The following is a 144,179-nucleotide window of genomic DNA, read 5'->3' as shown; positions in this document are numbered from 1 at the left end:
CTGCTTCAGAGGATGAGGGAGATTGGAGTCGCGGGAGGGGCACTAAGTTGGCTCTCCTCCTTTTTGGAGGGGGGAGATCATTTCAGGTGCTTGACCGATCTTACCTCTCCAGTTGTATTAAAAGTAGCTGTGGGGGGTGCCACAGGGCTCGTTGCTTAGTCCTACCTTATTTAATATCTATATGGCCCCCTTGGCTAAGATAGTGGAGCCATTCGGATTTTCACCAGTGTCTTATGCAGATGACACCCAACTGGTGGTTTCGTTTTCTACTAACTCTGGTACCAATGGACTTTCATTGTCTCTCTGTCTACAGGCGATGTCAAGATGGATGACTGAAATTATGCTCCAACTAAATGGAGACAAAACCGAGGTAATGATACTGGGACAATGCGCCCGTCTGGGGATGAATCCCTCGTTGCTTGGTTCCTTGGGAATTTAGGAGTCTGGCTAAATCCCTGATTTACTATGGAACATCAAGTTAAGAAAATTTCTTCAACTTGCTTCGGTCTAATGAGGCTTTTAAGGAAGGTTTTTAAAATTCTTCCGTTCTTGGCAAAAAAGACTTAGGGCCTCACTACATCCTCGGCGGTCTTTCAAAAAGACCGCCGAGGCTGCGGGAGCCAGAATACCGCCATTATGACTTTTCCGCTGGGCCAGTGGACGGTAACAGTGTTACCGTCCACTGGCCCAGCGGAAAAGTCACATCAACATTGCAGCCGGCTCGTAATAGAGCCGGCGGCAATGCTGATGTGCAGCGGGTGCAGTAGCACCCGTCACACATTTCACTGCCTGAAATTCGGGCAGTGAAATGCGCGACGGGCTATGCCTGGGGGCCCCTGCACTGCCCATACCAAGTGCATGGGCAGTGCAGGGGCCCCCAGGGGCACCCCAAGTCCCCTTACCGCCAGCCTTTCCATGGCGTTGTTTACCGCCACGGACAGGCTGGCGGTCGGGGACTCATAATCCCCAGGGCAGCGGTGCTTGCACCGCTGCCCTGGGGATTATGACCGCCAGGCTGAAGCCTGGCGGTATGTTGGAGGGGCCGGCGGTATGGCCGTGGCTATTGTGCCACGGTCATAATAGCTGGCGGAACACCGCCAGCCTGTCGGCGGTGTTACAGCCAGCTTACCGCCAGCCGCCAGGGTCGTAATGACCCCCTTATTATCCTGGCTCCTATTATCTTTCGATAGGACTAGGGCAATGGATTATTTCTAGGTTCCCTTAAGTATGTGAAAAGGAAGTTACAGGTGGTTCAGAACGCCGCAGCTTGTCTTCTTTTGGAGATACCTTGGAATGCTTCTGTTAAACCTGCCCTCTCCTCTCTTCCTTGGCTCACAGTTGAACAGCACATAGAGTTCAAAACATTGTGCTGTATCCATAGATCCTTAGAAAATAGAGGTCCTCCTCTTTTAAGGACCCCTGCATCTTTTTATAAACCTTGCTGAGATCTCAGGTCTTCATCAGCGGCATTGGCCATTATACCTAGAGTAAAAAAATCAAGCTGGGGAGGTACCACAATGGCATATCCCGGAGCGCAGTTGTGGAATTCTCTTCCCCTTAGCCTTCGGTTAACCAGCCATGAGTTTAACTTCTGGAAAGCACTTAAAACCTGGCTGTTTTAGGGCCTGTTTCTCAGACATTGTCGCAGAGGTTTGTGTTTAGCGCTGGGAGGCCTTCGGGTAGCCATGCGCTATATAAGTAACTTAACATAACATAACATCTTCTAGAACCCTATATTTTCATATTAATGATTACACATGAAATTATCAACTATGATGATTAAATACCACAAATATATTCATGTAAGCTTGATTATCATAGTTACATGAAGAGAAATATTGAGGAAAAAAATGATAAGAAAGATGTACAATGAATATATGTGTATATATGTATATGATTAAATGCACAATGATAAAACGGAAGAACTAGGTGAATAATAGAATTCTCCTATTATTGAGGCTGATTACAAAATATGTCATAAAAAAGGCAAAAGCAAAAGGTAGAAACTGTCCCCTTTTAAAAAAAAACGTCTTCTCCATGTAATTTCCAAAAAAGAAGGAACAGTTCTTTGTATGCTGTGATGCAAACCTTGTCACTGTTACTGTGCAACAGATCAGTGAAGTGATTTGGAAATTGCGTCTGCTGGAACCTTTGAATTTCAGTTGCTGAACAGACTGTTTGCACGGCAAAAGATTCTGCCGCTGAGATATCTCTTTTTGCATTATTATGAAGCATTTTCAAAGAACCTTCCTGAAGGAAGATACAAAGTTATAACACATTTGACCTGTTATGCACAGTTAACATATAAGTATAACCAGCTGACATTCCACAGTAGCTATCATTTGTCCTTAGGAGATAGGACCTGTTTCTATGAAGTGCAAGAATGAATCTGGCAGGTGATGAAAGCAATTTACAATTCAATCCTTGTGTCAAAGTGTTACTAGCTTTGTGCAGAGTAATGGAATCACACAAGAGTGAGTGAATTAGTACACCCAGGCGTGCAGATCGCTGGACTGGTCAAACAGGAATTCCCAGGCATGATGTGAAAAGGCATTGTGCATTTGTTCATACCAGCCCAAGGATCTGTATTTTTGACGGTCATAAAAATGAAAGCCGTAATCAGTAAGGTTACTCCGTGTGTCACAGAGAACGGAATGCTTTCTATCTCCTCAATACTCAAAAAAGTATGTATTCTGTTTTAGCCATTGTTTTCTGGGTTGAGGCTAGATTATAGGGAACTCTCAGATTATACAGCACACGCATTTATGAGCTGTCCGGGGATTTTGCCGCTTTCAGGGATGGGATATTCTCTCATAAATGTGGCAGATGTGACATGTAGTATAGCAAATGTCTGGTGAGCCATTGTTCAAATGCATTCGAGCCAATGGCACTTGCAATATGGCGGATAGAATATCCACCAAACTCTAAATTAGGCCCTCAGTATTTCAAACCTAATCCATTAGGGAGAATGTACAGATTTGCTTTTGGCACTGCTCAGTGGTTCTGATGACATTATACTCTGGCAGAATGCCTCAAAGGCTGGTATAGTACGGTAAAAACAATTACATGACTTTCAGAGACAGAGGCCTGTCTAGGTGATTTCAGTGTTATCCTTTAGACAGGGATGTAGCTGTCACAAGCTCAGCATCTGCAGTGGCACCATGGGCAGAATTGTGAGGGGCTAATGACTCTCCAATTACAGCTATTTTTTGTCATCCGGCTGTATATACCTAGAAATGTAAAGGGTATGACTGAAACATGAAACAGATTTTGTCATGTTCATTTAAACCCAGCGTACCCCTGGTTTTAGGTATAGTGTTACACATGGAGGAATGGTCACTGTCAGATGTTTGGCATATAATACTAGTCATGTACCACTCAAGTATACGATATGGCCGCTGTTGAAATTTCATCTTGAAGTAGCCTGTCTATGGGGTCCACTACAAGGGCAACGATCTGTGGTAAAATTGGGCACCACCACAGAGTTCCTCTTTTAAACAGAAAAGAAATAGCAAACTATTAACACAAACACTGCCCAATGTCAAAGTGCAAATCAACATTAGCCAATGAATAACTGTTTTTACTATACCAAATATGTGCAAGGCCGCTTCCAGATGTTTCCATTCAACTGTTTTAAATGCCTTATGACAAAACTAGCAACTGTATAGTGAACCTTTTCGTATCTTTCAGGTGGTCCAATAGGAGGAATACTCTTCCATTGTTGTGTGCTGTATCTCTGTGTGCTATGAAGCCTGTCTGATCCTTCTCCACTGATATCCCAAATAAATGGCCCACCAAAAATTTACGAATAATTTTATTGTAAACACTGGACAAGGACTAAATGGATCTAATTCATGTAGATATTTTCCTTGCTTTGGGACTACCACAATTGTGGCTTCCATCATGCACGGTAGTTGGCTGGTTTCATAGGCCTTGTACACACCAGAGTGTGTGCTTATTGTGATTTGGTGCAAACCTATACAGTGTTTTTTGTAAAATTAAGGCTCACAATGTGTACATGTCTAGTGATGTAGTACTCCTGCGGGTCTGCGAGAGCAAAAGAGCAATTTGATTGGCAAGTCCTGTGGGACCAGCCGATGTAATTGTCTGGCCACAAAGAAGAAAAATGTTGTGGCCACTATTACAGGACTCGTCCCCAAGTCCTGAAAATTTGAATTAAAAGGAATGGACAATCCTGTGGTACAAAAAAACACACCAAACACTACCACCAGTGGTGGCTCCTCCGTTTGGGTAGAGGAGTGTCGCCCCCGCCAGCAGTGGCAGCTGCAAAACCTTTTAAAGAAAACAATACTAAACTATGTTTATTATTGTTTTCTTTAAAAGGGGCGGGGCCACGGGGTGATGTGCACTGAGGGGGAGTGGTCAGCACTCCCCCTTCACAGCGCATGTGTGTCTGGCCGGCCGTCTCGAGCCGACAAGCACACATGCGCTGTAGGCTCAACTGTAGTCTCGCTGTAGGCAGCAACTATCTTGCTGGGCTGGAGAGAGCCTGCCCAGGCTCCCAGTCTGCCTGGGAGCGCCCTGGCTGGGCGCTCCCAGCCAATCTTAATGCTGCTCTAAGCAGCATCAAGATTGGCGCAGGGCAGGATGGGAGCCTGTGCCTGCAGAGGCAGAAGAGCGTCGAAGGACAGAGGAGCAGCGGAGGAGGTACTTTGTTTTTCCTTGTTAAATTTAATGTTTATTACCTCCCGCCTCCCCGCCCTACCCCTTCTGCGGCCCTTGAGCCGCTACTGACTACCACACTCAGTCTTCGCCCCGCAGTCTTTGCGGAGAGGCCTGTCCCTATTCAAACCCTACTAGGCATTCTTCGGCAGGCCAAAGGCCACGTGCTGCGCTGTGCCAGTCACCCTTGAGAGGCTTAGGTGCAAGGCCTGCATGGTCAAAGGCTGTGCACGGTGGGGGGATCAGGTGCTCGCTCGCTGTGGTGGGAATGATTTTAACTTATTAATTTATGGTAAAAAAAAAAAAAACTGAAAATTCACTGAAGGTTAGGGTGAGGCTTGTTAGGTATGGTAAAATTATCTTCCTTTACATTAAGAAAACCCTCAGGAATTCACTGAAAAAAGTTAATGTGACGTTATAGTTAAAATGTAAGTTAAAACATGTTTTAAGCTAAAAAATCACTGAAATCCACCAGTTAAAGTTAAATCAAGTAATTATAATTTGTGCACTCGCAGTGCACTGCTTATGACCTCACATATGACATCATAAATTACATCACTCATGACATGTTCTGTGATATCATTGACAAAATCACTGATGACGTCTGAAATGGCATCATTAATAACATCACAGTGCAGCTACAACAGGACGCGTGGCACAATTCTTGTATCTTAAACTTTATTCAAAATGGCCCAATAAGGTGGCAGAGCAGGCACAACCTGATACCTTCCAAGGATCATAGTTTACATATCTGAAGAAAGGGGGAGTGGCCAAGACGGCAGATTGGTAGGACGCGCTGTCCTGCTCCTCAGTCAGACTGCACCGTATAGAGCATCTACTGATGTCTCTTTGCCCCGGAGAGGGGGCAGTGAAGGATGCGCCTCGCAGGGGAGACCGACGAGGCATCAAGGTGGTGCTCTGTGGACCAAATGACCAGGCACAGCGTGGAGGCCGGGCCCTCCGGCCGACCTCAACAATGGCTGCTGCATTCAGAAAGACCGTAAAGGGTCCTAATTGAGAGACGAGTGGGCGCAGGAGCACTTGAGTACGAGATCACATCCACCCGCCTTAAGTGGGGAGGACCTGGTGACAGTGTGGTGCCAGCAGAGCACCCTGGGGTCCACCACTGAGGGCCGGGCTGAGAACCTAAAGGAGCCCTGGCTAATTTTGTCAGACCAGCCCCCATAGGGCATATAGCGAGCAAGCCTGATCACTACAATTGGGCTTGGGGGACTCTCCTACCCAGGACAATTTGGAAAAAAATGGCAAAAACGGTGCATTCTACAACATGTTTCATTATATACTCAATTGTATTTGTTTTTAAAGCATAGTAAATGATGACCATACAGTGCACAAGGATACAGCAGTCTTTATAGGGGCTCTTTAATGATTCCCTCACCACCACCCTCCAACTGTACCTCTAATCTCTCCATAGCTCCTTTCTGACATGTATTTAATTTGTTTTATAGTGCCTCTCTTATCAGCGTAGGGTGTTTGAGCACGTTACATCACACACACGTACAGAGACAATGAATCATAGGTTTGTAATCAATATATAGGAAATGTTATATAAGATAAAGGGCATTACAAGATGTAGGATTCAGATGTCATCCATACTAGAAGGCATGTTTTTTAAAAGTGTCTGGTTTGGGGAAGCAGAAACTTAGGATTCAGAAAGTAACATAGCGGTTAGGGTTGACTTTACTAATAACAATTCACTTCTATCCAAAAAAAACCTTTTTTTTGCAAACTTAGGATAATCAAAGAAATGAAAGAAACATAACTTTCTAACCTGTACCATGCAGTTTGCATGCAGCTCTTCAATGGCAGTTCATAGCTCACTGTGCTAGATTATGATTGTAACTTAAGAACTGCACAGTAGCAAAATGATCTCTGTGACAGAAGCAGTATCCCACTGAGTACTGCACATAAAAGACTGTGATCTTCATGGTACATATTCTTTGCAGCAGGCACTACTTTAGATGTTGAAACTGGGGTGACGTGACGAGCAAAATAACGATGGATTAAACCCAGATCTGTGACTGGGGGTCAGTGTTTGAAAAGTTTCAACACTTCGTGCATCATTTTATTTTGTTTTGTGATGTTGCTTTGTGCGCCCTAAGTGGCACGGGTATGCCCAGACGTGGGTCCCTTGCTTGCTGAGCCACTGGATTCAAGCTAGCCTGGCTGATGAAGGGTGATACCCAGAAACCGGTCCCAGGATGCTTGTTTCCTGTCCAGGGAGGACCTTGGCTAGCAGTTCGGGCTGGACTGTTCCCATGGGGAACAGGGTCAAGACTGATTTGCATATGGCTGTGTTCAAACTGGGGTGACGTGGCAAGCAAAATAACAATGGATTAAACCCAGATCTGTGACTGGGGGTGAGTGTTTGAAAAGTTTCAACACTCCGTTCATCATTTTATCTTGTTTTGTGATGTTACTACTTTAGATGTAACAAAACTGCAACTAGACAAAGCTCCAATTTCTCTCCAGCAGCTACATTAATCACCAGAATTGCTTGCCACTTTTATTGTTGCTTGAAAACTATTTTATTTACAAGGAACTCTGCAGTGCTTTTAAAACTGTTATAAAACTGTCTCCTCCTCCCCCCAGTAACAAAATGAGTCCCCCTACTCTTCCAGCCTCCAGGGAAAATGTCAAATGTCCAGCACGGCCAGTCCAGCTTTGCCACTGCCGAGGCTCCACTTTACAAGACTGCAGAGCAAAAACTGTGGGCACTTGCTAAGTGCAACCCAGTGTAGGAAAGTACCCTCTTTTTAGAATGTTACCCCCACATTTCTGCCTGATGTCAGTGTGTTAGACTGTGTCACTGGGATCCTGCTAGTCAGGACCCCAGTGCTTATGCTCGCTCTCTTCTTAAATTTGTCACTGCATACTAGTAACCCAGTATTTCATCCCAAATTGGCATACTGGTCACCCCTTATAAGTCCCTAGTATATGGTACTTAGGTACCCAGGGCATTGAAGTTCCAGGGGATCCCTATGGGCAGCAGCATTACTTTTGCCACCCATAGGAAGCCCATGCAAAGGCTTCTACGGGACTGCCATTGCAGCCTGTGTGAAATGGTGCATGCACCATTTTACAGCCATTTTCACTGCACCAGGTCACTTTTAATTCACCAATATGTCAAGGCTTCAAACCCTGAAGGCTAGATTCAAAGTACCTGTGTGTGAGGACACCCCTGCACTAGCATAGGTGCCCCCACGTCGTCCAGGACCATTTTCCTGGACTTTGTGAGTGTGGGGACGCCATTATTACACGTGCACTGGACATAGGTCAATACCTATGTCCAGTTCCAAATATGGCCATGTAAGGTGTTTACAACAGTTCAGGGACCCCCAGTCCCTGTTCTGGCGTGAAACTGGACAAAGGAAAGGGGAGCGACCACTCCCCTGTCCATCACCACCCCAGGGGTGGTGCCCAGAGCTCCTCCAGAGTGTCCCTGGGTTTTGCCAATTTGAATTCCAAGGTGGTGGGGCACTCTGGGAGCATCTGAATGGCCAGTGCCAGCAGATGAAGTCAGAGCCCTCCCCTGATAGGTGTTTACCTGTGTAGCTGACCAATCCCCCTTTCAGGGCCATTACCATTACAATTTTTACTGTTGTCAGTCTATCCGGCCATAACAATTTCACACTTACAAGTATCAACACTACATAACATGTTACAAAATCACGTAGTAAAATACAAACATATCAATAAAAACTACACTTAACGTCACTTCTTTCACGTGCACCACTGCACAACGCCCAGAATACCCAAAATTTTCATATAAATGCTTTATGACTATCGCTGACTTGGGGGTGTGTCCAAGATGGCGACCGGAGTGGCAGCATAATCTGCAGCTCGGCTCCCGGCCACCCAATTATCCTTCATCCAGGCATCCCCCGTCCTACTGGTGGATTGCCGTGTGCCCTACCGCTCCAAGAGAGCCCCAAAGAGAGATACGGCTGTCACTGAGAACGGCGAAGCCGACCTATTAGGGTGGCGCTTTTGCTGCGAAGACAGTGGTGTCCCGGTCCGCGCAAGGCCCTGCGCCCTGCTCGGTGCGAGGGGTGAGCGTGTCGCCGATACCCTGGTGCCCCCTCCGCTGGACAACGACGAGGCACGTGTGCCGTGACCCCCGAGACGGGAGGCGCCGGGGGTGCGGCAAGATCTTTCGGCTGGGAGCACGAGGGCTCCGATACAGTAACGCCGCGACTCTGTGGCACTTTTCGGGCCGAAGCTCGGGCTGCGCGTGGCCTGCACGGCTCCTTCTGAACCCATGGCTGCACACGATCTCTAGCCCGTGCGAGTGAGGACGCTATTCATTCTCCTGGTGTGCTGACATCCTGTAATGGCAGATTTGCGACAGGCCTGGTGACATTTGACCTAATCCTGTCACCTTGGGATTCCGATTCGCCAGCCACACTGCGTTATTTAACACAGGCCGTCTTCTTGGAGCTGCTGGGAGTTACTGGGTTCGGGGGGACTCTGGGACTGCACCCCCCGAGCCGTGACAGTCTGTCTACGAGCTACTTGGAAATATTTGATCAACACTGACTCAGAGGGCCAATCTCTCCTTCCAGCATTGCCTCGATTTTGCCTTCATACCGCACTGAAGTGGGTTGAACCTGAACTGCCCCCAGTCTCACATTGCGCTACTCCATAGGGACATTAAATTATCCATACCAGCGTACTGGCGCCATGCATGGGGGTTCACTCACTGGATGCCTTTTGGCTGCCCCATATAGCGTCACCCTCCTTCCCCCTGGATACTCACCTCCCGGGCTGACCTGGTGGGTGCGATCCTGATTAGGTGCTCCTATCTGGGGCCTTCCTGTGGCTTGGGCGGCCAGATGGGTAAACCGAGATCCGCCAGGACTCCTGCGACGACCATGGAGACAGCAGGGACGGTGACTGGGAACCCGTACTCGACCTCCCAGGCGTTGTGCCAGATGGAAGTCATTCTAAATAATCACACATCACACTTTGAGAGGGTGCTACAGGCCATACTAGACACCAAAACCACTCTTGAGATGAAGATTGATGCTGTTACACTGGATGTCAACCTACCGCGGACTGACCACCAGGCATTGGTGGAGAGAGTGACGGAAACGGAGAGTGATATGGCGACGCTGTCCCCGAGTGTGAAGGCCCTTCAGGAGAAGATGACACATTTAACCACGGAGGTGGATGAGCTCAGACGCAGGGCCGCAGATGCGGAGGGGAGATCGAGACGAAACAACATACGTCTGGTGGGATTCCCGGAGAGGGCTGAGGGCCCTAGTGCAGAATTGTTTTTGGATGGTTAGCTGACAGACACTATTCTATGGACCAAAGTGCTGAAATTCTTCTCGGTAGAATGTGCTCATAGAGTACTGGGCAGGCCTCCACCACTGGGTGCTCACCCCGACCATTGATAGCCCGCTTTCTCAACTACCGCAACAGAGACTTGTTGCTGCAGTTGTTCTGTAAGGAGGGCCCGCAAAAGTTCGAGAATGCATCAATATCTGCCTATCCGGACTTCACTGCCGAAGTCCAAAAAAGGCATAGTTCCTTCTACACAGCGAAACAATGCCACCGTGAGCATAATATTATTTATGCCCTTCTCTTCCCTGCAAAACTACGAGTACAGGATGGTTCTGCAGTGCACGTATTCTCATCGTCGGACGACTCTTGGACCTGGCTGCACGCTAATGGGTTCGCCCAACCTGCAAAACAGAGGGACGCAGAGGACCCATGGTCGCCCCACAAGGGGAGACGTGGTCGCCGGGCTCGCTCTGAGATCAAACCCACCAAGGCGCAGTCGGCAGAGGAGAGCGAGGCCACGCAGTTTGTATCGAACCCTTACACTGCTTTGAGTGAATTAGCTAATGCCGAAGCCGACCATGCAGACTCCTCTGATCTGCAGATGACATATGACCTACATACAACCACTCACTCATTGGGAGAGGTCCCCGCACTCTTTTTGTTCTCGCCTGCTCAGTGAGTGACTTGATAAATCAGTGTGTTAGAGTGTTCGGGCCCGGGTCACACCACCGGAGTATTCCGGCTGGGCTTTAGCTTTGGAGCGGTGTGGCCTGCGCTGCTGTTCGGGTGGCCGGGAGCGAGACTCTTGTAGTATGATATCCAACACCGCGCCCCACTCCATATGGACCAGTTCTCTCTTCTGCCTGCTCGCAGGCCTTGTTCTATTTTCTTGTGTTGTTTATTCATGACATATGTTGTTGTTTCAATGCTTATTTCTTCGGGGGCTTTTTTCTTATATCCCCATTGGTTTGTTTTGTTATTGCCACGGTTAGTAGTCGGGGGGAGGGGCGAGGTTGTGCTGGTGTTCCTGTGCCGAGACACCTGTTCGGGGGTGAGAGCCTGTCGAGATTGTTTGAAGTATGGGGGGTTGGAACTCGGGAGCTTCCCCACCACCTTACATCATCGTATAATAATGGTTGTACTATCTCAGGCACACATCCCTCGTTATATCGTGGTCACGTGGAACGTAAGGGGCATGTCCACTCCGCGCAGGGGACAACGCATATATGCATTCTTGAGGCAACACCTGGTCCATATTGCAATGATGCAGGAAATGCACTTATCCTAGCCACGATAGAGAAAATGTGCGCCAGCTGCAGGGGTCAATTGGTGGGCACTACCTCCTCATCCTTTGCTCGGGGCATAGCAATTTGGATTGCGCCAGAGGTGCTGTATATGATCTCCCACACACTGATAGACCCTGATGGACGCTATGTGGTGATTGAGGGCTCCCTGGACAGGGCTTGTGGCACTTTATACACCCAATACCAACCAAAAAAGCTTTTTACATGCAATGTCAGCTGGGTTAATCAGAGATTCTTCCATGGAGAGTATTTGAGGAAGTGTCTTCAACTGTGTTTTGGATGTCCATTTTGATCGTTCCTCCCCCCCTCTGCCTTCTGCCCTGAGCAGGCAGATTTCGCATGAGTTTAAAGCATGGAGAGTGAAGAATGGCCTGTGCGATGTTTGGCGCTTGCGGCACCCGGCGGACCGTGAATACTCATTCTACTCTCCGGTGCATGACTTACACACCAGGGTAGACCTAATTTTTGCCCCGCCCTCGTTGGTAAACAGGGTTCGCGCCTCTGATTATTTGGCCCGTACAGAGTCAGATCACTGTCCCCTGCGGGTGGTCCTGGACTGGGGCCGTCCGAGAACTCAGATACCTTTGCAGCCGGAGGCTTTTGCGGATCCCCCTTTCCAAGCGGAACTTGCTCAATGTCTAGCCACTTACTTTTCACAAAATCACAACACAACACTACATAGGACAACAAAGTGGGATGCTCACAAAGTAGTGATACGAGGCCACTGCATGGATTCTTCCACTGGGGTCCGTCGTGTCCTGGTCAGGGAGCTATCAGAGCTTGAATGTAAGCTGCACATGGTAAAAGTTGTGGTGGCTAGAGGTGAGGAGTCAGCGGGCGTGCTTGCTCCCTTGCGAGCAAGCCACAGAGAAGCCAACGACAGACTGAGCAAAACACGACTATCGGCATTATATTACACGACAATACGCAGAGGGGGACAGGGCAGGACGTTTGCTGGTTTGGTTAGTACGCGATAACCCCCAATCCTCCCCATTGGGGTGATCCGATTGGACACCGGAGAGATAGTAAACACCCAAGAGGCGAGTAACAATGCTTTTTATGCCTACTATCGTGAATTATATGCGCCCCCCCTCCCTCGACGGGATGAGTGTCTGGCTTCTTGAGCTCTATACAGCTAAGTCGCCTGCTCCCTGAGCAGGTGGTCACATTGGATGGCCCTACTGGCCAGGAAGAGATACGCCTTAAGCTATCCCAAATGTCCGGAAACAAGGCTCCTGGCTCAGATGGTCTCCCAGTCGAGTACTTTGTATCTCTGGCGCCTCATCTCCTACAACCCATGCTCCCTCCAGGTGTTTAATGAAGCGCAGACCCGTAAGCAGCTGCCGGCCATGATGCGTGAGGCCCTCATAGCGGCACTCCCGAAACCTGGCCGCGACCGCCTAGATGTTCGCTCATACCGCCCTCTTTCATTGTTAAACACAGATTGTAAAATGCTCGGGAAATTATTAGCCAATAGGCTCTTCCCTTATATTCCTCATTTGATACACGAGGATCAATCAGGCTTCATACCTGGTAGGAATACTTTCCTGAACATTAGGAGATTGATCCGTATACTACATAATAACTAATCTGTGCCCAACCACAATGGAGCTGCCTTGTCGTTGGATATAGAAAAGGCGTTTGACACGTTGAGCTGGGACTTTTTCAATCGCTTGCTGCAATGGGCTTTGGTGACGGATTTATAACATGGATTAGAACATTATACTCTAGCCCGTCGGCCCGCGTCAAGACAGGGCAAATTGTCTCTGATCCATTCCCCATCTCCAGGGGCACCAGACAGGGATGCCCGCTGTCTCCGTTGCTGTTTGCCTTAGCTATGGAGCCCTTAGCCGCCCACCTCAGAACACACGCACAGCAATGGGGTATTCCAGAGTTACACACACATCACATAATATCCCTAAACACAGATGACGCGCTGATCTATCTAGGTGATCACACGACGTCTGTGCGTCGAGTTTTGGAGTCCTTAGACTGACATTTCCGGCCTGCGTGTAAATAGGTCTAAATCTTGCATTTTCCCCATCTCCTGTCCCTCTGGAACTCCAATCGGCAGTGCCGGAATATCACCTGCTATGGTGCCATACCACCTCTAAATACCTGGGCATACAGATATACCACTCTTTGGAGGACCTCAGAGAGGGCAATTTGGGAAGAGTTATTCGCTCCATAAGGGGTTTTCTGCCCTTCTGGCGGGCACTCCCCTTGTCTCCCAGGGTAGAGTTTCCATCGCTAAGATGCTCATCCTGCCTCACCTACTTTACTACTTTGCAGAGCTCCCGATTGTCCTACCATGCTCATTCTTTAAGACACTACAGGGCATGGTGTTGGATTTTATATGGGGTAAGGATAGACACCGCACAGCCTCGTCCACAACACGATATCCACAGACTGAGAGAGGATTGGGTGTCCCCAATTTCGAAATGTATTATGCAGCCGCCTAACTACAATGGCCAGCTGATTGGCTGGGTGAGCGTAACACAGCAGAAAAAGCAGTGTTAATTGGCGCACTGGCACCGCTGCCACTGTTGACTTGGTTGACAGATAAATCTCTCCCCTCACCACATGGCAATGTCACATTAGCTGCCGCGAACGCATCTGCCTGGAGCGCGGACTTTGCTGACACACCATAACATGTCTCCGTGGAGGGAAGCGGGCCTTGTTACTGTTGGGAACTTTTATTCGGATAATATATTATTGACATTCGGCGAACTGTTGGCGAGTGCGAAGATACCGTCCAGTAACTTTATAGCATATTGCACTATACGACACCTACTTCATGTCACATGGGGCACGGGCGATGTTGAGCCTTTGACGTCACAGATCCTTACACTGGTCCTTTCGATGGGTGGTGCAGGGAGAGCGGTGTCACGATTGTATTCCATGCTTTTATGGGAGCGCTCCAGGGCTTGGACCACGCAAAATCTCGTTGGGATGAAGCATTACCCACCCCACTTCGTTGGCGGCGTGTTCTCTGCGCACTCTTCTGTTAAGAATGTCTCTCGGAATGCTAGACTCCGCTACACCCAATTTAATTATCTACACCACTCTTACCTGTCCCCCTCCCGCATAAAGCGCATGTATCCTGCGTCAGACCTGGTTTGCCCCCGCTGCGCGGACCCTCTGGCAGATTTCTACCATATGGTGTGGAGTTGTCCTCCGTTATCCATAGCTTGGCAACGTGTTACCGCTGCGGTTTCTGACATCACTGCCCACGCCATACAGCTGACGCCTGAGTCTTGGCTGCTAGGTCTGCGACACCGCACCAGTAAGGACAAGCAGCTCCATAGGTTCATTGACTTAGCGTTCATTGTTTTCAAACGACAAATAGACACCCACTGGAAAGCACCACACACCCCCAATCATGACAGTTGGTTGCGAGTTTTGCTCCAGCAATCCCATGCAGAGGCCCAAACACTGCGCAATTTACAGCATAGAGGACTAGCACAGGGTGGATCCGATATCTGGGATGTCTTCATCGTTAACATGAAGGCCAAGGACGACACACGTACACCTTAGACTTATTGCAGACAATGATACAGGCTATTGACTTGTGTTCCTCTGGGATTGTATTCTCTCTGTGGTTGGTTGGTGAGGTTGTCACGGCTTTCATACTCGGGGCAGCGCTCACAGGGGGGTGGCGCATGTGAGTCCTTGACACCCTAATTATCTTCTCCATTGAGACTTAGCCCATCCTACTCCACAGCTCATACTAATATTGCTGGACACACCCCCCCCCCACAAACATACCATGCCTCTTTGGCACGCTTGGGCGCCCTGCGTCCCCCTTCTCCCTTGGGTTCATTGACTTGCACCTCCTCCAATCTGTAGAGGCGAGGCAAAATCCTCGACATGTGGCATAGTTTACTGTTGATGTTTTGATTGTATCTCTGTTTATATGATATAAGGAATGTCTTTATTGACTGAACTGTCGCTTCAGGAGTGTCTCACCTTGTGTGTTACTATCAAAATAATAGAGATTAAAAAAAAAAAAAAGTAATGACTATGGCTGACTAATCGTGCAATAGTTTATTTACATAACACACTAAGCAATTCAATGGTGGCATGATGAAGCTTAAAAATTAAATAACTTTATCCTGGCATTAATCATTCGGGCCATTTAATACGACCCTCCAGTTTAATAACGTCCCAGGAAACTATCCCTGTTATACCTCATCCTGCACCATTTTCCCCAAGCTGATGACACCTATAGAACACCACAAGCAGTTATTACTAAGCCAAAAACTGCAGGTGCATTGATGATCATAACTTCCATGCCTCCAAGATGTATGTTGAAACAATCATCACAATGTGTTTTTCAAGTGTACGCATACATAACACTTCCGCTTTTTTACACTTCCTGACTCCGTACATTTTAAAAAGTGGTTGTAAGTACAGTTTATGAAGTTCAAGCGTAAAGTGACATAATAAAAGGAAATGAGATAATGTTTCTTGGCCACCATAAAGGCAGGGGCAGCAATCTAACCTACCCGGAGAACAGGCTGCCATTTATTAGTCACCGAGATCACCGGTAGCGTGCCCATGCAAAATTTAAAATAGAGAGCTCTTTTTTCCTCCAGGTAGATACTGTCCACAAAAACAGCTGGTTTAAGTTCTTGATTAAATAAAATGTAACGCTTAAATAAAGAACTAAGGGCCAGATGTAGCAAAGGTTTTTCCCCATTCTGTGTCTATGGGAAAAAGTGTTTGTACATATGGCCCTAAATGTAGCACAAATGTTCCATATCTTGTGATCCCAATATGCCTTTTTTACAGCAGCTATACTAGGCTTTCTGATTTTTTATGGATGAAGCCAAAGTTCTTCCAAACCTATTGCAGCCAGGGTGGTTGAAATGTGTTTAAACCAAGGCAATTTCCGATGGTTTTGTAAATTCATGATGTCAATCATTACGTCTTCATATGATTTCAGTTCCTCTTTTGTTCAAATGTGAATCCAGTATCTTATTGGAGCCAATATAGTCCTCAATTTTCCTCATTTTTAAGTATATTCTTACCGCTTTCATCGGTATGCCGTTGCCTAGACAAAGTAATCTGTGTATGAATTTATTTTCCATTACTTGTATTGGTGGAGTCTTTTTGAATCCCCAGATCTCTGCACCATATAGTGCTGCAGCCCTTGCTTTCATTTTATACGTGAGCAGTGCAAAACTCACAGAGTGATTGCCTATGGCTTTGCAAATCTGAGTACGGCTCCAGCTTGTTGGGCCAGGGAGATGTTACTTTTATAAACTTCCGATTCCATGTCAATTAATCATCCACCCTCCAGCCCAGGTAGTCGTAGGTCCCCACTTGGTCCAAAGACTCTTTATTTACCTTAAAGGTCACTTACATCGTCTGTTTTTAATTGAGAATCATAATCTTTGTTTTACCCTCATTAATCGCCATGTTCCTCAAGGCACAAATCTCTTTAGTAGACAATGCATTGATATCTCCGTTCTTCCCAATAGTACAGCATCATCTGCGAAAAACAATATAGGTATGCTTTCATTAGCTAATTTCGGCACATCCAAATTTAAATTCTTCAGATTTTGGCCTACTTCATTTATATAGCAATTAAATAGAGTTGGGGCCAAGATACAGCCTTGTGTAACACCTCGCTGGATTGGAATCTCTGCAGTTTAGTCATTTCTCAAGCTGTATCTGACCCTGGCGGTATTTCCTGTATGTAGTAAGATTAACAGTCTTAAGAACTTTCCTGGGATTCCCATTTCCGACAGTAGCTGCCATAATATTTGGCGATCCACGCTGTCAAATGCTGTTTGAAGATCGACAAATACCAGGTATAGTGGGGAATACTTTAAGGAGACATATTTGGTGCAGATCATGTTGAGCTTAAAGAGTTGATCTGTTGTACTTTAACCCTTCCTAAAACCAGCTTGATGTAAAGATAATAGATCTCCTTGTTCTAACCACTGGTCCAGGCGCGACGGAATCAGTTTAGCGAAAAAAATTCCAACACTGTCAAGCAACGAGATTGGCCTGTAATTACACACCATATCCCGTGGCCCCTTTTTCTGCATTGGAACAATTATTGATTTTCTCCATGAAATCAGAATTACCTCAAAGAGCCAAACACTATTATATAGGCGGGCTAAAGCTGGTAACCATAAGGATAACTGGTTACGATAAACGTCTGAGGGAATACCATCTGGGCCGGCAGCCCTGTATGGCTTTTGGAGAAGGATGGCTTGTTTAATTTCTTCCTCACTGAATTCAAGCTCTAGCGTCATGGCGCGAGGTACATCATAGATTGTTTACATAGAGTTTGCACAGGGAGGGTTGTTGAGAACCAATTCATCCAGTGTTTTGTGTTCTGACACAATGGGCCACTTTGTTACTACCACGTAAGTCTCCGGGAGTAATAACGCCTTACTTGGTTTGCAGTTGTTGCCATCCGAACCTTGACTGATGCCTTTTGAGTTATCAATACTCCCAGGTGTGATCTTATCCTCTTCTTGATACAGGGCAGTGAAGTGTTTTACCCAGAGTTGTGGGCTGATGTTCAGCTCTAAGTTTCTTTGAGGGCCTTCGCATCCCCACCTTATTATCTCCCAAACGTTTTAGAGTTTGCAGCCGAGATTGCATACAAGAGATCTCTCCAGAGCTTGTGTGGAAAAGTCTTCTTCTTGTGTCAAAGTAGTTTCTTGTATTGTTGCCTGCAGTTGAGAAAATGTTGCTTATTAGAGTTTTTCAGATGTCGGTTCTTTAATGCTCGTGATAGCACCTTTTTTAATTTTAAGCACTTGCCATCGAACCAACCATCAGTCACTTTTGGGTTGATTTTAAAATGCCTAGTTCTTACCTTTGATGTTTGTGATAATAGATTATTGAAGTTTTGCAGAAGGAGTGAGGCCCCTTTATCTGGTAGATTGAGGAGTATGGAGAGTGATGACAACCAGGTCTCACTGGGTGCACCCGTAAAAGTTTCGACCACATCTGTCCTTACAATGCTTTTCCTATTTGGTCTCAGAGATATTGTTAGACTGTTTCTTTTATATGGAGGAACAGATTTCCCGGAGCTCGAATCGGGGTGGACCATCTCCATTAGCAGCATGTCGTGATCACTCTCAATCCTGTCCCCTATTTCCATGTCTGTAATGTGGTGCCAGGCTTCGATGTTTATTGCCATATAGTCAATAATACTTTGCCTTTTTCCAACTCGGAAGGTAGATTTGAAAGCTTTATCTGAGATTGTTCTTCTGTTTAGTATACGAATCCCTCCTTCTATTAGAGCTTCAAAAATTAATTCTCCTTTCTTGGAGTCTTAGCAACGTTCATTAGGGAGGATCAGAATATTTCATGTGTGATCTTCCTCTAATACTTGTTCATCCCCGAGGATAGAATGGGGCTTGGTGTTAAAATTGCCACATATTAGTAGGAAGCTTTTACAGAACTGGGGAGGGCGGCCATTCATATAACCAGTCACAGGATTCCACAGGCCTTCAGATCTTTTATTTAAGATGTGTTCCTTGAGCAGCCGCACTCCTGGCTTAACTTGAACCCAACCGATGAATATCCTTGCTTAATAAGACATAGGTTGCTACAGAATTTTCCAGTAGTGAGTTCTAACCCAGATGGTCAAGCATCCTGTTGGTTTTCCTTTATTGTGTTTAGTTGCGGGTAGGTGGAAAGTGGAAAACCCATCTAGGTTGATGGAATTGATAGACCAAGTTTCCTGGAAGCAGCTGATATCTTGTTGTTTGATAAATTCTATCCAGTCCTTATCCTCGGTTTTAGCTTTCAGGCCTGCAATATTCCAGCTTAAGATTTCTAGTGGTGATCTAGTTCTATCTTTTGTGCTCGGGCGGTCCATTTTTTGCTACAAGCTTCTGTATGCTGTTCTTCATAATTCTGTGGCAGTGAGGTGTTAACCATGATGTTTCTTGGGGAATTGTCTAGCACGCGGAACCTCATGTTGCTCAAGTTTGTTCGTTCAGGTAGTTGTTGTTTGGAACTAATTGCTCCCTGCAATATCGAGCAGAAGTTGTCTTTTGGCTCGTACCTGCTTGACGCATTTTGTTTTTGAGCTTTTTTGAGAAATATTGATGGATACAGTTTCTTTTGCGGAATGACAGTGGTTATTCCCCAGGTCTTCATGAGACTGGGCCATTTTAGGATCTGTTTTACTGTCCATGACGAAACCCAGACTGTTTCTGATGATTCCCCGCTTTCTGACCCTTTTCTTTGTATGAATCTTACTGAGAGCAAATCTTTAGTTGTTACATTATGCAGGCCTTGCAATGGAGTTGAGTTATGTTATGTTATGTTATTTGACTTATAAAGTGCATGGCTACCCGAAGGCCTCCCAGCGCTAAAGGATGATCCCCTGACTAAGAAGGAGAGACGGCTAGGTCTAGAATAGCCAGCTTTAAGTACCTTTTGAAAATTAAATTTGTGAATAGTTAGTCGGAGCCTAAGGGGAAGGGAGTTCCACAGTTTAGCTCCCAGATAGGCCATTGTGGCACCAACCCATCTGGCTTTTTTGACTCTAGGTAAAGTGGCCAATGCTGCCGACGCCGACCTAAGGTCTCTGGCAGGCTTATAGAAGGATGCCAGGGTCTTTAACAGAGGAGGGCCTGTGTTATAGAATGACCTATGAACACAGCATAGAGTCTTGAATTTGATGCGCTGCTTCACTGGGAGCCAATGAAGAGATGCAAGGGCCGGTTTTACAGAAGTATGCCTGAGAATTTCTAATATGAAGCGAGCTGCAGCATTTTGTACCACCTGCAATTTCCTTTTCACATATTTGGGAGAGCTGAGAAACAGTCCATTACCATAGTCAAGTCAGGACAAAATGATCGCCTGGATAATAGGCCTTTTCGCAAGTGATGGGAGTATTGCGAGGACCTTCCTTAACAATCTCATTAGTCCAAAGCAAATGGCAGAGATTTTCTTAGCATGCTGTTCCAGCGTGAGTTAGGGGTCTAGCCAAATTCCTAGGCTTTTGATATACTTCTTAGGGGGAGGCAATTCCCCCAAGGAGCTTGGCAGTAGAGGATTCTTACCCTAGCCCGGGTATTGGCCCAAAATCATTACTTTTGTCATTGTTTTGTCACCGTTTAGTTGGAGCATACTATCCGTCATCCATCCTGATACTGCCTGTAGGCAGGAGGACAGCGAAGGTCCCTCCAAGGCTGAGTTTGTGGAAAATGAGACCACTAATTGGGTATCATCTGCATGGGAAACAAGTGAAAGTCCAAATGATTCCACCAGCTCAGCCAAGGGGGCCAAATGTATATTAAATAGCGTGGGGCTGAGCGAGGAGCCCAGTGGCACACCGCAACTACAGTCAAACCTGTCAGAGAAATATGATTGGTCAAGGACCTGGAATGATCTACCCTCTAAAAACGAGGTTAGCCAGCTAAGTGCTAGACCCTCAATTCCAATCTCCTTCATCCTTTGACCAAGCACATGATGATCTACTGTGTCAAAAGCAGCACTTAAATCGAGAAGTATAACAGCCGTAATGTGACTCTGGTCCATTCGCTTCCTAGCCTCTTCCATTACGGCTATCAAGGCTGTTTCAGTGCTGTGAAGGGGTCTAAAACCTGAGTAGGGTGAAGGATATTGTTATCCTCCAAGAACATAGACAATTGAGTATTAATATATTTATCTAATATTTTGGAGGGGATGGGTAATAACGATATGGGTCTATAGTTCTTGAGCACTGTGGCATCCAGATTGGGTTTCTTTAACAGCAGCTTGACTATAGCATGTTTCCATTGACCGGGGACAATGCCCCTAGATAATAAGGCGTTCAATAGTTCAGTCTGAACTGGAACAATAGCAGAGGCCCCATGAGCTAGTATATAAGGAGGAGCTGGATCCAGTGGATATCCTGATTTGAGAGAAGTAAGGAGCGAGGCAACCTGATCCTGTGAGAGAGGGGTAAATTGAGAGATAGTGGCTACACAATTGTCGGAAAGGTTAACCTGACCTTCCGACATAGCCTTACTCTTAGGAAAGTTTGAATAAATGTAGATGATTTTTTGTTGAAAGAACAAGGCCAAGTTGTTACTGTGCTCTTCTGAAGCTTCCATTGAGTCCCCATCTAGGGGACACTGACGAATTTCTTTGAGCACCTGAAAAACCTTTTTGGAGGAACCAGAGACTTGTTCAATTCTATTAGCATAGTAGATGCTTTGTGCTGATTTTATCTCTGCATGGTAAAATCTAATTGCCTTCCTATAATCATCCCTTGCTACAGGGTCATAAGATTTTCTCCACCTTCTCTCTAAACCTTCAAACTTTCTTTTAAGAAGTTGCAGGTGAGGGGTGAACCACTGAGCGCCAGCTTTCCGGTGACTCCTATTTTTTTTCCTATAAGGAAGTAGGGTGTCTAGACAATCGGTGATCCAGTCATTGAATGGATCCATTTCAGTGTAATTTCTGTTGAAAAAAATCGATTAGCGGCTTTCCAGCAAACAAATCCATTCACAGGTACTAAGTTTATACCAACGCCTACAGGACTGAGTTATTTGCTGCGAGGATCCCCTTACAGTGGGAATAACTAGCTTTATTGAAATTAGAAAGTGATCTGACCAGGCCAACGGAAGAAGGGGCTTAGAAGTTAAGGCTGCTAAGTTACTGAAGACTAGGTCAGTGGTGTGTCCCTTATCATGAGTGGGGCCTCTAACTAGTTGCCCTAATCCTAGGGCATCCATGTCGCCCAGGAGGCGTCTAACCACCGACTGGTCTAAATTATCTGCCTGGATGTTAAAATCGTCAAGGATAGTGAGGTTAGGTCTCTTACATATTAATTCAGCAAGTTGATCTAAAAGAGAATCTAATAAATTTTCAGGGGAGCCAGGGGGACGGTAAAGTAGAACTCATGAAAATGTGAATTGAGGATTAAGCGATAAAGAGAAAAACATACTTTCCCCTTCTGTTAGCTGAAAGGGATGGTATGTAAGCTTTGTAGTTTCTTTATAAATAATAGTGACTCCTCCCCCTCTAGAGGTGGTTCTATCCACCCTTGCTATTAGGTGTCCGGGGGGTAATGCCAGATTGATGTTAGGCCCAGACCCCTCGTGCAGCCATGTCTCCATGAGGAACAAGGCTGTAGGCAAAGCCTCATTTAAAAGAAGATTGATGTCAAGTTTGTGGGCTGGCATCGATCAACAATTTACCAACATAAAGGTAGTGTGGGAATTGACCTCAAAGGGTGCACTCGCCCCTCTAAGTTGGGGGACCCACTGACAGGAGGGGCATCTCCACGTGTTCTCCCTTAGATCTGGACATACCTGACACTGTTCGGAAAAAGGCGGCCTAAATGTCTGAAGGGCCTCAGAGGAATAATAAAACCCCTTTATTATGGCCGGACCAGGGGGACTGGCCCCTGGGCCCGTCCTGGCACAGATGGGCACAGATGGGCTTGGCACGCCTTTGGTGCGCCCGCTGCGGGACCGCAGCATTGTGCTCTATACAGGGGTCTAAGCTGAAATCTATAATAGCTAGACCGCTAACCCACAAAAATGGCAGCCGTCAGGTGTGCTGTTGGCCCCAGAGAGTAAAATGGCAGCTGCAACCTGACCGGCAGTCAAAACAGCGTGTATAACACACAAACCGGTAAGGGGGGGATGGAAGGAAGACACCCAAGATAAGACATGCACTGCTGCAGCTGACTGGCCACAGAACACGGGTATTTGCAGCTGACTAACACAGTGCAATGTGTTAAATTATTAAGAACAGATAAAAACTTTTTTTAAAACAGCGAAGCGTTAGTGAAATCGTAATAAAGCATAAAAAGTACCAGTCATCTAGCACATATCACCGACTTAATCTGTTAACCAGATATAAAATATTACACCTGTTTAGAATATCTTGGCTCTCTCTTGAGGTATACTCAGGGGTAAACATGATCGTATCTTCATGCTCTTTATTTCTTTCAGTATAGCTCTCAATATGCTCGCAGCCTTCCTGCAACCATCTTCCTTGGAGTCGATTTTCTTCTTTCTCATTACTACTGGTAATAGCTACAGGTCGTGTGGATGCTGGCTGTTCCTGATCTTTTATACTTCCGTAATGCATCTCTGTGTTCCTGCATCTTTCATGTATTTGACTTTTTGAGGGCCAGAATTCCATTTTTACTTTGTTTTCCCAGTCAAGTGCTGGGTGTGATAGAGCAGGCAGGGCGTTAACATACCCCAGCTGGCTACTGTAATATTCTGGCCTGGTCTGAGAACAATGTTTTATTTTTGTCAAAGGTACAGGAGCCGCAGCTATTAAATTGTCATTAGTTTCCACACACGTGGTTAATTTTATACTTTGTTCGCTTTCTGCGGGCTCAGTACTCTTCAGCCTCCTGATTTCCCTTTTAATATTTGCTTGTGGTATGCCCTCAATGGTGGTGTTTGGCAATTGATGACAATTTCCATTATAATTCCCCACTATGTTTGGGTGATGTACTTGAGCTAGATGTTCTATTTTTGTAACTACGGGATGCTTGTCTTTGTTAGAGCTTAACTTTAGTTTTGAATTCTCTAGGGTCCATTTGTATATTCCATTAACTAAGGCATCGCTTGCCTCGTTTAACCCTGGATTTACTGCTGGGTCTATTTCCGATCTCTTTTTGTTCCGTATACCATGGCTAAGTACTTGACTTCCCCTAAGATCAGTGGGTATACGATTTATGTGAGAATGATAGGTGCAGCTTTCATCACACAGCAAACCTGAGTTTTTATTTGTAAAGTTGCTATCTTTATCCGTTGCTTTTCCAAGGCTCTCTGTCTTGATGTTTTGATCTATATACTGCTGTTGGGCGGGCTGAACAATTTTTTTAATTTGCCCCACTGAGCTTGACTGCCGCATCGGATTTTGTGCCTTTTTTCCTGTAACTTTTTTATTCCCTCTAGCTTTTTTCCACTTGCATTTCCGTTTCCCTATTTGTTGAAGCCTTTTATTCTGAACCCTCTTTCCTGCTATTCTTAAAGCTTCACTTCCTGATGCAAAGCTTCCATTCTTTCCCTCCCTCTCATCTATGCAAGTGTTCGCGTCTGGGCAGCCTGCTCGACCTAGGCTTGGCGAGCCTACTCTGTCTGTTGGCATTCTTGGGTTCTTGACTCTATTTCTGTGGGCTCACGGTTGCAAACATATGAGCTTTTGAGGCTATGTTTACAATCGTAATTTATATATTTAATTACCTACGTGACTTCCAGTAATTTTTCCAGCAGTGGTCCACACACTTGCCTATCTGCCTTATCAGCCACAGACTGTTGCCGCAGATTTTCCCTTACGGCACCCTCTACCAGGGCAATCCTATAGTCTATGGTCTTTATTGAAGCTGTAAATTGTTTGGTCAGCTCAAGTTGATTATCAAGTTTAAGAGACTGGGCCATGATCATAGTTGCAATTGAGTCCAATGTTGTGCATATAATTTTCATGATGCTAAGAATTGGTTGATCTAATGAAAAGTTGTCTCTATTTTCCCAATTTTGCCCATTTTGCTTATTAATTGTTTGGCCTTACAAGGTCTTGTCATCCTTGTCCCTGAGGCCTTTTATTAAATTGCCATCCAAGAAAATTTAAGTCCTCCGATGTTATGCTGTCTAATTGGGGTTCTATATTACCGATTGCAGAGTCATCAAGTGAAGAGAGCTCTAAACTAAATGAACTAATATCAAGTCTGCGTAGTGTTGAATGTTTTTTTCCTACTTGGCTTTCAAAATAGGACTGTGGCGCTGAGAGCCTATGGGATTGGTTTATTGATGGTTGTTCTGTTTTGGACCCCTTCTTATTTATATTCTGATGTACTATTGGCTCCACTTGGACGCTTTCTGTTGGGGTTGTTTGTAAGGAATCCCAGAGTTTTTGTAATCCTGATTGGACTCGGAAATAATTCCTATATAGTTCACGACTCTTTCTTTGCTCCCCTAGGGAATGATCCCACTCTGGTGGCTTGTTTATTTCCAATTCACCGCCCTTTGAGGAGTTATTCATTGGTTGGGATGATTGCAGTGGAGATGGAAGTAAATTCGGCTGCCAAGCATCTAACTGCTCCAGTTCAGCCCCCATCACATTAGCGTCACCTTTTTCCCCCAGTGTCTGTACTGTGGAATCACTAGTCATGGAACATTGCGTCTGCAGCCAGTCATCTCTTGAGTTAAGATAGTTGTAGTAGTTGGTTATAGTGTTTGCTTCTGATTTAGCTTTCCTTGTCTCCTTGTTCCCAACTAATTCCAAATGCATCAATGTGTTCTGTTGTTTCCTACGTGGGGGACTTGTAGGGCCCCCCTCAATTTCTCCTATGTTCGATATTGCAGACCCAGTATCGCAGGTCAAGCCCCGGCCAGGCCCCCCATTGGGTCCCTTATCCTCCATATCATCGGGGTCAGCAAGGACTGGCAGAGAAGGTTCCAAATCCGACGCCCCACCCTTCTTCTCTACTGATTAGCTTTCATCGCCAAGGCTTCTGGATTGAAACCCCCCAGCTGCGGCCTCTACTTGTCTTGCCAGTTTCCCAGGGGTTAGCTGTATGGTTCCGGGATCCTGATCTAGCCCATAATCTTGCCCATGATCAGGTTCCTGCTTTGAACACAGGAATTTCGTTGGGCGGTCTAATGTCTCCTGCAGCGGTGGGATAAGTACTTGAAATTGTCTTATCACTCTGTCACCAGTGCTTTCCACAGGAAAGTGTACTCTATACCTAGAGCTATACATACTTATACCCAGTACATTATCTAGTTTCCTATTTTCCTTTCTAAGACACTAGTGGTTAAGTGGAGTAGGTTTTTCTTTTTCACTCACTCTGCACTAACACTCACTACACTATGGGGGTCATTATGACCCCGGTGGTCGGTGTTAATGTGGCGGTAGCACCGCCAACAGGCTGGTGGTACATAGCGCCACATTATAACATTGGCGGGTTGGCTGAAGCCAACCTGCCAATATACCACAGTGCCCGCCATTGCGACCACCATGGCGGTAGCAGGCGTCGGGTCAGAGAAACAATCTCCAACCCGGCAGCTGCTACTGTACCGGCGGCGGAATTTTGACCCTGTCTACCACCATGGTTTTTCGTGGCGTTCGTAACACCACAAAAAACATGGCGGTAGGCCCTAACAGTGACAGGGAAGTCCTTCCCTGTCACTGGTAGGAGGCCCACCCACCCCACTAACACTCCCCAGACAACCCCCACCCACACTCCATCCACGCTCCTCCCCTTCTTATTCCCCCCATACACACACACTCGCAGGCACACACCACCCATTCACACACTCACTCACACAGGCATGCACGCATTCATACACACATGCATCCATTCATTCACGCACACATCCGTACACACATTCATACTGACATGCAGACATGCATTCACATTTCCATTCATACACGTGTTCTCACACATGCACACACGGATGCAAACAACACTACACACACAATCGCAGTCACACACACACTCACACATTCATGTACACATCCCCCCTCCACACACACAACACCCCTCCAACTCCCCCCTCCCCTGTCGGAAACCCAACTTACCCGCATCCAGGGGGTCTTCCGGCAGGGAACGGGGCGCTGCTACCGCCAGCAGAGCCCGCCAGCCCATATTATGTGACATAATACAGCTGGCGGCGGACTACTGGCGTGGCGCTACTGGTGGTAGCAGTGTCACCTTAACACCGTCCGCAAGTATGGCCACAGACGGATTTCCGCCCTTCTTGTGGCAGAAATCCAGCTGTGGTCATAATTTGGCAGACGGATATTAGCCGCGGCGACGTTCTTTTGGAGGCCGTCGCCGCGTCGATAGGCGGCATTTACCGCCATTATCATAATTAGGGCCTATGTCTACTGCTGGGCCTAGCTCTGAGGTCATGGGTACACCCTAAGAGGGCATGACCTTCAAAGAACTCAGGGGGCTTTGCCCAGAGTGGAGCTTAGATGTAGGGAAGAACCCTAATAAGAATGTCCTTTTAAGTCTCCTTCTTCAGGATGACCAGCAACAGTCTGGTAACCAGGAGGAGGAGGATGGAGATTCTAACCCTTTAGAATCAGGGGATCAGCCTGAAGATTCAGGGGAGGGTTCTTCCAAAGATCTTCCCCCTAGAAAACCATCTAGTGTAGCTGGCAGTGGGAGGGGTAGTCACTTTGGGAGGGCTCCCTTCAGTCACTAGGGTTACTAAGGTTAGGGAAAGATCTAACTCTGACCACTCTCATGTCACTTCAGTTTCTGAGGGGTCCCACACTTCCATTTCAGATGATGACTTGATAGATAGGGAGCTCAGAAAACTGAGGCTGGAGCAGGCCAGGCTAAGGCTTCAGCAGCAACAGCTAGCCCTAGATAGGGATGCCTTAGCTGTGGGGAGAGAGAGAGAGAGGCAAGGGATGGGGTTCATTCCCCATGGTGGCAGCAGTTTCAGGAATTATGGTGTTAGGGAAAATACTTTTGATTCCCGAAATTTACACAAAATTGTTCCCCCATATAAGGACATCTTCAAGTGGTTTGTTGCACTTGAGAGGGCCTGTAAAGTTCAGAGGGTCCCTCAGATGCAGTGGGCTGCTATTCTGTGGTTGTTCTTTTCTGGCAAGGGCAGGGATAGATTTCTCACTGTCAGGGAGGAAGATTAAGATAATTACAATGTTTTGAAGACAGCACTCTTGGATGGATTTGGCTTAACCACTGAACAATATAGAATTACGTTCAGAGAGACCAGAAAAGAGTCTTCACAAGATTGGATCCACTTTGTGGACTGTTCTGTGAAGGCTTTGGAAGGTTGGTTACATGGCAGCAAAGTGTCTGACTATGAGAGTCTTTATAATCTGATTCTGAGAGAGCATATTCTAAACAATTGTGTGTTCGACTTGTTGCACCAGTACTTGGTAGACTCAGATCTGACCTCTCCACAAGAATTGGGAAATAAGGCAGACAAATGGGTCATTCAGGGGCTGACAAGGGGGTTACAAGGACAAACGGAAGGATGGTAACTCACATGACAAAAGTGGGACAAAGATAAAATGTCAGAGTCTTTATCAGGCCGACAAAACTCCTCTGGGGGTGGGCATAAATCATCTTCCAACCAGCAGAATAAAAAGCCTTGGTGTTACTTATATAAGAACAAAGGCCATTGGGCAAGTGACCCCACTTGTCCCAAGAAAAACACCAAAGCCCCCACCACCACAACCCCCACTGCTTCCACTAGTGCCCCCAGTAATAGCAGTGTTGGTGGGAAAACACTACAAATAACCAGTCCAAGGGAGTAGCAGAGCTCACTTTGGGTAATGTAGTGGAGGTTGGTTTAGTTTGGGAAACCACCAAGGCTGTTTTAGTCTCAGATGGTGGCATTGACCTTGCCACCCTTGTTGCTTGTCCCCTTAACATGGATAAGTACAAGCAACAACCCCTGATAAATGGTGTTCAGGTTGAGGCTTACAGGGACACAGGTGCCAGTGTCACCATGTTGATAGAAAAACTGGTAGCCCCTGAGCAACACCTACATGGTCATCAATACCAAGTGACTGATGCCCACAATAACACCGCTAGCCACCCCATGGCTGTTGTGAATCTCAAATGGGGGGGTTACTGTTAGCCACTGATCTACTTGTGGAGTGTCCTCTGGGCAATGATTTGGAGACCTCAGCTTAGGCTGAAGTGGAATTGGAGGCTCATGCAGCAATGCTGGGCATTCCTGGGCATGTCTTTGCTCTCACAAGGACTCAGGCCAAGAAGCAAAGAGGACAGGGAAACTTGGATCCTGGGACATTGGACTAAGTGCTCCCAAAAACTGGGGGTAGAAAGGGTAAACCCTTATCTACTATCCCTCCCTCCACTGAAGATTCCCCTTTTGATGAGGAGTCTACTCCCTGTGCAGAACCTACACCAGGGGAGCTCCAAGTTGACACAGCTGAGGTTTTGGGTACGTGGGGGGGGGGAGGGGCCTGCCAGGGAGGAGTTGAGTGTGGCACAGCAGACCTGTCCCACACTAGAGGGTTTAAGACACCAAGCTGTCAAACAAGAAGCAGCGGATGTCAGTGACTCTCACAAAGTGTATTGGGAAAATAATCTCCTTTATACAGAGGCAAGGGACCCAAAACCTGGTGCGACCTGGAGACTGGCCATTCCCTTGCATTATAGGGAGTTTCCTATGACACTGGCACATGACATTCCCCTTGCTGGACATTTGGGGCAAAGCAAGACCTGGGCAGACCGGTCGTTCACTTTCACTGGCCTCATATGTCAGAAGACACAAGAGTTCTGTCGCTCTTCTGTCATATGCCAAACCAGAGGTAAGACTGGTTGCACCCCAAAGGCCCCCTTGATCCCACTGCCAGTGGTTGGGGTGCCCTTTGAAAGGGTAGGGGTTGACATAGTTGGCCCCCTTAACCCTCCTACTGCTTCTGGCAATAGGTTTATCTTGGTGGTAGTGGATCGTGCCACTAGATATCCAGAAGCAATTCCTCTGAGGACCACTAAAGCTCCTGCAGTGGCAAAGGCCCTCCTGGGAATATTTTCCAGGGTGGGCTTTCCAAAAGAGGTAGTATCAGACAGGGGTAGTAACTTCATGCCTGCATACGTAAAAGCAATGTGGAAAGAGTGTGGTGTAACTTTTAAATTCACCACACCTTACCATCCCCAGACAAATGGATTGGTTGAGAAGTTTACCAAAACTCTCAAAGGTATGATCATGGTACTATCTGAAAAGCTCAGGAGATGGGATGTCCTATTGCCATGCCTCCTTTTTGCCTACAGGGAGGTACCCCAGAGGGAAAGTATGTTGGAACAACACATGCTGGAACCATGCATGCCTGAACAACGCAGTCGGAACAACAACCGCGTTGTTACCACTAATGCATTTACCACGTATGCCTTAACAATGATTTTTCATTGTAAAGGCATTCCTGGTAAAGGCATTAGTGAACGGCATGCATGGTTCCAGCATGCAACCCCCTCCTGGCCCCCCCACCCCACCCCTAAAAATTACTGCGACCTTCCACCCCGTCCCAAAACCTAAAACCACCCCAACCCTGCCCCTAAAACTACCCCTTTCCCCTATCCCGCCCCTAAAATTACCACAACTCCACCCCGCCCCTAAAACCACCCCAACCCCACCCCATCCCTAAAACCTAAACTACCCCAACCCCCTACCCCGCCCCTAAAACCTAAAACCACACCAACCCCCACCCAGTCCCTGAAACCTAAACTACCCCAACCGCACAACCCCGCCCCTAAAGCCACCCCAGCCCACCCCTAAAATTACAGCAACCACCCTTCTGCGCCCCTAAAACCACTCCGAACCCCCACCCCACCGCTAAAACCTAAAACCACCCCAAACCCCACCCCTCCCTAAAACCTAAACTACTCCCACCCCCAAAAAGTAAAAATACCCCTGACCCCCACCCCTGCCCCTAAAACTAAAAATATCCCGACCCCGCCCCTAAAACTAAGAATACCCTGCCCCCCACCCCGAAAACTAAAAATGCCCCAACCCCCCACCCTGCCCCTAAAACCGAAAACCACCCCAACTCCAACAAGTAAAAATACCCCATCCCCACACCCCGCCCCTAAAACTAAAAATACCCCAACCCCCTCTCCTGCCACTAAAACTAAAAATACTCAAACCCTCCCACTGCCCCTAAAACTAAAAATGCCCGACCCCAGCCCCTAAACCTAAAACACCCCTACCCTGAAAAACTGAAAGTACCCCCACCCCGCCCCTAAAACTAGAAAATGCCCGACCCCGCCCCTAAAACTAAACCACCCAGACCCCCACCCCTAAAACTAAAAATACCCCGACCCTCCACCCCCGCCCCTAAAAATAAAATTACCCTGAACCTGCCTCTAAAACAGCCCCAGTCCCAGCCCCACTTACCTGATCACGTTGTCCTCCTCAGCCGACTCCCTACATCTATGCCTTAACCACGCTTGTGCGTAGTTCAGCACATGCATGGTTAAGGCACCGAACAAGGAAGTCGTGGTTAACGAAAGCATTGTTTTGCTTTCATTGTCCACAACTTTGTTGTTCGGGAGTCGTGGTTTAGGCTGCTTCCCCCCCAGAAGGGTGTGGGCTACAGCCCATTTGAACTCCTTTTTAGTCACCTTTTTGGGGTCCACTTGCATTTGTGAAGGAGTGGTGGGAGCAATCCTTAAAGCCCCTCAAGCAGGATATAGTGGATTATGTACTTGGCCTAAGATCTAGAATGGCCGAGTAAATGAAAAAGGGCACCGAATACCTTCAGGTAAGACACAAGTTACAAAAACAATCGCATGACCAGAAGTCTGTCCTCACTGAGTACCATCCAGGGCAGAAGGTGTCGGTACTGGAGCCTCCTGTGGCACCAAGAACACTCCAGGACAAATGAAGTGGCCCACATCTGATAGTGGAGAAAAAGGGTGAGGTTGCTTATTTAGTGGACCTAGGCACTCCCAGAAGTCCTCTAAGAGTACTTCATGTAAACCGCTAAAACCCTACTATTATAGGGCTGACTTAACTCTACTCATGGCCACTGATGAGGGGCAGGAAGAAGAGAGTGACCCTCTCCCTGACCTCTTCTCCAACACTGCAGCTGATGGTTCAGTGGAAGGAGTTGTTCTTACAGATTGCCTTTCAGAAGAACAAAAGAAGGATTGCAGGAACCTCCTAGGCCAGTTTTCTGAGCTTTTCTCTCTGCCAACTGTTCAGACCACATGGTGTGAACACACCTTAGATACTGGAGACAGTTTACGTGTCAGAAATAATGCAGGACCAAAATCACACAAGGAAGTACGGGGTTCAAAGAGAGCTCTAAGCTGTGGAAAGTTTCCTAGTAGCTCTTAGACCCTATTAGGTAAGTTGATACTGGTGGTTACTGTGGAGGTGTGGGAGGGGAAGGAGATTCCTTTATGGACTAGGTGGTCTCACACACTATATAGTGTCATGCTTCATCATATGACCACCTAGCCCCACCCAGGTAGGATAGTGCCACCTGGGCGGACTCAACCTCACTATTAAAAGAACAGGAGGGAGTGCGTAAATTATCACTGTTCTGGAAGAGTGTGGGATCCAGCTAACCTAGGGGTATAATTAAAAACACCTAAACAGTCACCACATATGAGAGTACACTTTAATGGTGAAGACTGTTGGTGTGATTAAAAACAAAAATGGGGACACCTCTGCGAGAGCAAGGACTCACAGGGTCGCCTAGCTAAGATTCTGGGCCTGCATTAAATCTCAAGTTCAGAAAATGTTGGACTTAGGAGTGAGTATGCACTCAGATAGCCCCTGGGCCAGCCCAGTGGTGCTAATACCCAAGCCTCATTCTCAGAATGGTAAAAAGGCGATGAGGTTTTGTGTTGATTATAGAGGGCTCAATACAGTTACAAAGACTGATGCTCACCGTATACCCAGGGCAAAAGAGCTTACAGATACACTGGCATCTGCCAAGTATCGCATCTCTTTTGACTTGACTGCAGGGTATTGGCAGATCAAGCTATCAGAAGATGCAAAAACCAAAAACTCCATTCTCTACCATTGGAGGGCATTATCAATTTACAGTTATGCCATTTGGCTTGAAGAATGTACATGCCACTTTCCAGAGGCTGGTGAACACAGTCCTCCAAGGTTTGGAAGCTTTCAATGCATCTTAACTAGATAATATTGCTGTATTCAGCTCCACCTGGGATGACCACATGGTCCACCTATGGAAAGTCTTAGAGGCCCTGGAAAAGGCAGGCCTCACTATCAAGGCTTCAAAGTGTCAGACAGAGCAGGGGAATGTGGTTTATCTGGGACACCTAGTTGGTGGGGAACAGATTGAACCATTGCAGGGAAGATCCAGACTATTTTAGACTGGTCTCCCCCTACTACACAGACCCAGGTCAGAGCCTTTCTTGGTCTCACTGGGTACTATAAGAGGATTATTAAGAACTATGGCTCCATTGTTGCCCCTCTTAATGACTTCACGTCTAAAAAGATGCCTAAGAAGGTAGTGTTGACAGCTAGGTGTCAGAAAGCTTTTGAGGAGCTTAACAAAACAATGTGTACTGCACCTGTCCAAAAGAGCCCAAACTATTCAAAGAAGTTTATTGTTAAGACAGATGCTTCAGAGGTAGGGGTTGGGGCAGTGCTATCACAATTCAATTCAGAGGGCCAGGATCAACCTGTTGCTTTTATTAGTAGAAGGTTGACCCCTAGAGAAAAGCGTTGGTCAGCCATAGAGAGGGAGACCTTTGCTGTGGTCTGGGCCTTGAAGAAGCTGAGACCATACTTATTTGGGAGTCACTTCATAGTTCAGTCAGACCACAAACTTCTGTTATGGTTAAAACAAATGATAGGTGAAAACCCTAAATTGTTGAGGTGGTCCATTCTCCTACAGTGGAACAGAGACCTGGGAGTAACCACTCCAATGGAGATGGACTCTCCAGATATTTCCACTTAGACAATGAAGACTCATCTGGGCCAGGTTAGCCTTATTGACCCTCGTTTGGGGGGGTTGTGTAGTAAAGTACCCTTTTTTTTCATGTTACCCCCAATTTCTGTCTGATGTTAGTCTGTTTGACTGTGTCACTGGGATCCTGCTAATTAGGACCCCAGTTGTTATGCTCTCTCTCCTCCTAAATTTGTCACTGCATACTGGTAACCCAGTATTTGATCCCAAATTGGCATACTGGTCACCCCTTATAATTCCCTAGTATATGATACTTAGGTACCCAGGGCATTGGGGTTCCAGGGGATCCCTATGGGCTGTAGCATTACTTTTGCCACCCATAGGAAGCCCATGCAAAGGCTTCCACAGTACTGCCATTGTAGCCTGTGTGAAATGGTGCATGCATAATTTCACAGCTATTTACACTGCACCAGGTCACTTATAAGTCACCTATATGTCAGGCCTTCAAACCCTGAAGGCTAGGTGCAAAGTACCTGTGTGTGAGGGCACCCCTGCACTAGCAGAGGTTCCCCCGCGTCATCCAGGACCATTTCCCCAGATTTTGTGAGTGCGGGGACGCCAGTTTAAGCGTGCCCTGGACATAGGTCAATACCTATGTCCAGCTGCACAATGGTAACTCCGAATATGGCCATGTAAGGTGTCTTAACAACTGGAAATTGTACTCCAATACTGATTCTAGTATTGGTTGCGCAATTCCATGCACTCTCGGGGCTCCACAGTGGACCCCCAGTACTGCCATACCAGCCTTCTGAGGTTTTCCAGGCAGCCACAGCTGCTGCCACCTCACAGCTCAAGCCCAGGAAGGCAGAACAAAGCATTTCCTTTATGAGAGGGGTGTTACACCCTCTCTCTTTGGAAATAGGTGTTACGGGCATGGGAGGGGTAGCCTCCCAGAGCCTCTGGAAATGCTTTGAAGGGAACATATGGTGTCCTCCTTGCATAATCTAGTCTACACCAGATCAGGGACCCCAAGTGCCTGCTCTGGCTCGGAACTGGACAAAGGAAAGGGGAGTGACCACTCTCCTGTCCATCACTGCCCCAGGGGTGGTGCCCAGAGCTCCTCCAGAGAGTCCCTGGGTTTTGCCATCTGGGATTCCAAGGTGGTGGGGCACTCTGAGAGCATCTGATTGGCCAGTGCCAGCAGGGGATGTCAGAGCCCTCCCCTGATAGGTACTCACTTGTGTAGCTGACCAATCCCAGTTTCAGGGCTATTTAGGGTCTCTCCTCTGGGTGTTTCCTCAGATTCAGATTGCAAGACTCCAGCAGGAATCCTCTGCATCCTTTACTTCACCTTCTACCGACAAAACTGCTTCTGGACCCTCTAGGCACTCTACAAACTGCAACAAAGAAGCAAAGATTACTTCTGCAACATTGTATCTTCAGCTCCTGCCAGCAACTGCAACTGTTTCCAGGTTGTACATCCTCCGAGGACTGTTTGTCTTCAGCCTGCACCAGAAGAACGAAGGAATCTCCCTTGAAGGGAAGGAGTCACTTTGCTGCTACGGCAGGCCCCCCTCTGCAGCAATGACCGATGGTATGGGTACCCTCTCCTGACAAAGTGCGTGGATCCAGCAACACGGGTGGTGGACTGAAGTGGTCCCCACGGTCCTAAGGTCCAGCTGTCCAACTTTGGTGGAGGTAAGAGCGTGCCTCCTCACGCAAGACAGTACCCACGTGCAACACATGTTTTGCAGTTGCCAAGGCTTGTGTGCGACCTTCCACAAAGTTCTTCATGCACAGCACAGCTATGGCCCCCAGCACTCCTTCCTGCGACGCACAGCTTCCTGAGCGGTTTTCCAGCGGCGTGGGATCCCTTTGTGTGGTGCTGCGTGGGCCTCTTTGCACCTTCTTTGTCCCCATGCTGTGGATCTCCCGTGCATGCTGCCTGGTCTTCTGAGGGCTCTCTGAGTTGCTGAGAGCCGCCCCTCTGTCTTCCCCTCCTGGGTAGAGGCCACCAGGTCCCTCCTGGTCCCGGGCTGCACCATTTTCCGCTAACCGGGAGCTTTGCGAGTGCCAAGGCTTGTTGACGGAATCCAGTGACGCAAACCATACTGCAATCTTCCATCCAGCGTGGGACATCTTCTGCACCAACCAGGAACCCGCATCCGTCTTCTTGGGTGCAGTACTGACTGTTCTTGTTCACTGGTGGTTCTTCTTTTGCACCTTCATCTGGTTTAGCAAGGGCCCCTATGCTCCCTGGACCCTTCAGTGTTTCTTGGACATTGTCCCCTTCTTCCACAGGTCTTCAGGTCCAGGAATCCATCGTTGATCTCTTGCAGTCTCTTCTGGTTCTTGCAAAATCTTCTGTCATGTATTCTTGTGTTCAAGGAAACTTACTGTGATTTACTCCTGCTTTCCTGGGCTCTGTGGTGGGTTCTATTACTTACCTTTGGTGTTTTCTTACAGTCCCAGCGCCCCTGTACACACTACACTTGCCTAGGTGGGAAACCAACTTTCGCATTCCACTATTTTAGTATATGGTTTGTGCTACCTATTGTGATTTTCACTGTTTTCTTTCTGTTTTTACAGATATTTCTGCATTCTAGTGTGTATACTGTGTATGTTACTTACCTCCTAAGGGAGTATAGTCTCTAAGGTATTTTTGGCATTTGTGTCACTAACATAAAGTACCTTTACTTTTGTAACACTGAGTATTTTCTTTCATGTGTGTAAGTACTATGTGACCACAGTAGTATTGCATGAGCTTTGCATGTTTCCTAGATAAGCCTTGGCTGCTCAGCTACAGCTACCCCTAGACAGCCTGGCTTCTAGACACTGACTACATTTTACTAATAATTGGATAACTGGACCTGGTCTAAGGTGTAAGTACCGCTGGTACCCACTACAAACCAGGCCAGTCTCCTGCACCCAGCCGCAGGGAAGTAACGAGTGGCCCAGAAAAGGGGTGGAAGAGGATCCTGCCTTTGGCTACAGGGACTGAGGCCTGCTGAAGCGGCTTTACCTGGCTGACCTGTGGTCCAGGTGTGGAGCGTGGCACTGCCACTAACATCGATCGAGGCAAGGTTACAACAATCTGAGGAGCCATGCAGGAGCAGCCGGAGAGACACCCTCATCGGAGGAGCGTGCCCTGGAAGGGCCCCACACATGAGGTGCGAACTGGGATTGGAGGTGCCTGGGGGTAAAAGCAGGGGTGGAGGAGATGTCCCCGCCCAGGACCCAAGTTCAGCACAGTGCTGGGGAACCCTCACTGAAAGAACCCACCAGCATGAGTTGAAGCCTAGCACTGGCAACGCCTCATAGGTGAAACTTGGAGGATACACCAAAACATGGACAGGACATGGCAGGCACGTAAGCTCCATTACATGCTCGGCATGGTTCCAGAGCCCCTCGTCTGATAGCAGGGCCTGTATCTCCAGAGGGCATAGGTCAGTAGGAAAGCGCAATTTCAGCATCTGAACAACAGTGAACTTCCATTTCCCTTGCTGCCCCTTGGGGACTGGCCATCTACACACAGGCATAGGCCCAGGAGTTGAGCCCAGTTGCGGGGTGGAGTGACGCTCTGAGGAACCACGGAGGACACATGACACAGTGCTAGACCCTGAGGGTACTGGAGGTGAGGACGGAAGATGGTGGGTTCCATGCAGAGGCCATAGCTGGGAGACGCCATAGCAGCAGCTTGAGGGAAGAAAGAGTGCTCACTCAAGGACATGCTCAGACAATTGACTGGTTTCCTGGCCGAGGAGATCACGCAGCCGCCCAAGCCAACCGCAATGCCTGGAGGGAGAGAAGAGGAGGCCTCGCTAACGAGATCCTTCATTGAGGCACTTTTGCATTCCTACGTGAAGACATCCACGCAGTAAGGAGAGAACTGAGCCATGACTTCAAGGAAGTCACGTGATCTAGAGGACATGGGTGACAGGGTGTCCACCCTTGAAGAATATGAGACAAGCCAGGATGAGGAGATGGTTCACCTACAGCAGAAGGTTCTCCACCTCTGATAACAGCAGACTGCCATGCAGACACACACTAGAGATCTTGAAAATCGTTCTCTCAGGAACAACATCAACATCCCTGGAGCGCTGGACAAGACTGAAGGCTCACACATCATGGTCTATGTAAAGGCCCTCTTCTTGCAGGCATTGGGCATCCAGGCTGAAACGGAGGTGAAATTGTACAGAGTTTATAGGGTTGGCCTCACAAGAAGAGCTGGTGGGGGCCTGCCTGGCGGACATGCTTGCTTGTGTCCACGGACGTGCTTGCTTGTATCAATCAATCAATCAATCAATCAATGCATTTGTAGAGCGCGCTACTCACGCGCGAGGGTCTCAAGGCACTTGAGAGGGGGGGAGCTGCTACTGCTCGAACAGCCAGGTCTTGAGGAGTCTCCTGAAGGTCAGTAGGTCCTTGGTCTGCCGTAGGTGGATGGGGAGGGTGTCCTAGGTCTTGGCCGCGAGGGAGGAGAAAGATCTGCCTCCGGTTGTTTTCCTGTGGATGTGTGGGATGGTGGCGAGGGCGAGGTCGGCAGAGCGGAGCTGATGGTTCGGGGTGTTGAAGGTGAGACGATCGTTGAGGTATGCTGGTCCGGCGTTATGGAGTACTTTGTAGGCGTGGGTTAGGAGTTTGAATGTGATCCTTTTGTTGACGGGAAGGCAGTGTAGGTCTCTCAGGTGGGCTGTGATGTGGCTGTGGCGGGGGATGTTGAGGATGAGGCGTGCGGAGGCGTTCTGTATCCGTTGCAGTCTTTTCTGGAGAGCTGCTGTGGTTCCCGCATAGAGAGCGTTGCCGCAATCCAGTCTGCTGCTGATGAGGGCCTGGGCAACTGTCCTTCTAGTTTTGGTAGGGATCCACCTATAGATTTTGCAGAGCATGCGGAGGGTGTTGAAGCAGGAGGATGAGACGGCGTTGACATGATGGGTCATGGAGAGCGATGAGTCAAGGATGAAACCCAGGTTGCGGGCGTGGTTGGTTGGCGCTGGTGCGGCTCCCAGTGTGGGCGGCCACTAGGAGGCGTCCCAAGCGGAGGGGGTGGGGCCCAGGATGAGGACCTCTGTCTTATCTGAGTTTAGTTTTAGTCGACTGTTCTTCATCCAGTTGGCGACGGCCTTCATACCCTCGTGGAGGTTGGTTTTGGCTGTGGCGGGGTCTTTGATGAGGGAGAGGATCAGCTGGGTGTCTTCGGCAAAAGAGATGATGTTGAGGTTGTGAGATCGGACGATTTTGGCGAGTGGTGCCATGTAGATGTTGAAGAGTGTCGGGCTGAGGGAGGAGCCCTGTGGTACGCCACAGATGGTCTTGGTGGCTTCAGATAGGAATGGAGGGAGGCGGACTCTCTGTGTTCTGTCGGAGAGCAAGGAGGTGATCTAGTCCAGGGCCCTGTCGCGGATCCCTGTTTTTTGGAGGCATATGCGCAGGGTGTGGTGGCAGACAGTGTCAAAGGCGGCCGAGAGGTCCAGGAGGATGAAGGCTGCGGTTTCTCCTTTGTCCAGGAGGGTCCGGATGTCATTGGTGGCAGCGATGAGGATGGTCTTAGTGCTGTGATTGCTGTGAAAGCCAGATTGGGATGAGTCCAGAGTGTTGTTTTCCTCCAGGTGAGGGACAGTTGCCTGTTGACGATCTTCTCGAGGACCTTTGCCGGGAACAGAAGCAGTGAGATGGGAAAGTAGTTTTTGAGGTCCTTAGTGTCCGCCTGGGGTTTCTTGAGTAAGGCGTTGATCTCGGCGTGCTTCCAGCTTTCCGGGAAGGTGGCAGTCTCTAAGCGGCTATTGATGATCATACGGAGTTGGGGGGCAATGACGGAGCTCGCTCTGTTGTAAATGTAGTGCTGGCAGGGGTCAGATGGAGAGCCGGAATGAATGGTGTTCATTACTTTGATGGTGTCAGCATCGTTGACGTGTGTCCAGGAGAGCAGGAGGCTGGTGTGGTTGGGGGGCGATGAGTCAGAGGTGTTGGTGGCTGCTGGTGGGGTCTTGTTGTTGAAGCTGTTGTGGATGTCTGTGATCTTGCGGTGAAAGAAGGTGGCGAGGGAGTCGTAGAGGTCTTGCGAAGGTGGGATGTCGTTGGAGCTGGGGTTGGAGAGTTCCTTCACGATGTTGAAAAGCTCTTTGCTGTTGTGCGCGTTGTTGTTGATACGTTCCTTGAAGGAGGATCTCTTGGTGGCCCGGATGAGCTGGTGGTGCTTGCGGATGGCATTCTTGAGGGCCGTGTGGGTGGCTGGTGTCTGTTCCTGGTGCCACTTCCTCTCGAGTTTGTGGCAGGTCTGTTTGGATGTCCAGAGGTCGGAGGAGAACCAGGTGGCCTTTCTGATGGCACGGTTGTGAGAGGGTTTCTTGATCGGAGCGAGAGTGTTGGGGCAGTCGTCGATCCATTGCCTGAGGTTGCGGGCGGCTGTGTCGGTGGAGTCAGCTGGTGGGGCTCGGGCGAGGGCGGAGATCAGTCGGTCATTGGAGATCTTGTTCCAGCTGCGGCGGGGGATTTGTTGCGGGTGGTAGTGGGTGGTGGGTTTATTGAAGGTGAAGTGGACGCAGCGGTGGTCGGTCCAGTGGAGTTCGGTGGTGTGGCTGAAGGTGATGTGTCTGCTGGCAGAGAAGATGGGGTCAAGCGTGTGTCGGGCAGAGTTGGCGGGAGATGTGACTAGTTGATTGAGTCCGAGGTTGGCGAGGTTGTCGAGCAGGGCGATCGAGTTGCTCTCATTGGAGTTTTCGAGGTGGAAGTTCAGGTCCCCAAGGCGGATGTAGTCTGTAGTTGCAAGGGCTTGAGTGCTGATGATGTCAGCGGTGGAGTCGCTGAACTGAGGTCGAGGTCCAGGGAGGTCTGTAGATGAGGGCACCCCTGAGGGTGGTCTTGGGGTCGATGTGGATTTGGAAGTGCATGTGCTCGGAGGTGCTGAGGGTGTCTTCGGTGTTGGTTGCTATTCTGATGGTGTTCCTGTGGACGATGGTGATCCCTCCTCCCGGTCTGTTGGTGCGATCTCTGCAGGTGATCTTGTAACCGTCTGGGATGGCTATGGCGATGTCGGGAGCTGAGGATGTGTTCATCCAGGTCTCTGTCAGGAATGCGATGTCCGGGGAGGAGGAGACGAGAAGGTCCCAGAGCTCGATGGCATGCTTGTGGACGGAACGGGTGTCGAGAAGGATGCATCTCAGGTGGTTGCGTCCTGTTCTGGCGGCTGAGGTGGTGGCTCGGAGGGTGGAGAAGTTGCAGCTCTGGCAGGAGAAGGGTCTGTGGGCGAGCTTTAGTGAGGCCTGGAAGCAGGTGGTAGAGCAGCCGGTGTTGAGGGCGTGGAGGGCGCTGGCGTTGTAGTGGCTTCTGGTGCCAGGGGGATCTTGGAGGCCAGGGGGACTGGCGCTGGGTGCGGTCCAGGCACGGACGGGCGCAGGCGGGCTTGCTCTGCCTCAGGCATGCCAGTGGCACGGCCGCCATTAAGAGGGGGAGGTGGGAGGGAAGAGCCGCTGGGAGGTGGGAGGGAAGCGTGAATAGGTGCGGGGGACGCAGCGCCAGGAAAACCATGGGGGAAGCTGAGAAAGGCAGGAAAGCAGCAAAATAAGGCACAAAAAAATAGAACAGAGCAAGAAAACAGAGAAACAGTGAAAAAGGCACAAAAAATAGAAACAGCAAGAAAACAGAGAAACAGTAAAAATACATTGAAAAACAGACACAAGGCAACAGACAGACAATACTTACGGCACCACTAGACCACCAGGGATGAGGCGCAAGCGGGGCCTGAGGGTGGAGGAGGGCCTCAAACTCACAGTAGCAGCTGCGAGGGTGGGGAAAGGGGCGCAGGCACAATGGTGGAGCTGTGCGGCGCGGGGAGCTTCTCCTGATCTCAAAAGCAGGTCTATCCACGACTTCCATCTAGAAAAGCACAAGATGCTCACCCTGTACAGTTCAGAGGACACAGACTGATGTTATATCAGGACTTAGCAGCCATGACTTTACAAAAACACAGGGACTTCTGACCCATTATCACCTTCCGCTGGAGCAAGGGGATCTCCTACAATGGTGCCACCCGTTCTGCCTCATTCTTTGCTGGGACAAAAAGCTCCATCAAACTGCATCTGTGACGGAGGCCTGCCACATTCTGAATAGCCGAATACAAAAAAACAGTGTCCATGTATAAGGTTTGCACCTCCTATACATAAGTATAATGTAATCTAGCAAACAATGACCATGTAGTCATAAAGAGTACCACGCAGGGTGCCAAACTGGTAAGCACCCAGCCACTAAGGACGCAGTAGTGTCAGTTGAAATCAAAATGACACTTGATTTCAACTGTACTTGCTTTACGAAGGTGTTTATTATGTCCGACAGGCTTATCATGGTTGTGACTGTCGATTAAAATATAGGATCAATGCACAAGAACTTGACTATGACATCTTCAGGATCCTTGTTCGCTCGGAAATTCTTTATAAATATTTAATGACATGGAATCATACCTAGCCTTGGGCATTGAGGAAGTCTTGTTGACGAAACACGTGTTGGCTGTTGTATCTCTGGACTCATGATGGAGGTTATCGTATGGATCACTTGGATGAATAAAAACGCTACCTCATACCCATATTGAATTGGAACTTTTACTGATGCAACAAGAAGACATGGACCGTTTTGGTGTGCCTTGGTAGAATAGTGTGGAACATTCTGAATATCCAGGAGGAGACCGTAGGCCCAGAAGAAGCAGGGAGAGATGACGTAACCAGTGGGGAAAGGTGCTGAGCCCATTGGGGGGCTTTACAACGGATCCTGCTACCATGGCAAAAGAGAGGCAGGGAGTTCTTAACAGTTCAGCTGGTGACCCAGAGCATTATGGCTCAACCTCTGACTCAGGGCAAACATGGCCTCCTCAAGTCAAAGATAAGGCAGCCTTATGGACACTCTCCCAGGTGCCCCCATGGGACGTTGCCGGCAATTACCAGTATTTATGGACACCCTTACGACAATGTTTTGGTTTTGTTGCCAGCTGGGGCTTGTTTGGTGTTTTGTGGGAAGGGTGGTCACTCCGCTTTTGCTACACAGGCCCGATCAAGATGACTCCTTAGCATGCAGATGGGTAGTGTTGACTATGTTGAATCATGATCACGTGTGGGGATGCCTCTACCCTCACGGGTACGCATTCATCACATCACACGTACACACATTTTGGATTAAAGATCATCATGTTAAACTGAAAGGGCTTAACAGCTCTGTTAAGTGCAGGGCAGTCTTGTCCTACCTAGAAAGAACGAGGGACAATATCTGTCAGAAGACACACTTGATATCCGGGGACTGGCAACGATTGAACTCACAACACTTCCTGCAACAATTTTTTTCCTCCAATACTACTAAGATTGTGGGGGGGGGGGTAATCCTCTTTGCACGTTCCTTTAGAGGCATTGTGGGGTGGAAAACTGCAGCATTGAAAGCGCACCTTTTGGCATATCAGGTAGACTTAGGGGACTTGACCCTCACTTTGGCTTCCATGTATGTTCCAAATGATCATCAGGAACAGTTCCTCAAACTGGCCATATATGAAGTGTTAACATCCCCTTATTCGATGGTCTTACTTGGAGGAGATCTTAACCTAGTAATGAACAATGAGGTTGACAGCACTAAGGACAGACAGGGGCCCTTTCCCATGATGGGGAGAGTTGGTTGCAGGAAAGTTGGTTGCAGTGAGCGATTTATAGTGAGATGCACACTCACACACTACAGACTACACCTTCTACTTACACGCTTAGAGAACCTATGCTGGTCCTGATTATTTTCTGGGCACAGGTTATACAAACGCAGGTCGCAGTAGTTGAGATTGAACCATGGAATCTCTCTGAACATGTCCCTGTAACCCTCTCTCTCTGCGTGACTCCACAAAACCGTGCCTCTCGCCCATGGAGGCTGAAGGAGTCTACTACACCACCCCGAAATGATCAGGCGCATTAGTCATATTACCCAGGTGATTAAGGACTGTCTAGCTCTCAACGATCAGGCCGGTACCTCAACTGCTACTTTATGGGAGACGTTGAAGGCAGTAGTACGAGGAGAACTCCTCACTATTTCTGCTACTGACAATAAAATGCACAAAGAGTAACGACTGGAACTGGAGAGTAAGGTGTCAAAACTACAGACTGTCTGCAAAAGAACGGGGTCCCCGGATCTGGAGGCAACTAGAGGCAGTGCGAGCACAGCTTAGACTTAGATAGGGTGGAATATGCCACGCACCATCTAAGGCACTCCTTATATATAGGGGGGATAAATGTGGCAGGCTGCTGACCAAAGAATTGACGGTTAAGCAGCAAGCGGATAGGATGGAAATTATTCTTCAGCCAGATGTCACTGAGCTTACTGGGGATGTACCTATAGCCGCCGCCTTCCAGGATTAGTATATGTCCTTATACAGAGTGCAAGACTTGCCATCTTTGGCATCGAGTGATTATCTTTGCAGTGCACATACGCCTAGGCTCATATCCCAACAGGTTGAAACACTAGACCAGTCCATATGCATTGAAAGGTTATGATGGCCACTGCGCACCAGCAACCTTTGAAATCCCCAGGCCCAGATGGGTTCCCTGCCCTGTCGTGGGTTCATGTTAGCACCTTGCTCAGGCACATATATTTTAGCTTAGCTGAGGCCTGCGGCCTGTCCTCTTTTACCTAGATAATATAATCTATTCTCATTTATTCATTTTTTAAGAATAGCTTGCTTTCTGTGGGGATGTGTTATTTTCCTAATCAGCTGCTATTCTGAAAGAGCGCTCTTACTATGCATGACATTTCTCATCGTGTTCCTGACCCAAGGTTGGCAAGGAACAGTATGAGACCAACATGAGATAATGTTTGGCATTGCCGCCACAAGAGCAGGCACGCAGTCTAACATTTAGGCCCATGCCCATGTGAGGCCTATTTATCAGAACAAAACCATGCTTTATATAAAACACCATGTAGGCCAAAAGAGGTTTGAGAGGGGTCCTTCCAACCAGGTTTTCCATCTATGCTGCATTCCATTTTTCAGCAAGATCTCAGCCTTGTCTCTGCAAGCCAGCTGAGGAGACGAAGGGCAGACCTTCATTCTAAGGTAATGGGGGTAAGTACTCCTCTCATGGACTGAGTATGGACAGATTGGGCTATTACCGCTGTGCTCTCGCTAGATGCTAGGCATTAGGTAGGAGTTCTAGATACATGTTTAATGCAACATTGTGGGATTGTTCATCCTTTTCTCACTAACCATCACAATCCTAAATTTGTTATACCTCATTATCCTAATAATTGCAGCTCATATATTGTATTATAGATTGCAGGCTTTTCAATAAATATATTGAAAATCACCCTACATCTCTTTATTGCCGGTGTGTATATGTATGAGACTATTTGCTAATGAGAAAAGGGGGGTGAGATCTCTTCACCGCAACTTCCTTGAGAGGTCACCAAGAGCGTCATGCGATAGGCTGGCACAAGTCACCTTTTCTTTTTGGGTTGGGTGAGGTGCTGCTAGCAAGTCAGTAGGGTTAGGCTGGCAGCCACCAACTGGTGGTCATGACTGGTGCTGCCGTCTTGAATCCAGCAGTCTATGAGAGTCCTACGACAGCCCTCTTGTACAAAATGTTCTGTCAGGTACTTGCCCTTATCCTTACAAGGTTATTTAACTCTCTGACGGATACTGGCACCTTTCCACCCTCCATGCTCAAGGCTTCTATTACTGTTATACCCAAACCTGGGAAAGACAAGAAGCAGTGTGGGTCCTATAGGCCCATTCCTCCTATAAATGTGGATGCAAAGCTGTTCACTAGCACCCTAGCAGCGAGGCTGGTACCCTGCATGCCAGAGCTGATGGATCCTGACCAGCTGGGCTCTGTGCTACACCGCCAGTGTTGTGATCAAACTAAGTGTATTCTCCACTTACTAGGTAAGGCTAAAAGATCACAGAGGGCAATTATGCTCCTTGCCATAGACATTGAAAAAGTGTTTGATCGGGTACATTGGTATTACCTGGAAGTGATGCTGACAGATTCTGGCATTGGAGACAGATTTCGGGCCTGGATCCTTAGCAATTATGGGGCTCTGAGGGCAACTGTAAGCATTAACAGAATAGCCTCTGCCCCCTTCTCTATCGGCAAAGGACAAGATAGAAGTGCCTGCTATTGCTCTTCTTATGCACTCTATATATGGAGCTGATGTCACAGAGGGTGCAGAACAACTCTCACAAAACTGGGGTGCGGTTTGATGGTGAGGAGCAATAGCATCAGCCTTTATGCCAATGATGTGATGGTTGTGCTTGAAGATCTACTCGGGGCATTACCAGCCTTTCTGGAGGAGCTGGGGAAATGTGGGGTGGCCACAGGCTTTTGCGTCAAACTTCAGAAATCACAAGCTCTCAACCTCTCGATTCCACTGACTGTGCTGAGCTAGCTGGCTATCCAATGCCCTTTTATGTGGCGAACACTTCTGTGTCCTATCTGGGTGTTCAGAACGCTACTACACTAGGGGATACCATGGCCATCAACCACCAAACTCTACTCAGACAGATCCACACAGACCTTGCTCAATCAAAACACTACCGACTTTCCTGGCTTGGACAGGTGGCAGTGCTAAAGATGGCCATACTGCTGCAGGCTCTCTTTTTGTTCCAAGCCCTACCGCTAGCACCCCCCAGAGCATGATACAAACTTTGGAGAAAGAAATTAATTGCTTTGTCTGGGACAGCCAGAGGTCACGTATGAGCCGCAAGAAGACCTATTGCCAGACCCGACAGGGGGTCCCGAGCCTCTAGCACTATTGCCAAGTGATCCAAGTACACTTTTTAGTGGAATGGAATTGCAAGAAGTCAGAAAAGCATTGGTGTTTCATGGATAGGGCAACAGTGGGAGAGCATCTTGGGAAGGTTCCCTTCTTGAGTAGGTAACAGCGGTCTGGGGCTCGTACTCCTCCCCCGTTACCAGAGCCACACTTGGAGTGTGGGACCATGCATCTACCCGCCACGGACAGACCTCTTTCCCATCACTGCTGACACCTATGCTGGATAATACAGTTCACTGCGGGTCTCTACCTTACTGCTTCCGTAGCCTGGCAAACGTCCAGCTGGCCATATGTAGGCCATATGTTTGATGCTGAGGGGCACCTCCTTTTCGAACAGCTCAAAAAAGGATTATGGGCTCGTAGTAATGGACTGGCTCTGCTACATGCAAATCATACACTGGGTCACCCATCCAGATATACGTAGGGGCCCACAAGCTAGCTCACCCCCTTTAAGAAGTGGCTTCTGTCAAAAGACAACGACCGACGCATCATCACTGATCTATATGCTCTCCTATTCAACTCCTCTACTGAGTAGAAAACCCCTGGGCAGAAACTGTGGGAATAAGAGATAGGGTGGAATGGACTCTGACACGCAAGGAATGGGAAGAGACATACTGCATGTGACACCACAAGCATAGACGCTGCTAATATTGCAACCCATAGGTAACTAACTGCTATTAAGCTGCATAGACGCAACCATGTCCGTAGTGCAGAATGCTGGAGGGGCTGTGTGGCTCCTGGATGTTGTTTCACCTCCTCTAGGATTGTCCAAAGTTCACGAGATACTGAGACACAGCCTTCGCCAACACTGACAAATACCTAGACATGCAACTGCCACGCTTTCCAGCATACATTGTCCTGGGACTCCCCAACCTCCTGACTTTCCTACTTAAATCACATACAGGGGCAACACATTGGCCTAGAATTGGGGGCAGCGCTCCAAGCCATACTTGCCCACTGGGGAACTGGAAAAGCTCCTGACACACACAGCATGGTTCCATATACATGGCGTATAGTGGGAATGGAATTCTTGACCCTGGCACTAACCTCACAACTAGACACCTATAGAGAACTCTGGCAACCATTTATTTCGCTACTCTTGCCTGAATTCCATGAACTGACCTGCCCTAGCTACCTATGCATACTGAGCTTAACCAAGATTGAGGATAAGCAACAAGAGAAGGGAGTGGTGAGGCTGGGTTGAGGTGCGAAGCACACTACACCGTTTAAGCACTCTACAGCAGACTGAGTACAAGGGGAGGTATGAGGGGATGAGTTGGAAAACATTGATTGAGTTGTATTTCTTAACATATTATACAGCACAGGTGGGGAGAGCTGCGTGGCGGAGGACTGTGGTTCCTGTCTCTGTACTGTCTCCCTAGCCGCCATTTTAATAAAAATGTAAAGCCTGGTCAAAGGCAAGCACTATCGGCCATCCTTTGCTTCCTGACCGCAGGACAGGCCCTGTGCTCAATCTCCCCTGCGCACAACTGAAGGCCATCTACCGCAATCCCTGCTGCACCCAGCCAAAGACAGTTCACAGCAGGGAGGTGGAGAGAGGAGGATGGAAAATAAGTATGTCATAGAAAAAAGTTTTATTTTTAGGTATCTCTCACAGCTATCCCCAATTCAATGCAAATCGATAGGAAAAGTTTGCACATATCACCTCTGTGGTATTCTTGCGTTTTAAGAAGGGATAGGCGATCTAGTTGGGGGGCTGTTGCACCCGGCCCTGTTTGGAGGCTCATCCCTGGTCTTTTTTGCCTCCTTCCTCCTAATTTTTCTGATGAGTTTTTGTTGACTTTAGGGCTCTGGGCACTTTACCACTGCTAAAACAGTGCTAAAGTGCATATGCTCTCTGTGTAAATTGTACTGTTGATTGGTTTATCCATGATTGGCATATTTGATTTAATAGTACGTCCCTAGTATAGTGCACTAGAGGTGCCCAGGGCCTGTAAATCAAATGTTACTAGTGGACCTGCAGCACTGGTTGTGCCACCCACATTAGTAGCCCTGTAAACATGGCTCAGACCTGCCACTGCAGTGTCTGTGTGTGCAGTTTTAAACTGCCAATTCGACTTGGCAAGTGTACTCACTTGCCAGGCCTAAACCTTCCCTTTTACTACATGTCAGGCACCCCTAAGGTAGGCTTTAGGTAGCCTTAAGGGTAGGGTGCAGTGTATGTTTAAGGTAGGACATATATTAATGTGTTTTATATGTCATAACAGTGAAATACTGCCCAATTCGGTTTTCACTGTGCCTATCTCTCTCATAGGTCAACATGGGGGCTGCCTTTAAATATCCTTAAAGTGCAGATTCCCCTTGAGAGCAGATAAAAATATGCAGGTTAAGGTGTCTGAACTCTTAATGTAAAAATACACCTTTTAGTGAGGTTGGTTTTTAAATTGTCTGTTTGAAAATGCCACTTTTAGAAAGTAGGCATTTTCTTGCTTAAACCATTCTGTGCCTCTGCCTGTTTATGGATTGTCTGTTTGGGTCATTTTGACAGCTGGGCTGTTTTGCACCTGTCTAGACAGTGACGCAAAGGGAGTGGGGGTGTAGCCTGAATATCCTGATGAGCCATCTGAGCTAGAGGGGAGGGAGGAGTGGTCGTTCACACCTGAAAGGACTGTGCCTGCCCACACACAATGCAGTCTCCGACCCCCTGGTGTGTGTTTGGGGTCTGGCCTGGACAAGGAAGGATCTTGCAAACATTTGAGACTTTGCTTTGAAGTTTGCCAACTTCAAAGGCAGAACAGGGTATAAGAGGAAGACCCAAACCCCAGACTTTCAGAATCTTTCTGGAATCAAGAGGAACATCTGCAAGGAGAAGAGCTGGAGGAGGAGTACTGTCCCTTTGCTGTGTTGCTTTGCTGGACTGGCCTGCAGTTGCTGCTTTTGTCTGAAAAGTGTGCAAAGGGTGAACTTTGCTGTGTATCATGCTTGAGAAAGTTCTCCAAGGGCTTGAAGTAGAGCGGACCTCCTGTTAGAAGTCTCAGGGACACCAAAGACTTAAGTTTCCTCAACCTGCAGCACTGGGAACTGTGTGTTTTGTGCTGTTCAAGAGGAGAAACCACTGCGACACCGACCAACGATGCCGCTGGCCAGCACCGTGACCTGCCGATGCCACACTGCCCCACTTTGCACCGCAACCCTGGTCTCACTGATGCCATCATCAGATGACTTCACCAAGCCGCTGCTCGCACTGCGACCTGTGGGCCCCGCACTCCGGCATCGCCTGCTGACAACGCAGCTTGGGCCTCCCCGACGACGCTGCTCCTGCTGACACCTGCGCCGCTGCCTGCACCGTGGCCTGTGGACACCGCTTGTGAGAAGCACAAAGCAATGTCCCGTCCCGCACAGCAGCCCCGGTCCACCGACGCCAGCACCATCGACTCCAGTGTTGTCACCAGGCATCACTGCCTGCACCGTGGCCTGTGGACAACGCTCGTGAGGGTCACGAAGCACCGTCCCGCACCGCTGGCTTGGGCCTACCAACGACAGTGCTTCCGCAATGGCGACGCTGCTGCCTGCACCGTGACCTGTGGACCCCACACGTTGCACCGCCCCACTTCACACCACAGCCCTGGTCTCACCGGCGCCGCTGGATGCCGTCACCGAGCCACTGCCTGCACCGTGACCTGTGGGCACCGCAGTCCTGACACCATCCACGCCATTGTTCCTGACTTCATCAGCCCGGAATTCAATCTGCAACGCGTGTGACTTCAAGGCTCCGACGACTCCTGCACCGACACTGCAACGCTGCTCTCCGGAGCTCACCGCAAGGATCACGGCGCCCTACAAATCCAAGGTACTGTTTGCGGATCTTCACATCGTAGCTGGGCTGCGACGCTGCGGCCGGCCTGAACTGTTGGTTTTGTTGCTCACGGCGCCATGACAACCCCAGGTGGAGCTATTGATTTCAAGGAACTGTATTTTTGAGTAAATCTTGCAGAATTCATATTTTTATTACTGCATGTTGGATTTTTATCATATTTGGTCTTGTTTTAAATAGATAAATATTGGCTATTTTTCTAAAACTGGTGTGGTGTCCTTTTGTAGTGTTTTCACTATGTTACTGTGTGTTATGTGCAAATGCTTTACACATTGATTCTGAGATAAGCCTGACTGCTTGTGCCAAGCTACCAAGGGGGTGAGCAGGGGTTATCTGAGCGTGTATCTCCCTTATCCTGACTAGAGTGAGGGTCCCTACTTGGAAGGGGTGCAAACCGACTGCCAACTAGAGACCCCATTTCTAACAGGGGCCTATTGGAAGAGCCACATTTGCAGCTTCTTTTGGAATTCTAGGACTGAGATGGTAGCTTGTTCAAGGCTTTAGAAGGCAGGTACTAGAAGGCATGGCTGCTGGCTCTTCAACTGTGAGGTACGGAGGCAAGCAGAAGGTTTTTCGAGTGAAAGTGTCTAGTGGGGGTGTGAAAGCAGATGCGGTTGTTCAGGTAACTGAGACCTAGTGTGTGTAGTGTTTTGCATGTGTGCATGAGTTGTATGAAACGGGTGCACTGCGGATGGAGAGCCACTGGAGGTCTTTAAGATGAGTGGCTATGTGGATGCGGAGTGGGAAACAGAGTCTGGCTGCTACATTCTAGATGATCTGGAGCCTCCTGTTGAGATGGTGGAGATTCCTACAAAGAGTGTGCTCCCATTGTCTAGTTTGCTGGATGTGTAGACGTTGAGTAACCGTTCAACAATTGTTGAGTGGAAGCCACCTTAAGACTCCCCTTAGACTCTGGAGGGTTGGAAAGCAGGAGGAGGCAATCAAGTTAAATTGGCTGAACACAGGTATATTGGTTCTTAATCATGATCATGGCTATGCTGGATGGCTTGGGTGTTGGTCACAGTTTGAATGGCCTCCAGGCTTAGGACCAGAGTGTGGTGTCTCTTCTGAAGACTACAACCTTTCTCTTTTTTTAGTAGAGCTTCAGGCAGTGTGATTTCATCCAGAGGATGACTTCTGAAATACAATTGATGAACTTTGCCAGAGTGGAGAAGGTTTCCTTGGAGAGGGAGAGGATTAGCTCTGTGTTGTCAGTGTAAGAGATGATGTGCAGACCACGTGTTCTGACAATGCTGGAAATGTTGTCATGTAGATGTTGAAAAGCGTTGAGCTGAGAGAAGATCCTTGGGGAAGCTGTAGATCAGGTTTGAGGGTTTGGAGGTGTAAGGGGATAGGCTGACCCTCTCCGTAAGGCCTGTGACAAAAGAGCGGATCCATTTAGGAGCTGTTTGGCAAATTCCTGACTTGTAAAGGTGTTGGATAAGGATCTTGTGGTAGACAGTGCTGAATGTTGCAGAGAAGTCAAGGATGACGGCCACTGTGCCTCCTTGGTCGATGAAGAGGGGGTACTGTCAGTGGCGGCAATGAGGGCAGTCTCATTGCTGTGGTTAGGTCTGAATCCTGACTGAGATGGGTCTATGAAGTCGTTATTGTAGAAGTGTTCTGCCAGACTTTTGCGGGGTAGGGCAGAAGGGAGATGGGGCTATAGTTTGCCGGTGTAGTCGGCTCTTCTGTAGGTTTCTTTAGTCACAGCAGGATGTTGGTATGTTTACAGGTACCTGGAAAGGCAGCTGTGGTGAGGGGGTCATTGAGGATCGTGGTGTTGGAGGTGCAGATTGGCTTCATTCCTCTGCAGAAACCAAAGTGTGGCCAGTGATCTGAGTGGGCTCCAGAGGGGGGTGAAGTACACAGTGGCGACTGCATTCATAGAGGTGATGGTGGTCCAGTAGGTCATGGCTGTTTCTGGTATGCAGAGTTGTTGTAGATTTTGCTTAACTTGTTCTGGGTGTAAAGAATAAGCTGGGAAACCTGTTTCTGAGAGGGTAGATGGTTGAGGAACTGGTGGCAGGTGAGGTGAATAACATCACTATGGTGAAGATTTCCTTTGCGTTACTGGTGCGGTTGTCGGTCAATTTGGGCAAGGAAGCGCCCTGGGTAGCTGAGTTGCTGGTTATAGCATTGATGGGCTTATTTGTAAGTCTGTTTGTCGTTGTGGGTGACTCTCCAACTGCACTCTTGATGCTTGCAGTAGTGCTTGGTGAGTTGTACGTTGTCAGTGTACCAGCCTGTTTGAGGTCTACTCAGTGATTTTGAGTGAAGCCAGGACGTCCGCAAAGGTATTCCAGTTGCTGAAATTGTCAATAGATCGAGTGAGGTTGTCTTGGTGCATACAGCAGTGGTTGCAAAGCTCTGTGGTGCAGGTTTCCTCAGAGATAGCCTTTCAGTTGCAACAGTTGCTTTTGGCAGGTGAGGTTCTTCGTTGGAAACAGACCAGAGAGTGGTCGGCCCAGGACAGGGGGTTGGGCTTGTCCACTGTGATGTCAGAGAGTTGGTGAAGACAGGGTCTCGGAGATGTCCGGTGGTGTGGATGCAGCGCTTCACTTGTTGTGAGAGTCCGAATGTGTCCAGGTTTTCCAGAAGGTTGGTGGTTTTCGGGTTGGTTTTGTCTTCTAGGTAAAAGTTGAGATCGCAGAGGGGGATGAAGGTGCTGGAGTTGAGCATGAGGGGGCAGTGAGGTCTGCTATGGTGCTTCTGAAGTCCGTTATAGGCCTAGGTGGTCAACAGAGCAGGGCTCGTCCCAGGGTGGCATTGTCAGACTGTAGGAAAGTACCATCTTGCCTGGCATGTTACCCCCATTTTTCACTGTATATATGTTGTTTTAGTTGTATGTGTCACTGGGACCCTGGTAACCCAGGGCCCCAGTGCTCATAAGTGTGCCTGAATGTGTTACCTGTGTAGTGACTAACTGTCTCACTGAGGCTCTGCTAATCAGAACCTCAGTGGTTATGCTCTCTCATTTCTTTCCAAATTGTCACTGACAGGCTAGTGACCATTTTTACCAATTTACATTGGCTTACTGGAACACCCTTATAATTCCCTAGTATATGGTACTGAGGTACCCAGGGTATTGGGGTTCCAGGAGATCCCTATGGGCTGCAGCATTTCTTTTGCCACCCATAGGGAGCTCTGACAATTCTTACACAGGCCTGCCACTGCAGCCTGAGTGAAATAACGTCCACGTTATTTCACAGCCATTTTACACTGCACTTAAGTAACTTATAAGTCACCTATATGTCTAACCTTTACCTGGTAAAGGTTAGGTGCAAAGTTACTTAGTGTGAGGGCACCCTGGCACTAGCCAAGGTGCCCCCACATTGTTCAGAGCCAATTCACTGAACTTTGTGAGTGCGGGGACACCATTACACGCGTGCACTACATATAGGTCACTACCTATATGTAGCTTCACCATGGTAACTCCGAATATGGCCATGTAACATGTCTATGATCATGGAATTGCCCCCTCTATGCCATCCTGGCATTGTTGGTACAATTCCATGATCTCAGTGGTCTGTAGCACAGACCCTGGTACTGCCAGACTGCCCTTCCTGGGGTTTCACTGCAGCTGCTGCTGCTGCCAACCCCTCAGACAGGCAGCTGCCCTCCTGGGGTCCAGCCAGGCCTGGCCCAGGATGGCAGAACAAAGAACTTCCTCTGAGAGAGGGTGTGACACCCTCTCCCTTTGGAAAATGGTGTGAAGGCAGGGGAGGAGTAGCCTCCCCCAGCCTCTGGAAATGCTTTGTTGGGCACAGATGTGCCCAATTCTGCATATGCCAGTCTACACCGGTTCAGGGACCCCTTAGCCCCTGCTCTGGCGCGAAACTGGACAAAGGAAAGGGGAGTGACCACTCCCCTGACTTGCACCTCCACTGGGAGGTGTCCAGAGCTCCTCCAGTGTGCTCCAGACCTCTGCCATCTTGGAAACAGAGGTGCTGCTGGCACACTGGACTTCTCTGAGTGGCCAGTGCCACCAGGTGACGTCAGAGACTCCTGCTGATAGGCTCCTTCAGGTGTTAGTAGCCTTTCCTCTCTCCTAGGTAGCCAAACCCTCTTTTCTGGCTATTTAGGGTCTCTGTCTCTGGGGAAATTTTAGATAACGAATGCATGAGCTCAGCCGAGTTCCTCTGCATCTCTCTCTTCACCTTCTGATAAGGAATCGACCGCTGACCGCGCTGGAAGCCTGCAAACCCTGCAACATAGTAGCAAAGACGACTACTGCAACTCTGTAACGCTGATCCTGCCGCCTTCTCGACTGTTTTCCTGCTTGTGCATGCTGTGGGGGTAGTCTGCCTCCTCTCTGCACCAGAAGCTCTGAAGAAATCTCCCGTGGGTCGACGGAATCTTCCCCCTGCAACCGCAGGCACCAAAAAGCTGCATCACCGGTCCCTTGGGTCTCCTCTCAGCACGACGAGCGAGGTCCCTCGAATCCAGCGACGCTGTCCAAGTGACCCCCACAGTCCAGTGACTCTTCAGCCCAAGTTTGGTGGAGGTAAGTCCTTGCCTCACCTCGCTGGGCTGCATTGCTGGGAACCGCGACTTTGCAGCTACTCCGGCCCCTGTGCACTTCTGGCGGAAATCCTTCGTGCACAGCCAAGCCTGGGTCCACGGCACTCTAACCTGCATTGCACGACTTTCTAAGTTGGTCTCCGGCGACGTGGGACTCCTTTGTGCAACTTCGGCGAGCACCGTTTCACGCATCCTCGTAGTGCCTGTTTCTGGCACTTCTCCGGGTGCTACCTGCTTCAGTGAGGGCTCTTTGTCTTGCTCGACGTCCCCTCTCTCTGCAGGTCCAATTTGCGACCTCCTGGGCCCCAGCAGCGTCCAAAAACGCCAAACGCACAATTTGCGTGTAGCAAGGCTTGTTGGCGTCCTTCCGGCGGGAAAACACTTCTGCACGACTCTCCAAGGCGAGAGGGATCCGTCCACCAAAGGGGAAGTCTCTAGCCCTTTTCGTTCCTGCAGAAACCTCAGCTTCTTCTGTCCAGTCGAAGCTTCTTTGCACCCACAGCTGGCATTTCCTGGGCATCTGCCCATCTCCGACTTGCTTGTGACTTTTGGACTTGGTCCCCTTGTTCCACAGGTACCCTAGATTGGAAATCCACAGTTGTTGCATTGCTGGTTTGTGTCTTTCCTGCATTATTCCTCTAACACGACTCTTTTGTCCTTAGGGGAACTTTAGTGCACTTTGCACTCACTTTTCAGGGTCTTGGGGAGGGTTATTTTTCTAACTCTCACTATTTTCTAATAGTCCCAGCGACCCTCTACAAGGTCACATAGGTTTGGGGTCCATTCGTGGTTCGCATTCCACTTTTGGAGTGTATGGTTTGTGTTGCCCCTATCCCTATGTTTCCCCATTGCATCCTATTGTAACTATACATTGTTTGCACTGTTTTCTAAGACTATACTGCATATTTTTGCTATTGTGTATATATATCTTGTGTATATTTCCTATCCTCTCACTGAGGGTACACTCTAAGATACTTTGGCATATTGTCATAAAAATAAAGTACCTTTATTTTTAGTATAACTGTGTATTGTGTTTTCTTATGATATTGTGCATATGACACTAAGTGGTACTGTAGTAGCTTCACACGTCACCTAGTTCAGCCTAAGCTGCTCTGCTAAGCTACCATTATCTATCAGCCTAAGCTGCTAGACACCCTATACACTAATAAGGGATAACTGGGCCTGGTGCAAGGTGTAAGTACCCCTTGGTACTCACTACAAGCCAGTCCAGCCTCCTACATTGGTTGTGCAGTGGTGGGATAAGTGCTTGAGACTACTTACCACTCTTGTCATTGTACTTTTCATAAGAGAAAAATATACAAAACAAGGTCAGTGTATATACACATAGCCAAAAAGTTTTGCATTTCCTCTTTTCACTCTTTTCTAAGTGCTGAAAAGTACTTCTAAAACTTTCAAAAAGTTCTTAAAAGTTTAAAAAGTTTTTTCTGTCTTTCCAAAAAGTTCTGAAAACTTTTTTCTCTTTTTCTATCACTTTAACTCTCTCTAAAAAATGTCTGGCACAGGAAAAAATGTTGAACTGTCCAAACTTGCATATGATCACCTTAGCTGGAAAGGAGCAAGGAGTCTCTGCATAGAGAGAGGTTTGAGTGTAGGGAAGAATCCTTCCTTAGAACTGTTAATTAACATGCTTAGAGTACAGGATAAGGCCATAAGTGCCCAATCTGGTGAAAAAGTAGCTAATGGTTCTCAATCTGATCCAGGGACTCCCCCAGGAAAAGGTTCAGGAAAGAAACTTCTCAGCCTGCCCATTACTAGACAGTCTAGCATAGTTGGTACAGAGGTTGAATCACACCATACTGATGGTGTGCTCTCACATTATACTGGTAGCCAAGCTGTTAGGGTGCCCTCTGTAAGGGACAGGTCTCCTTCTGTTCATTCCCATCATACCTCTGTATCTAGAAATGTCCCTCCCACCCACCCTGATGACAGATTGTTAGAAAGGGAGCTCAATAGATTGAGAGTGGAACAAACCAGACTGAAGCTCAAGAAGCAACAGCTGGATTTGGATAGACAGTCTTTAGAATTAGAGAAGGAAAGACAGAAGTTGGGTTTAGATACCCATGGTGGCAGCAGCAGTATTCCCCATAGTCATCCTGCAAAAGAGCATGATTCCAGGAATCTGCACAAGATAGTTCCCCCTTATAAGGAGGGGGATGACATTAACAAGTGGTTTGCTGCACTTGAGAGGGCCTGTGCTGTACAGGATGTCCCTCAAAAGCAGTGGGCTGCTATCCTATGGCTATCATTTAGTGGAAAAGGTAGGGATAGGCTCCTTACTGTAAAAGAAAATGATGCTAATAATTTCCAAGTTCTTAAGAATGCACTCCTGGATGGTTATGGCTTAACCACTGAACAGTACAGGATAAAGTTCAGAGAGACCAAAAAGGAGTCTTCACAAGACTGGGTTGATTTCATTGACCAGGCAGTGAAGGCCTTGGAGGGGTGGTTACATGGCAGTAAAGTTACTGATTATGACAGCCTGTATAACTTAATCCTGAGAGAGCATATTCTTAATAATTGTGTGTCTGATTTGTTGCACCAGTACTTGGTGGACTCTGATCTGACCTCTCCCCAAGAATTGGGAAAGAAGGCAGACAAATGGGTCAGAACAAGAGTGAACAGAAAAGTTCATACAGGGGGTGACAAAGATGGCAACAAAAAGAAGGATGGTAAGTCTTCTGACAAGGGTGGGGACAAATCTAAAAATGAGTCTTCATCAGGCCCACAAAAACACTCTGGTGGGGGTGGTGGGTCCAAATCCTCCTTTAATCAGAACAAGGAAAAGAAACCATGGTGCTATTTATGTAAAATAAAAGGCCATTGGACAACAGATCCCAGTTGTCCAAAGAAAGGCACCACAGCTCCTACCACTACAACCCCTACTGCTACACCTAGTGTCCCTACTAATAGCAGTGGTGGTGGGAGCAAACCTACTAATAGCCAATCCAAGGGAGTAGCTGGGCTCACTTTTGGTAATTTAGTTGGGGTTGGTCTAATTAGGGAGACCACAGAGGCTACTTTAGTCTCTGAAGGGGCTATTGATTTAGCCACTTTGGTTGCTTGCCCCCATAACTTGGAGAAGTACAAGCAACTAACCCTAATAAATGGTGTTGAGGTCCAGGCCTACAGGGACACAGGTGCCAGTGTCACAATGGTGATTGAGAAACTGGTGCACCCTGAACAACACATACTTGGACACCAGTACCAAGTAACCGATGCTCACAACATAACACAAAGCCACCCCATGGCTGTTGTAAATCTCAACTGGGGGGGGGTAACTGGTCCAAAGAAAGTTGTGGTAGCTTCAGATTTACCTGTAGACTGTCTATTAGGGAATGATTTGGAGACATCAGCTTGGTCAGATGTGGAGTTGGAGGCCCATGCAGCAATGCTGGGCATCCCAGGGCATATTTTTGCTTTGACAAGGGCTCAGGCCAAAAAGCAAAAAGGACAGGGAAGCTTGGATCCTGGAACAATGGACCAAGTGCTCCCTAAAGCTAGGGCTAGTAGAAGCAAACCACTTCCTACTATCCCTCCCTCTACAGTGGATTCTACTTCTGAGGAAGAAGAATTCCCTCCCTGTGCAGAACCTACACCAGAGGAGCTGGAAGCAGACACTGCTGAGCTTTTGGGTGAAGGGGGGCCTGCCAGAGAGGAGCTGAGTGTGGCACAGCAAACCTGTCCCACATTAGAGGGTCTCAGACAGCAAGCTGTCAAACAGGCTAATGGGGATGTCAGTGACTCTCACAGAGTTTACTGGGAGGACAACCTCTTGTACACTGAGCATAGGGATCCTAAACCTGGAGCTGCCAGGAGATTAGTGATTCCTCAGGAGTACAGAAAGTTCCTCCTAACACTGGCACATGACATTCCACTAGCTGGGCACCTGGGTCAAATGAAAACTTGGGACAGATTGGTTCCATTGTTTCATTGGCCTAGGATGTCTGAGGACACAAAAGAATTTTGTAAGTCCTGTGAAACCTGTCAAGCCAGTGGCAAGACAGGTGGCACTCCAAAGGCACCCCTTATCCCACTGCCTGTGGTTGGGGTTCCCTTTGAAAGGGTAGGGGTTGACATAGTTGGCCCCCTTGACCCTCCTACTGCTTCAGGCAATAGGTTTATCTTGGTGGTAGTGGACCATGCCACAAGATATCCTGAAGCTATTCCTTTAAGGACCACTACAGCTCCTGCAGTGGCAAAGGCCCTCCTGAAAATATTTTCCAGAGTGGGCTTCCCAAAGGAAGTAGTATCAGACAGAGGAAGCAATTTCATGTCTGCATACTTAAAGGCCATGTGGAAGGAGTGTGGGGTAACTTACAAGTTCACAACACCCTATCATCCACAAACAAATGGACTGGTGGAGAGATTTAATAAAACTCTCAAAGGCATGATTATGGGACTCCCTGAAAAACTCCGCAGGAGATGGGATATCCTTCTACCATGCCTCCTTTTTGCCTACAGGGAGGTACCCCAGAAAGGAGTCGGCTTCAGCCCCTTTGAACTTCTTTTTGGACACCCTGTTAGGGGTCCACTCACACTTGTAAAGGAGGGTTGGGAACAACCTTTAAAAGCTCCTAAGCAAGATATTGTGGATTATGTACTTGGCCTCAGATCAAGGATGGCTGAGTACATGAAAAAGGCCAGTAAAAACCTTCAGGCCAGCCAAGAGCTCCAGAAGCAATGGCATGATCAGAAGGCTGTTTTGGTTCAGTACCAACCAGGGCAGAAAGTGTGGGTCTTGGAGCCTGTGGCCCCAAGAGCACTCCAAGATAAATGGAGTGGACCCCACACAATTGTTGAAAAGAAGGGTGAAGTCACCTACTTGGTTGACTTAGGCACTGCCAGGAGTCCCCTTAGGGTGCTCCATGTCAACCGCCTGAAACCCTACTATGACAGGGCTGATCTCACCCTGCTCATGGCAACAGATGAGGGACAGGAAGAAGACAGTGATCCTCTACCTGATCTCTTCTCTTCCACAGATCAAGATGCTCTTGTGGAAGGTGTAGTTTTGGCTGATTGTCTTACTGCTGAGCAGAAAGACAATTGCATAAATCTCCTAGGACAATTTTCAGAACTCTTCTCCACTGTGCCAGGCACCACTTCTTGGTGTGAGCACACTATAGATACTGGAGACAGTTTACATGTCAAAAGTAAGATCTATAGGCAGCCTGACCATGTCAGGGACTGCATAAAGCAAGAAGTTCAGAAAATGTTGGAACTAGGAGTGGTTGAGCACTCTGACAGTCCATGGGCTTCTCCTGTGGTACTGGTACCAAAACCCAATTCTAAAGATGGGAAGAAGAAAATGAGGTTTTGTGTAGACTATAGAGGTCTCAACTTAGTAACCAAAACTGATGCTCACCCTATACCCAGGGCAGATGAGCTTATAGATACACTGGCATCTGCCAAGTATCTAAGCACTTTTGATTTGACTGCAGGGTATTGGCAGATCAAATTGCCAGAAGATGCTAAACCTAAGACTGCATTTTCTACCATTGGAGGACATTACCAGTTTACTGTAATGCCTTTTGGTTTGAAAAATGCACCTGCCACTTTTCAGAGGTTGGTGAACACTGTCCTGCAAGGGCTGGAAGCTTTCAGTGCAGCATATTTGGACGATATAGCTGTCTTTAGCTCCAGCTGGGATGATCACCTGGTCCACCTTTGGAAAGTTTTGGAGGCCCTGCAAAAGGCAGGCCTCACTATCAAGGCCTCAAAGTGCCAGATAGGGCAGGGTAAGGTGGTTTATCTGGGACACCTTGTTGGTGGGGAACACATTGCACCACTTCAGGGGAAAATCCAAACTATTATTGATTGGGTTCCCCCTACCACTCAGACTCAGGTGAGAGCCTTCCTAGGCCTCACTTGGTATTACAGGAGGTTCATTAAGAACTATGGCTCCATTGCAGCCCCTCTTAATGACCTCACATCCAAGAAAATGCCTAAAAAGGTATTATGGACAGCAAACTGTCAGAAAGCTTTTGAGGAGCTGAAGCAGGCCATGTGCTCTGCACCTGTCCTGAAAAGCCCTTGTTACTCTAAAAAATTCTATGTCCAAACTGATGCATCTGAATTAGGAGTAGGGGCAGTCCTATCACAACTTAATTCTGAGGGCCAGGATCAACCTGTTGCTTTTATTAGTAGAAGGTTGACCCCTAGAGAAAAGCGTTGGTCTGCTATTGAGAGGGAGGCCTTTGCCGGGTGTCTGGGCTCTGAAGAAGTTGAGGCCATACCTGTTTGGCACTCACTTCATTGTTCAGACAGACCACAAACCTCTACTTTGGCTAAAACAAATGAAAGGTGAAAATCCTAAATTGTTGAGGTGGTCCATATCCCTACAGGGAATGGACTATACAGTGGAACATAGACCTGGGAGTAGCCACTCCAATGCAGATGGACTCTCCAGATATTTCCACTTAGACAATGAAGACTCATCAGGTAATGGCTAGTCTTATTGTCCTTCGTTTGGGGGGGGGTTGTGTAGGAAAGTACCATCTTGCCTGGCATGTTACCCCCATTTTTCACTGTATATATGTTGTTTTAGTTGTATGTGTCACTGGGACCCTGGTAACCCAGGGCCCCAGTGCTCATAAGTGTGCCTGAATGTGTTACCTGTGTAGTGACTAACTGTCTCACTGAGGCTCTGCTAATCAGAACCTCAGTGGTTATGCTCTCTCATTTCTTTCCAAATTGTCACTGACAGGCTAGTGACCATTTTTACCAATTTACATTGGCTTACTGGAACACCCTTATAATTCCCTAGTATATGGTACTGAGGTACCCAGGGTATTGGGGTTCCAGGAGATCCCTATAGGCTGCAGCATTTCTTTTGCCACCCATAGGGAGCTCTGACAATTCTTACACAGGCCTGCCACTGCAGCCTGAGTGAAATAACGTCCACGTTATTTCACAGCCATTTTACACTGCACTTAAGTAACTTATAAGTCACCTATATGTCTAACCTTTACCTGGTAAAGGTTAGGTGCAAAGTTACTTAGTGTGAGGGCACCCTGGCACTAGCCAAGGTGCCCCCACATTGTTCAGAGCCAATTCACTGAACTTTGTGAGTGCGGGGACACCATTACACGCGTGCACTACATATAGGTCACTACCTATATGTAGCTTCACCATGGTAACTCCGAATATGGCCATGTAACATGTCTATGATCATGGAATTGCCCCCTCTATGCCATCCTGGCATTGTTGGTACAATTCCATGATCCCAGTGGTCTGTAGCACAGACCCTGGTACTGCCAGACTGCCCTTCCTGGGGTTTCACTGCAGCTGCTGCTGCTGCCAACCCCTCAGACAGGCAGCTGCCCTCCTGGGGTCCAGCCAGGCCTGGCCCAGGATGGCAGAACAAAGAACTTCCTCTGAGAGAGGGTGTGACACCCTCTCCCTTTGGAAAATGGTGTGAAGGCAGGGGAGGAGTAGCCTCCCCCAGCCTCTGGAAATGCTTTGTTGGGCACAGATGTGCCCAATTCTGCATAAGCCAGTCTACACCGGTTCAGGGACCCCTTAGCCCCTGCTCTGGCGCGAAACTGGACAAAGGAAAGGGGAGTGACCACTCCCCTGACCTGCACCTCCCCTGGGAGGTGTCCAGAGCTCCTCCAGTGTGCTCCAGACCTCTGCCATCTTGGAAACAGAGGTGCTGCTGGCACACTGGACTGCTCTGAGTGGCCAGTGCCACCAGGTGACGTCAGAGACTCCTGCTGATAGGCTCCTTCAGGTGTTAGTAGCCTTTCCTCTCTCCTAGGTAGCCAAACCCTCTTTTCTGGCTATTTAGGGTCTCTGTCTCTGGGGAAATTTTAGATAACGAATGCATGAGCTCAGCCGAGTTCCTCTGCATCTCTCTCTTCACCTTCTGATAAGGAATCGACCGCTGACCGCGCTGGAAGCCTGCAAACCCTGCAACATAGTAGCAAAGACGACTACTGCAACTCTGTAACGCTGATCCTGCCGCCTTCTCGACTGTTTTCCTGCTTGTGCATGCTGTGGGGGTAGTCTGCCTCCTCTCTGCACCAGAAGCTCCGAAGAAATCTCCCGTGGGTCGACGGAATCTTCCCCCTGCAACCACAGGCACCAAAAAGCTGCATCACCGGTCCCTTGGGTCTCCTCTCAGCACGACGAGCGAGGTCCCTCGAATCCAGCGACGCTGTCCAAGTGACCCCCACAGTCCAGTGACTCTTCAGCCCAAGTTTGGTGGAGGTAAGTCCTTGCCTCACCTCGCTGGGCTGCATTGCTGGGAACCGCGACTTTGCAGCTACTCCGGCCCCTGTGCACTTCCGGCGGAAATCCTTCGTGCACAGCCAAGCCTGGGTCCACGGCACTCTAACCTGCATTGCACGACTTTCTAAGTTGGTCTCCGGCGACGTGGGACTCCTTTGTGCAACTTCGGCGAGCACCGTTTCACGCATCCTCGTAGTGCCTGTTTCTGGCACTTCTCCGGGTGCTACCTGCTTCAGTGAGGGCTCTTTGTCTTGCTCGACGTCCCCTCTCTCTGCAGGTCCAATTTGCGACCTCCTGGTCCCTCCTGGGCCCCAGCAGCGTCCAAAAACGCCAAACGCACGATTTGCGTGTAGCAAGGCTTGTTGGCGTCCTTCCGGCGGGAAAACACTTCTGCACGACTCTCCAAGGCGAGAGGGATCCGTCTACCAAAGGGGAAGTCTCTAGCCCTTTTCGTTCCTGCAGAAACCTCAGCTTCTTCTGTCCAGTCGAAGCTTCTTTGCACCCGCAGCTGGCATTTCCTGGGCATCTGCCCATCTCCGACTTGCTTGTGACTTTTGGACTTGGTCCCCTTGTTCCACAGGTACCCTAGATTGGAAATCCACAGTTGTTGCATTGCTGGTTTGTGTCTTTCCTGCATTATTCCTCTAACACTACTCTTTTGTCCTTAGGGGAACTTTAGTGCACTTTGCACTCACTTTTCAGGGTCTTGGGGAGGGTTATTTTTCTAACTCTCACTATTTTCTAATAGTCCCAGCGACCCTCTACAAGGTCACATAGGTTTGGGGTCCATTCGTGGTTCGCATTCCACTTTTGGAGTGTATGGTTTGTGTTGCCCCTATCCCTATGTTTCCCCATTGCATCCTATTGTAACTATACATTGTTTGCACTGTTTTCTAAGACTATACTGCATATTTTTGCTATTGTGTATATATATCTTGTGTATATTTCCTATCCTCTCACTGAGGGTACACTCTAAGATACTTTGGCATATTGTCATAAAAATAAAGTACCTTTATTTTTAGTATAACTGTGTATTGTGTTTTCTTATGATATTGTGCATATGACACTAAGTGGTACTGTAGTAGCTTCACACGTCTCCTAGTTCAGCCTAAGCTGCTCTGCTAAGCTACCATTATCTATCAGCCTAAGCTGCTAGACACCCTATACACTAATAAGGGATAACTTGGCCTGGTGCAAGGTGTAAGTACCCCTTGGTACTCACTACAAGCCAGTCCAGCCTCCTACACAGACACACCGAGTTTTAACACCAGGTGTTCGTAGAAGTTGGGTGAGGTGAGGGTGCATCGGATGTACTCCTAGTAGATGACTGTGATTCCTCCTCCAAGTTTGCAGCTTCTGGCCGGTCTTGCGATCTTGCATTCTGGTAGAACAGCTGTTGCGATGCTGGGGACTGAGTTGGGTTTGAGCCAGGTCTTGCTGAGGAACAGTAGGTTCGGGGAGAGGTTGTGCAGTAGATCCCAGATTTAGATGCAGTGATTGGTGAGACAGGAAGTGTTCAAGAGGGCACAGGTAAACGTTAGCTGAGAGTTGCATGTGACTGTGTCGCAAGACGTGAGTGTGCAAGTGTTTTTCATGTCTGTGTTATGACTTGTGGGTGTGTCAGTGTTGGCTAGGGGGAGGGGAATACATTCCCTGATTTAGCTTTTAAAATTTCACTCTTTCTTGCCTTTAAACATTACCATGTTTGGATATTTTACAGTTCGGGCTACTCACACATGCATACCAACACATCCGATTCAGGTGAGAGATTCTAGATCTTTTTAAAACAAAAATGGCCTAATTTTAGTTTTCACTCAGCTAGAATTACCTCAACTATAGGCACCCATTTTTTTCCCAAAATCTTCCTCTTTAGCTCAGGCTCGCAAGCACTTTGACCTGTTGTAAGAATTGTGAGCTTTTAACCACGCCCACCACTTTCACTCATTCATGGGCTTGCCTTTCAAAAATCCTTTATCATCATTGGTAAATGCTTTACGTTTTTCCCTCCTTGTGGAGGTCTGTTACTGCCTTGCAGGCTGACCCTGTTACATGGATAATTCCACAATTGCCAATATGTTTGAAAGTGAGCAAACTTCTTTTTTCTGTCTCTCCTTCGTGCTCATGCTCATGGCAGCCATGGCGCTTTGAATCGACTCGCTTATGTCAATTAATGTTTTACTTTTCATTTTCAATTAATGTAGCAAGAAAAGTCCAGTTAGTAATTTCCAACGCCAACAGCTCTTAAATGAGCATATGTGAGATCCAAATGCTTGTTTTGCAGATGTTGGCATGTACGGTCACTCACTGGGTTTGCCTCTTAGGACCTGCTCCGACAAGAGTTAGGGTGGGCTTTAAAAGGTCGGTCTGGCTCGAAGGGACGGGCTTTCTCGTTTCTGGTGCTGACCCTGCTCTGGCGTCTGGCCACCGGAGCTGGGCCTGCTTCTCAGGCCTTGGCCTGGCTGCTGAGAGCTGGCTCGCCCGTCGCACCGGGGGCTCCCCTGGGTGTGATGGAGGGGCGCGACTCATGCTGCTTGCCCTGCTGCTGGGCCTGGTCTGGCGCGCTCGAAGCTAGAGCCGTCTCGCGGCGCTGGGCGGGATCCGGCTGTGGCCCGCCTCCCCGGGCCTGGCCCCGCTGCAGGAAGCGGTCTCTCTTCGGTACTGGGCCCGCCTCCCTGGTTACAGGGGCAGGGCTTGCGCACAGGGGGCTGTTTTCGGAGTTGCAGCCAGCCCCGTGAAGGCGGGGGAGCAGCTGTCTCGCAGACCACGGAGGCCACGTCAACACCGCCGAGGGGACCCGAGCCATGGACCCGATGGCCGAGCTGCCGGTAAGTGCAGGGCCGGCGGAGGCGAAGAGTGTCACCGGGGGTGGGCAGTGCTGCTTGGGACCTGCCTGTCTGCTCTGAGCGCTAAATGACTGTGCCACCCTCACGCACTAGCTCCCATCACTGTTTCCTACCAACTCCTGCCCTCCTTGTCGCTTTCGTCTTCTACGTCCATCCTCGGCGACTCTAGCGATGCTCCCTCACTCCAACCATCCCCCGTCACTCCTGCTCACAGCTGTCTCTTCTGCACTCTGTCGTTCGGGATGCCTTCTCCCACTTTTGATTATCTCTGTCACTCATTCTTCCCTTTCACTCTTGTTCAGCCCTGCCACTCGCTGCCCCGGCCCCAGCAACTCCTACCACCCCTGTCATCTGTCTCCCCATCCCCACTCTTGCTCTGTACTCCTTCTCTGTATCTCTTACCCTGTGCCACTCTTGCCCTTCTCTATCATGTCTGCCACCCTTACACATTCTTCTGTCACTGTTGCCCCGTGCCATTCTTGCCCGAGGCCTTCCACCTTCCTATTGTTCATGAGTAAGTATCTTATTTTTTTTAAGTGATGCAGTCTAAACGTCAGAACTTCCGACTTTGAAACTTGGGAACCAGGTTCGAGTCCCTGCTTAGGCTCCAAATCGGTGATTCTTGGGGAATCACAACCCCCCCGTGCCTATACAAGTGTGTAACGTAAACTGGTGCTCATGTAAAATACTGTAATGCCATTCTGCCAAACTCGCGCTATATAAAATTGCAAAACAACAACTCGACATTTTCTTCCGTCTTTGTTGCATATTTTGTCCCTTATCACACAAGCTGGTATTTAAGAAGTGCGGCAAACGGTTCATATTTATTCAAGAAATATTCTAATGCAATATCTATTGGAATGTTGTATCTATATTCCCTTGTCACGTGCCTTCTTGGGCATCCTACCGCCTTACATCACCCCCCGCCAATCCCAGTCTCGCTGCCCTCCCTTTTCGGGCTAAGTATTCCTTCCCTACGTCCGTTCCACCCCCGCTTGCCTAATTATTATCATTAATCTGTGTTGTGGTCATTCCAGTCTGTCTGCCTGTCACGCCTCTCCTATTCCTGCGTTTTTGTTTTCTTTCCCTAATGTCATTCTCTCCTTCCTTTTCCTCGCTGTTGTATGTGCCCTTTGCCCACTTTCTGCCACCCACCCACCATGCCTTTTGGGTGCCCTTTACAAATATTCTTCTCCGGGCAGTCGCTGCATCTATTGCTGGGTCAACAGCAGCCGTTGCGTGGGAGAAGTTCGTTCTTTTGGGATTTATTTCCAAGGGAGACTGAAAACCGTCAAAGAGCTGCTGAAACATGTCAAACATTTTCAAAGGCGTTAATGCTTCCCTCACACCATGACGTGATATTATGGGGCAGGTAAGCCACTTAGACAAACTGCGTAGGTTTTATGCAAACATTGCGCAGGTTTGTGGAAGTGCGTGTCAAAACAAGATTGCTACAACTTGTGAGGAACGAAGTGAACAATTGAGACGTGCTAGTAATGTGGTTTAGTGTTAATTATTGGCTGCGATTAGCCATACCTGTATTTAGATATGATGACGTGAGAGGCGGAGGTGAGGGGACGGCGGTTGTATTGGGGAGCTAAAGAAGGTAGACGGTCCCTGAACTCCTCATGCCGCTCCAATACTCGTGTACTGTAGATTTTTAAAGTACTTATTCTGCCTTGGGGGTCACATTTTGTATTCTGTATGACACTGAAGAAGGACAGTGCCTTTAATGTAGGTCATGTGGCACCAGCCTTTTTTGTAAGCATGCTCACTTAGTGTCACATGTAATACCTGAGGCCACATATGACACCACCAGAGACTCCTGTACTTGGAAGGGCAGATCAGTACCGACACGTGTGTGTCAGTATCGTTGCTGTGGCATCTTACCCTCATGGCCCTGACCAATACTTCAAAATGAAAAATATAGTTGACACGGTTTGGCAGCAAACCATGGCGCAAGTAATGAGGTCGAAGTTACTTCATTTTGTGGGGGGTGGTAATGTAACCCATATTCCTGTTGCACTTGATACAGTGTCGCAGGGCAGTTTCATGGTGGCAGTGGATGCATTCAACCATCTCTTCAGTCTTCAGATAAATACTGATTATTGATGGTACCTACTGAGAAACGCTTGTCAGGAACCACGATAATTCCTGGATCTCTCTCCTGCACAACTGAACAACATGGTGAGCATGTGTGGAGTGGTGCCATATCTCGCAGGCCTGCCCACCTTTACATTGCAACAGCTTATTGAGAGAAGAATGCAAGCCCCTTAACAAGAAGTTACAGCTGTATTGATGTCTATAACACTCAATAGTCCCAAAAGTATAGGACAGTGTAGGAAGCTTTTGTGGCTGTCAAAGTAAAGAAAGTGTCATTCGATTAGGTGAGCAGAGTAGAAGCAAGTGGCCATAAGACAATCCAGAATCTTCAGAATATAAATGTCTAAGATGTGGGCCTTATGACTATTATAGTGGAAATGCACCCCATGATGGAGTCATTAGGGTGCAGGGATGCCACATGAAGAAAACTCTTATTGAGCGGACCAGTTTCACAAGCACAAAGGCTAGAAAATCGGAATGAGGCCCTTATCGCCCTCTGGCATACAGACAACCACCCCCAGGTTTCTCTTTGAGAATTGCAGGATGAAGCATGCCATATCGCAGGTGCATAGTGGTTCTCCGAATATATAAATTCACCTGAAAGGGTGGGTAAATATTCAAGACATTGTGGTGGAACCTTGTCAATACCTGGATCACAGTAAATGTTATGACGGCCAGATAGTTCAAGACACAATCTAAGTGCACATATATATCTATGATGTGGTAAAATAAGTCTTCCAAAATCTCTTCTGAGGCAATGAAATAAAAGCAAAAGTGTTCTTCATGGTGTCCTGGAAAGGGACACTGTTGAACTGCCACACAGCAGAAGAACTTTGACTAGTGCAGTTTACAACGAGGATGTGCTTGTGCTTATTTCCTATCAATTCTCTTTAGAATGGGCTGCCCGATGATGAAGGGGTAAAACTGCACTATGGCTGGTCTCAGAGGCCTATTGTCCTATTGCATATTGACGTATTCTATTTTCATTAGAAAACCAGTATTGCAGGGACTGCAGAAGCTGGAAGATCACATGATTACAGAGAAGGTAAAGGAGTCCCCTATCATTGTTACCAAGAAACTCCAACAGCCTGGTCTTGGGCTCATAACGATGTTGAAGCACCTGCCAAATGGGATGATCATGTGAGGGGAAAACAGATGCCTACTACAGACATTCAATAATCAATTAAGTAATTGATTTTAAAGGGCAATATCATGCTTTCATGATTTGAACACCATCTGTTGTGAACTCAATGAAGTCTTGTAATATATATTTACATCCACTTATCTTGGACACCAAGGTACCAATGATTTAGCTTGAGTGTCCTCAGTGACCAAACATTTCCAGACAGCCATGCATGGAAATATACTGGTTGATCTGCAGGACCTTTTCAGCATCGGTGATTAAATATTGATGTACACCTGTGCCCAAAGGAAGCACATTTCAAATGTATAGGAGCTCTACAGCTCTTTGGGGACAATCCTCTGCTAGCAATGTTTTATTTTCAAACTGGGCACTCAGCTAAAGCTACTGTATGGGTTTCTGAAGGATAGAAGACAGCGGCTGACAGAGGAGCAAGATTTCCAGGACACCAACGTAACCTTCTGTCTGAAACCACAATGGCATACCATGATCTTCACAAAGAGTTAACCAGGAGCAGTATAGCATATCATGTGGTGCGAGAGAAGCTCTGCCCCAAGTTCATGAGAAAGGGCCTGGGTTACCTGTGGCCTGTGCCATTCGTTCCCTGAAGCATACTATTTGACAAAACTGATAGAGAAGTAAGCTATTGTTACACTCTGAAATGGTCACCATTTCTATATATGTCTATACCACCGGTGTTTTCCAATCACCAGGGATCATAAGTCTTTAGTACTTCAGATACACAGGGGTGCCCTACTTTCTCCCCTGCAGATGAAGTAAAATATTCTGCAGCTTTAATAGCACCAGCTTATTGTTATCTACTGCCCTGGCCTAAGAAATCCTGACGATTATATCTCCATTACACCATTCATTGCGAGCAAGAAAATGGAATGCTCATTGGAAGACCACATAAGGATGATCGTGGAGGCAGCCTCCCGCCCAGAGCCATCACACTGAAATGCATTATAGTGCAGGGAAGCCTATCTTGGTTAGCCATGCGGTCAACAAAAACCCCGAAAAGCATAGAAGAGCAGCAACTTCCGACGATAATTATCTACCAGGCATTAGCGTGTGGTTGATGAAATAATTCCCAGGAGGAATATCACTACAAACTCCAGGGAACTTGCATTCATAAATGTTTGACACATGCTGACTGTGTTTGAATAGGCCCCATCCTTGTGGGCCTTCTGAACAATGACAGTCCATTAGTAATACTCCACATCCTCATCTAAAGAAAGCCAATCACAGTGAATTGATTCCGTGGTGGGGGATGTGCAAGTGGATTATTAGATGATCTTTTGCCCAATATTAGAACTCATGGCAAATTAAAAAACCGGCACCTGCGTGGTGAGATGGTTGTAGTACGATACTTTGGGAAAAGCTCTGCAGCAATTGTTATGGATGTCGGGCACAGTGGATGACTGTGCCCACTACACTGAGTTTGAGATTGTTGGACCTTACATCTACTGAGGCATTGCTTCCCAAGTTAGAGAATATACATGGCATCCGCCGCATTCCCTCAAAAATCAGAGCGACATTGGTCCCCATGTTTTATAGTTAAGAATTTTGGAGAGGCCTCAAATCCCTTGGCATTCTGTTGGCACATTATCCCCAAGGAAAGATTCATGAATACCCTCAAAAATCGCAATGAGGATTATTACCATGCTGTTAACAGACCTCAAGCAAGTTATTGATTTTTGCTTGAGTAGAAGTTCATTGCCCACTCCTCAACCGAAAGGGTCCAGATATTGTTTCTCATGATGCACGTCTTGCTTGGCACCATCCACAGTCATCCTTTATAGTCAACAGTTAGAAGCTACCAAAGTTCCGCTCCAGTAACAGCAGCACTGTGATGTGGTCAGACCCAAACTCTGGAGCAATCAAAGGATCAGACTTGCCTGGCTCCAGGACAGGAAAAAAGCAGATAAACAGATTTACCAGGTCATCTAGCAGCAAGCAGCAGAGTGATAGACCCGCCAGGTTTGTGGGACATTATAAAGAAGGATATCAAGAAGAAGAGAAACTCTAGACCAGACTCACCAGGCCCTGCAGGCAGCAAGAAGAAAATGTCTGATAATATAGGCACATCAGTACTGGGAGATTAACTCCCAGGGTGCCTAGTGCGAGCTGGTCTCGTCCTCGCACACGGTTCCCGTGTGCCGGGGACGAGACCAGCTTGTCCTGCACCCGGCCCACACCCCCCAGTCCGGATGGAAGGGGAATCGCTTCCCCTTCCACCGCTGACATCCCCCGCCACCCCAGTGACATCTGATGACATCAGCGCGCAGAACGCGCGCTGAACTCATCAGAGGTCACCTCTGATTCCAGCGTGATCCCAGAAGAGAAATGCAAAAGCATTTCTCTTCCGATCGGGAGGTGGGGCGGGAGAGACATGAAAGAATGTCTCTCTCAGCATTTCTGCTGCCTGATCGCCATGTGATCGGGCAGCAGAAATGCCCACTAGACACCATGGATTAAAAAAAAATATATATTTCTGCAAGGGGAGCGGCCCCTTGGACAAGGGTCACTTCCTAGGGGGGGCAATTGTTTCTAAGGCCTTTTCTGCCCCCCTGGGGGCAGATCGGCCTATTATTGTTAGGCCGATCTGCCCCCAGAAACCTCTAGACGCCAGGGATTATTATTGTTATCTTTTTTTTTTTGCAGGAGGGGAGCGACCCCTTAGGCCGATCTGCCCCCGGGGGGGGGGCAGAAACCCCCTAGACACCAGGAATAATTTTTTTCTGTTTGTTTTTTTATATCTGGGGAGCAACCCTGGGCAAGGGTTGCTCCCTGGGGGGGCCAAATTATTTTTAGCCCATTTTGGGCAGATCGGCATAATATAATTAGGCTGATCTGCCCCCAGGGGGGCCAGAAACCTTTTAGGTACCAGGGATATATATATATTTTTATTTACCTAATTTTTTATGTATGGGGAGCGACCCCTTAGGCAAGGGCCGCTCCCCTGGGGGGCAAATTGTATTTAGGCCATTTCTGCCCCCCTTAGGGGCAGATTGGCCTATTTTTGTTTGGCCAATCTGCCCCTAAGGGGGGCAGAAACCACTAGACACCAGGGATTTTTATTTTCTTGCGTCAATTTCACGCAATATGAGCGACCCCTTAGGCAAGGGTCGTTCCCCTGGGGGGGCAAATTTACTTTAGGCCGTCCTATTTTTAGTAGGCCGATCTGCTCCCTCGGGGGGCAGAAACCACTTAGGCACCAGGGATTGGTGTGTGTGTAAGTGTTTTGTTTGGGCGGGCAGCCCCTTCCGCAAGGGTTGCTCCCCATCGGGGCACATTACTGTTGGCCTATTTTTGGAAGGCCCATCTGCCCCCAACGGCAGAAAGCCCACCAGAGACCAGGGAAGATTTTTTTTTTCAAAATAAGAGGGTGGAAGTATGGTCATACCCCCACCCCAAATAAATGGGGCCAAAGTTGTTCTGCCCACCAGTGGGCAGATGGGGCCATTACCTCCGATCCACATCCGGGGGGGGGGGGGGGGTTAGAAAGTCTACTGGATGCCAGGGAATTAAAAAAAATAGTGGGGTGGTGGCTACCAACCTGTATGGGCCACATTATGCCCCCACCCCAACTGAAGGGGGTAACAGTCTTTCAGCTCTCCCCTCCCCCCCCCCCCCCCACACATACTAAAACATCTTATCCCACGGCAAGCAAGAGGACATTTGATGGTTTGGGTTTTACATTTAGGCAATGAGAGCTTAGCTAACTCTCAAAATCGTCGCACTTGGAATGTTGAGGGCTGCACCTTGTGGACTTTGGGATGCTGCCATGTAGAAAAATCCACAAGACCTAGACACATCTGAAAATGAAACATCTGGGTGGTGTGCTTCACATGCACCCACACCATTTTCTTACCCACAATGACCTGCAAACCTCCAACTTAGCTGGAAATCACACATTTTCCCACATTTTTGTGATGGAACCTTCTGAAATCTGCAGGAATCCACAAAATTCCTACCACCCAGCATTGTCTCATCTATTCTGATAAAAATTCTGCTGCACTTGTCAGCCTAAAAATGTTTTTTTTCAAACTGCCCTTTTGGACCTGCTGTGGCCCCCCCCCTCAATTTTGACATGTTTTTGGCTCTTCCCTGTCACAGGCACTTTGGCCCACCTACACAAGTGAGGTATCATTTTTACCAAGAGACTGAGGGGAACGTTGGGTGGTAGGAAATTTGTCCCAGTGCGGTGATCCCAGAAATGTGGGGAACATGTGATTTGTTTTTTTAGCTAAATTTGAGGTTTGCTGAGGATTCTGGGTAAGAAAACATTGGGGGGTCCACGCAAGTGACACCTCCCTAGACTCCCTCAGGTGTCTAGTTTTCAGAAATGTCTGGGTTTGGTAGGTTTCCCTAGATGGCTGCTGAGCCCAGGACCAAAAACGCAGGTGCCCCCCGCAAAAACAGGTAGTTTTGTATTTGATAATTTTGATGTGTTCAGATAGTGTTTTGGGTATTTCCTTTCGCGGGCACTAGGCCTACCCACACAAGTGAGGTACCCTTTTTATTGGTAAACTTGGGGGAATGCTGAGTGGAAGGAAATTTGTGGCTTCTCTCAGACTCCAGAACTTTTCACCGAAATGTGAGGAAAAAGTGTTTTTTTGGCCAAATTTTGAGGTTTGCAAACGATTCTGGGTAATAGAACCTGGGGAGAGCCCCACAAGTCACCCCATCTTGGATTCCCCTAGTGTCTAGTTTTCAAAAATGCGCAGGTTTGGTAAGTTTCCCTAGGTGCCGGCTGAGCTAGAGGCTAAAATCCACAGCTAGGCACTTTGCAAAAAACAGCTCTGTTTTCTTTGGGAAAATGTGATGTGTCCACGTTATGTTGTGGGGCATTTCCTGTTGCGGGTGCTAGGCCTACCCACACAAGTGAGGTATCATTTTTATTGGGAGACTTGGGGGAACGCTGGGTGGAAGGAAATTTGTGACTCCCCTCAGATTCCAGAACTTTCTGTCACCGAAATGTGAGGAAAAAGTGTTTTTTGGCCAAATGTTTAGGTTTGCAAAGGATTCTGGGTAACAGAACCTAGGGTGAGCCCCACAAGTCAACCCATCTTGGATTCCCCTACGTGTCTAGTTTTAAAAAATGCGCAGGTTTGGTAGGTTTCCCTATGTGCCGACTGAGCTATAGGCCAAAATCTACAGCTAGGCACTTTGCAAAAAACACTTCAGATTTCAATGTAAAAATGTATGTGTCCATGTTGTGTTTCTTGTCGTGAGCATTAGGCCTACCCACGCAAGTGAGGTACCATGTTTGTCGGGAGACTTGGGGGAACACAGAATAGCAAAACTAGTGTTATTGCCTCTTGTCTTTCTCTACATTTTTTCCTTCCAAATGTAAGACTGTGTGTAAAAAAGACATCTATTTGAGAAATGCCCTGTAATTCACATGCTAGTATGGGCACCCCGGAATTCAGAGATGTGCAAATAACCACTGCTTCTCAACACTTTAGCTTGTGCCCATTTTGGAAATACAAAGGTTTCCTTGATACCTATTTTTCAGTCTTTATATTTCACCAAATGAATTTCTGTATACCCGGTATAGAATGAAAACCCATTGCAAGGTGCAGCTCATTTATTGGCTCTGGGTGCCTAGGGTTCTTGATGAACCTACAAGCCCTATATATCCCGCAACCAGAAGAGTCCAGCAGGCGTAACGGTATATTGTTTTAAAAAATCTGACATCGCAGGAAAAAGTTACAGAGTAAAACATTGAGGAAAAATTGCTGTTTTTTTCACCTCAATTTCATTTTTTTTTATTTCAGCTGTTATTTTCTGTAGGAAAACCTTGTAGGATCTACACAAATGACCCCTTGCTGAATTCAGGATTTTGACTACTCTTCAGAAATGTTTAGCTTTCTGGGATCCAGCATTGTTTTCACACCCATTTCTGTCACAAAGTGGAAGGAGGCTGAAAGCACACAACATAGTAAAAATGGAGCATGTCCCAGTAAAATGCCAAAATTGTGTTTTCTGATTCAAGTCTGCATGTTCCTGAAAGCTGGGAAGATGGTGATTTTATCACCGCAAACCCTTTGTTGATGCCATTTTCAGGGAAAAAACCATCAGCCTTCTTCTGCAGCCCTTTATCCCCATTTGTTTGAAAAAACAAAATTGTTGCTGTATTTTGGCTAATTTCTTGGTCTCCTTCAGGGGAACCCACAAACTCTGGATACCTTTAGAATCCCTATGATGTTGGAAAAAAAGGACACAAATTTGGAGTGGATAGCTTATGTGGACAAAAAGTTATGAACTGCCCCAAATAGCCAAAAAAAAGGCCTGGCACCTGGGGGGGAAAGGCCTGGCAGCGAAGGGGTTAAGAAACCTAGAGACTGAGCTCCCAAGCACAAGAAAAGTAAGGCACAAAGAAGCAAGCATACCAGGATCATGGGTTAGTAAGGCTTTATAAGGCATGGGCAAAGTGATTGGCCCCTGATTGAGCTAGCTCTGTTATACCTGGAGTTTTGACCCTGATGACCTTGAATAATTTTTAAATAGATTGCAGCAAATAGCGTTTTATAATGTTAGTAATGTGTGAAAGTCTATTCCAGACATTTTGCAGGCAAATGTTGTGTTTTTGTTTCATGCAACATCCATAAAAAAGTTTCATTTAGATCAAAACAGGAACTCACATATGAGAAATGGGAGGGTGTCATAGAGATAATTTGCTGTAATATTAATGAGCTGCTTTTGTGTTACAATATTGAAAAACATCACTATCCCTGAAAATTAGCTGTTAACACATTTCAAATTTGGCCAGGGCCCCAATAATCCTTAAGATGTCCCTGTAGTGAGGGGCAGAGAAGAAAGATGGAATTTAGCCTCAGAGGTCTTAATCATATGAGCAGACCACAGGGATAGTAACCATAATGATGGACAAGCTATGCCTCATGGAAGTTAGAAGTACAAGTATTGACCTGTCAGACTCCTGGGGAACAGCAGGAAGCTAAACAGCAGGGCAAGTGGGCTTGGGACAGAAAAAACAGTGATCTGCCATGTCTCTTTTAAACAGAACACTCTTTATTTGATTTGTTAGGTATTGAAAGGGTAGGTTTAATGTATGTAATGGCAAATATGAAAGTTGCCCTTATTCTGATTCTGACTAGGACATTGAGGAATTTGGTCTTCCTTGGAAAGGACATTTGTGTTTTTTGCCAGCGCGTAGTGGCTTTGGGTCAATGAAAGAGTGAAATTGAAAGTTTCTTTCTTTCTTGGCAAATTATACAGTGTTCCTATAGGAAACTACACATTGAAGGCAGTTGATACGTTGTTCCTTTATGAAATTACACATTACAGATATTACAGTTTCAATAGGTTTCTAATTTACAGTACAACAGAGGAAGGACAAGAAGGAAAGACATTTGTCCCAAGACTGAAGCGTGAATCTTTTGGTCAAGGTGCCTTGAGCCCCCTTCCTACCAGGTTTTGAATATAGTGTTGTACATCACTGGTGCTGTAGATACCATATAAACAAGGCACTCGTACTTTATGGATACAAACATTTTATTGAGTGTAATTTTATGAGTATCATCACTTGCAACTAAAGGGCAGAATGAGCTACACATTATTTGGTAGTAACTTCAGCAAGTATCATTCTGCCATAAAGTACCTCCTACATCTACCTACCAATCCACCCGCTTCCACCCCACTGGCTCCAGGAAGCCCTGCTTAACCAACATAGACTCGCAATGTTTTTTTCACATTGCAGACCATATTAAGGATCTACATGTCCCACTGCATGAATCACCTTTCTGTCCTAGAACGTTTGCAGGTGTATTGATGATATAATCCTCAGTATCTTAAAGTATGTGGAACATGTGAGTTCCCTAAGTTCAGTCATTACACATCCCATGAACGGTGCCCATTCAACCTCGTACATATTTAATTTATTTTCTAAAGACATTGAAAGCTTTTACATTCCCAGTGGTTCTACCCATCTTTGATATCTGGTGTCCTCGTTTTCACACAGACGCTTCGATTTGGGAACCCTGGCACCGTGTTCACAGAGAATCTAGGAACAGAAGCCTGGAGCATCCCATTTTCGCCATCCAGAACCTCTGCCATTGCGTATGCAACCTCAGGCAGTGTCACAATAGGTGGGTCAGAATACAGATGCCCCTGCAGCTACACCAGCACATGCCTGCATATATGTATCCCACTCATACAATTGGACAGGCCATGGATTTCTTCCATGCAGTGCCCCTAACTGAGATATGTGAATGTGTATATGTCTTCCCACTCCCCTTCAGAAATCGTCCACTCCAACTCAGCCTCTCAAGTCCACTACTGCAAGCATTTCGTCACTTGCCAATGTGCACCAGAATCTTATATATATATATTTTTTAAGTTTTCTTGTAACCTTTTCCTTAATTAACCATTTCCTAAATATCATCAGATGCCTGGCTGTGTGGGGTCTAAAGGAAGACTGCAGAGCCTAATGACAAATCTGACAATGGTATTATCTCTTTGTCTCTGGCAGACCGAATTCCACTTAAGGGACTTGAAGGATTTATTGTCTACCTTTCTCCTAATCTGTTACAAACTTGAGTTCTCATTCACCAAATGAGCTTTCATCCACAAGTGGCGTAAAGCTCGCATTACCCCCTGCTGAGTAAAACGGTGAAAGGAGCAAAGTAAATCCTAATTTACTAGCTATCTTCTTTCGCGCTGCCTTGCGAGCTCCATTGATGGGAGAAGAATAAAACCGCTGCATTGTCTTTTCCAGCCATTGGATTTACAAGGCATGTGTCCTTACAGTGGACTGGTTTACAAAGCAGACCTGCATCTCAGAAGATTTCTGTCACTCAGTTAATGCTATTGGACTGCCTGGTAATATCCGTCAGTTCTATGAAGTTTCCAAAACCTGCTTTTCTGGGAGACCTTGCTTGGTATCGGTCTTCCTGATCTAGGTCATTGTCCCACTGTAGGAGGCTGGACTGGCTTGTAGTGAGTACCAAGGGGTACTTGCACCTTGCACCAGGCCCAGTTATCCCTTATTAGTGTATAGGGTGTCTAGCAGCTTAGGCTGATAGATAATGGTAGCTTAGCAGAGCAGCTTAGGCTGAACTAGGAGACGTGTGAAGCTACTACAGTACCACTTAGTGTCATATGCACAATATCATAAGAAAACACAATACACAGTTATACTAAAAATAAAGTTACTTTATTTTTATGACAATATGCCAAAGTATCTTAGAGTGTACCCTCAGTGAGAGGATAGGAAATATACACAAGATATATATACACAATAGCAAAAATATGCAGTATAGTCTTAGAAAACAGTGCAAACAATGTATAGTTACAATAGGATGCAATGGGGACACATAGGGATAGGGGCAACACAAACCATATACTCAAAAAGTGGAATGCGAACCACGAATGGACCCCAAACCTATGTGACCTTGTAGAGGGTCGCTGGGACTATTAGAAAATAGTGAGAGTTAGAAAAATAACCCTCCCCAAGACCCTGAAAAGTGAGTGCAAAGTGCACTAAAGTTCCCCTAAGGATAAAGAAGTCGTGTTAGAGGAATAATGCAGGAAAGACACAAACCAACAATGCAACAACAATGGATTTCCAATCTAGGGTACCTGTGGAACAAGGGGACCAAGTCCAAAAGTCACAAGCAAGTCGGAGATGGGCAGATGCCCAGGAAATGCCAGCTGTGGGTGCAAAGAAGCTTTTACTGGACAGAAGAAGCTGAGGTTTCTGCAGGAACGAAAAGGGCTAGAGACTTCCCCTTTGGTGGACGGATCCCTCTCGCCGTGGAGAGTCGTGCAGAAGTGTTTTCCTGCCGAAAGAACGCCAACAAGCCTTGCTAGCTGCAAATCGTGCGGTTAGCGTTTTTGGACGCTGCTGTGGCCCAGGAGGTCGCAAATTGGACCAGGAGGTAGAGGGGACGTCGAGCAAGACAAGGAGCCCTCTTAGCAGCAGGTAGCACCCGGAGAAGTGCCAGAAACAGGCACTACGAGGATGCGTGAAACGGTGCTCACCCGAAGTTACACAAAGGAGTCCACGTCGCCGGAGACCAACTTAGAAAGTCGTGCAATGCAGGTTAGAGTGCCGTGGACCCAGGCTTGGCTGTGCACAAAGGATTTCCGCCGGAAGTGCACAGGGGCTGGAGTAGCTGCAAAAGTCGCGGTTCCCAGCAATGCAGTCTAGCGAGGTGAGGCAAGGACTTACCTCCCCAAACTTGGACTGAAGAGTCACTGGACTGTGGGGGCCACTTGGACAGAGTTGCTGGATTCGAGGGACCTCGCTCGTCGTGCTGAGAGGAGACCCAAGGGACCGGTAATGCAGCTTTTTGGTGCCTGCGGTTGCAGGGGGAAGATTCCGTCGACCCACGGGAGATTTCTTCGGAGCTTCTAGTGCAGAGAGGAGGCAGACTACCCCCACAGCATGCACCACCAGGAAAACAGTCGAGAAGGCGACAGGATCAGCGTTACAGAGTTGCAGTAGTCGTCTTTGCTACTATGTTGCAGGTTTGCAGGCTTCCAGCGCGGTCAGCAGTCGATTCCTTGGCAGAAGGTGAAGAGAGAGATGCAGAGGAACTCGGATGAGCTCTTGCATTCGTTATCTAAAGTTTCCCCAGAGACAGAGACCCTAAATAGCCAGAAAAGAGGGTTTGGCTACCTAGGAGAGAGGATAGGCTACTAACACCTGAAGGAGCCTATCAGAAGGAGTCTCTGACGTCACCTGGTGGCACTGGCCACTCAGAGCAGTCCAGTGTGCCAGCAGAACCTCTGTTTCCAAGATGGCAGAGGTCTGGAGCACACTGGAGGAGCTCTGGACACCTCCCAGGGGAGGTGCAGGTCAGGGGAGTGGTCACTCCCCTTTCCTTTGTCCAGTTTCGCGCCAGAGCAGGGCTAAGGGGTCCCCTGAACCGGTGTAGACTGGCTTATGCAGAATTGGGCACATCTGTGCCCAAGAAAGCATTTCCAGAGGCTGGGGGAGGCTACTCCTCCCCTGCCTTCACACCATTTTCCAAAGGGAGAGGGTGTAACACCCTCTCTCAGAGGAAGTCCTTTGTTCTGCCATCCTGGGCCAGGCCTGGCTGGACCCCAGGAGGGCAGCTGCCTGTCTGAGGGGTTGGCAGCAGCAGCAGCTGCAGTGAAACCCCAGGAAGGGCAGTTTGGCAGTACCAGGGTCTGTGCTACAGACCACTGGGATCATGGGATTGTGCCAACTATGCCAGGATGGCATAGAGGGGGCAATTCCATGATCATAGACATGTTACATGGCCATATTTGGAGTTACCATGGTGAAGCTACATATAGGTAGTGACCTATATGTAGTGCACGCGTGTAATGGTGTCCCCGCACTCACAAAGTCTGGGGAATTGGCCCTGAACAATGTGGGGGCACCTTGGCTAGTGCCAGGGTGCCCTCACACTAAGTAACTTTGCACCTAACCTTTACCAGGTAAAGGTTAGACATATAGGTGACTTATAAGTTACTTAAGTGCAGTGTAAAATGGCTGTGAAATAACGTGGACGTTATTTCACTCAGGCTGCAGTGGCAGGCCTGTGTAAGAATTGTCATAGCTCCCTATGGGTGGCAAAAGAAATGCTGCAGCCCATAGGGATCTCCTGGAACCCCAATACCCTGGGTACCTCAGTACCATATACTAGGGAATTATAAGGGTGTTCCAGTAAGCCAATGTAAATTGGTAAAATTGGTCACTAGCCTGTTAGTGACAATTTGGAAAGAAATGAGAGAGCATAACCACTGAGGTTCTGATTAGCAGAGCCTCAGTGAGACAGTTAGTCACTATACAGGTAACACATTCAGGCACACTTATGAGCACTGGGGCCCTGGGTTACCAGGGTCCCAGTGACACATACAACTAAAACAACATATATACAGTGAAAAATGGGGGTAACATGCCAGGCAAGATGGTACTTTCCTACACCCACCCATATGTAATTATCTAGTACTCTCTTTAACTATTTATTCAGAGGGGTGTGAAGCAGTAAATCAGAACCTGAAATAGAAAATCTTAGAAAGTACTGCTATCTTAACAGTCATCCAAATCATGAAAGACCCTTTCCTCTCATATACCATGTTTGTTGGTCTTTCTATAACTTCTTCAACAGTGGGGTGTAAATAGCTTGAACTAGGCATTCTATATTGAGAGTAATCTGATCCCGTAAATAGATTATCAGTTTACCTGCTCATTGGAGTGGGAGTGATCCTTAAGGACTAGGAGTAGTTTCTGTTTCACCAAGATGTTCAGTGCCAGGGATTTCTAGAGGTTAAATTTGAACCTAGACACTCCCATTAGGAGCCGGAGTACGCGTGGAGGGTTGGGCAATGAAATTAGAATATTATCAGCATATATTGACATTTATTAAGGATTCCTATCTGTTTTAACTTCCGTGATGCCACCATTCCAGCAGAGTCATTCTGCCATTAGCTCCATGGTGAGGGCAAACAGCAGGGGTGAAAGGTGACCGCTCTGCCTAGCCTTTCCATATAGCGAAAAGCGAGTCATTGACTATACCAGAGACTGACAATGCCTTATACCCTTTCATTACTGCGTCATGAAATCTTGGACTAATACAAAATGGCTCCAGCTTTTTTTTCTCCGTAATTGCCAGTTTTGTACATCTTCTCTGCGTTGAGTCAAAATCAGAGTGCATTCTTGCATGTTATATGAATCCCCTTTACATTTTAGAGGCTTCACTTTGGGAGACCTTTGCGTGAATAGGGACAGCGTTAGAGACTTACCCTAACAATATATGTCTGTTACAATTACAGGAACCTTCGCTCTACACTGTCAAAGCTGTCTTCATCCTGGACAACGATGGACATCGACTTTTGGCCAAGGTACAGTACAGAGGTGCAATACGCTGCATGCATGGCATGGGGCATTGGAGAGATGCAGTACTGAATATTTAAGGGCACAGAAGACAAGTGCCTTGGTGTATAAGAGACGTATACAGGCCTAAAGAAATCTACTCGCCCACTCACTATGGCGAGTCAGATTTGATCAGGTCGAAATATTTTTAGCATCTACTCGTCCGTTCTGGCGAGTGAACTTACGCTAGAAGGAACATGTGTTTCACTGTTCATTCAGAAAGTCAGAGCTATAAAGATGCCTTTAAACCTTGTTTTTATCTTGACACATTTGCTGTCTATTCAAGGACAGAGGTAGAATGTCATTTTTGTTTTTTAAACTATTTTTATTGCTTTTTGAGAGGGGGAGGAAATCAAACCAATACCACAGTACAGTATACCAACAGACATATGTAGATTCAATACCAATCAGTGCAAATAGTAACAAAGTACAATAATACCATCAACCAATCGGCCTGCTTAATATTTCACAGTAGTGGGGCTAAGTTCACTTCACCTGGGTGATCCAGAACTGCTGTTATTCTGATCCCTAAATACACTGCTTCTTCCACCACCCTTTGATCATCAGAACCCGCTTCCTTAGAGCAAGCCACCTGAGTCTTCCCCTCTTTCAGTCTGTAACCAGAAAGTAACCCAAAATACTTAGACGTTTTTCTGAATTTCCCCAAGAGCGATTGAGGGATCATCTGTCATCCGCATAGGCGAGCACTTTGGACTCTACTAGCTCCACCACAGCAGGCCTTATTAATTTGTTTCGATGTAGTAGCGTTATAAAAGGATTGCTATAGAGAGCATGGGCTCCCCGCCTAGTTTCCCTAGTATTTAATATATGCTCGAATTCCACCTCCATTGTCTGTAATTTAGCGCTAGGAGCCTGATACAATGCTTTGATAGACTTGAGAAAGCCAGGGCCAAACCCTTTCCAGGCTAGCACTGCCCACAGAAAGGCCCATGAAACCTGATCAGGGGCCTTCTCAACAACAAGTAAAAGCAGACCCATGTTTCCTAGCGGCTTCCGTGATATTTAACAGAGGTATATTACCCTTCTAACGTGGTCCACCGTCAAACTCCTGGAATAAAGCCATGCTGGCATAATGATACCAGAGGGGAAATGACTCTGCCCAGCCTGTTAGCCAACACCTTTGCATAAGTGTTGGCATCAGCATTTATTAAAGAAATGGGCCAGTAAGACCCAGGATTAAGAGGAGATTTGCCCTTCTTCCTAAATATAATAATATTGGTCGTTTCCCATGAGAGAGGAATTTCCCCAGACTGTGACTTTCCAGAAAGCATATCTTTATCCACTACATTAAAAAGATCTTTGGAGAACTCCAGGGGCAGCCTCTCTGGCCCAGTGGCCTTTCCTGAAACAAGTGAGTTCATTGCTTTTGATATTTCCTCAAAGGATATTGGTGCTTCCAGAGCTGTCCACTCCTCTGCACTCATTTGCACATTGTCTAGGGTGACCAGCAAGGCCTCATATCCATACATAGGAGGCAGTGTATCCTCCGAGTTCAGGTTCTCATAGTAATCCTTAAAAACCCCGATAATGCCTTGCAGGGTATCCATCTTATGCCCCTGAGAGTCATAAACAGCATCTATGTCTCTTCCAGTTTGCTTTTGTCGAATGCGATGAGGCTAATAAGCGACCAGTGTTCTCCCCATACTCATACTTACAACATTTCGCGGCAAGCTCCTTGCTGAAATAATGGGTGATCCTAGCCCTCAATACAGCAATCTTTTGATTAATCTCTGTACTGTCTAGCTTCCCCACCACTGATCTAGTCTGTCTCTCCTCAAACAACGCCATCTCCTTATATAGCACCTGGATAGCAGCTCGCTTCTGCTTCTTTTGAAACAAGCTAGAATTTAGAGTTTCGCCCATAATGCCAGCATTTAAAGCACCCCACAAAACATTTTCAGAAACCGCCCCCCTGTTAAAACCCAGAAACTCATTAATCCACTTGCGCATATGATCTAAGTACATTTCATCTAGCAAGAGCTTCTTATCGAACAACCAGTTCCCCCCCTAGATTACCAAGCCCAGTATAAGAAATTTCCAACACTAGTATGATATGATCTGATAAAGCTCTGGGAATCCTCTCTATATCAACCCAGCCCCTAAAAGAGCTAGGCCCCCGCAAAAAACTCTAATTGCACTCATTTATTCTGTGGGCAACAAAAGAAGGTGTTCCGTGGGTCTGGTGCCTTTAGCTCATCCCAAACATTAATTAGCCCCTGATCCTTAATCAGCCGCTGCAAAGCCCTGTACACTAATGGTCCCTACCAGTACAAGGGATGGTTTGAAACAAGCCCCTTTTAGTATCCAAATGAATATTAAAGTCCCCCACAAGATAAAATTTTAGTTGCTGGAGTCAGTTTGTCTGTTTTACTAATTGCTTCTTATCTTATCCTGGAAAGTGGTGTTTACATTTCTTTCTCCTAATACAATTAGAGGTTTTTGTCAAGGGAGCAGTCTGAAAATCATTGTGAAACAAAAGGCTGAAAGACATCAGTTTTTTATTCCTAACACGCAACATTTAAACAGCTTGTAAATGAATACAAGTATTTCAAGATATATCCTGCATTACAAAATATTTATTTTTTGGAATTCAGAAGTGTGATGCAAACATAGATTTAAATAGGAGCAAAACAAATCAGACCACTTTACTTGGTGATGTGCAAATGACAAATATTTGCAGAAACTCGATTTCCAAATATTATACATTATATAGTTTTATCAGTAAAACCACGTCAGTCGGAAATGTTGTGGCCACTTCAATTGAAAATCTTCTGATTGCAAATAAGTTTGCTACCACTTCATGCTTCAGGCATGCATTTATTAGAATTGATAGATTTTAAACATGATTTGTTTAACGAACTGAGAGGCCAGTCAGCAGTCATCTGTATCCTATATGTGGCTAGATTTGTATTATATAAAAATCACATTCACTAAACATTTTTGAAGAGTGTAAAGCAGTAGACCTCCAAGATATTACCCCCATGTGAATGCTAATATAAGGCACAAAACCAGGAAACGTCCCAATAAAGAGATAAGAAAGAGGTACAGCTCCAACAACTCGTTTGTACCATTGTAAGGGCACGAACTAGGACAGTATACTAATATAAAGGTATGGAGAGGATACAAAACTAGAGGAGTGCACCAATATATATGAACAACATCCGGAGACTAAACCAATGTAGAGGCAAGAAAAGGGTATCTGACTGTGCCAACAAGGAAATGGTGCAACACCCGGAGACTGTACTATGCTAAGTACTGATGTAATGGTAAGGCTAGAGGGACGTTCTTGTAAAGGCAAGGAGATGATACAGCATTAGGAGACTACAAATAAAACCCTACGACTAGGGCACAAGGCTTGGTGATTGTTCGAGGTGTAAAGGCATGGATATGGTAAACACCAGAGTATTGTTATTAAGTTAAAGTAAGACCAAGGTAAAGTTCCATTGGACTGTACCATTGTTAGCAAGAAGAGATCATAACACTATTCAAGTGGCTGAAGGTGTTTTGCTGGCATTGGGATGGAATGAGTATGCTACTGGTCTGATCAAACAAATTTAAGTGACTAGCAATGATCCCGTGTAAATGGGTCATCTGATAAGGTTATAAAATTGGGACAACTGTCTCATTCTGGAAATCAGCACACAAGCACTCACTTCATCCATCCACATTCACCAACATACACGCACCCACCTTCCCCGCATTCACGACACTCACACACGCACACCCCCACCCTCATCCCCTGTCGGACAATCACTTACTTTGTCCGTCAAGGAGGTTTCCGGGAGGGGACGGGTCCAGGCACTTCCACAGCCGGAAGCGCCCAGCCATGAAAACACCACCACGCCGTATTAATGGTCGTAGTGGGGTTTCCTTTTGGCGTGGCGGTGCTGGCGGGGGAACCGCCTCTTCCCCACTGACCGCCAGCATGACCGCTGTCGGATTTCCACCCGATTTCAGGCAGAAATCTGATGGCAGCTGTAATGCGGAGGTCTTAAGACCACCCAGCACTGGCGGTCTTTCGGCGCCTGCGGCTCTGGCTGTCTTGTAAAAAGACCTGTTGCTGTATAGTTGAAGTGGGACAAACAAGACACCTTAGCTCATGAGCCCTCCAATGTGTTATCACAATGATCGCACGTTGGTTATATTTTTGCTGCCAACAGTGATTTCAGCACCTCCTTTACTCTGCTGCACCCCTTCAAAGAATTCACGTTGCTTCCTTGTCTGCCTAGTAAAATCCACAATTTCTTTAGTCCCTTTTCGTTTTGGGAGTAAAGCTTTTGCTCAGTGTATAGCAGTTTTAGCAAGCATTTGATTTAAATTGCATAAAATAGTTATTGTGGCTAATCTACAAAAAACCTTTGTCATTTAACTTAAAAAGCTTAATTGAATGTCTTCCTTTGAGATAAGTTTCTCCACTATGTTTGCAAAGATAAGGGAGTGGTACGGCAGGCTACACATGACTTCTTCACGGGCACGGCGTAGTAAATGCCCTATTTGTTGTTAGGACATCACTGCTGTTATCAAAACCTGTCTACCACTATGATCTACAAATTGCTTTAGGAGTAGGATATATGGAAAGGAAGGATATGAGGTAGGGATGGGGAAGGAAGGGGAATAGAAGAGGATGGCTGTGAGGGCTTAAGGATAGAGAAGCCAACATTTTGCTGCAATGGGACATAGGTGCTTGAAAAGGTAAGCTTTGAGCTTCTGAAATTTCAGCAGGTTCTGCTCTTCTCATTGGATAATTCGAAGAAAATTCCACAACATGGATGCCTGAAGCCCTATTGCTGCCTGCCATTTGTTTTCTTTGGAATTCAGAAAAGGAACCTAGGAGACTTCCAATTATTTTAGCTGCTGGTGTGTATCTATTTCTGTATATAGGATGCTCCAAAGTTGTGGATGACTATGTAGGTGACACAGAGTTTTGAATTTCAGTCAAACACCAACCAGAAGCCCATGTAGGTCCCTTAAGGTCATCATGCTTAATAGAGTAGTGATTGGATAAGGAACTGGATACGTTTTAGGTTACCTGAAGCTTGGAGATCAGGGGAGTTGAGGAGCCAGTGTCAAAGGCATTTAGATATTGAGGGAATTATGGCTAGAGTGAGGGTTGCATAGAGGTATGTTTTGAAGGGAGTGTAGTCTTGTTACAATTCCTGAGCATTTAGTTAATTTGTTTTGCAAGGGTACCGTATAATCAAATATTACACCAAGGTTTTGTGCTCAGTATTTTTGCATAGGTGTTTGTCCTACCGTGTGCATGCAGTGGAAAGGAAGGGAGTGGAATAATTGGTGCTAGGGCAATTTGTAGACCTCCTCGAGGAGGACCTCTTACGGCAATGCAATAATTTGCAAGGCCAAGTTTTCTTTTCTTTACAAGTAAGGTCACAGCACAGTGGCCATTCCCCATGATATCTGTCCTTTCTTAGTGGGACAAGAATGCTTGAGGAGTAATGGGAGTCACAACCGGGATTTCGTTACATTTCTATCAAGGCCCCTTTTTGTCTAGAAGCCTACAAAAGGTGTGTTAAAATGGTTTTGGAAATCATCTAACACAAAACTGTGTTTAGCCCTTTCACAATCTTTAAAAGAAATGCAAGAAGTCCAGTAGAGATAATTTGAATAATGCTTTTTCTTTATTAGGTCATTTTTTGGGCCAACTAATGGCTCCCAAAAGACCACAAAGTTGAGATTGGTGGTTACTAAGTCAGTTCTAATTTACAATTCTGCAGAGATTCGTGACCTTCACTGACTTTTGGACTGAAAATACATTTTAAGGGGCCCCCTAGATTCTTCCCCTGAGCTTGGCCTGGGTGCCACATGTACAATGTTTTGTCCTATGAATTTGGGCTGTCTCTATCCAGGCTTTGATGACTATTTGGGCAAACCTCAGCTGAAGTAATATTGTTTACTCAACCTTGGTGTCCGAGTCTACTAGTCTTTATCCTAACACCATCTACTCACTTCTGTCCTGTCGCCAATTGAATGCCATGTAGATGTAGCCCTGTTGTCGTTCTCTCAGTTGCCACTTTGTTATTTTGAATACTTATTTTCCAAAAAGATATTGCTCAAGCCACGTTTCTGCTGAAGTCCCGGTCAGTGCTTGAAGAGAAGTCTACTTGCTGATAAACCTACACGTCCTCTAAACGTAACAGGCAGTACTTCAGTCCATAATATTGTTGAACATTCTTTAAAAAATTCAGATCATTTAAATAGTTGTTCATCTTAACTTTCCATGAACAATATAGTCTTGAGCCATGGCTCCACCAGTTCAAGCTGAACTGGATTATTTACTTTTAACTTGAGCAGGCCTCCCCATCTCTTGTTTTCTATGAGTAAGTGTACAAAGTCCAAAAGAAATGTTTGATATGTTTCAGCAATCATCTGTTCTAGACACAGCCTCAATACAGATGTTTAGAGCAAAAGAGTTGCACCACTTGGTTCCTTTGAGCTCACTGTATAACTCCTTTGCAGCCTGTTGATAAATGCCTTCTGTTAAATACAAGATTGTTAATTAAGAATGCACTACTTGCCTGTAATTGTATTCTTGATATTGAGCTAGCTATCCTGTGGCTAACAGAATGTTGGCTGTTTTATGACTGTGCCCCAGACTTTTTAGATCAGATCTCTCTTAACTGCAAGATATAATGCTTCAACAACACTGACAGAAAGGCACCTGGCTTGCAGTCATCTTTAAAAACAAAGCTTATATCCTCTAGTCAGAGTTGTCACTCTTGTTTTTTCACTGAGCTGTTTAGTTAAGTGTTCCTTCAGTGACATTCTCATTTGAATTTGAATTCTCAATAATTTTAGTTGTCAGCTTTATTAGCGCACAGCCAACACACATGCCTAACACAACCTGTTCTGACTAGAAAACACAATGCTAGTTGGGCAAACTAAGCCTGAAGGCCTTGACATCAAGAGGAGAAAACCCACTGACACTAATCAAAGTTCAGCGTTACTACCACAAAGATTTGGTATTCAGTTCTGCTGTTATGCTGTTTATCAAATCCTGAATTTGTAGGCTCCACCCATCATTATCAGAGGTGATGCTGTATGTGTTCACTTCTTGCTAGGATGCTGGGTACTTGGTCTTAGACAAAAGGTGGGCCTCGTAATAATCCTTGTTGACTTTCAAAGGAAATTTGCTTGGTTGAGCAATTAAGGCCTTAGACACGGGAGGTATTGTGTAGGTTGAGTTTGCTAAAGTATAGCACAATTATTACAAACAAAGTAAACATTAAGTTTAAAGCACAGAAAAATGAAGAATCATTTAGGGTAATTTAGGTAAAAATAAATTCAGGTGGCAGTAGTCTCAGCCTTCTAGTCCTACGCATTCGTAACCCTCCAGTCACCACAATCTTGGAAAACTTCCTTGAAAATCAAGTGAACTGGTAAGGAGCTCTTTCACCTATATCCTTAATTTAAAATGGCTGCAGTCCCTTTTTCACCAAGGCATCTCGTTCACACTATTTTAGATTACCACATCGCTGGACATCAAAATCCGACACAGTTGTCACATGCCCTAGCTCACAAAAAGCACACTTTCAACTGGCTATCCACAGAAAACTAAAGTCGACAATACCTCCTACAGACTTTTGGATAGTCGTCCTACCTCTGGTAATATGATTAGAGCAGGCCTATTTAAATATGCAGTAACACCGAGAACTCCTAGAATAACCTTTCAGGTTCAGGCTACTGTTCTGCAGTTTGGTTTGGTAGAATGCCTCTTGTAGAAAACTGCAGGCTAATTCTATTTTTTGAAAGTTTAGCACTATGGGCCTGATTCTAACTTTGGAGGACGGTGTTAAACCGTCCCAAAAGTGGCGGATATACCACCTACCGTATTACGAGTCCATTATATCCTATGGAACTCGTAATACGGTAGGTGGTATATCCGCCACTTTTGGGACGGTTTAACACCGTCCTCCAAAGTTAGAATCAGGCCCTATGTCTTCAACAGCTGTCTAGGGTGCTAAAATTCTATGTAGGTGCCCCAATGCCCTCCCTTCTAAAGAAAGTCAAACCATTTCTTCCAGAAAGCAACTTCAAAACTTCTGTTCAAGCATCTGTACTCTTGTACCGTGATGGTGGTAATGCCTTACTCCATGGCCTTTCAGACTTCACACTGGCATCTCTTAGGAACATCCCACATGCTGCAACACGTCTCGTCCAGCATCTGAAGAAGTATGATCACATCACCCACACACTGATGGAATTCCATTAGCACCCCTTGGCAGCCCGCATTTTCTTCAAAACCAGCTGCATCATTTACAAAGTAATCACAACCAGCACCCTGCTAATCTTGCAGACAAGTGCACCATTCGTCGTGGTTCCTGGCACACCCGCAGACAGGACAGCATCAGACTGCAGACAAGAGAGAAGACATTTTCCATCTATGCACCCAGTATCTGGAACAGTATCCATGTATCTACCAGGACTGGCCAATGCTGCTCTAATGTAGAAAAGAGTTAAAGATTCACCTCCTTTAAAGTACACTTCATCACAGTGCATTACCCGTTCACAACCATGCTTCCTCTGTGCTCGCCAACTGTAAGTTTGCCTTTGACCATGTACAGAGCTTTTCTGCCTTTTGGCTAGGATTGTGCTATAGAAATAGCATATGCATACATATATCCATATATACATACAGGTGTCAGAGAAGAACATCTATGATGGGGCTCTGAAGGGACACCAAGATTACAAGTCCCCCGTGTCACAGTAAAGTGGATAGACACAAGCTGAATGAGCCAATACATTGGCAGACACATACTCTTAGTATATGATACCTGAACATAAGCCAAGGAGTGAGACTTGGAGACAGGCGAGGGTGTAAAAAATAAACTGAATATCACTAGTTGTAAGAAATGTTAAAACAATGAAAAAATTGAGCCTACCTGATGTGCTGCTATAAAAGCGAATATAGCTCATGTCTGGGGTGGTGGGGTTGAGCTGGGGGGAGAGGTGGGAGAGGTGGCTTGGGCAAGTACCATGGAATGGATAAATTGCCTCAGTGATGACAATACCTCAGAGACTGGATCCAGGTCTCAATCATGTGTTCCGCAGGACTTTTGTTTTGACCCCACACCAGCATGCAAAGCCTTTGCATCAGCAGCATGGCTTCATAGTGGCATTGCTGAGTGGAACCTTGGCTCCCCTTGTTCTGCTTCATGATTCCGTGTTATGATATGTGACTGCATTACCTTCACTACATTGTGAGCTTTGCACCATTTCTGGTCAGAAAGGAGGAGCTAAGGAGCCCAAGGTGACTCATGCTTTGTTTCATTTTTTGAATAATTACATTACCGTTACCCTATTTGTAATTAAATATTCCTTTGTCAAGTATTTTATTGTTAATTCATTTTGATGATGTAGTGGCCAACATTGTAGTGGAAGAGTTGTAGCGGTCAGGTCAGGTAGTGGGGGCAGTATTGTTTGGGGCATGCTTTGCTGCTTGCCATTGTTCTGTTACTCCATACTGCCACAAAGGAGAGCAGTGCAGGGAGCTTTGTTTAAGTATGGCCTGGGCGGCCCGTCCATCTAGGGCAGCTGTTGCCACAGTAACTCTGAAGTCTTTGGTGGTATGAACTGGTCATGGTCGCGCTGCATGGAGTGATCTCTGAACCAGAAGTGTGGAGAAGGCCCAAACTGTATTGAAAACAGGCACTTCCAGGCTCCCCCCGTCTGTTCCATCAACGTAGTCTGTTTTAGAGTCTAGACATATTTTAGATACATTCGGTTTGGAATTATGTTCTAAGAAAAGGCCTTCTAGAGAATGACTTTCTGCCCTAAGAAGAAATTTTGAATCAGAATGAGTAACCACTATCTTTGGATTGATATTCATGACCCAGTTTCCTAGGAAGTTTGTAATTATCATTGCAAGTAGCCATTTCAAGCAGCTAGTCATTAAATCGTGGAGCTGGACCTCTGAACCCAGTCAAAACGTTCTATGTATACCAAGAAATAAGGCCACAGCCACAAGTTTCCTGATGGATCTTGGTAGGTGCAAGACAAAGCCCAATAATGCAGTCGTTGGAGAAGTTATTATTTTACCATCAATGATCTTTGATAAGGAGTGGCAGATGTGATCCCCGTAACCCTGCACCCCTGGACAGCCCTAAACTAGATGGATACAATTTGTGTGAGCCACATGGCATTGTCCTCAAAAAAAGGTGTCTTAGCAATTTGGAAGTGTGATAAACATGATGTAGGAACTTTAAGTGTGTTAACTTGTGCCTGTAGTTCATTGAGACCACGGGTACATGGTAACAACAGTTTAGCGAGCCCCTCTTGTCCAGAATCTCTCATTTATCTATTAGTCAAGCCTCTCTGCTCTTGATATATATGTTAACTCTCATGAATGTAGCCATTCCAAAAAGTTTTGATACCCAGTGTTATGCATCAGTCATTATTATAATCTGAGTGAATGTTATGAATTCTACTGGCATGTCAGCATAGCGTGACTAAGTCTAAAGTGCGTGAATATGTCTGGGTTCACTTCCCCCTTTTTCTATTGTTATGTAGTAAATAATTTCTTGTATTTATACAGATGTCTTAGCTATGGCTGTCTGGCACTATTCAGACAATCGGTGGAAGTCATCTTGCTTATTAATTGCAAAAGTGGGTTATATCACAAGAGGATCAGAGGAGAGTAGATTGAGGGACCCTAGTTTCTTTGCTCATCAGTTGCTACTGTCTCTCTCATTGTTGATGGCCTACAGGACAGGGTTTCTGCAGCGTCCCCTCCATCACTTGTTCCCTCTCTATAAACAAGGTGGCAGCTATGGGGGTCGGTTAGAACCAATGCTTGGCAAAGTGGGCCTGGACTGCATATAAATACAGCCAATAATCCTGTACAGCAACCCTACCTCTCGTATGGGAGTGTCAGTATATCGCAATGTATACACAGTTGACCCTCTCCAAAGATTCAGTAAAAAAGTACTGAGAGGAGAGTGGAAAGAGGTCATTTTGCAGAATTGAAATACTAAACAATATATATGAAAGCTTTGGTAAAATTACCATTTTCATTATTGCAATTCTACCCACAGTAGATAACAGCAAACAAACTAATCTATCAGCTTGCCCTTTAAGATTTTCGATCACCGCACCATAATTCTCTCTGATTTCAACAATGCGATCAATATGTATCTTGATTCTCAAATCTTTAGTAGTGTCTGAACAACTTCAAACTAGGTTTTCAAGATCTACTGGCAATGTAGGTGGTACAAGTGGGAAGACTTCCGATTCCTCCCATTTAATGGAGATGCCTATGTGTCCCCGCTAGCTTAAATTTGCTTGAATTATGGGGGTGAGGTTTGAGGCGGGACTTTTAATGGAAGTAAAATGTCATGCACAAACATGGATGGATGAGAATTTTACAACTATGGAAAGACAAACTTCTAATAGCAAGCTAATGGATCCTTTGAAAACTCAAACAGTAAATGGGAGAGCGACCATTCCTATCCTGTCCAAGTATCGAAAGAATCTGAGATTCATTTATTGATCCACACTCTGGCCTGGAACTTGAGCAGCCTCTCAATATATGCATCCAAATCAACTGTGTGAAACACAGCTGCTAGGAAAGGTCATACAGGGAAGTCAAAAGACTTCTCAGCATCTAAAACCCTCAAAACGGCTTCAAAATATGGTCTTTCCCATCTATGGAGTCCATCAATTTGGCAGGTACTTTGGCTAAGATTTTGTTGTCTGCATGTATTAAAGATACAGGGTGATAAGAGAGACAGTGTTCGCTGTCTTTTCCTGGTAACAGAAGTGCTGTCTGGTTCTGTAATGGGTAGAGAGAAATTCGGATTTTCTAGAGATTGATTGTAGACTTCAAGAAGATGTAGAATTCTGCTGTTATTCTCTCTTTCCTTGAAGTCTTTCCTCCGGGTAAAATCTTTATGATAGTCTTGATCTTGGATAGTATGATGGGGTCACACAGAAAAAGCCTCTGGGAATCTTCCTGCCCCTTAAGCACCACTCCACCCAAGTATTGGCCAATCTCTTTTTGCACAGGCTGTTGCCTTGAGGTATACAATTGTGTATAATATATAAAAGATACCTCTGGTATGTTTTGACTGTCTGTGACTACAGTCTGATTGGTGTCTATAATTCCTGTTATTGTTTTGTTTTGTTTCACATGTGTATTAGCCTGGTGAGTGTCTGACCAGGCTCCTCGCCCTCTCCATACGGTGGGGCCAGCTTATATTTGCAGAAATAAGCAGCTATCTGCCATCTTGAGTTAGCTTTGAAGTAAGATATTGATCTATGCTTGACATTTAGGATAACCTGACTTCTCATGTTGTTTCACTTCTCGTCATCTAGGTGTTGCCGCTGCACGTGTATAGACTTCAAGACCCCAGTTTGTTTCCCTTATGAACACCTTAAAGGTGCCTGAATGAGAGGGTGCTCTAGTACTGTATGCATAGACTTTAAGCAGTGTGCCAAAGCAACAAAAAACTTGCAGTTAACATAAAGGCGGAATCCTGGTCCCGAGGAAAGCTGGGGACCCTGTATGAGCCCAATAACACGGCTGAAACATGTCAACTAGGGGGATGCTGTAGCCATCTCCATAATTGTTTTTAATATCCCCCTACAATCAAGTACTTTACAGGGGTATCTACACGGATTTTTAACCCAATTTGTTAGATCCCTATCACAAACAATAGAAGGCATTCTCCCCTCCCAAAAAAGCTCTCCCTGCAAACAGGTAAACCATCCGTTCCTATATGAATTGTGGACAGGTGTGGCAAACCCAACCTAGGTTTATGGGTGAAGGTTTGCCTTCCATTTCTATGAAACCTGTATGAGACATCAAGGCATTCTCACATCTAGGCAGTTCTATGAGGGATAACACTTCACGTTATGGCTGTTTGTTTGATGAATGTCTTGGAATATGATTCCTAAATATAGGATACTGTCTCAATATGGAGTATTGTATTGAGAAACATTTTCATACCATACGAAGGAGAATTATTAACTCTGTAAGAATTTTGTAACTACTGGTGCCTCTCTTATTTTTTGCTAATTTGAAAGTTAAAGCTGAGGATTGGATCATTTTGGATTGTGCGGTGCATAAGAATTTGGTTGTCCCACAGTAGTTTTTGCTTCACACCTTGATTGCCTGTTTGTTTATAAACCATTGCTTTCACTGCCTGACTCGGGGTCGTATCCCAGGATCAGACTTTCCCTGTAAATGGTACTGGACTAGATGGAGGTTTCCCCTACTCTTACCCTACTCCCCCAACCTATTGCAGACAATGGTGCTTGCATTCACCTTCATACGCATGTGGAGAAATGGTGGTGTATCCGTATTAGGGCCTTATGTATTTATGAGGGTATCTAGCAGTGCTCTGGTCGTCACCAGATATCTGCCATCCAAATTCATGTGTCTCCCCCACCTTAAAATCCAACATTTTACAGATCAGTATACACTTCTTTCTAGAGTAGAAACTGAAAGACTGCAAGAACCTATTTGCTCCCCATTTTGTGGCAGACTTCTTCAGCCTTTGTGTGTGTTTTGAAGGCATGTCCATGTCTTTCCAGATAGACCAACACACACCTGGATTTGTGAGGCTTTGTCAACCTCTAATGTTGTATGATAATAGGGAGAGCTTTCTATATCGTCTCTTGTCGGGCATATAGCCAAGCTTCATGATATTCGTGACTGGATATATGTGTGTGTGTTGGAGTTCCCAGCTTGCAGTGACACCCTCTCCCTAACTACAAATAACCATGCAAACTCTCCCATGTTCCATCCACGTTAATCCACAACCAATTGGTGAATAGGTTACCCCAAATCGTATCTCAGAGTCTAATCAGTGATACACACATAGATTTGTGGGTTAAAACCCACACCCTGATACAGTTAGTGCAATATTTGATCGTACTAGATGTTACAGTATAGTGCACGGCATATGCAGAACCTTCAGCATTATTAAACAAATCATTGTTCAACCAGCAGTAAGAAACCTCACTCTGAACTCTTGTGCTTGGGGTGGTCGTGTGGCAGACAGCTTATCAAAATACTTTCAACTGGGAGGCTGACTTGACTGAAGATGCAGTGTCATAATTTGTGCCCTCTGGTCTTTCCCTATGCCACTGACATTTGTGGATTGGGAACATCTTGTCTTGTTCTCGCTGGATGGTGAATTTAGAGCTTTCTGCTGCTTTTGTGAAGAGATGGACCTGCGTGTGAATTTTTATTTTTATTTTATCTGGGTGGAGCATGGAGTAATTGGCATCATGAATTCATGCTGTAAATTCTGCCTATAAGTTTATCCTGGGCCCCTGCGATTGTATTGGGGTCTTTTCTCTTGCACTCCAGTCCCATCAGTTTAGCAACCGGGCAATTATAGGTCTCTGCTGCAGACCCAGTGCTGGCCTTGGGCACTGGAGTGGTGTGTTGTTTCCATCACAAATAGAACTCAAAGGAGGATGCTGTCTGTCCCAGCTTAGGAGGCCCCCTGCCTTCAAATGAAATGTGTCTCTGCCTGTAGTCACTTCTGCTCACAGCTTAGATGAAATATGTCAGATGCTCTGCTCAAAGAGTCACAGCTCTTAAAGCCATCATGTCAGGCTCTGCCCGAATTGCACTTTCATCCCCTCTCAAATTCCATTCAGTAAGTAGTTTTTGGGTTCAGGGGACCTATCACATCTTTGACGACGGCACCTATGCTGTAAGGGTACGAAAAGCACTGGCATGCTTTTTCTCAGTGCCCAGACCACAAGCCATTTTATTAATCCCTCAGTGTGAACTTGTCAGAGGCAGCTGTTCAGCAGTCCACGCCAGGAAGGCACTGAGGTCCCAGTGTGGAATTATTCACAGGATGACCTCGGCACTCTTGATTGTTTTAAAGTCCTGGCTATTGCCTCCGCTTGTAAAATATTGTCCTTTGCATGCAAAAAATAAAATCAAGAAGAGGGGGAGATAGAAGTCTGTGATAACCTAAAACTTCCAATCCTAACCGAAAATAGATCAAAGGGAGTGGGTAACACAAAGCACAAACTACTGCAAAAATCCAAGGAGAGTGGGTTCCCTCAAGAAACCTAATCCAATTCGGAATACCTTAAGGTTTGTTAAGAGACCCTCACCCACCGTAGTACCTCAGTGGCATGCTTCATCATCGGGTCGACATACAGCCACCTAACGTGTCTTCGTGGGCTCACCCTCCTCACTGTGGGAGCACTTCTAAAATGGAAAATGGATTACTAGAGGGATCTGGGAAATGTGTATTAAAATTACCTCCAGTGTCCCTAGCCTGATTTTATTATGTGACCGGTGTAGGAAGTTGGCTCTGTATATACTGTTTCAAAGTAAAAAATAGCGTGCACAGAGTCCAAGGGTTCCCCTTAGAGGTAAGATAGTGGCAAAAGAGATCATTCTAATGCTCTATTTTGTGGTAGTGTGGTCGAGCAGTAGGCTTATCAGAGGGTAGTGTTAAGCATTTGTTGTACACACACAGGCAATAAATGAGAAACACACACTCAAAGACTTACTCCAGGCCAATTGGTTTTTATACTGAAAAATATATTTTCTTAGTTTGTTTTAAGAACCACAGGTTGAAGATTTACAAGTAATACTTCAAATGAAAGGTATTTCACTTAGATACTCTAGGAACTTTGAATAATCACAATAGCATGTACAGTCTTTGTAAAAATGGCAATCAGCTATTTTAAAAGTGGACACAGTGCAAGTCTCAAAGTTGGGTCCAAGGTAGCCCACCGTTGGGGGTTCAAGGCAACCCCAAAGTTACCACACCAGCAGCTCTGGGCCGGTCAGGTGCAGAGGTCAAAGAGGTGCCCAAAACACATAGGCTGCAATGGAGAACAGGGGTGCCCCGGTTCCAGTCTGCCAGCTGGTAAGTACCCACGTCCTCGGGGAGCAGAGCAGGGGGTTTTGTAGGGTACCGGGGGGGACACAAGCAGGCACAGAAAGTACACCCTCAGTGGCACAGGGGCGGCCGGGTGCAGAGTGAAAACAGGCGTCGGGTTTTAGATAGGAAGTAATGGGGAGACCCTGGGGTCTTTTCAACGATGCAGGCAGGCATAGGGGGGGCTCCTCGGGGTAGCCACCACCTGGGCTAGGCAGAGGGTCGCCTGGGGGTCGCTCCTGCACTGGAGTTCGGTTCCTTCAGGTCCTGGGGGCTGCGGGTGCAGTGTTGTTTCCAGGCGTCAGGTTCCTTGTTACAGGCAGTCGCGGTCAGGGGGAGCCTCTGGATTTCCTCTGCAGGCGTCGCTGTGAGGGTTCAGGAGGGTCGTCTCTGGCTACTCACGGGCTTGCAGTTGCCGGGGAGTCCACGCTGAGGTGTTGGTTTTCCGCAGGTCGAGCTGGGGACGTCGGGTGCAAAGTGGAAAATCTCACGCTTCCAGCGGGAAACATGAAGTCTTTAATGTTGTTTCTTTGTTGCAAGAAAGTTGCAGGTTGTTGAACAGGGCCGCTGTTCACAGGAGTTTCTTGGTCCTTGGTTGCAGGGCAGTCCTCTGAGGCTTCAGAGGTCGCTGGTCCCTGTTGGATGCATCGCTGTTGCAGTTTTCTTCGAAGTTGGGAGAAAGACCGGTAGGGCTGGGGCCAAAGCAGTTGTCGTCTCCTTCATCACTGCAGGGCTTCCGGTCAGCAGTCCTTCTTCTTGTTAAGGTTGCAGGAATCTAGTTTCCTAGGTTCTGGGGAGCCCCTAAATACTGAATTTAGGGGTGTGTTTAGGTCTGGGAGGGCAGTAGCCAATGGCTACTGTCCTGAAGGGTGGCTACACCCTCTTTGTGCCTCGTCCCTGTGGGGAGGGGGCACATCCCTAATTCTATTGTGGGAATCCTCCACTCACAAGATGGTGGATTTCTAAAAGTAAGGGTCACCTCAGCTCAGTACACCTTAAGGGCTGTCCTGACTGGTGGGTGACTCCTCCTTGTTTTTCTAATTATGTCCTCCAGCCTTGCCGCCAAAAGTGGGGGCAGTGGCCAGAGTGGCGGGCATCTCCACTAGCAGGGATGCCCTGTGGCACTGTAACAAAAGGGGTAAGCCTTTGAGGCTGACGGCCAGGTGTTACAGTTCCTGCAGGGAGAGGTGAGAAGCACCTCCACCCAGTACAGGCTTTGTTCCTGGCCACAGAGTGACAAAGGCACTCTCCCGATGTGGCCAGCAACATGTCTGGTGTGTGGCAGGCTGGCAGAAACTAGTCAGCCTACACTGGAAGTCGGGTATGTTTTCAGGGGGCATCTCTAAGATGCCCTCTGGGTGTATTTTACAATAAATTGCACACTGGCATCAGTGTGCATTTATTGTGCTGAGAAGTTTGATACCAAACTTCCCAGTTTTCAGTGTAGCCATTATGGAACTGTGGAGTTAGTGTTTGAATAAATCCCAGACCATATACTCTTATGGCTACCCTGCACTTACATCGTCTAAGGTTTTGTTTAGACACTATGGGGGGACAGTGCTCATGCACATATGCCCTCACCTGTGATATAGTGCACCCTGCCTTAGGACTGTAAGGCCTGCTAGAGGGGTGACTTACCTATGCCACAGGCAGTGGGAGGTTGGCATGGCACTCTGAGGGGAGTGCCATGTCAACTTAGTCATTTTCTCCCCACCAGCACACATAAGCTGAGAGGCAGTGTGCATGTGCTGAATGAGTGGTCCCCAGGGTGGCATAAACCATGCGGCAACCCTTAGAGACCTTCCCTGGCATCAGGGACCTTGGTACCAGTTACAAGGGACTTACCCGAGTGCCAGGGTTGTGCCAATTGTGGAGACAAAGGTACAGTTTAGGGAAAGAACACTGGTGCTGGGGCCTGGTTAGCAGGGTCCCAGCACACTTTCAAGTCATAACTTCGCATCAGCAAAGGCAAAAGGTCAGGGGGTAACCATGGCAAGGAGACATTTCCTTACACAACCCCCCCCCCCAAACGAAAGAGGATGAGACTAACTTTTCCTAAGAGGGACTAATATTCCAAGTGGAAGAACCTGGAAAGGCCATCAGCATTGGCATGGGCAGTCCCAGGTCTGTGTTCCACTATAAAGTCCATTCCCTGTAGGGATATGGACCACCTCAACAGTTTAGGGTTTTCTCCTTTCATGTGCATGAGCCATCTGAGAGGTCTGTAGTCCGTCTGAACTACATAGTCAGTACCAAAGAGGTATGGTCTCAACTTCTTCAGGGACCAGACCCCAGCAAAGGCCTCCCTCTCAATGGCACTCCAACGCTGCTCCCTGGGGAGTAACCTCCTGCTAAAAAAAAGCAACAGGCTGGTCAAGGCCATCATCATTTGTCTGGGACAGGACTTCTCCTATCCCATGTTCAGAGGCATCTGTCTGCACAATGAACTGCTTGGAGTAATCTGGAGCTTTTAGAACTGGTGCTGTGCACATAGCTTGTTTCAGGGTGTCAAAGGCCTGTTGACATTCCACAGTCCAGTTAATCTTCCTGGGCATTTTCTTGGAGGTACGTTCTGTGCGGGCTGTCACTATTGATCCATATCCCTTCACAAACCTCCTATAGTAACCAGTCAAGCCAAGGAATGACCTGACTTGAGTCTGGGTTTTTGGAGCTACCCAGTCCAGAATAGTGTGGATCTTGGGTTGGAGTGCAGGGATGTGGAATTCCTATCGCCCGACGCCCGGGACATCTTGTTTGGGGTCAAGGGCAACAAGTTTTTATGTTTACTTTGTCCTTGGGACAAGTAGGCCCAACCCTCTGCAGCACAAACCCTTTGGCTGCCTGTTTACAGAGAGTGGAACTCTCTGCAGTTGAGGTAATGTGTTTCCATTCGAACTTGTATTTATGGTTCATTATTTGAAATCCTTCATTATTAGGGTGAGTGCTGTAAATAAATGTTTTAAGGTCACACTTCACTACTGACGTTGGTTCCAGTACAAAAAAAAAAACGTGTATACACATGTTTGAAAAGTTTAGGCTATGAGGCTAAGTATAATGCTCCCAGAATGCTCTCTGATTAGATGCAAATGAAGTGTCATTTAGTAAAATGTGTTGGTGCATGCTAGTATTTCCCAAAAATATTTCTAATGGAAAATCAGTCTAATCATTTTCAACACGATTATGGGAAGCATGAAAATAAACAAACACTGACAAAGCCAACTGATCTGACATATTTTTATAAGTCTTTTAGTTTCATCAATGCGTGTCTTGTTTTGACATGGCTTTTGTAACACTTTATTGTTGTGGGAGCTATCAGGCCCTCAACACTGTAACAAACACTGGCAAAAAAAAAACCAAAACATTTTTGAACTCTAAAAGCACACATTGCCACCAGTGGCATAACAAAGGCCCCGCAGCCGCCCTCCTGGGGGCCCGTTCAGCACAGCACCTGGCCTGAGTGAGTCTGGAGAGGGGGCTCCTCCATGTTCTTTTCAAAGGGGCACCCTCCAGTTTCGTTATGTCACTGATTGCCACTGTAGTTCCTGACACTGAACAAAACTACTTTGTGTGCCAATATGCTCCTTGTGGAAGAGCAGAATGCGATCGCTCACAGTAAAGCCAGCCGAAAGAGAGAGAAATAGAAGTTTAATAAAAAACAAAATGTTTTGTTAACACCAGACCTAATTAGGGACCAAGACCCACATGTAGGTAGCTTTTTGCATGTGGCAAACAGCGACTTTCGGGGTTTGTGGCGTGCAAAAAGCACATTGCGATGCACAAACCCAGTTTTGCGATTCGGTAACCTGGTTACCGAATCGCAAAACAGGTTTGCGACTCGCAATTAGGAAGGGGTGTTCCCTTCCTAATTGCGACTCGCAGTGCAATGTAGGATTGTTTTGTGACCGCGAACGCGGGCGCAAACCAATCGCAGTTTGCACCCATTTCAAATGGGTGCTAACACTTTCGCTAAAGGGAAGGGGTCCCCATGGGACCCCTTCCCCATTGTGAATGTCACTGTAAACATTTTTTCAGAGCAGGCAGTGGTCCTGCGGAACACTGCCTGCTCTGAAAAAATGAAACGAAAACGTTTCATTTTTCGTTTTTGTAATGCATCTCGTTTTCCTTTAAGGAAAACGGACTGCATTACAAAAAAAACAAAAAAACTGCTTTATTAAAAAGCAGTCACAGACATGGTGGTCTGCTGTCTCCAGCAGGCCACCATCCCTGTGAGGGCCGCCATTCGCAAGGGGGTCGCAAATTGCGACCCACCTCATGATTATTCATGAGGTGGGCATTTGCGAAGCCCTTGCGAATCACAGATGGTGTCAGGGACACAATCCTACATTCGGATTTGCGACTCGCAAATTGCGAGTCTCTCTGACTCGCAATTTGCGGGTCGCAAATCTGAACCTACTGACATGTGGCCCCAAATTCTTATAGAAAGTCACAAAAGTGCACCCATGGTATATGTCATACCCCTATAAAATATTTGTGAACTGTATTTTAGCATGGGTAAATACGATGTGTAGATTTGCTCATGTGAAAATCTATTGAGCATTTGCAAGTTCATTTTCCCTCCAGCCACTTTCTTCCCAACCCTGGAAGAAGTTCTAATTCTGCCATTGTCAGGAGTAAATGTCCAACCTTTCTTATTATGGGAAAATATTAGAGAGAAGCTGGTGAAAATCTTTAAAACATGCAGGTTAGTAGGTTTGCAGACTCAAAGGCATTCCAGCCCTGGAACTATTGCTTACTGCTTCCTCCAGCCCCAGTATGCAGATCTGCAGAAAGGTGGAAAAATAAGGAAATTGCTACAGTAGGGATTGAAACTGCAAGTATTCAAGCCCTACTAAGGTAGTAGCCCTGGCATAATCAGAGACGCTATTATCAGAGCTCTTACATAATGAGATTGCTGCCATAATTTGTCGCCACACTACATGGCACCAAAGGGACAAGTAGATCTTTTTACAGGACAAGTAGATTTGAGAAGCAACCTGTCCCCTGGACAAGTAGATATTTTAATAAATTCCACACCCCTGGAGTGGCTGAACTTGGCCTCCACCTACAAGGTGTCCCAAGTAAACCACAGTACCCTGCCCTATCTGACATTTAGATGCCTTTATAGAGAGGCCTGCGGCTTGCAGGGCCTGCAAAACCTTCTTCAGGTGGACCAGGTGATCCTGCCAGCTGGAGCTAAAGACCGCAATATCATCAAGATAAGCTGCACTAAAGGACTCCAAGCCAGCAAGGACTTGATTCACCAACCTTTGGAAGGTGACAAGGGCATTCTATAAGCCAAACGGCATCACAGTAAACTGGTAGTGCCCATCAGGTGTAGAGAATGCTGTTTTCTCCTTTGCGCCTGGTTCCATTCTTATTTGCCAGTACCCTGCTGTTAAGTCAAAGGTACTCAAGTATTTGGCAGCACCCAATTTATCAATCAACTCATCTGCTCTTGGAATTGGATAGGCATCTGTCTTGGTGACAGAATTAATCCCTCTGTAGTCCACACAGAACCTCATCTCTCTATTCCCATCTCTGGTGGGAGGTTTGGGGACTAAGACCACTGGGCTGGCTCAGGGGCTGTCAGAGTGCTCAATCACTCCCAATTCCAGCATCTTGTGGACTTCCACTTTGATGCTTTCCTTAACTTGATCAGACTGTCTAAAAATGTTGTTTTTGACAGGCATGCTGTCCCCTGTGTCCACATCATGGGTACACAGGTGTGTCTGACCAGGGGTTAGGGAAAAGAGCTCAGCAAACTGTTGGAAGACTTACCTGCATTCAGCTTGCTGTTGGCCAGAGAGGGTGTCTGAGTAGACCGCTCCATCTACTGAGCCATCTTTAGGGTCAGAGGAGAGGAGATCAGGGAGAGGTTCATTTTCAGTTTCCTGGTCCTCATCTGTAACCATTAACATGTTTATATCTGCCCTGTCATGAGAGTTTGAGGCGGTTCACATGGATCACCCTTTTGGGGGTCCTGCTAGTGCCTAGGTCTACCAACTAGGTGACCTGACTCTTTCTTTCTAGCACTGGGTAAGGGCCACTCCATCTGTCCTGAAGTGCCCTGGGAGCCACAGGCTCCAGAACCCAGAATTTCTGCCCTGGCTGAAACTCAACAATAGCCGCCTTTTGATCATGCCACATCTTCTGGAGTTGTTGGCTGGCCTCAAGGTTTTTGCTTGCCTTTTCCATGTACTCTGCCATCCTTGAACGTAGGCCTAGTACATAGTCCACTATATCTTGCTTAGGCTCATGAAGAGGTCTCTCCCAGCATTCTTTCACAAGAGCTAGTGGTCCCCTAACAGGGTGGCCAAACAGAAGTTCAAAGGGGGGAAAACCCTACTCCCTTCTGAGGCACCTCTCTGTATGCGAAAAGCAGGCATGGCAAAAGGACATCCCATCTCCTTTTGAGCTTTTCAGGGAGCCCCACAATCATGCCCTTCAATGTCTTGTTGAACCTCTCAACAAGACCATTGGTTTGTGGATGGAATGGTGTGGTGAATTTGTAAGTCATCCCACACTCATTCCACATGTGTTTTAGGTAAGCTGACATGAAGTTGGTACCTCTGTCAGAAACCAGCGCCTTAGGAAATCCCACTCTGGTAAAAATACCAATGAGTGCTTTGGCTACTGCAGGGGCAGTAGTGGACGTAAGGGGAATTGCTTCAGGGTACCTAGTAGCATGATCCACTACTACTAGGATATACTGATTCCCTGAGGCTGTGGGAGGTTCAAGTGAACCCACTATATCCACTCCCACTCTTTCAAAGGGAACCCCCCCACCACTGGAAGTGGAATGAGGGGGGCCTTTGAGTGGCCACATGTCTTACCATTGGCTTGACAGGTGGCACAGGAGGCACAAAACTCCTTCACTTTCTGGGACATATTGGGCCAATAGAAATGGTTGACTAACCTCTCCCATGTCTTGGTTTGTCCCAAATGCCCAGCAAGTGGAATGTCATGGGCTGAGGTCAGAATGAACTTCCTAAACTCCTGAGGCACTACCACTCTCCTAGTGGAACCAGGTTTTGGATCTCTTGCCTCAGTGTAAAGGAGTCCATCTTCCCAATAGACCCTGTGGGTTCCACTGACATTTCCTTTTGTTTCCTCAGCAGCTTGCTGCCTAAGGCCTTCAAGAGAGGGACATGTTTCTTGCCCCTTACACAGTTGTTCCCTTGTGGGTCCCCCTGGGCCCAAGAGCTCAACCTGATAAGGTTCCAACTCCATAGGCTCAGTTCCCTCAGGGGATAGAACTTCTTCCTGAGAAGAGAGGTTCTTTTTCTTTTTCTGTGCTAAATCTGGTTCCCCAGTCTTCTTTCCTTTTCTCTCGGAGGGTTGGGACATTATTCCAGACTCCAACACCTCTTTTTCATCCTGAGCCTTGCACTGTGCCCTTGTCTTGACACACACCAGTTCAGGGATACCCAGCATGGCTACATGGGTTTTGAGTTCTACCTCAGCCCATGCTGAGGACTCCAGATCATTTCCAAGCAGACAGTCTACTGGTATAGCAGAGGAGACTACCACCTGTTTCAGGCCAGTGACCCCTCCTCATTCTACAGTTACCATAGCCATGGGATGTACTTTAGTCTGATTTTCAGCGTTGGTGACTTGATAAGTTTGTCCAGTCAGGTATTGTCCTGGGGAAACCAGTTTGTCTGTCACCATTGTGACACTGGCACCTGTATCCCTCAGGGCTCCTACTCTAATCCCATTAATAAAGAGCTGCTGCATGTATTTTTTCATGTTAGGGGGCCAGGCAGCTAGTGTGGCTAGGTCCACCCCACCCTCAGAGACTAATGTAGCTTCAGTGTGGACCCTGATTTTGCTCTGGGCACACTGTTGATCCCACCTGGAGACTGGCTATTCCAGTGCTAACTGGAGTAGTAGTAGAAGTGAAACCTTTCTTGGGACAGGCCTTGTCTCCAGTTTGGTGTCCCTGCTGATTACAGCTACGACACCAGGCCTTTTTGGGATCAACGTTTTTACCCTTGTACCCAAATGAGGATTGTGAAGAGGCTTTGGACCCTCCCTCCTGAGCAGGTTTTTGGGGCCCTGTAGAAGACTCTTTACTTTTTCCCTTGGATGTCTCAACACTCTTCCCCTGGGGAGTCTTTGTGAACCCTTTCTTTTGGTCACCCCCTGAGGAAGTCTTGGTCACCCTTGTCTTGACCCAATGGTCTGCCTTCTTTCCCAATTCTTGGGGAGAAATTGGACCTAGGTCTACCAGATGCTGATGCAGTTTATCATTGAAACAATTACTTAAAAGGTGATCCTTCATAAACAAATTATACAGCCCTTCATAATCATTTACACACTGCCATTAATCCAACCATCCAGTGTTTTGACTGAGAAGTCAACAAAATCAACCCAGGTCTGGCTCGAGGATTTTTTAGCCCCCCTGAACCCAATCCTGTCCTTCTCAGTTGAGAATCCAAAGCCCTCAATCAGGGTAGCCTTCATGAGGTCATAGGATTCTGCATCTTTTCCAGAGAGTGTGAGGAGTCTATCCCTACACTTTCCAGTGAACATTTCCCAAAGGAGAGCACCCCAGTGAGATCTGTTTACTTTTCTGGTTGCACAAGCCCTCTCAAAAGCTGTGAACCATTTGGTGAGATCATCACCATCTTCATATTTGTTTACAATCCCTTTGGGGATTTTTAGCATGTCAGTATTCTCTCTGACCCTTTTTAAGTTGCTGCCACCATTGATGGGAGCCAAACCCATCTCTTGTCTTTCCCTTTCTATGGCTAGGAGCTGTCTCTCCAAAGCCAATCTTTTGGCCATCCTGGCTAGCAGGAGGTCATCTTCATTGAGGCTGCCCTCAATGCTTTCAGAGTTGCTGGACTCCCCTGTGGGAGAAGCCGCATCTCTGACTATCACTTGTGGATTCGGGGTTTGAGGAACCCTGGTCTCCCTAACTAGGACAGGAGGGGGAAAATTATCCTCCTGGTCACAAGCTTCCCCCTCTGTAAGGTTGTCTTCAGAGGGGTGATCTCTAGCAAACTCTGCCAAAAGCTCTTGGAGCTGTAGTTTGGTAGGGTTTGATCCAGTTTTTATCTTTTTTTATTTTACAGAGTCCTTAACTCTGACATCCTAAGATGCAGGTAGGGGGTGAGGTTGAGTTCCACCACCATCTCATCTGTACTAGACAATATTTCTCTAAAAGTTGGGATACTTTTTAAGAATCTAAAACTATCTCTAGAACTTAATCCAAACTTTTACAAAACTTTTAAACTCTAAAAGAAACGCTAACAGGGACTAACACAAGGTCATAGCAGGACTTTTAAAAATTTAGAAAAATAGCTCAAATTTCAAAAATCTGTTTCTAATGACAATTTTGGGAATTTAGTCGTGTGATCAGGTATTGGCTGAGTAATCCAGCAAATGCAAAGTCTTAGACCCCACCGCTGATCCACCAATGTAGGAAGTTGGCTCTGTATATACTGTTTCAAAGTAAGAAATAGCGTGCACAGTGTCCAAGGGTTCCCCTTAGAGGTAAGATAGTGGCAAAAAGAGATGATTCTAATGCTTTATTTTGTGGTAGTGTGATCGAGCAGTAGGCTTATCAGAGGGTAGTGTTAAGCATTTGTTGTACACACACAGGCAATGAATGAGGAACACACACTCAAAGACTTACTCCAGGCCAATAGGTTTTTATACTGAAAAATATATTTTCTTAGTTTATTTTAAGAACCACAGGTTCAAGATTTACAAGTAATACTTCAAATGAAAGGTATTTCACTCAGGTATTCTAGGAACTTTGAATAATCACAATAGCATGTACAGTCTTTGTAAAAATGGCAATAAGCTATTTTAAAAGTGGACACTGCAAAAATCAACAGTTCCTGGGGGAGGTAAGTAAAGGTTAAGTTTGCAGGTAAGTAAAACACTTACAAGTCTCAAAGTTGGGTCCAAGGTAGCCCACCGTTGGGGGTTCAAGGCAACCCCAAAGTTACCACACCAGCAGCTCAGGGCCGGTCAGGTGCAGAGGTCAAAGAGGTGCCCTAAACACATAGGCTGCAATGGAGAACAGGGGTGCCCCGGTTCCAGTCTGCCAGCAGGTAAGTACCCGCATCCTCAGGGGCAGACCAGGGGGGTTTTGTAGGGCACCGGGGAGGACACAAGCAGGCACAGAAAGTACACCCTCAGCGGCACAGGGGCAGCCGGGTGCAGAGTGCAAATAGGCGTCGGGTTTTAGATAAGAAGTAATGGGGAGACCCGGGGGCCTCTTCAACGATGCAGACAGGCACAGCGGGGGCTCCTCGGGGTAGCCACCACCTGGGCTAGGCAGAGGGTCGCTCCTGCACTGGAGTTCGGTTCCTTCAGGTCCTGGGGGCTGCGGGGCAGTGTTGTTTCCAGGCGTTGGGTCCCTTGTTACAGGCAGTCACGGTCAGGGGGAGCCTCTGGATTTCCTCTGCAGGTGTCGCTGTGGGGGCTCAGGGGGATCGTCAGAGTGGAAAGTCTCTTGCTTCCGGCAGGAAACGTGAAGTCTTTAAAGTTGTTTCTTTGTTGCAAGAAAGTTGCAGGTTGTTGAACAGGGCCGCTGTTCACGGGAGTTTCTTGGTCCTTGGTTGCAGGGCAGTCCTCTGAGGCTTCAGAGGTCGCTGGTCCCTGTTGGATGCGTTGCTGTTGCAGTTTTCTTCGAAGTTGGGAGACAGGCCGGTAGGGCTGGGGCCAAAGCAGTTGTCGTCTCCGTCTTCACTGCAGGGCTTCAGGTCAGCAGTCCTCCTTCTTGTTAAGGTTGCAGGAATCTAGTTTCCTAGGTTCTGGGCAGCCCCTAAATACTGAATTTAGGGGTGTGTTTAGGTCTGGGAGGGCAGTAGCCAATGACTACTGTCCAGGAGGGTGGCTACACCCTCTTTGTGCCTCCTCCCTGTGGGGGGAGGCACATCCCTAATTCTATTGGGGGAATCCTCCACTCACAAGATGGAGGATTTCTAAAAGTAAGGGTCACCTCAGCTCAGGACACCTTAGGGGCTGTCCTGACTGGTGGGTGACTCCTCCTTGTTTTTCTAATGATCTCCTCCAGCCTTGCCGCCAAAAGTGGGGGCAGTGGCCGGAGGGGCGGGCATATCCACTAGCAGGGATGCCCTGTGGCACTGTAACAAAAGGGGTGAGCCTTTGAGGCTGACGGCCAGGTGTTACAGTTCCTGCAGGGGGAGGTGAGAAGCACCTTCACCCAGTACAGGCTTTGTTCCTGGCCACAGAGTGACAAAGGCACTCTCCCGATGCGGCCAGCAACATGTCTGGTGTGTGGCAGGCTGGCAGAAACTAGTCAGCCTACACTGGAAGCCGGGTATGTTTTCAGGGGGCATCTCTAAGATGCCCTCTGGGTGTATTTTACAATAAATCGCACACTGGCATCAGTGTGCATTTATTGTGCTGAGAAGTTTTGTACCAAACTTCCCAGTTTTCAGTGTAGCCGTTATGGAACTGTGGAGTTCGTGTTTGAATAAATCCCAGACCATATACTCTTATGGCTACCCTGCACTTACATTGTCTAAGGTTTTGCTTAGACACTGTAGGGGCACAGTGCTCATGCACATATGCCCTCACCTGTGGTATAGTGCACCCTGCCTTAGGGCTGTAAGGCCTGCTAGAGGGGTGACTTACCTATGCCACAGGCAGTGGGAGGTTGGCATGGCACTCTGAGGGGAGTGCCATGTCGACTTAGTCATTTTCTCCCCACCAGCACACACAAGCTGAGAGGCAGTGTGTCTGTGCTGCATGAGGGGTCCCCAGGGTGGCATAAACCATGCTTCAGGCCTTAGAGACCTTCCCTGGCATCAGGGCCATTGGTACCAGGGTTACCAGTTACAAGGGACTTACCTGAGTGCCAGGGTTGTGCCAATTGTGGAGACAAAGGTACAGTTTCGGGAAAGAACACTGGTGCTGGGGCCTGGTTAGCAGGGTCCCAGCACGCTTTCAAGTCCTAACTTAGCATCAGCAAAGGCAAAAAGTCAGGGGGTAACCATGCCAAGAAGGCATTTCCTTACAACCGGGAATTGGGGTAAGGTTAAAAAAGAGAGAGATGTACGTGGGGCTAACTACGATCCCTGACGTCTACTGTGGAAGTGTTACATACATGTTTAGCCACCTGGGCCCAGACCAGGTCTAGTGGCTTTCCTCAGGACCTAACTGTGATATATTTACATCTATCAATATACAAAACGGACTCTATCCAGTTCAGGGCTTGAGTTTTATTTTATGAGGTCAAGCTATCTTAAGATTCCATTCCACCCTTCTGGTCAGTGGACAATGAAAAGGTGTTCTGTTCAGTCAGAAACTGAATTAGCAATTAAGATGCCTATAAATCTTATTCTTGTTGCATTTTCTCTGTGTTCAGAGACAGGTCAAAAGTCAGTTTGTCTTCTTGCAATGCAAATACATTTCCTTGTGACTGCAGAGTTCCAGGATTTTATAAGGTGAACTGCCTGACCTATGTGAAATGAAAAGATTTTGGCATCAGGTTATTCCTAATACACAACATTTAAGTCAACTTTACAAACATTTCAAAATAAATTTCAATAGCTGTGAAAGACCATTTTTGTACTTCTGTGTGATGAAAAAAATATTTTAATAAGATGAAAAAAAAGTCAGAACACTTTACTTGGTGATGTGCAAATGATAAATGTTTTCTGAAACCCAATTTTCACAGATTATTGTTAATACACTATGGGGGTCATTACAACCCAGGCGGTCAGTGCTATAGTGGAGGTATTACCGCCAACAGGCTGGCAGTGCCTACCTCCACTATTATGACATTAGCAGTTTGGCCAAAGCCAAACCGCCAAGTCAATACACCGTCCGCCATGGTGGTAACGACCACCGGGCTGGAGACCGCCATGGTTTCCGTGGTTTCTGTACCGCCACGGAAACCGTGGCGGTAGGCACTATCGGTGCCAGGGAATTCCTTACCTGGTACTGATAGGGGTCTCCCCCACCATCCTCCTTACCCTCCAGACCCCCGCCCCCACATATACACACACACTCGCACATAAATACACACCCATACACACACGCATACACACATTTACCCACGCATGCATACATTCATACACACTCACAGCAACACTCACGAACATACATCCAGGCACACACGCACTCACACAACACAACATGCACGTACACAATCAATCAGTAATTTGTGAAGCGCGCTACTCACCCGGTAGGGTCTCAAGGCGCTGGGGGTGGGGTGGGGGGCGGGTGTTACTTCTCGAAGAGCCATGTTTTGAGGCGCTTTCTGAAGGCTAGGAGGTCCTGGGTCTTGCGTAGGTTGGTGGGGAGGTAGTTCCAGGTTTTGGTGGCGAGGTGGGAGAAGGATCTGCCGCCGGTGGTGGTGCGTTGGATGCAGGGGACTGTTGCGAGGTCGGCGGAGCGGAGCTGGCGGGTCGGGATGTGGAAGTTAAATCGTTCATTGAGGTAAGCCGGCCCGGTGTTGTGGAGGGCTTTGTGAGCATGGATTAGGATTTTGAAGACAATCCTTTTGTTGATGGGCAGCCAGTGTAGGGATCTGAGGTGGGCGGAGATGTGCTTGTGGCGAGGGAGGTTGAGGATGAGACATGCAGTGGTGTTCTGGACACGCTAGAGTTTTCTCTGAAGCTTGGCTGTGGTCCCCGCGTAGAGGGCGTTACCGTAGTCCAGTCTGCTGCTGACGAGGGCATGGGTGACCGTTCTGATTTCTATCGGAATCCACTTAAAGGTCTTGGGTAGCATGCGGAGGGTGTTGAAGCAAGAGGATGATATGGCGTTGACTTACTGAGTAATGGAAAGAGATGAGTCAAGTATGAAGCCGAGATTGCATGCGTGGGTGGTGGGTGTCGGGGGTGGTCCTAGGGTGGCAGGCCACCATGAGTTGTTCCATGCTGTCTTGTTGGGTCCGAAGATGATGATCACACACACCCACTCATGCACACACGCATTACACAGGCATGCACGCATTCACACACAGTCACACACAACCCCACACACGCACACAACACTCCCCACCCCCGTCTCCTGTCGGAGAACCCGACTTACCTGCTTGCAGGGGGTCCTCAGGCAGGAGACGGGATGCGGCGCTGCTGCCAGCAGCAGTGTCCGCCAGAAAAACACCACCAGGCCGTAGGCGGTGTTTTGCTGCTGAGGCGCTGCCGCTGGCAGCAGTGCCACCTTACCACCGGCTGCCGCCATGACCATCGCCGGAATTTCGCCAGCCTTCTGGCGGAATTCAGGCTACAGTCATAATGGCATGGACGGTCGGTAGCCACAGCGACGGTATGTTGGCGGCCGTCGCTGTGGCAGTAGGTGGCATTTGTCGCCAATGTCATAATGAGGGCCTATATGGTTTTATCAGTAAAGCTGCAAGTTAGTGAGAAGGTTTTTGGCCATTTCTTCGAAATTTACTGTCTGTAAATGACAGTGCGTTACCACATCATGCTTTAGTAATACATTTGTTAAAAGTGAGTGCTTAAACATAAACTGATAAACACTCCTGCCCTGATGGCAAAGCTATTAGTAAACTAAGAGGCATGTCATGCTCATGTGTACCCTATATGTGGGCTAGATGTATTGTACATGGATCAGACGTTTAGTGTATTTAATCAAACAAAAGAGGATTTTTTTTTACAGCAGAAAAGCTGAACTCACATATTTGAAGTTATTCTCATATGTGAGAATGAAGAAAAAGGCGATTGTAAAATACAATATTTGCCTAGGATTACACAATTTGAGACCCGTACATTACAGTTAGGTCGACTAGATTATTCAAGGTACTCGACCTGCAGGTCTAGTAAAATTTTTATGATTTTTCGAGGCCTGCAGTGTTATATGATCAAAATGGAAGTGTGCAGAGTGAACCATATAAATTCATGCAAGTAACTGACTTATGCTATTCCTTGGTCTATTGGCCCAGTAACTGTATGATGAAGAAAGCACAAATAACAAAAAACAAAGCATAACGTGAGCTTTGTTCTTGTCATAGTCTTCTGACAGTTAATCCCAAACTAAAGTGCAATTTATCACTCATGGCTATTGTAGCATACTCTGGAGCAACCCATATATGCCTCTATTTTGGCATTTTCGACATGCATATATCTGTGCAGACATATTGGCTGACGTAGGCAAAGAGACATGCTTAACATACATACGTAAATGTGTTGGCTGATGTACATATGAAAACATATATAACATGCATGAGATCTTTTGTAGGAGATGCATCTCTGTGGGATTTATGAAACACCGACCTTGTGCAGCGTTTCCTTGCACCGTCCCCACTCATCCATGTTGATGTCACGCATGGGCGGGGCCAAGACCAAAGCCTCAGTGTGTGTTCCTCTGCCCAAACCAAAAGCAACATGTGGGCAGGACCTAGAAGGCAATAGGCTAAGTAGAACTGAATAACAGTGAAGAAAATAGAAACAAGGACTTAGTAACTGAAAGTGCAGTTAGACAAAAATTTCTTGCATATGCTGATGTCACGCAGCGATGAGGTGGGGCCAAGATGAATGCTTCTGTGTCTGTGTGTGTGCCAAGATCAACTGCGACATGTGGGCGGGGCCTAGAAGGAAAAAGCATTAGCAATACAATACGTCTCGCATTTGTGAGTTAGAGCTATTGGCGTTGTGAATGACAATGTCTTTTACCTATGTGTTTTGCTTTGGAGTGTAGTGGGTGTATGCAAGGTGCCACAGCAACCCTCCCAGGCCTGTCTCTGCAGGAGAGAGGACGCAACGAGGCCACCATCTTGGGAGTGTCTTTGCCTCATTTCTACAGACTGGCTGTGATATTATACATAGGAGTCCAGAGGGTGATGGGGAAGCACTCTGCGCCTGTGACGGTGACTGTGTGGGGTATTCGAGATAGGGCCTCTTCAAATAGGAAGCATTGCTATTCGACCACTGTTTTAGACAGCGCTTCCGGAAGTGGCATCTGCATGGCTGCAGTAGCTGTGAGGGGACTGTCAAAGCCATGACACCACAGAATTCTGAGAGGAGGAAGTGATGGAGTTTGCTCCACTTCTGTGCCCTATGATATGCTGTTCCTCTCGCCGTGGCACCCTTGTGTTAGCTTCTTTATGCTACAGGGTTAGGAAAATGGCTGCCTCTACCAACTGAACTCTACTTGAAGAGGCCCAGTTTACATCCAGAGGCTAGATGTTTTTTTCTATCAAGCTTGAGGCCGTGAAGTGCTTGAAACTGGAGTCACGACTCCTATTCCACCATTTTGGAGACAACACCTTTCGCCATCTTCTTGCCTACAACTAACCTATGTGTTTGGTTGGTGACCCTCTGGAGGTTACCAACAGCACCTGCTATTGCCTAGTGTTAAGCTCTACTGAAGTCAGTTGGTTAATGCACCCACTGCAGAGGTCTTGACAGAACGAGAATGTCACACATTACAATCCTGACATAGCTTTTTCACCTCTCCATCTCTGCAAGATCGATGCAAATAAATTATAGCAATTTTTTTTTTTATATATATATATTTTTTTTAAAGAATGGCACCTGCCAAGCGCTATGTAAAAAAAAAAAAGTTATTCCTAGACTACCCCAATGTGCACCAGACAAAGAACCGTAGGGGAGAGGATGTGACATAAGGGCCAGAGCAGCCAACATTGGAGCTTGGGAACATGATTTGAGTCTCTGTGCCAGCGCAACATCCTGTGATTCTGGGCAAATCACTTAATCTCCCCTTGCTACCAAAAAGGAATGTGTTCTTGTGTAATGTAACTGGTGCTCATGTCAAGCGCTTTAATAGCTTTGTATCAAGTTTGTGCTATATAAAACTGCAAAATAAATAACTAAAGCGCTCCAATATCTTTGCGTCAGAGTTCGCAGTACATAAAACTGCAAAATAAATAAATCAATTAAGCACTCCAATACCTTTGGACCCGCAGACATCGCAAAGAAACAGCAAGATGCCCGAAAACAAGGTAGAGGAAGAAACAACATATGGCTAGCAGCACAAAGCGGTTAGGCAAAAGAGAAAAATAGTGCCCTACACTAAGTTACATGGTCGATCGTGCAAAAATCTATGTAACAGGGTCCGTGTCCAAGGCATTAACAAACCAGCTTCAAGAAGGGACAAACGTAACGCATTTGCCAACGACATCAAGGGATTTTTTAAAGGCAGGCCCAGGAGCCCATGAAAGTAATGGGTGTGAGATGTGCATTATTTAAAGCCCACAGAATGGATTACAACATGTTGAGAAGAGCAGCTCTTGCGCGCTGCTATACTTAACCTAAAAATGACTGCAACACTGAAAGTGCAGGTGCACAACATCTTCTTGCATATGTTATGAAATAGAGATCAAATAAAATAAAGATCAAACAAACAAACAAAAAAATGTTTTATAGATATTGTTCAAAAGCATAGAGAGTGCACTTAGTGGGTGAACTTCTAAAACATTTATAGGAAGGTATCCGTACTCCACTAGAATATTATTATAGGCTCAGCAAATGATTTATAAAAAAGTAATTTCTTTATTTTCTGTCATTGTTATCTCTTCAGAGCCATCACAGGAAGTTATTGCTTAATCAAGACTAGAGTGTTTAGAGACGATGAATCCATTGCCGTTCTTTTTCAAAAATAATTATTTCTGTTTATCTGTTGGAGTTGTCCACGGGCTCCCAGAAAACCCATTAAAGGTCCTCCACGGTTTGGTTCAATTCAAGATATTCATTACTCATTTTTTTTTTTTTTCATTATTTTTAGGTCGAGCGTAAGTGTTTCACCTCGTGCATACTTTTAGTGTTCTTCTCATGGCTTGAAGCGATTTCATTTGTTGGTTGCCGTGTCCTTTAAAAATGGTCAGTTATGCCTTTTTCTCCCTTCTTTTTCTGTTTCAGAGATCTGACCAACTACTGTATTATTCCACTTTGGTTTCTTTATCTGTTGCTGTGACTGACTATTTTTGTTATTTCTTTTGTGCTACCCTATCACTGTGGGTGTTTTAGGCTGGTAGCTGCCTTCGTTTTATTGCAGCATTCTGTTCCTCCCATCTCCTCCTATGTTATGTTGCTGACATTTGTTTTGGCTTTATTTCAGTGCTGTCCACGTTTCCCTCTGACTCCTAAAATAGGCTTATTTTACAAAAGAAACGCCCTGTTGTTTAGCTCACTGTTCACAAAAGCCACAATATGCCCTTTCTGGTAGAATGTAGCTAAAACTTGAAGCAATGATGTGAAACTTGCTTAGCCTCACATTGCATTTCGAGTCTCTCTCTCCAGGGCTCCTCCATGCCAGCACTCATTACATCACACAGAGACCATTGCTTATCCTCACACCGGGCATTGCTTATCTCCTTTACTGGGGCCATAAATCTTCTAAGGCAGCTCTTCTCGTTGAAATGGGAGGCACAAATGCTCGCACCACTTTTCATTCTGTTAAAATAAAAAGAGAATACTTTTCCAGTCTTATTTTCCAATTTCTGTTATGCGTTTACACAACACAAGGTACTGCAGTCATCTTCTCATCTCTCCTCAAGGGCTTGTGATTTCAGTTGTCATTAGCCACCAGTGACCACCAAAACATGGCAGGAAAAGACGAAATTATGAGACAGGGTTGACCAATTTATGTGGCAGGAAAACTCCAGTCCTGAACTTACAATGCCAATAGCTATATCTTAGGAAAATGCACGACCTATTGCATTGCAAATGCTTGTTTTACTTTGGATTTTGTTTCTGTGTTCACCTGTGCAAATACGGACTGCTTTTCTATTGAACGTGGTGACTCTACTACCTAGTCAGGGTGCTACAGTCAAGTGCTTTTCTGTTATTTTTTTTTTTTTTTTTTAATATCCCCAAGGTTAAAGGTCATGGGCTAGAGAGAGATAGTCTCGGGTCCTAGGCCTGGCTGTAGAACGACTTGCCCCTGGAGTTTTATGCCATCCCCAGCATTGTACCCTTAACAGGTGCAGTGAGATTTTATCCACGTTCTCAGTCTTGGCAACTGGCTTACCTGTTCTCCAGGGTTGATAAAAGTGCAACTGGTTTCTGCGTTGGGTTGTTTTCATTTCAGGGCTGTCTTTTATTCTGTCCTTTCCTTATATATTACTAGTGCTAAGAATATAATATTAATAAAGTCAGAGTCCCTCAATAAATGGGCCATCTTTTCTTGCTGTTAGATCTAATATTGGGCAGGTGCTTAAGATAGTAGCAGCTTTACAGTATAGCTTTATTGTGATGAACTGTGATTGTAAATGCCTTACGCAATTCATTGTTTGCGATGGATGTGTTTAAATTACTTGTAATATTTAAATTGGTTATATGTAGTACATGAGCCTCCAGCGCTTTGGAGGCTCTTTGGCTGGCCTTTTTTCCCAGCTCCACCTCACCCATCTTCAAGGTTTCTTTTAAGAGAGCTGTTTCTATTTGTGCCAAAAGTAGTATATAGTCCAAATATGTGCAACAGTGTTGTTTTTAAAATTGATAGTAATGTGTCTACTTGGTTTTTGCAAACTATTAATAGACTGACAGAACCCCTTCCTCCCCCCCAACACTTCCAAAATAGGCAGATAGAGGAAACTGATGGCGAAGAGATTTTTTTTGTCTCCTGAATTTCATTTAAGGACAAGACTGTTCATCCTAACAAATTGCACCATATTGCTTTGTCCATAGATGTGATTGCCGTAAACGTAAACCCCCATTGGGGCCTTCACTTTCAGGTATTTTCTTTGAGTGACTCCTTAGGATTCCTCTTATTTATTCTTGGTATTTATTGTGGTCTTCAACTGTACCTGAAAAAGGCTATCATTGTGTCTGGAAGCTACTAGTTCTATAGGCGATTGTTACTGTAGTCCCCTGGTACGGGGAAGGTTAAATGGCATGTTCCGTTGCCTTCTGTGTTTCCTTGCGCCGATATGCAGGTTGAAGCTGACCATTACAATAGGTACATCTGAGTTGAGGTGGACTGGCATGTGCACATCCTTCCTCGTGAACGTGCATAAGAAACCCGCTTTGTGTTTCACATGGGGAAAGGGGCGTCCAGTGCTGTCGCAAGTAGACATAACAAGGACATCATAAATAACTCTCTGACTGAAAATGTCATTATTTGCTATTGTAATCCTCTCCACCGCCTTTCCCAAACAATAAATGCCTAGGAGATGGAAGGTAACCCTTTTTATTTAGCCCTGGTGCGTACAGAAACCCACCCACCTTCAGGAGTATCCATTTGAGAGCCCACAACTCGTGTTGTCTTGCTCCCCAGCATCTGTAAGAAAGCTGGCTCCACAGCTCTATATACCACATTTTGAACACAGGATGATGGGAGGTTAAACTTCAACTTTCTGTAGCTGAATTTCCGTTGCCCTACTATGGCCTTTGCAGTTCTGGTGTTCTTACCTCATTTGGTGTTGGAGAAGAAATGGTCGAATCTTCCATTGAATCCTCAGCTCCTGCTCAGCTTTAGGGGATGATTCTCCACCGTTCTCTTCAGGACGAACTTAAAGTGAGATTTTGGAGAAAATCTTATTTTTAGATAGACTTTTCAGTGGTTGATTGGGATACCAGTGGACACAAGGACAGCTTCTAGCTGGGAACATTACTAAATCAAATGGTTAGTGGTTCTGAAACGGTCTTTTTGTAAAATCAGGCCTATTTTTTAATTACTGTCAATGTGATGTCTTCTATGGATTTTTTTTATTTGGAAGTTTGATGTATATTTGTAATCTGCGCCATTCCAGTATTGCAGACTATTGGAATATGCCTGAAGAAGTTTTATTGCTCTAAAAGATAAGTAATTGATAATGTCGGTTGTAAGGTGGCGAGGGAATGTTTCACTTAGTGGGCCTTAGTTTGGGAATGGTAGAACCCAAAATCAAATTTATATAGATCAAACATTTCTTACAAACATAATTTCTTCTTGGAGAGTCAGTGAACCGCAGACATTGTCAGACAAAGAGCAACACACTGCCTGTTTGAGAGACAAAGTTATGTTTAAGTGCAATTCCACTATTTAATTCTAAAGGTGTTATCAGAATTTTATCTTAATCAGAGAAACATTTTTCCTTGCCCTTTCTCAAGGGAGACCTCGTGTTTGTCCTTTTTATATCACTTGATGCAAATTATATAGGGACGATTTTAAGATTATCTAGAGGACCTTCTGTTTCCGGTAGAGGCATATGTACCACATTCTACAAGACTGTAGAAACTCCAGCCAAGTTCTCAAGCATTGTAGAATTCTAGTGACATCTCTGCTGCTCAGTGTCCATATGAAAAGGGTCAATTGTTCAAAAGCACTTTTGGTTGCGACCAGTGAAATGGAGAGTTCCTAGCCCACTGTAAAATAGGAGGACCAAAGATTAACGTTACCTGAATCCCATTACTGTAATTCCTTCTCATGCTTGCAGTCTATCTTGGTGAGCGCTCATTTTTCCTGTAAGGTCCTGGTGAGTGACACACAGACTCCTCTATCCCTGTACAGTCTCTGCGATTAGTCATTATACCTATATTGTCATGTGTGTTTCTAGTATTCCTTTTGTGTGTCTTACAATGCTCTTTTTTCTTTCACTGCAGTACTATGACGACAGCTTCCCATCAACCAAGGAACAAACTGCCTTCGAGAAGAAAGTCTTCGACAAAACCCACAAGACCGACAGTAAGGGGCAAAAAAAGAATGAGTGACCAGCAAAGTGGGGCGAGCTCTGGAGATGTAGCAGGCCATCAGAAGAGGGAGGCAGCAGAGGAGGATTGAAGGGTAGTCTCAGTCGCAGACCAGGATAGAAAAACCGCGCAGGAGAACCGGGTATAACGGGTCAGGGCATGATAAGGAAAAGATAAGGTCGAGGGGCATGAGTAAGGGGGACTGGGTGAAGGTCAGGAGTGATGAGGCAGGAGAGAAGCATTATGAGGACTTCGAAAAGGAGGGATGGCTGGGTATAAAGGGAACACCAGATGGTACAGTAAGATCAGGGCCACTGAAATTATGTCATTCTGTAGCTGCAGCGATTTGCACATAACTATGGATTTGGTTGATGTGCCACATGAGCCATCATCTGCTGTTTTAATTTGCAGTATTTAGCTAGATTGTCTGTTTCTAGCTCAAATCTATCAGAAGTTAATGAAAACTCTGCCACGTGTGTTGCCCCATCGTGGCAGACCGTTTGCAAAAGTTCAGTGGTCACTTTTTAGTTGCCGTTTGCTGTATTTAGTTGTTAAACAACAGACAGTTCTAGCATGTTTAAAAATGACAAAATGTACCATTTTACACTGCATAATTAAGTCAACACTGCAGCTTAATTTAGTCCTCCCCTACTGTAGAATCCCAGTGGTCCTGATTGAAATCTACTTATTGTGTTCGCTGTAACGAGGGCACTCACTCGCCTTGGTCATCTCTCTTCAACACAATATCCCTCCATGGTCAATTTCTGTTTCCAAGGCCTTGTATTATTGGCTTCCACTGCCAGCCCTTTGGTGACTATCTTGCACCCTTAAATGAATGTTGACCACCTCTGAACCTCAAGTTATTGTCCTGTACTTCTCAATCTCGAGTTAATGTCTTGTAACTCTCAAACTACAGTTAATACTCTGTTCCCTTGGACATCAGGCCCAATCCCTGTAATCCAGGGACACTAGATGAATGTCCCGTGCCTTGTTCCACATTTAGTATTTATGAATTTTCCTGTACCTCTCGGACTAGTACCCGTAATCCATACTCACAGAACTTCACGTAAACATTCCTCGCATTTAACACCAGCACCCTTTGGCCATAAATGTTATATTCGGCTAATTACGCTTCTTCCAGGACCCCCTAGAAAAATGATACATATTCCATACCAGTGGTCTTCCCGCCCTCCGCATGACAGCTGTTTTCTGTTTAGAATAATCCTCTCTCCCACAGGTGATATTGCCTTCCTGGAAGGAATGACCATCGTTTACAAGAGCAGCATTGATCTTTTCCTGTACGTGGTGGGAAGTGCCCAGGAGAACGAGGTGAGAGGCATATCACGGGATGAACAATGTGACATCAGACAAAAGGCCCCGAGTGCAGTTACCAATACGTACTAGCACATGCTGCTGACAGGACACATTGTCGGCTCGAAGAACACAGGGCAAATAACTACTATTAAAAGTACAGTGCAGCGCGCGTAACGCAGGTGGTTAATGGTGACAGATGCTGGGTAACAGTTAGACTGAGGGGTTCCTACCGAGCTCTGCTTTGCAAGGTTGCATAAAACGTTATTATAGCATAAGAGGTAAATGTATCACTTGGAGCATTCCTTCTGCAATCTGAGGGTGATATCCTGGCGGGTGCTCAGTAAGCACGTGCTGCTTTGCCTTTAATTGAATCCATTATGCATTGTTCCAAAAATGCTCCTCGAATTAGGTGTCTGTCGTTATTAGCTGTCATGCTCACAGGTGAATTGTCAAAATATATTTGGTTTAACGATCACCCCAGAGGATGCAGGGGTGCCTGTATTCTGTGATGTAATATTTGTGAGGAGAATTGTTTTAAAACATCTGCCCATAACATTAAACGGGGCAGGCATGCTGAGCCTTACACGGTCGCCTTAAAGAGCTGTTACGTTGTAAAAGGTCTCCTCCCCCCCGTTTGTTTTTAAAGAAAAACTAAATTCCTTCAGCGCCCGTCTACAGGTTCCTACTGTAGCTGGGTAAAATCAAAGGTGTTTGTATATTTTCCGAAAAACGCAGGAATAGCAGAAGTATTAATGGCTGAGAAAACATTGTTCTTGTTGCATTTGGATTTGCCACCCTGGTGTTTTACACATATTGATGCTTGTATCTTACCACTATGGTCTCTTATACTAGCTGTTACTAACACAGGCAGGCGTAATTCAGTTTAAGTGAATACATGTGAAGGATATCCAGGAACGTGTTACATATATGAGAGTGATAGGTGCATGTGTGACTTCAGTGCATACTTCAGTATGTCAGAGAATGAGTGGGCAGCGTGGCCGTTTGCGAGTGAGTCACTGTTGTATGTGTATAGTGTTAGTTGTGTGTATGCCATAATGAGCTTGAGCAGTGATGTGTGTGTCTTAGGAATGGTATGAATATTTGTACATAGGTGGCTTAGAGCAGGTGTGCAAGTTGGCATGGCTGTAAACGGGTGCCCACATTGCATTCCATTTTGAAGATGGATAAGTGTAGATTAAACAGAATGGTTGTGAGCAGGTGTACATGTTAGCATGTGTAATTTAGCAAACGGGTGAGCAGATGTCAGGTTGAGTGAGAAGTGGGTTGCACTAGTGGGCTACCAGTTCATGTGAGGATGATGTGAGGAGGGCTCATCTCAAGAGTGCTGGGTAATCAGCGATGGCTACTGGTGTCTAAATGTTATCCGGATGGATAAACAAGTTACTTTCTGTACACATAACTCTACAAAACCAGGGAGCAATTGCACTCAAGACTTATTGCTGGAGGTGGTTAAGAGGTGGAAATTCAGATACTGTATGGAACAGCTGATTGCAAGAAGTAAACATATTGCCCAGTCAGAGCTATACCTTTTGAAAAAATAGGCCTTTATTTTACATATGACATATGGCAGTTACAATTCAGAGCAACATTAATAAACCAAAGGTCCCCGCTGCTGCAGCAATTACAAAGCGTACGTGGTTATGCTATAGAACACTAATAACAAGATACTGCTTGGCCAATATCCCATGGAGAAGGGTTCTTTTGGGAACTCTCTGGTCTCATGTCTTTTACAATGGGCTTCAGTTAATGAGGTGGTGCCAGAGTCGATGGTACAGTGTACCAAGTTAGCTGTGACAGTATCTTTTCTGAGCACAAGGATGATGACCTCAGTCGTTTTGAGTCTGAAGCGCTAAGAATTTTACAAAAAGACCTCAGAAATCATTTATCCAAAAGGTAAGCATCCTAACTGAAAAGAGGGCTCATTCAAGCCAAATAGAGAGATTTATGGTGGCAAAGGCCTGGATGTTCAGAGTTGTGATTGCCAATCACCAGAGGCCACCTGGAGTCTGGTGGTCACTTACGGGGTTATTCAGTGTAGTTTGGACTGTAGAGACGAGTTACTGGCCCATATTACGGTGTTTATTTGTCCTGAAGATACGTGAGGTACATCCTTTGCAGCCATCAAACTTCATGGGCTTGTGAATGAAAACTGTTAGCTGGGACAGCCAGAGGACAGTAGGCACCCTTTGGTCACATACAATCACTAATGAGAATTAGGATTTAGGGTTAGAGTCAGCCTGTGCTTTTAATATCTCCAAACCCTCAGGACTTTAGGAGTGGTTTAAGCCAGTGGTTCTTAACCTGTGGTACGAGGGCCCCTGTGGGTCTGTGGCTGTTCAACAAAATTAAATAATATTAAAATGAATACATCAAATTTAATGAAGTACATATAGTTAAAGAAGCAAAACTGAACATTTTAAATCCTTTTCTATATTTTATTGTGAATTAAACAAATCAATTTAATCTTTGAGCTTTTGTTTGGTGTATACTTATGCTTGTATTTTTTGTGTGTATTATATTGAGGCTCAAATCGTAGAAATTGATTAGGCCGGGGGTCCCCAACTTCCAGTGTCTCAGTGGGGGTCCCCGGATTCAAGTAATGATTCAGTGAGGGTCCACAAAAGTAAAAAGGTTCCAGGAGAAAGGCAAGCAGTTAGACGCTGCCCTACGGCCTGGCATAAAGAAGAGCTCTGCTTCCCTTTCGGCTGGAAGCTGGCAGATAAGAGCTTTCAGATGTGACATGCTCTTGGCAGGCTTCCGCCCCTCTACTCACAAATACACCTTCAGCTGTGCTGCAATGTCTTCCTTGCTGTCCACTTCCTCCAGGATCTGCTTTGGGGGGACTGGTGGGAAGCCTGGCCCTTCAAACCCCAAGACTTCTATGAAGTTCAGTCTGCCACATTTTGGGCAGAGTTTATCTTCTTTCTTCAACTGTGTTTGCAGAGCAGATTGTTAAGCTATGTGTGTTGGGAGTCAGAGTTAATACTCCCTGGGCAGTGGTTGCTGTCGTTGCTCATCAATGGCAAGACAAGGGGGTGGGGAATTATGAAGTTGTTGGGCAGATGTCTTAACCTTACAGTAAATGATGTTTACACTCCCAGCCCATCATTTGCAGGGTCTTTGGCTCTGTGCACCAAGAATAGCTGCATGCTACAAACTGGACAAAAACAACTGTAGGGTCTAACAACCATTTAATGCAACATTCAGTGTGTCTACACTGCGACACTATTCTCCCCACACACAATCTCCTAGCCCCTTGGCACACACAAAACACTTTGTACGTGCACATAGCAGGCCTAAAAGAATGGGGAAGGGGAGACAAGGACTTTAGTTACAGAGAACTGTCTAGTTTTCAAGGCTGGAAGCGGTCTGTCCAGTACAAGTAACAAGGCAGGTGCACCAAAACTACAGTCAGCTGCCTCCAACGTCGCCCGCCCCATTGCCTATTACCTGACTTTTTATATGGATATGATCTCTCTCTCGGTCTACTACTGAACACCCGCAAAACAGAAGCGGGGCACCTTCAGGGAGCTTGCAGAATATTGAGCACACTGAGGGAAGAACAGAGGGCTGGCCAGAAACAGTCCGTGTGGCACAGCTTTGCTTGTCATACAATAACTTTTGTCCCTACACAGGAAAATACATTTTATTTAAGATGGCAAAGAGCAGGGATGCTGGTGAGTCATGCATACGTGAGCAGTTGTGTGCATTGGAGTAAGTGTGTGTGTGTTCTTAGGTCAGTGTGTATGGGCTGACGAGGATTGTTGGAGTAGATCTGCGCATGTGACACATGATCTCTGAGCCAGTGAATGAGTCTGGATGGGTAAGTGTAGGTGTGTGTATGTATATGTGCGTGTGAGGAGGAGTGTTTGGGTGTACACTGTTGTGTTAGGAATTGTCTGTGTTAGGATGTGTTTGTGTGAGTGCACAGATGAGTCATGTTGAGTGTGAGTAGGTGATACTGTGAAAGTTGGAATGAGAGCACAACTGAGAGAAAGGATAAGTGGACGCGGGTGTACATGTAGGAGTCGGGATGGGTGTAAGGAAGTGGTGAGTGGGGGTAGCTGTGTTTCTCTGAGTGTCAGAATGTGTGACATGAACACTTGTGTGCAAGTCGGAGTTGGTGTGAATAACTGTATGCTTGTGTACAAGTCTGCGTGAGCAGCTGCGTGTGTGTGAGTGTGTGTGTGTGTGTAAATCTTTATCCGTTGGACTGGGACAGGTGTTATATTTTAGGAATATTTGACTCGTGCACATTCTGCCATTGTAAGAGCTTTGATAGCCCATGCAGTTAGCACTCTCAACTTTCGAGGGCTTCATCACAGACGAGAGCCAGTTGTTGTTTGTGAGGTGTAAGTAGAAGGCAGCGTGAGAATATTTGAGGTTTCCTTTTTGACAGTTGAATGTGTTGTGGGTTTGTTTTGTGGGGCTGGAGGTCTAGCCAGGATGCTTATGCGCCACACGGATATCTGCAGTTTTGCATTGCCTACAAGGCGATAAGTGTGTGTGAATTACTTTGGAGTAATTTGGTGGTTCTCTGGGGTCCTGGGATCGAACTTGCTGTCTTACTTGGCTTAAGCTGGTGTTTGGGAGCCGGGTATGCAGTTCATAGAATTAACAGCCTCACTTTTGATCTGCAGTTGATGCTGATGGCTGTACTTGGATGCCTTTTTGACTCCCTCAGTCATATGTTACGGTGAGTATCTCCATCAGTGCAGTGCCTCTATTGTGTGAGTATCACCTAAGGGGCAGCCCTTCAGTTATTGACGGTCATTGACGCCATAATCCCGCAACCCCATAAGTGTTACTACCAGTTCATTCTCCTTGAAACACACCAGGCGCTTTGCATATAGGCACAGCTGTACCCATCAATGTGTTTTAATTCCTGAACCATTGATACACTTTATGTGTGCAACTTAGAAAAGGATCTCTGTGTGCCTGTCACGTACACATATGCACTATGCCATCTGACTGACCCTTACACACAATCTTCTTCCGTAAACACGCTGTGTCCTGGTCTGATGGGCTAGTCACATAGTTTGGTTCTTCGCTTCACACCTACTCTGCGCCTTTATAGGCCACTCGCAAACGCTCACTGTATCCTGGAATTCTCTCATCTGCCCCCAATCCCCCCCCCACACATCTTGCCCATTGTCTAAAACGTTTTATTTTTCCTTGTCTGCACCTCTCTCTCTCTTTCTCTCTCCCCCTTTCTCTCTCATACACACACACTCACACATTCATGTACTAGCTGTACCCTGTATGATTCCAGCGCACGTGCTGTGCCATGGCCACCATACCCTCGCCACTGTTATTCAGATGCATTAACTTTGTTCCTCACACATGTCACTCCAAGTTCCTCACATGTATTCTCCAAACGCATTGCCTTCTGTTCATCAAACACGTTCTTTGCTTGCTCTTGATACACATTTTGTGTTTATTCCTAACACACATTCATTCTTCCAGCGTTATCACATGCATTCTCCATTTGTTTAGCAGAGCCCCTTTTTCACAGCTTCTCAATCTTCCTTCCTCACATAGAATCCCGATCTTCTTCCGCCATTTTCCTTCAGTTGCTCACCCCCCTCATGTTGTATACTCATCGTTCCTCTGTTTCGCAGACTTATCCTGTATCTCTCCATCTTTAGAAAGAATGTGGAGAAGAGATCGCTTTTGGAGAACATGGACGGCACCTTCCTCGTTCTGGATGAGATCGTTGACGGAGGGTGAGTGCTGGCCCTGACCCCTCGGACCAGGGGATCCAGTCAGTGCATCAGGAGCACAGGGTTTCCAGAGAGTTTCATGAAGGGCCTACACTGAGGACCGTATAGTCCGGATGCAGTTGAGTTAACTGAGGCAGAGTGAGGGGAGAGTGCACAGAGATCATAGCGGCTCCTCCACTGTACGGTGCTGAGGGGCAGCGAGGGATGGGCCTGAAGCTAACCATATACATTCTGTACTACGGTGCACAGATGAAAGCGTTGCACCTGCTTTGTGTAAACTCTTGAGCAGTGCAGCACCATGGGGCGGCTAACCCAATGGAGTCTCGTTGAGAGTATGTGAGGCAGATGAGGGTCTTGTAACACTTAGGTTGCTGACCGTATATGCATCAAAAACTGTAAAGGGATATGGGGGAAAAAGAACAAACCTGACCTCAAATCTTTAAAAAAAAATAATCCATGTTCTAAACTACAACTAAATACATAGTTTGTCCAAGTTTCTTCTCTCTAGACCAGGTTTGCATTAATTTTTACTCGTTTTCACACTACTGGTTATTTGTGAAGAACGCCTCTTGAAGCACTTCTCTGTTTGAGTGGCTAGGTCCACTTTTCTTATATATTCACTGAAGAAAACCAAAGGTTACAGGGACGTTATAGTTAGGTTCTAAATTCAATCGTACAAAACCATAGAAATTCAAAAGTTATAGTTTGAATTATTTCAAGTAACTATCACTCAGCCCTAAGGTAACTATATGAGTGAATGAATTAGTGTATAAATGAGTCTGTGGTTTCTCTTTCAAATTTTTTCAAAATTGTGAATATTTTGTGAATAATTCACAGAAATGCGCAGAAATTTGTGAATTTTCGTGAATCATGCACCATGACATAACATTATATTAAACGTATAATTGAGTTGCGACTCGCTGTGTTAAAGGCGTTGGGGAGGCGTGGGGGTGGTGGGGAATTGGGAGAAAATATTAATAAAAATAATAATAACTTACCTGAAAGACGCGCAGCACCATGTCCTGCTCCTCTGCTGAGCACTCTTCCTCATACTTGTCACGCCCATGGCCCCGCGCCTTTACAAGGAAACAATAATAAACACTGTTTATTATCTTTTTCTTATGAAGGTTTTGTAGTTGCCGCTGCTGGAGGAGTCGCCCCTGCTTTAATTTGCTCCTAAAACACACCTATATCACACCTCTTGGGTCAGAGTACCTTCACCCTGCCCCTTTATGCCACTTTCAATTTCAATTTTCACCCCCAGTGACCGTGTCCCGTAAAATAAAATGGCAGTAGCAACTTTCTAGTCAGGTTGCAGTCAGCCAATTGCAATGCTTCTTTTCACATTCGTAATCGAAAATTTCACGAAATAATCGCAGCCAGAGATATACAAATGTTTTTGCCCTTAAATATCTCCTAAACTACTGAATGGATTTACACCAAATAACATAAAGCACAATCTGTGCGCCGGCAGCTAGCTTTCTGCCAAAGTTGGTGTAATTCCATCCAGTGGTTCGTGCTGTAGACATGTTGACAGGTCCTATAGGAAATAATCTGGAAAACACAACGTTTTTTTAGCCCTCTTTTTCTGGGCCCCTGATTAACGGATCACCCCGAAACGTCCTGTGGGAAACCAGTCGCAGGGACACTTTTTAAGGTAAATTTTGTGAAGATTCGTCAAAAGGTGACAAAGATATAGGCAAGTCAAAAAAACACTTTTTCTGTGGCAACATGGTCCTAACTATAACTACCTAGCGGCAAGTGCCACTAGGTATACACAGGTTGGTCAATAAATACCTAAGTGCACATTAAGCTGGTTATCGTCATAAGCCATTTCCCCCACAGATTATCCCTGTCTGAATTATCTCCAATAGAGACTAACATAGCAGTCTGATTTAAAGTTACAAATTTTGCATGTCATCTATTTTCCAAATCATTCAGAGACGATAATGCTTATGCTAATGGCATCCCTCGCCACCGGATTTCACGTTTGCAGATATTTTTCTAGATTTCCTGAAGCCTCTCAACAGTGAACCATCATTATTGTTGCAGTTGTATTATCTTTAATTGCCTGCTGCAATAGTAGGTCCTTGTTGCTTGAAAGATCTCCCACCAAGGGTAAAAAAAAAAAAAAAAAAAGTTTTTCTCAAATCAGTATGGTGAAACCATTTGTGAAATGCGATACGCACTTTTACAAAATATACTACTGTGCAACACAAAAACTGTTGCTATGCTTGAAGGAGTCAGTCGGTTGCTATCCTCCATGAGCAGGCTCTCTGGAAGGTCATCCTGAACAGTTTGCTTCTCAGTAACAAGGTATATTTGAGAAGATTACTGAATCACAGGTGATTGGGTTGTGCCCAGCAGTGATGGTTCAGTGCAGTCCACGGCCTGGTCTCCTGGACTGATACTTTTGGTGTCAGCACCCTTGTGAAGGGGCAAATTCGAGGTGGCAGATTGAGTTCAGCCAGGGTGTAGTGGGGTGCCAGTTTCTACAATTAGCCCTGAAATTAGTAAGCATTGTGTTTGGTGTACATAATGTCAACTTTAATGTCTGCCTCTACTTCAGGCCTGTGCTGTTATTACAAGGCAGGTTTCACATGATCTTGTTTTCCGAGGTTATTGTACTCTCTGGTTGTTTGCATCTGCAGTATTGCAGTAAAGGGGAGTCTGCGCCCCGCTAGACTGCCCGTTATGTTGAGCACTTGGGGCGGTTATCGGTTTGTAACCTGTAGGTTACGTGTTCCTATCTAAACGGGGGAGAAGGGGTGGGATTCCGCTTTTTGTCTTTCCTATATAATGATAGAGGAATTCCGTACCATTAAGTGAGTTTAAATCACTTAAACCCCTACAATATTGAGGCACTGGAGACCCTCCACCAGCAGGTCCAGCGCTTAAAATTCTCATTTTAAGCACCAAAAGATAAGTCATTTTGTGGTGTGTGTTATGTAAATGTTCAATATTATCTGCCTCAGTTTTAGATTCTGTCTCCTCTCAAGGCGGGCTGGTGAAACCCAGAGCAATGGATGCCTGTTCTAGATGGTTGTTTTTAGGAAAATGTATCGGGAGCACATGTCACAGTGAAGATGAACTGATGGCTTGAGCAAGGTGCACTGCCATGCAACACGCATGGCATGGAGCGCTGGAACGACTGGGGCAGCTGCTCATACCAGAGATGCCCAATTGTAAAGTCTGTGGCCTTTCATCTGAGCACGGGGCCAACCATGACTAACTTCTGCCAACTGTGCACAAAGGACTCCAACAGCCTGAAGGGGATCTTTATAGACTGCAGAGCCCAGGGAGTCAGCAGAGCAGAAAGTAAGAAGTGGACTTCTGCTGTTAGCAGTGCTGGGACTGATGGAAACGCAGGAATCTTTCGCCCCGGGACTTGCATTTTTGTCTTTGAGACGGTCTAGAATGGGTTCTGCAAAACAGCAAGCAAACAGCCTGGTTCTGATGAACGTTTGACCAAGCTTTGATGGCACACAAGGTATTGTTTACTTAGTAACAAGAAATATTAGAGTGTTTCAGCAGACAGGGGTGGACATTGTATCCACAGCCAACATGTGCAGCATGTGGTCACGTCCTGATCTTTGGATGACAGTGTCAGAAAAATCATTGTGGACTGAAAGTCGGGTTGTGCATTCTTGACTGTTGTGGCATCTGCCTCCTGGACAGCAGGGTGAGATTGTGTAACTTGGATTGGAAGGCCACAATCTTTCTCCTAAAGTACAGCACTTCTGTGTTCGTGGATCTCATTCTCTCTTCCTATATCATAGACTGCAGGAGCGTGGTGATCTCATGGACAGTTTGGTCACAGTCCTCACATTTAATTGTGGGTCACTTCCAGCATCCCGAACCATGAGTCATTTCCGGTAATATGAAACTCCAGATTGTGTCCTGTATCCCAAAGAGCGCATCCCACCCTGTATTTCGGGCTGAGTATCTTATTGCGTACCTTTGGATGTCAGGGCCTGGTGTCTGCCCTAGTTTGCAGCGTCACGTTCTGCGAGGTCTGCAGTGTCCTGAGTGACAGGACCACGCTTCTTGTCTTGAACTGTGGTGTTGCACCATATATCCTGAAGTGAGGAGTTTTAACCTGTATTCTTGACTGCAGAATGGCATCCTGTAACTCGGACTGCTGAGGGGGGCGGGGGCGGTTTGCTTCATTACAGGGTCCTGGCCCATATGCTGGACGGCAGGGTCATGCATTCTGCGCTAAAGGTTTGCAGGTATCCTGGACTTCAGGGTCATGTCCTGCATCTGGGACCAGAGTGTCACATCCTGTATATTGAATTGCACAGTAGCAACCTGTGTCTTGACTGTGGGGTCATGTCCTGTATCCCAGAATTTGGGGTCCTATTCTGTACCCTGGGCTGTGGGTTTCCGTTCTGTGTTCCACACCAGGGTCACATTTTGTACCTGGGATAGCAGCTATATACAGTACATGAGTCAGTTGCAAAATATCATAACCGATCAGGCTGTGAGCGCAGGGCAGGCTGTGAGCAGATGCTGATTGTCTTTGTTTTTATCAGAGTGATCCTCGAGAGTGACTCCCAGCAGGTGGTGCAGAAACTGAACTTCAGGGTAAGAAAATGTCCCTACCGTCGTTGCTGCATTTATCTGCCCCACATATACCCAGCACTCACCTCTACCGGCTTGTCGCTTATACGCCTCTCCTATGAATCTATCAGTTACCTTTAGCTGCACTTTGCTTGAATCATATTTCTGTGCTTGCCCTGTTCTTCTCTCCTCTACTTGCACCTGCCTCTTTTCTCTGCCTATGTTCAAACATTTTCTGCCGAAGTCCGCATGCCCTTCACCCTGACTGTACCTGTTTCTTGCCTCACCTGATCTGTGCTTCAGAATATCCTTCCCAACTATTTGCCTGCACCTGCCGTTCACCACTTGTGCACTACACCTGTCTGGCGTCTTCTAATAGACCCCCAACTTCTCCTGACCTAGTCTGTCACCTGTTTCTATCTAATTCTCTGCTCCCACGTGCAGGACTTGTCTCCTGCCTGCTTGCTGCCACTCCCGCCTTTTATTACTTGCTGTGCATTACCCATTCTTCTCCTCGCTGTTCCCTTCTCTGATGATACAGTCCAGACCTTTATTGTCTCTTTAACCTTTTCTGTCCCAGAATTCCTTGGAGCCAGCCTATGGCTTTGTGCTCTTCGATTACATCACAGGTAGCACAGACCAAACCACACCACTTGCAGCAAAGAGTAACACCTAAGAGAGCTTCTGTGTGAGTTCTTGCATGCAGTGTGCACAGGTTGTGTCCAGTGTGTGTCTCTTGTATGTGTGTCGGGAGGGAGTGGCACGCCACGTGTTTCACATCACATATAAAAGTTGGATGTACTCTGTCCTGCGTGTGATGGAGCATCTCTGTATGTATAGGATGTGTTCTGTCCCTGCTTGCCACGTGTATCAAATGTCCTCTAACCAGGATGGGGTGTGCCTCGTCTGTCACATGTTTAAGGAAGGGGCATCATTTTTAAAGCTTAGCGCAGGTCAGTTGTGACCATGGTAGTGGGTATTTGCATGTTCAGTGTACCCGGGGGGTGTGTTTGTACATGCCTGTCTTGATGTTCTGTCTTGTTTGCATAGTGGGATGTGTCTTTGCATGGCAGTTGCAAATTATGGTGCATGTAATGTGTGCATGTGCGAATTATTACCCATCAAGCCGTTATGAAGTTTATATTACATGTGCTTGCACTCAAGGTGTAAGTCTGCATGTCGTGTGGAGGATCTGCTTGTCACGGGTCCACAAATGTACTGTTACTGTGTAACTGCTTGCAGGAATAATGTGTTACAAACATGTGAGCATCAACATATTTTGTGAGGACAGTGTAGATGTCACTTGGATGCATGTCTCTATGTCACGTCTGCAGGAGTAGCGTGATACAGGAATGTGAGGGATGCTACATGTGAGTAAAACTTGCAGGTCCTTCATGCCATGTCTGCAGGGATTGTCTGTGTTAGGCGTATGTGAGTTTCAGCATTGCTTTGAAGAGAGTCTACATGTTTCTAGAATACAAGTACTAATCCATCGAAGGGCAAAAATAGCATTCACCAAGAATCCCTGTCCTGTTTATGTTAATGAGTCCCTCAGGTTTGCAGAATTCCTGTCCTGTTTATGTTAATGAGAGGCCCTGTGACTGGCTGCTTTTGCAAGGACTATTGCTTGAGAGGGACAGGAGGCCTCCATCCTTTTATTCATGCTCATAGGAGCTGATATGTACGAAACGTACGTCATCCCAGGAATGGACATTACAGGGCGCATGCAGCGATGGCTTTGACCATTGTCTGCTTACATTGAGGCCTCCCAGCCAAGCTGTTACTCGCACAGTGGAAGATGTCCATCATGGCTTCCACTTTGTGAATCTGTAACACCTGGTTTGAGAGGTTGGTGTCCAGCTGAAATTGTAAACCACAAATGCAGGCATTTCAGTTCAAAAGGACCTTTCACCTCCACTCCACCTTCCACATTGTAGTGAGCTGCAAAGTGCACATTACAAGTCGAAAAAATATTTCCGGCTCACAGGGTATATTGAGTGAACTGTGGCTGGCCTTTTGCAGTTTAGGCTGTGATTTACAGACTAGGCTCAAAATTGTTAATTGTGATGTAATAAACTTGGATTCACGATTATATTGATCCCTTTTTGGCTCCTGGGAATTTATATTTTATCCCTAAAGTGCAAACAGCATCTACGAGAGGTTGCTGCTTCTTTTCCTTCTCAGGATTTGCATTATGGAAATCACTCTCATAACCTATCTCATTCTGTGAAATTAACCTGCAATTTAATAAACTATTGGACTTCAATTTCATTAATGTAGAATGTAAACCTGTGTATGTGTAGCGCAATTTAAAAGCTTCTAGAGAATATTAAAATGCTCACCTAAACTAACCATATGTAAATTCCATGTTTTGCACGATTTCCCGGCACTTGTCAGTGATGGGAGAAATACTGGCAATAAATCTAACCACTGGCAATCGCCCAGGATAGCATTCCAGCCCATCATTGTTTTGTCCTCTGTCAACTCATTTTGGACCCAGCCATATGCAAAGCAGTCTTGACCCTAATCCAATAGGAACAGTCCAACCCAAACTACCAAGCCATATCCTCCCTGAACTAGAACACAAGCAACCCAGGACCAGTTTGGCCCAGAAATTCAGAAATCCTATCCATCACTTTTTGTCTACTTATCAGTTCTCTCAGTTTCTTGGATGTTTTTGTCTAATCTTGTACCTTTCTTATCTTCAGGTGGATGACAATCCACTGTCTGAGCAGAGTGTGTCCCAGGTAAGGGTTTCTGCCTCAGTTTCACTCTTCACCCCTATTATTCTCTCTGTTTATGAGGGTTGAAACGTAGAGGTGGAGAAAGACCATAAGGGAGTGGAGATGTGAGTTTCTAGTCTCTTTGATGAGTTGTAAAGAGGTGACCAGAAAGTAATGTAAAGGAAGATGTGTAGTGAGTTTAAGGATGTTAATACACAATTAAATGTGATCACAGGTGAATTCCGAGTAAACAACCAAATCCACGTCATTGCGATAGAAGCTCTGCATTGACTCCTGTATATCGGGTGTGCCCAGCACATCATACTCGCTCATGAGGACTCCTAATGGTTTTCTGTGATCTGTTCAACTCTGCTTGATTACTATTTACATTAATCCCTGTGCCCCAGTCACATGAAATGGGCCTTTGTTGTGCATACACATGCTACTGACCTCTGGGGAGACACTGAATGTATCCATGTAACCTACAAAAATCTTAATTAACCCCTAAATCCATCAACCTGATCGCCCTTTGCATTGATGGAGCCAGTAAACTCACATGGCATAGTCCACAGCACCCACATAGAGCACATCCATGACTAGCCTCTGAATGCATCTCTGAAACAACCTCTCATCTCAGGAACTTTAGAACTCAACAACTTGACTATTCACACCCAATCCTCTGCCCAAGACACATGGGAAGGTGTCCAACTATATTACATGCTTTATTCGTGTTTGACGCCTACCAGTATCCACCCTCCACTCAACTCCTATTTGATCCTGCAGTATCCTCACTCACTCATGAGAACCATTTATATCTGTGCCATATTCGCCTTTAAGGGACCTTGGAGTTCCTCTCACAACCGCGCACACAACTTAGCAAAGAATAGCCTTTTGATCTAGGTTTTGCAGTGTATTTTTATATTGTTTGCCTGCTTTGCTGTTCAGTTTTTCAAAGAATCGCCCTGTTTGATGGCTAAAGTTCTCCTCTTGTCTTCTGTGGTAGGTCCTGCAGTCAGCCAAAGAGCAGATCAGATGGTCTATTCTTAAGTGAGTGCCCAGCAAGTGACGTGGACGCTACATTTCTGCTGCCCTTTGTTTGTGTGTCCGGACAGAGTGCATCGAACACCTTCCTCGAGGACTGCCGCAGCTTGCTTCCTTTGTTGATAAGCTATTTCTCATATTTACCAGCAGAACACACATGGAAGGAGGATGTCTCATACCAGCACGTGTCCTGTTCGCCTGCCAGACCACACCTGTGACATATTTCTGGTCACCTTGCAACTCGATAGTTGAAAGGTCTCCATGCTCCCGGGAAGTAGTGCTTGCAGCAGTTCTCAGTTTTCAAGGAAGCCACTACACAAGTTTCTTTAATTTTAAAATAGTATTAAACAGTGGAAGGTGGTCAATGTGGCATCACATTATGAGTGAAACCATTAAAAATGAGACGGCAGCCCTACACATACATTAGAGCTTTGCCAGCTTTCAACTGCTGTCTCCCTACAACAGATCATCACACTGTGAAAGTTGGCATGCTTCTCGGTGCCACCTGCCTTCCCCATGCGGTCCTTTCCCCGCCCTAAACCCGCCATGCCAATTCCGATACTTGCTTTGTTTCATCCTTCTGGAACCCCCTCCCAGACTCTGGTGATGCTTGTTTGCTGTGGTCTGCCTCTGAGTGACCTTCAAGTTTACAGTTGTCTTTGCAAGAGCCAAGACAGGAGAAATGTATAGTTTTGTAGATGTTCAGCTTGAATAAAATTCCTTCTTCTGAATGTTTGAGTGTGATTACGCACTCCCTTCTTTTTTCAGACTCCCTCTCTATACCATATTACACTTGTTCGTCCTCATAGCTCTTTTCCCCCTCGCCTCCACTTTAGTCTCTCCCTAGTTCTGCTTGCCTTACACTTCTCCACAGTTATTTTCATTTTTTTCCCCTCTGTTTGAGTCCAGCTCTTTTTTTTCTCATCTACATCCCTCTTCACTCCCTCCCTTCAGATGTGTTTGGCTCCATTTCTTCCTGCTGATTTGTTTTGTCTTTTCCACATCACTCACAATTTGGGGCCTCCCTCTGCACGTCTCCTGTAAAGGCATTACAATATTCTGTCACCATCACATATCCTTATCGATTAAGGCTTTGTGGGAGAACTCGCCTGCAGCGCTGTGTCTTCTGGGTCTTTGCTCTCTTGGGAGATAAGGATGGATGGGGGGGAAAACAGAAGCGGGAGAGGGAAATAATTTGGCAAGGAGAAAATGGAAAAGAGGTAGCGATCTAAGAGAGGGCCAAGGCAAGGAAAGAGGCGTAAAGGAAAAAGTGAAAGATAAATGAATCTGCCGGATGGGACTTTTATATTCATGGGAAGCCTTAACGGATGGAGCAGACATTCAACGAGTATCTGCTTGGGAATTGGATTTGTCTTCTCCATTCTTGCTAATTCTGTTTTCTCTCTTTGCTTTAGCGTGGAGCTTGTTTGCTCTTTCCTTCTTTATTATTTTACTTTGCAGTAGTACGATTTTTTTTGTAATGCGTGCCTGAAAATAGTGGAAGGGGTGGGGATTTGAGGCAAGTACCTCCCCGAAGTAGCCTAAAAAAATGAGGAAAGGAAATAAGTATGGTGGGTGTAAATTCAAAATTTTCATCAACCAATATAGGTATGTTTTAAGGTGTATCTAAGAGAATAGTATCAGTGTGGAAGATTGGAGAATATGCGGATGGCAGACCAGACAGCTGTGAAAAATAATGTCTGCAATTATATATATATATATATATGTTCGATGGCATGTGTAGCTGCAGATACACATGCTGTGCACATCCCGCCATCTGGTGTTGGGCTCGGAGTGTTACAAGTTGTTTTTCTTCGAAGAAGTCTTTTCGAGTCACGAGACCGAGGGACTCCTCCCATTTCGGCTCCATTGCGCATGGGCGTCGACTCCATCTTGGATTGTTTTTTTTCAGCCATCGGGTTCGGACGTGTTCCTTTTCGCTCCGTGTTTCGGGTCAGAAAGTTAGTTAGAATCTCGGAAAAATCATCAGTATTGTTTGCGTTCGGTATCGGGTTAGTTACAACAGATCGACACCGACTTTTGAAGAGCTCCGGTGGCCCCTCAGGGTTTTTTCGATCCCCCGTCGGGGCCTGGTCGGCCCAGCCACGTGTCTCTTCAAGGCTGATGGAACGGACCCCATTCCGCTTCTGCCCAAAATGCCATAACAAGTATCCATATACAGATCAGCATCTGGTCTGTAACTTGTGTTTGTCGCCAGAACACAAGGAAGATACTTGTGAAGCCTGTCGAGCGTTTCGGTCCAGGAAGACACTAAGAGACCGAAGAGCAAGGAGACTGCAAATGGCGTCGGTGCCGACAGGACAAGAGCGTTTCGAGGAGGAGGAAGAAACATTCTCCATCCAGGAATCGGACTCGGATGAGATCGATCCCGAAGAAACGCCGAAAACCGTGAGTAAGACGTCGAAACACAAAACTCACGAAAAAACCACTAAAGCCCAGGGGACACCACCGCCAACAGGCCATGGCTTAACCCGAGAAATAGGTGACCGATCATCGGCACCTAAAAAGGGCACGCTGGTGGCGAAGTCATCCGACTCCGGTCGAGATACAGCCACACAGCAATCTCGGGCCCGAGATAGTGGCTCCGAGCAGGTTCGGCACCGAGATAGCGGCACCGAAATGGGTCGGCACCGAGAGACCACGATGCCGAAAGTAAAGAAGGTTTCGTCGGAACCGAAAAAAGCAGCCGAAAAGGTTTCGATACCGAAACATCCGGCCTCGGAACCGAAAACAAGTTCCTACACTGAAGAACAAGGACTGTCCACACAAATGAAGACACATAGATTTGGACAGGAATTGGAAACAATAGAGCCAGACTATACACAAAGAAGGCTCCATATCCAAAAAGAAACGGGGCAGATCAGTACTCTCCCTCCCATTAAAATGAAACGCAAACTTGCCTTCCAAGAAAAAGACAAGCAGCCACAGGCAAAGGTGGCTAAACAAGTAACCCCGCCACCATCTCCACAATGCTCTCCGCAACCATCACCGGTAGCCACTCCACCAATGATGCAATCCCCAACTCATACAGGAATGAGTCAAGATGACCCTGACGCATGGGACCTTTATGACGCACCAGTGTCAGATAATAGTCCTGAATGTTATCCAGCTAGACCGTCGCCACCAGAGGATAGTACAGCCTACGCACAAGTGGTGTCGAGAGCAGCGGCATTTCATAATGTCAGCCTGCATGCTGAGCCCATTGAAGACAACTTTCTTTTTAACAAACTGTCGTCCACACACAGCCAGTATCAAAGTCTTCCTATGCTACCCGGAATGCTAAAACACTCCAAACAAGTGTTTGAAGAGCCTGTAAAAGGAAGGGCCATTAGTCCTAGAGTGGAGAAAAAATATAAACCGCCACCAACAGACCCCGTGTACATCACACAACAGCTAACACCGGACTCAGTTGTAGTAGGGGCAGCGCGCAAAAGAGCGAACTCACATACTTCAGGAGATGCACCACCTCCAGATAAAGAAAGTCGAAAATTCGACGCAGCAGGCAAGAGGGTGGCGGCACAGGCAGCAAACCAGTGCCGTATTGCCAATTCACAGGCTTTGTTGGCCAGATACGATAGGGCCCATTGGGACGAAATGCAACACTTTATAGAACATTTGCCCAAGGAGTTCCAAAAGAGAGCGCAGCAGGTAGTAGAAGAAGGACACAGTATCTCCAACAATCAGATACGGTCAGCAATGGATGCTGCAGACACAGCTGCTTGAACTGTCAACACAGCAGTAACAATAAGGAGACATGCATGGCTGCGTACATCAGGATTTAAACCAGAAATACAGCAAGCTGTGCTGAATATGCCATTCAACGGACAGCAGTTGTTTGGGCCGGAGGTGGACACTGCGATCGAAAAACATAAGAAAGACACTGACACAGCGAAAGCCATGGGCGCAATCTACTCCCCACAGAGCAGAGGCACATTTAGAAAAACACAGTTTAGAGGGGGGTTTAGAGGACAAAGCACAGAACCCACAACCTCACAAACAAGACCCACTTACCAGAGCCAGTATCAGCGGGGAAGTTTTCGGGGACAATATAAAGGGGGACAATTCCAAAAGAATAGAGGGAAGTTCCAAAGTCCCAAAACTCCTCAAAACAAGCAGTGACTTCCAAGTCACACATCCCCAACACATAACATCTGTGGGGGGGAGACTAACCAAGTTTTACGAACATTGGGAGGAAATAACAACAGACACTTGGGTCCTAGCAATTATCCAGCATGGTTATTGCATAGAATTTCTCAAATTCCCTCCAAACGTCCCACCGAAAACACACAATATGTCAAAACAACAAATAGATCTTCTAGGACTCGAAGTTCAGGCATTGCTACAAAAAGAAGCAATAGAATTAGTACCAAACCAACAGAAAGGGACAGGAGTTTACTCTCTGTACTTTCTCATACCCAAAAAAGACAAGAGTCTGAGACCTACACTAGATCTCAGAACATTAAATACATACATCAAATCAGATCACTTTCACATGGTGACATTACAGGACGTAATCCCACTGCTCAAAAAACAAGACTACATGACAACACTAGACCTAAAGGATGCATATTTCCATATACCGATACATCCTTCACACAGAAAGTACCTAAGGGGTGTATTCCAAGGGGTACTTACCAGTTCAAGGTGTTGCCATTCGGAATAACAACTGCGCCAAGAGTTTTTACAAAATGCCTAGCAGTAGTAGCTGCACATATCAGAAGGCAGCAAATACATGTGTTCCCATACCTAGACGATTGGTTAATCAAAACCATCACGCTAAAATGGTGTTCACAACACACAAAGTACGTCATAGAAATCCTCCACAATCTAGGTTTCTCAATCAACTACACAAAGTCACACCTTCTGCCATGTCAAACACAGCAATACTTAGGGGTGACAATCAACACAGCAAAAGGGATTGCCACTCCAAGCCCACAAAGGGTTCAAGCATTTCACAATGTAATAAAGACCATGTATCCAAAACAAAAGATACAAGTCAAAATGGTGATGAAACTACTAGGCATGATGTCCTCATGCATAGCCATTGTCCCGAACGCAAGGTTGCACATGCGGCCCTTACAACAGTGCCTAGCATCACAATGGTCACAAGCACAGGGTCAACTTCTAGATCTGGTGTTGATAGACCGCCAAACATACACCTCGCTTCAATGGTGGAACAGTATAAATTTAAACCAAGGGTGGCCTTTCCAAGACCCAGTGCCACAATATGTAATAACGACAGATGCCTCCATGATAGGGTGGGGAGCACACCTCAATCAACACAGCATCCAAGGACAATGGGACACTCAGCAAAAACAGTTTCACATAAATCACTTAGAACTATTGGGAGTATTTCTAGCGCTGAAAGCATTTCAACCCATAATAAGCCACAAACACATTATTGTCAAAACAGACAACATGACAACAATGTATTACCTAAACAAACAGGGAGGGACACACTCAACACAGTTGTGTCTCCTGGCACAAAAAATATGGCATTGGGCGATTCACAACCACATTCGCCTAAAAGCACAATTTATTCCAGGAATTCAGAACCAGTTAGCAGACAATCTCTCTCGGGATCACCAACAGATCCACGAATGGGAGATTCACCCCCAAATACTAAACAAATACTTCCAGAATTGGGGAACACCACAAATAGATCTATTTGCAACAAAGGAAAACGCAAAATGCCGAAACTTCGCGTCCAGGTACCCACAAGATCAGTCTCAGGGCAATGCGTTATGGATGAGCTGGTCAGGGATATTTGCTTACGCTTTTCCCCCTCTCCCACTCCTTCCATATCTGGTAAACAAATTGAGTCAAAACAAACTCAAACTCATACTGATAGCGCCAACATGGGCAAGACAACCTTGGTACACAACACTACTAGACCTCTCTGTAGTGCCTCATGTCAAACTACCAAACAGACCAGATCTGTTATCACAACACAAACAACAGATCAGACATCCAAATCCAGCATCACTGAATCTAGCAATTTGGCTCCTGAAGTCCTAGAATTCGGACACTTAGACCTTACACAGGAATGTATGGAGGTCATAAAACAAGCTAGAAAACCTACCACTAGACATTGCTATGCAAATAAGTGGAAAAGATTTGTTTATTACTGCCATAATAATCAAATTCAACCCTTACACGCATCTGCCAAAGACATCGTAAGATACTTACTACATTTGCAAAAGTCAAAGCTAGCTTTCTCTTCCATAAAGATACATCTTACCGCAATTTCAGCTTACCTGCAAATTACGCACTCAACCTCACTATTTAGGATACCAGCCATAAAAGCGTTTATGGAAGGACTAAAGAGAATTATACCACCAAGAACACCACCAGTTCCTTCATGGAACCTCAACATTGTCTTAACACGACTCATGGGTCCACCTTTTGAGCCCATGCACTCTTGTGAAATGCAATACTTAACATGGAAAGTTGCATTTTTAATTGCCATCACATCTCTAAGAAGAGTGAGTGAAATTCAAGCATTTACCATACAAGAACCATTTATTCAAATACACAAGCATAAAGTAGTTCTACGGACAAATCCAAAGTTTTTACCAAAAGTTATATCACTGTTCCACTTGAATCAAACATTAGAATTACCAGTGTTCCTCCCACAGCCAGACTCTGTAGCTGAAAGAGCACTACATACATTAGACATCAAAAGAGCGTTAATGTACTACATTGACAGAACAAAACTAATTCGAAAAACAAAACAATTATTTGTTGCTTTCCAAAAACCTCATACAGGTAATCCAATTTCTAAACCAGGCATTGCTAGATGGATAGTTAAGTGTATTCAAACCTGCTATCTTAAAGCAAAGAGAGAACTGCCTATCACACCAAAGGCACACTCAACCAGAAAGAAAGGTGCTACCATGGCCTTTCTAGGAAACATTCCAATGACCGAAATATGTAAGGCAGCTACATGGTCTACGCCTCATACATTTACCAAACACTACTGTGTAGATGTGTTAACGGCACAACAAGCCACAGTAGGTCAAGCAGTACTACGAACATTGTTTCAAACAACTTCAACTCCTACAGGCTGAACCACCGCTTTTGGGGAGATAACTGCTTACTAGTCTATGCACAGCATGTGTATCTGCAGCTACACATGCCATCGAACGGAAAATGTCACTTACCCAGTGTACATCTGTTCGTGGCATTAGTCGCTGCAGATTCACATGCGCCCACCCGCCTCCCCGGAAGCCTGTAGCCGTTAAGAAGTTGATCTTGAACATTTGTAAATTTGAAAATATATTACTTTAAACTACATTATGTACATTACTCCATTGCATGGGCACTATTACTAGCATACACAACTCCTACCTCACCCTCTGCGGGGAAAACAATCTAAGATGGAGTCGACGCCCATGCGCAATGGAGCCAAAATGGGAGGAGTCCCTCGGTCTCGTGACTCGAAAAGACTTCTTCGAAGAAAAACAACTTGTAACACTCCGAGCCCAACACCAGATGGCGGGATGTGCACAGCATGTGAATCTGCAGCGACTAATGCCACGAACAGATGTACACTGGGTAAGTGACATTTTCTATATATATATATATATATATATATATATATGTGTGTGTGTGTTTAAATAGTGGATAGATGCTTGTTGTTAACTTAAAAAAACAGAAGAATAGTAATATAAACGATAGATGTTTTTAAATTCGGAAAGTCTAGAAGGATAATTTAGACTATGATCCAAGATAAATACTTTAATAACTACAAATGCAGTATCTTGAAAAGAAACATCTACCCAGGTTTCTTATCTACCACTTTCCTTTCTCTGCATACAGTTGGTGGGGGAGTTGTGATTATGCTTTGTAACAGACTTTCTTTAGTGGTGGAGAGCAGCATGGTCGAAGAGTATGGAGAATTAGTGATTCTAACAGAAGAGTAGATTGTTCCATAAGGAGATTCTTCTAACTATTGCTGACATGCCTTAAAAGGATGCTTTAGAGTTTTTGATTGAAAAAATGTAGTTTTTTTTGTATATTGTTATGAAGAGTGTGGTATCCTAGGGTGGAAACTTTAATCTCCCCTTTGATGTGGAGCTGGGCATGTTTGTAATAGATACAAATAGTTGAGGGTTCTGAGCAATGTTAGCCTGAACTGAATGCTCCTATGTGAAAATCAGATCCAGACTGAAAGCAGTTTTTCTACTTGTCATCCCTTTTCGGCCCTCAGTCAAGAATTTGTTATGTTGTAGTTGCAAGTGAACTCCTAAAGAAGATTGTTAGTGTAGAGTATCTGCCAATGAATGTGGCAGACCATTCTTCAGCAATTTGTACCACAGAGTACTTTAAAATCATGGAACCCCATTTGATGGAGGTTTCCTATTGTTTTTGTTTAACTCCAAATGACTGACGGTTCCTAAGAGAAAATAAAGCAGGCAATACCTTTTTTCAGATACACTGGGAAGTTCTTATGGTAACATGTTGCGCATAGACAGGAGACTTCAAACTGGAAATAAAATAAAAGAAACTTTAATTTAAAAAGACACAGCTTACAACAAATTCACACAAAAAATATTTTGAATTTATGTAAGGTTATACTCACTCATGCATGACAACAATTAAATTGCCTATCTCAGAATGAATGCACTTGTATTTTATCTTTCAGGCGTCACAATAGAAACACAGGTACACTGGAAATTTCAGGGGAGGCACATGTAAAAATATACATTCAATCAAGGACTCTGTGTAGGAGGCTGGACTGGCTTGTAGTGAGTACCAAGGGGTACTTGCACCTTGCACCAGGCCCAGTTATCCCTTATTAGTGTATAGGGTGTCTAGCAGCTTAGGCTGATAGATAATGGTAGCTTAGCAGAGCAGCTTAGGCTGAACTAGGAGACGTGTGAAGCTACTACAGTACCACTTAGTGTCATATGCACAATATCATAAGAAAACACAATACACAGTTATACTAAAAATAAAGGTACTTTATTTTTATGACAATGTGCCAAAGTATCTTAGAGTGTACCCTCAGTGAGAGGATAGGAAATATACACAAGATATATATACACAATAGCAAAAATATGCAGTATAGTCTTAGAAAACAATGCAAACAATGTATAGTTACAATAGGATGCAATGGGGAAACATAGGGATAGGGGCAACACAAACCATATACTCCAAAAGTGGAATGCGAACCACGAATGGACCCCAAACCTATGTGACCTTGTAGAGGGTCGCTAGGACTATTAGAAAATAGTGAGAGTTAGAAAAATAACCCTCCCCAAGACCCTGAAAAGTGAGTGCAAAGTGCACTGAAG

At 46.2% G+C, this 144,179-nt stretch overlaps 1 protein-coding gene across 2 annotated transcripts; it reads left to right on the top strand.

Moving 5' to 3' along the window:
• The first annotated feature begins 65,694 nt into the window (after positions 1-65,694).
• Positions 65,695-135,590, top strand: COPZ2 (COPI coat complex subunit zeta 2). Of its 2 annotated transcripts, XR_011204737.1 has the most exons (10): positions 65,695-65,855; positions 81,892-81,960; positions 119,388-119,469; positions 120,712-120,803; positions 125,450-125,505; positions 126,458-126,535; positions 131,068-131,119; positions 131,676-131,783; positions 133,804-133,842; positions 134,822-135,590. XR_011204737.1 is itself a non-coding variant. In XM_069237526.1 (9 exons), the coding sequence occupies exons 1-9, from the start codon at positions 65,832-65,834 to the stop codon at positions 134,867-134,869; spliced, it is 540 nt and encodes a 179-aa protein (XP_069093627.1). In that variant the 5' UTR covers positions 65,698-65,831; the 3' UTR covers positions 134,870-135,590. The 2 variants fall into 2 exon arrangements, 1 of the variants encoding a protein (XP_069093627.1); XM_069237526.1 differs by lacking the exon at positions 131,676-131,783 and having other exon boundaries at positions 65,698-65,855.
• Positions 135,591-144,179: the final 8,589 nt, after the last annotated feature.

Source organism: Pleurodeles waltl, chromosome 6 (genome assembly GCF_031143425.1).
Source record: "Pleurodeles waltl isolate 20211129_DDA chromosome 6, aPleWal1.hap1.20221129, whole genome shotgun sequence".
Classification (NCBI taxonomy): Eukaryota; Metazoa; Chordata; class Amphibia; order Caudata; family Salamandridae; genus Pleurodeles; species Pleurodeles waltl.
Note: the sequence above shows the minus strand (reverse complement) of the source record. Positions and strands in the feature narration are given on the sequence as shown.

Coding starts and splice junctions, on each gene's coding strand:
- COPZ2 (XM_069237526.1), top strand. CDS start 65,832: ATGGACCCGATGGCCGAGCTGCCG. Junction 81,961..119,387: donor GACATCGACTTTTGGCCAAG/GTACAGTACAGA, acceptor CTTTCACTGCAG/TACTATGACGACAGCTTCCC. Junction 131,120..133,803: donor TGCAGAAACTGAACTTCAGG/GTAAGAAAATGT, acceptor TCTTATCTTCAG/GTGGATGACAATCCACTGTC.